Genomic DNA, 126,451 nt, shown 5'->3' with positions numbered 1-126,451 from the left:
TTCTTTAGCACCCCAGTAACCTGTGTAGACAACTTAGTACTTACCTGCTATGGCCTGGATGATATCTCTGCCAAACTCATATGCTGAAGTCCTAACTCTGTATGTAATGGATTAGGAGGTAGAACCATTGGGAGAAAATTAGGACTAGATGAGGGAATGGGGTGGAGCCTCCATGATGGAATTAGTATCCATATAAGAAGAGGAAGAGACATCAGAACTTCCCTTCTTGGCTGTGTGAGGATAGAAGGTGGCCATCTACAAGCCCAAAAGAGAGCCCTCACCCAGAACCAAATCTGCAGACACCTGGGTCTTGGACTTCAGCCTCCAGAACTGTGAGAAGTAAATGTCTGTTGGTTAAGGCACCCAGTCTGTGGTATTTGGTTACAGCACCTGGAGCAGACTATGACACTGTCCTTTCACTATTTTTCCTCCATGTCCCTATAATCACCTATAAACATCAATGTACATGTACATCCATACAGATACATCCATAAGATGCTTACCATTGTTTTGTTATTTTTATATTTTTCTGTATTGACTTTTTCCCTCCAATGCCTAATGGACTGAATCCCCCTTAATCTACCCAGTTGAGCTCCAATTTATTCTTTTCAAGGGCCACATATGACTTTATGGTGTAGTAGTACTATAACTTATTTAAATATTCTCATATAGAGGATATTCACTTTTTTTCCAGTTTTGTTTGCTTGTTTACCACTGTTTACAATTTAGTGTACTTCTGTGTAAATATGTCCTTAGGTTTTTATTCTTAAGGGATAGATTCCTGAGAGTGGGATTTCAGAGTCAAAAATGTATGTATTTTTATTCATAACAAATGTTGCCATACTGCTTTCCAGAAAGATTTCATTACTGCATAATTCTAACCAGAAATTTACTAAAGTCCTCACATCTCCTTTAGCAACAGGGCTTATCGCTCTCTCATTTTTCCATCTGGCCAGTGTAAATTTATGTCTCATTTTGTATCTCCCTGATTGTACATGAGTCTGAGCCTCTTTTCATACATGTGTTGGCCACCTGGAATTGCTTTTCTATGAACTGAATTATTATAAAAACAAATTCCACTTGATCATGAAGTTATTCTTTTGATTCATTGCTGGATTCTATTGGCTGATTTTTAAAAATATTTTGCATGCCAAATTGGTTGATTTTCTTTTTAGTACTGAATTATAGAACTTTTTACATTTTTTATGGCCTGGAATTAAGTAACATTTAATTATTCTTTTTTATAATTTTTTTTACTGAGATTTAATTAACATAAAACATTATGTAAGCTTAAGGTATACAATGTGTTGATTTGATACATTTATATATTGCAAGATGATTACCATCATAGCCTTGGTTTACACTAATTATCCATTTTTTAAAACTTAAAACTCAACTGTGACACCATCTAGTACTAGTATCTATTTCAATGGTGGCTTCAGAGTTACCTTTTCCATCTCTTCTATGATAATTAGTGTTTATTTGATTTTTCTAGTTATCTTGTGATTAATTTTTATATTTTGCATTTTGTTTAAAAAAATATACATTTCGTTTTCAATTGTGCATTCATTTTTGACTTTTAGTCTCTTCTGTATATGTAGTTGTGTCTCTTCTTTTATTTATAAACCTACATGTTTTGTTCTCTTTTCTTTATCTTTGATAAAGCTCATGCAATCTGTTTACTAGCCTTTTTAAGTAATTCAATTTTGGTTTTATTTACCCTTTTATTGTTTTGTTGATTTTGTCTTCATTAATTTGATCTTCCCAGTTTTATTTGGCTCATTTTTTTACTTTCTAAAAACTTAATTTCAAGTTTCAAAGAATTAACAAAAAAGCCCCCAAAATATGAATAGCTAAGCTCAAATAGGATTTTTTTTTAAAACGTAAATTGAAATTAGTAGTGTAAAAGGGACATCAGTATTTGTTGCTCCTGTAATATGCATCCCTCTTCTTTTTGGCAACAGAACATAACTCTCCTTCTGGAACAATCTCTTTTTCAACTTCAGTCAACAAGATCCAAGCTCCAAACTCAAGGTGGAGGCATATGACTCAGGCCTAGCTAATCATAGTTCTGCATCTTCCTGGCCACAGTCATTGGTCCAGGAATGGGCAGGTGACCCAAGATGGGCCAATCAAAGCTCTTCCCAAAGTTTGCTAGAATTATCGAGAAAAGACACTCTCTGAGATTTCAGGTGCTATGAAGCAAGGGAGTACGGAGGAGCTAGAGGCAGTCTGTTGGCACTTGAAAGAAACAGCCTGTCCAAGAATGAAGTCAGCACAGAGATAAAGAAATGGATTCTTAACGACATCAGTTGAACCCTTGGTCACCATGTTTGGAGCTGAGTCAGCCCCTCTGAACATTCTAGTTATGTGAGTAAATTCCCACTTTGGTTTAGTGTGTTGAACTGGGCTTCTGTCACACACCATAAGAGGAATCCTGATAGATGCAGACCACTTCATGGTCTTTGCCACATGAATGCAGGTTCCTGCATGTCCTTGGGCAGAGTAGGGTCAAGTTACCCCTGACAGAGTCACTGTGCACACTTCAGGCCACGCATCTCTGGCTTTCTCAGCTGCAGCCCTCACTGTTCCCAACCCCCTCCTTCTTAGAAACACTCACTCCCTTGGGCTCTTTAGCAGGCAACTTCCACATTATTTGGTTCCCAAGTCTTCTGGTTTCTCTGAATGGAACATGGATACATATCCTTTGTAGTATTTGCAGGGCAATAGGACAAAAATAACATTTGGGGGATGGGGTTAATTTTACTGAGAGATTTAGGGAGGGTAGATCACTTGTAAATGAAAAAGAGATACTCTTCAGAATAAAAAGAAAAATTGATATGAATTTCTATGATTTCAAAGAAATGTCATGCTTATGGCAGGTTGCTTTGTCCAGTGCACCCTCAATTTTCTGGTGACATACACTTATGAAGTAATTCTCCCATTTTAAGGAAAACCCCCTCCTGACTCTATATTCTCCACCTATGGCCCCTTTCATCAACTCCCCTAATAGCAAAACTCATTCATGGAGTCGTGTCTAAATTTACGGTCTCTCCTTTTCCCACCCCTGTCCGTCTCTTGCTCCCACTTTGCTCTGGTCAAGTCCCTAGCAGCTTCCATGTTGCTAGATCCAACGGTCAGCCATCTGCCCTCCGCTGATTTTACTGCTCCAGAATCGAATGCAGTGCGTCAGCCTCTCCTGGAAACTCCCTCCACTTGGCTCCGAAGACCTACATTCTGCAGGGCCCTGTCTCTCCCAGGGGCCACTCCTTTTCAGCCTCCTCTGCTGGTTCTTTTCATTTCCCAGACCACTCGGTATGGGGCAGGGAATGCCCAGGTCTCAGCCCTTTAGTGTCAGCCCTCTCCATGTGTCCGATGGGGTGATCCCATTCTGTTTCATGACTTTATATGCTATTCATATGCTGACAACTGCCAAATTCACATCTCTGGCCTGGACCTTTCCCCTGAATTCCAGCTGCATGCTTGTCATCCCCACTTGGATACCTAATATGCATCTCAGACTCAACACACCTAAAAAGGAAACTCCTCATTTTCCCACAACCATCCTGCTCCTCTCCCATCTCACTGAATGACAATTCTACCTTTTATGCTTTTAGGCTTCATACTACGGAGTCATCATTGATTCCTCTTTTACCCTTGTACCCTACATCCAGTCAATCAGAAAACGTCTTGGCTCTATGTCCAGATTTTCCACCGGTACCACCCTGGTCTAAGTTGCCATCATCCATCATCTCTTGCTCATACTACTATCTTAGGCTCCTTACTAGTCTCCTGGCTTCAGTCTTTGCCCACTCCAGGCGATTGTCTACCTAGCAGCTAGAGCAATCATTTCAATAAATCAGATCACGTCGTTCCTCTGTTTGGAATCTTCCCTGTTCGCTCAGGGTAAAAGCCAAGCTCCATCGGACGGTCCTCAAGCCCTCACTTGCTCTAGCCTTCCTCATTCCACCCAGCCGTGCTCCATTCTTGGCTGCCCCTCAAACACAACAGGCCTGCCCTTGGCCCAAATTCCTTCCTTCTGCAAGGCTCTTCCTCAGCTTTGCACATAATTCCCCCCCCTCACCTCCTTAGCTCTTGGCTTCAATGTCACTTTTCAGTGAGTCCTTAATTACCTTATTTAAAATGACATTCTTCTACTCCACTCCTGGTACCTACGATCCGTTCACCCCTGACTTTTTTCCTTAGGCTTATCACCATTTAATGCACCATGATTTAACTTTTTCCATTTATTAATTTATTAATTTATTCATTTAGTCTCTCTCTTACTAACTCTACAGTAAGCTCCATGAGGGCAGCCTTTTTTGTCTGCTTTTGCTCACTGTTGTTTCCCCTGGCTCACAGCAGGGAGTCAAGAATGTTTTTTGAGCGAAATGAATCAGTGATTAAAGAAGGAATGACACCAGTTTGTTCTCCTCTGTCAGGATGACTCTTCTGCAGAGAAGTCTGAGGTTCTCTGCAGGAAGCAGCCCAGAGCAATGCAGGGTTAGGGGCAAGGGAGAAACAGGTGACAAAAGAGGGTTTGGGACAATTGTCCTGGAGAGAGTGTGCTGGATGGACTTGGGGCTGGGCAGGGAGGCATGGGGAGGAAACTGGGGGCCGGTTGGCCAGTAGGAGGACATTTTAATAGTCAAGAAAAGAACTGCAATGACTTTGGGGTTTAAGCCTTTGTAACTGGGCAGAAAGAGAAATAACATCTGAAGAGGGAACTACCTCTGGGGCAGGGTCAATTATGACTTTTTTCCCCTCTCTCCCTCCCTCCTTCCCTTCCTCTCCCTTCCTTCCTTCTTTCTCCCTTTCTTCCTATTCCCCATATAAGCAAATGATTTTAATAATTATTTGAGTAGAAAAGTAAAAAGATTATTTTTGCATAAACACCATATTTGGTTGAAAAAAATGTTTGTCTCATCCAGACTTGTCTCTAAGGAAAAGGGTAGTCTTTTGTTTTTCAAGAATTGTAGGAATGTACTAATAAACGCCTCAGCACAATTTTCTGCAATGCCATCTTTTGCCCCCAAATGCAAACTCTACAGCTGTATAGTAAGAGTGTGTATTTAATATTATCTTGGCAATAATCTAAGGAACAAGACTCTGGCCTAAGTGAAATAATGCAGACAGAGAAAGACACATACTGTATGATCTCACTCATATGGAGAATCTAAAACAAAACAAAACACAAAACTCACAGAAAAAGAAATCAGATTTGTGGTTACCAGAGGTGGGGTTGAGGGGGAGGGACAATTCAATGAAGGTGGTCAAAAAACACAAACTTCCAGTTATAAAGTAAACAAGTACCAGGGATGTAACATACAGTGTGATGATTATGGTTAACATTGCTGTTTGACATATTTGAAAGTTAAGAGAGTAGATTCCGAGAGTGCTCATCATAAGAAAAAAAAAAGCACACAATTTTTTCTTTTTTTCTATCTATATGAGATGATGGCTGTTAACTAAATTTATTGTGGTAATTGTGTCACAATACACGTAAGCCAAATCATTATGCTATACACCTTAAACTTATACACTGCTGTATGTCAATTTTAGCTCAGTGAAGCTGGTGGGGGTGGGGGACCTTCTGTGGCCAATTACCTTTGTAATTGTTAAAGGTAATACAGTCTCTCTCCCCCTCTCAATACCTATTTATCTTTCCATCTATCCATCCATCATGATAATAGCAATCATGCATATAGCTCATTTATATGTACGTTCTAGGCCTTGTTTTAGGAGCTTTGCATATGTTAATTCATCTAATTCTTACAACAACCTTATGAAGTATGCTAATTGCTGGAAACCCATCCTGGCAATAGTTCCGTGCAGGTGTTTGGTAGGCGGCCTTCCCCATGGTGACTCAGGAGCCCAGGCTCCCCCCTTTTGTGTGGCTCCATCATTCCCCAGGACTTCAGGGTCCCTTCTGCACCCTCAGCCGGCTGTGGGATAAGTGAGAATGCAGAGGATCACCAGGGACCTTTTTTTGGCCAGGCCTGGAATGTCTGCATACCACTTCCCCTCTCATTCCACTTGCTAGAGAATTCAGTCCCCAGCAAGCCCGAGAGCGAGGGAGGCCGGGCTGGGGAGATAGCACAGGGTATGTGAACAGCTGGCACATATCTGTCTTTGCCCAATGTGGGTACGAGTATGCTATTTTACACACCGGAAAACCAAGGTCCAGAAGATGAAGAAACTTGCCAAAAAGTTGTATCAGTAATAAGAGATGGAGCAGGATTCAAACCCAAGCTCAGCCTCCAGAGTACGGGCTCCTTATCTCTACAACTGTGACGCTAAGCTAGGTCAAAGTGACAACTGATCATCCAAGTAAATGAAAAAAAAAAAAGCAGCAATGACTCCCAGGCCCCCAGAATGCTCCCAATTTCCTGCTTGCTCTAAATCTGTTGTTTCCCCTGAGTACAGCCAAGAGGGCCAGAAACTCAGCTGCAACCCCCCCCCCCCGTCCTTGGGTGTGTGAAAATTAGGGAGCCAGTCTCATAATCCTCCCATTGCCAAGGCCTGTCACCGAGAGCATGTCCTCTTAATAGGAAGCCAGCCTGACAGGTGGCTGGGGCTATGGGGAGGGGTTAACTGAAGGGAGGAGAGGGGCTAGTGGCAAAAAGACTTTCAAAGTAGTCCTTCTGGGCACATTTAAGTTCTGTCTAGGGGCCTGTGTCCTTACTTTAGGCGCTTTCATGGGGCCAGGGCAGCGGAAAGGGCCCTGGCGACTCTGCCTCTACTGTCTTCTCTGCCACCATTGGTGCAGTGGCTTCAGGCAGGTCACTCAGTCATGGTCTTTGGGCAAAATGAGGAGGTTTGTGTGATGGAGACACGTAGAGGGGCTTAGAACCAAAAGTATCTAATTAAAACTATGGGTCCTCTCCCCACAAAATGCACGTACCACCTAATTTTACAGGAGTTTACAGATTTCCTGGTATCCCTGAACTACTAGTGGAGATCAGCTGCACGATAGGTGCCTCTCAGCTCTAAAGCTCGTGCTCCCGAAGGGCAGTGAAGGAAGAACTGCTCCCCTTGACTCTGCTGCCTCCTCTGGAAGGACACCTGTAGCACCACCCAGGTTCCTGGGTCAGCCCCCCTGAGGTCTGCACGGCCAAAGGCCTCCCCACGGGCCAAAGGCCTCCGTTGCCTGGAACCCACCCCAGATCTGCTGGCAGATGGCCTTTTCCACGGGCCTTATGAAAGCATGAGTCACGGCAGATCCCTGTTCTGATTCAGAGGCAGCTTATATTTGACTAAGGAGGTTTAAGGGGCCTTGTTTCCCTTTCGTGCCAGCTAATCTGTAAAAATCACGTGCTTCCTAACTGTCGGGAGAGTTTGTGTGCACAGCCCGGCCCCTCGGCTGCTGCCCTGGAGACGGAGGGGCCGCTGGCTGGGAGAGGCCCGCAGCTGTCCTGGGCGCAGGAAGTCCAGAGGCTATTGTCAGAGGTAAGGAGAGCTATAAATACTGCAAAAAAGGAGAGCCTCCAAGTTCAAAGGAAATCCGGATGTTGTCAAGGTCGGGCTGAGGAAGGAAGGGGCCCCCAGGGAAACTCTCTGCTGCTTTCAGAACCTTTAGTATTCCCTGCTGACCTCCACGGAAAAGCCACAACTCCTTAGCATTTCAAATCCTCAAGTCAGGCTCCAGTTTGCCTTTCCAGCCCCACAGACCTCGGACCTCGGGCTCCAGCTAGCCCCCCTTAAGGACCCCGAGTGTGCCTCCAGCTTTTCTAGGTACATGCTCCCATCCCGCTCTTCTCTCAGGTTGCCCTCTTCCTCCCTTCCATCTGCCTCAGGCCCATCCCGTCTCCAGGTCTGCTTCCACCTGGAAACTTCTCTAGACCATCACTAATTTAAATAAGCATAATTGCTCTTTATTGTGAGCTTACCACATGCCAGGTGTTTCACAATGTTAACACATTTAATTCCTTCAACAAGCTTACAAGGCAAATATTACTGGTATTTTATAGCTGAGAAAATTGGGTTTGAAGGGGTTAATTAAATCTCCTGAGGTCATGCAGCTAGTAAAAGACAAAACAGCAATTCCTACCCAATTGGCTTCAAAACCACGAAGGCTTACCCTGTCTTTATGGGCAGGCTGGGAAGATAATAGATGCCGTGTCTTCAGGTGACCAGTGCCAGGGAAGGTCTTTCAAGAAAGGCCGACAGATGAAGGGCCTCTTTTCAGAGTCTTCAGACAGAGTCTCCTGGAACCCAAAAGAACCCGTTTTATAACTCTTTCAAAAGCTTTTGACAGGTACACACCGCTGTCAAGAAAATCTTGCAGTGAGCATGGAACTTTAGCCTTGAGATTGTAATCACAGGACATGCAGTGTTTCGTTTCCTAAGCAACCGTAATTCTTTTCTTTCCACCCTGCTTGTCCCTCTATATGACACTGGGATATCTGATGACTGGAATGTAAATCCTAAATACTCTTCAAGCATCCAAAGTGGTACTTTAAAAAGCCCCTGGACATCCTGGCCCTTTGTAGCACATAGAACAGGAAATGACCCAAGCAGCCGTCGTCTGGACCTGTTTCGGTTCCTACTGACACAGACGGATGAACAGGCCAGCTCACTCTACAGTAGCTCACTCTACAGTTGTCCATCCACATGCGCACTGCGCATCTCCATGGTGACTGGATGCTGTGGTCCCCGCCTGCCCCCCTGCCCCCCTTCTTGGTTGAGATCTCCTCTCTCCAGTCCTGGTCACACTTCGTGCATTATTCTTACCTTGCTGCATTCTGATCACCTGCTTACTTGAATGCTTCCTCCACGAACCTGTGAACTCCGTGAGTGACTAGCCTGTGAACTCCTTGAGAGCATAACCAAGTCGTCACGGTCATCATCACGGTGACAGTTCACACTCTTCAGGGCTAACTGTGTGACGGACACTGTGTTAAGGCTCCACATGCACTGTTGGAATCCAGCCAAAACAATTCAGTGGGGTAGGTGCTCTTGGAGTTCCCTGGGGCCATGTGAGTCTCCGCGGTCCCAGCATGCATGTTCAGCAAGGTCTATCGTACTGTAAGAGCTCTTTAAAAAAGCTATTTAGGAGAATTCTTTTCCCTCTTTAGCAAAAGGACTTGTCATCCTTGAGATAGAAACTTTTTGAAAGGAGTTTTTAAAGATCTCCAGTGCAGTGTCAAAATAATACCTAGGGAGTGTGGGTAGTAAAAGACAGGCAGGCGCAGTTGCGAACTTGCCTCTCACAGGCTGGGTGACCTTGGGCACGTTGCCTCGCCACTCTGAACCTCAGTTTTAACAAATGTGAAATGGGGGTGATGAAAACTGCCTTACGGTGCTGGGAAAACTGGGGAGAATATAGGCACAGTGTCCAGCCGGGTGCGTGACCCAGTAGGTGTTTCATAGATTGTAATTATGATAATTCTTTTTGGTTGATACCCTTCAATATTAGAGAGTAGCACAAGCTAGTGTTTAGCCAGAATTTATGTCAAGGCAGTTTTTAGTTCTCTGCAAACAATCAGCCAGTGTTCCTGAAGGCAGAGAACTGCTTCTCCCATCAAGTTCCCAAAATCGCTTAGTGTGAGAACAGGAATTCACCATACTAGAGATATGAGGATACGCAAAGATGTTGTTTTGGTCTAGGGTCAAGATCTTTTACATCTTCAAAAGGTTCATGGGGCCCACTTTAGATTAGGGTCACCATGAAAACCCCTGCTCTGGGTCAGGAGTTGCACAACCACAGCGAGTTCTTGCTCCACAGCGGCTGGAGGCCTCAGGAGGTGTGCGCAGCGGGAACAGAGGCAGACAGAGGGCCCTTGGGAATGTCTTCTGGGTATATCAAAAAACAAACTTTGGGAATGCTCATAAACAATCATTTCTGTTGTGTTTTAGGTGGTATCTGGGTAGCTTGCCTAGTTGTTCACTAGCCCAGGCATCTGCCCATGGCCTGTAGCGATAAAGTGATGATGAAGCCAGCCCCAGCCTAGGATTCCAGGCTGGGCTCCAGGGTTTCTGCCAAGTGCCTTGGGCAGTCACAAGATGGCTTTGGATCTGAGAGATAAGAGGCTTAAACAAAGGTCTTTAATCTCTCCCTGGCTTCCTTTTATCAGATTAAAGATGCTAGCAAAGACACAGCCCCCAAGATTCTTTACTGGGGGAACCACTAGGGGCTACAGGGCCCATGGGATTGTTAGAGATCTTTGCTCTGTGGCTGTCAGTCACCCACAGCCTTTGTCTCCTCCTGGGCAGAGGAGAGGGGAGAAGGTTAGTCTCCCGACCCCTAGCTTAGGGGGAACAAGCTTATTCAGGTTGCTTTCTGTACCTGGTAAGGATGATGAAGGAGTTCTTGTTGAGGGTGGGAAACAGGAGAGGCATTTGAAACCAAAGCTGTTGAACAGCTAAACAGCTCAGTGAGGTTAGCAGCCGGGACACACAGGGGAGGAGTGTGTGCTCCGCTCTGACCTGGTTCCCAGGCACAGAGGCTGGGGGGAGCTTCCCGGAGATGGCAGCCACCGGAGGGCATGCTCCAGGCACATTTCTGCCTTGGCAGGTGAGCCATACCTCTCAGAGCAGGTATGTGGAGTGCCGATGTGTCTAAATTAAAAACTGGGAAGAGCATTCCTTCTGTTTAGTCACCCTGCCCATCTAGCTATTATTTTGACATCATATTGCCAATCTTTACAGTTCAGTTCAAAAAGCATACCCACTTAATTTCTGAGGGATGACAAGTTCTTTTGCATTAAAGGGGAAAAATAGGATTGGCTGATGTTTCTACCAAATGACTTTTTTTTTAAGTGCCTTTTTGAAATGTCAGAATAAGATACTCCAATATGTTCTGATCTTCCTGGTCCCAATGTTTTTCAGGAGGCCTTCATTCTGCACCCGGATCTCCTCCCTCCCCGCCCCCTCATACATTTCAATAGAAGGTGTTTCTCTAGCACATGGCAAGTCATCTTCAGTGATCAGCATCCAAAATCAATCACTCCTCATGCCCTTAATTAAGTCTTCAAGTTGGAAACTGTAGTGAGATCCTTTATTCAAAATACCAAAACAAAACACAAGCAGGCTTCATTTCTTATTATAACAAGGCCAGTTTTCCACGGTCTGGCCTTCGCTTGACCTCAGTGGACCAGAACCTTTCTTCAAAGCACTGCATATATTTTTATAGCCTGGATGCACAAGATGACGACAGAGGATTATCTTCAGTCATTGAAGATGTTAGAACATTCTTTATTACAGATGGAAAAACTAGCCCCTTGGTGAGCTAAGATCCCTGGTTGAGTCTGACTTGAGTTGTCTTTTGTTATCACAAGATGTGGGCTCCAACTGTAGGATTACAAGTACCTCTGTTATTTACAATATTTAAGGGGAGATTAGATATGTGACTCACATTCTGCAGTCATGTTTTGCAGGCTATAAAGAGTCATGTGTGGTCATAAAAAATGCAAATATGCTCACAAACAGGAAAACTGTCTGTATTCTCGTCCCTGAGCCAGCTGTGTTCATCTCCAGGGAGAACCTACAGATGCGTTGCTTTTGGAATATATGCTACATTTTATCCATCCCTGACTTTTTTGTGCCATAAGGGGGAAAAAAAAAATTTCTTTTTAATCCACACATCCTTCTGGAATGTAAATAAATCAGTGATCAGTTACAGGGAAAGCTGGCATTGCCACAAGATGCCGATGTGAATAGAAATTTGACATTAAAGCCTGTGGTCACCCTTAAACATAGAATATTCTACGCAAAATTTAAGACAAAGATGTAAAACTGTGCAAGTAAGAAAGAGTCTCACTCCAGTTTTGATGTGTGGCTGCTCCCCTTTCCCTTTCCGCCCCACATCTGGACAAGCTGATGAGAAAGCTCAGGTGCCTCCTTCTTGGCACCTCTGGGAAGTTCACAGCAGGCGAGGCCTGGTCCGCGTGCAGGGGCCCTCACCCAGGCCCACTTTCTAACTACAGGCAAACCCCAAGCCAGTCTCCTTCCCTGGCTCTTTCTAGACATTTATGGACCTCCTTGGAAGCCTGCCTCGCACTCCCCAGGAAGCCTCATAATGCCAGTAATCACCCCTTTCCTGCCCTCTTGGTATGTGTGTGGCATCATCAGTTTTGACAGCAGCTCAACTAAATTGTGTGTGTGTGTGTGGGGGGGGTGTCCATCTCTTCTCTGAAGGGTGATCATAATACAGTATGATCCTGTTAAAAAGTTTTTATATATGTACACATAGTAATAATTATACCTGTGAGCAGAAAACAAAACCACAAAGAAATAGACTGAAGCATTGACAGTGATTATCTCTGAGCCATAGGCTATGGGTGTTTTCTTCCTCTTCATATTTCTCTGTATTTTTCTAAAATTCCTGCTATAAACATATACTATTTTATACGTAAGAAAAAAAACAATAGCATGCAATGAAGGGTAAAAAATATTCTGCCTTGCCCTGCCCGCATGGCTCGGTTGGTTGGAGCATCTTCCCATATACCAAAGGTGGCTGGTTCAATTCCTGGCTGGGGTCATGTACAGGAGGCAACCGATCTCTCTCTCTCTCCTTTTCTTTCTCTCTAAAACCAATAAAAACATATCCTTGGGTGAGGATTTAAAAAAAATTCTGCCTTAAGTAAAAGAAAAGAAGGAAATGCTCTAATCATTTTGATTCGTTTTGCTAACTTTACCATATCCCGAAATACATACGCAGAAAAACCAAATCAAGCCTCACATGATCAGTTCTTTCTAGAAAAGACTGAATTTAATCTCTGAAACTCTTTGGATGAAAATCAGCATGGGGAAACATACATGCAAAACATGACTAGGCGGTTGCAGAGCTAATGATCAGAGCTGGGCCCTTGGCCTTGAAAGCCCCACTCTGTGACCCGCCCCCTTACCTCTGGTTGCTCCCGATTCAGCCTGATTGAAAGGGGCTGAACCAACGATGCTGTTTTTCATGAGCTTGCACCAGAACCTCCTGGAAGACTTGTATAGACACAGAGTGTTGGACCCACCACCAGAGATCTGGACTCAGTGGGCCCGGGATGGTGCCTGAGAGCGTGTACTTCTAACACGTTCCCGGTGGAGGTCAAGGCTGCTTCCTGGCAGGACCTCAACTCTGGGGCTTTTCGAGGCAGATGGTTCAAGTCCTGGATCTTACAGCCGTAAGGTGTTCCTCTAATGTCTGGGGTGCTCGTGGCTGCCAGAGGGCCCGAGTGGCCACACTCTGCCAAGGTGGCCAAGTTCCACACGGTGCCTGCCTCTGCTGTGGGGACTTCCCGCCGCAGTGGCTCCCTCCTCTGCTCGGTTGGTTAAATAGTTACTCCCCCAGGTGAGGTTTTTCTAGGCCAATTACTCACTTAAGGGCCAGGAAATTTCTCCTGTTTCAGTCCTCAAATGCCTGCGTTTAAATAGTACCCCCAGCGGGGTGTTATCAGGCTTGGGGGAGTGAAGAGAGGAATTTAAAGTCTACTTAATCTAGTCCTGGGAGACCAGACGCTGATCCCAAGAGAACTTGTCCACTTACTACCTGGGACAAGAGTATCGGGGAGATTGTTGGACTACCCAGCTGGGGAAGGAAGCGTCCCCTTGGCTATCTATCCTTTGGGGAAGATGAATTATGCTCCCAGCAGAGAGGAGGACCCTGTGAAGATTTTAAGCTACATTAACTCTTTGAGGTCCCAGAGTGGCTTTCTCTGAATCCCTAGTAACTGGCAGGAAATTAAAGAGACTTAAGAATCTGGGGAGGGGAAGAAAAGGGGTGTTATTCCTTAGGGTGAACAGGTTGTGTTCTGATGACTAGCTTTACCTGGCACGTGGTAAAACGCCTTGTAAGTACTGCTTGGGAAAATGTCAGTGCACCAGTCCCGAATAAAAACCCGGGTGATCCCAAGGCAGAGCTAAGATTTAAAGAGGCCCCTCCAGGCTGTCTTTGCACGAGAAGTCCTAAGATCTGTTTCCCTTCCCTTCCCTTCCCTTCCCTTCCCTTCCCTTCCCTTCCCTTCCCTTCCCTTCCCTTCCCTTCCCTTCCCTTCCCTTCCCTTCCCTTCCCTTCCCTCCCCCCTCCCCCCTCCCCCCTCCCCCCTCCCCCTCCCCCTCCCCCTCCCCTCCCCTCCCCTCCCCTCCCCTCCCCTCCCCTCCCCTCCCCTCCCCTCCCCTCCCCTCCCCTCCCCTCCCCTTCCCTTCCCATGGTTCTCTCCTTTCTGTCCAACCTAGAGAAAGGTAAATTCGTTTGCTCTGTTGCAGAGGTTAACTTTGGCTCCCTGGAATTCTGGCTTAGTGTCACCGCGTCAGAAACGGCCGGGAAGGCGTCGGGGGGATTCCTCGGCCTCCACGCGTCCAGAGGGAAGCCCTCGCTCAGCCTCTGCCTCACAAACAACCGTCCCCGCTCAGCCGCAGGCCCAGAGATTGAGTCAGACCTCTGGGCACCAGCTGAGCCCAATACAAGCCGCCTCACACGGGCAAGGCCCACACAACCTGCTGATGACAGTGGCTTGGCTCTTGCCAAGGGAGAAAATTATGTAAATTAGAAGCTCGAGTGAGAACAGTGCGTGTTAAGTCCTGTCAAGCTACAGTTGTCAGACCAAATCTTGCATGTCACCAAGGCAGCCAGGACGGGAAACAAGTCAGGTCCCGTCAGGCCTGACACTCACCCCCGCGCCCTGACTCTCCTGGCGAAGTTCCTCAGTGCCAGGGCCTGAGCAAGGCCCCGGGGGACGGAGCAGTGCCCCAGGGACCCCGGGGACACGGGAGAGCAGGATGGACTAGGGAAAGGAAGGCAGACAGACAGCGCTGCAGGCACAGGCCGCCACAGAGAGAAGGGCGCGCCTGCCCAGCCCTCGCCCGGGCCTGGCCCCTCGGCCGGACCCAGAGGCCTGCTGGGTGAGGTGCCGCCCGGCCCGACGCCGTGAGGAGGACTGGAAGGCCGGGGACAGCCTGCGGCACCCCGTGCTTCCGAAGCTTCTCGATTCTCTACTGTTTGTTCTTATTGGTATAAAACTGTTCCAAGTAATTTCATTTTACTTCAGAATCTCCTCAGACCAGCAGCATCTGTCACCTGGGAACCTGGCAGACACACAGAACCTCAGGCCCCACCCCAGATGCACTGAATCAACATCTGCAATTTAAGATGCTCCCAGGAGATTCCTGGACACGTTAAGGACTGAGCCAGTGCCTCAGTCACCGGTTCCCAGCTTGGCTGTACTTTTAGGAAGCTTGAAAATATACTGATGCTGGGCTCCATTTCCAGAGATTCTGACTTCACTGATAGGGGTTGTGGCCTGGGTATCAGGACTGTGAAATGATTCCAGGGTGATTCGAACATGCTGTAAAATTTGAGAACCGATACCTAAAGTACCTTCAGATTTTTCTCCTAGACAAGTGCTTTCCAAATTTTCCTCGGCACAGGAATCACCAGGGGATCTTGTAAAAATTCATATTTTCATTCAATAGTCCTGAAGAAACAGAGCTTCTGCAGTTCTGATGTGCCCCAGGGGATGCCAATGCTGCTAGTCCAAGGACCTTACTTTGAGAAGCAAGATTTGAAGACACATCAGAGTGGCCACCTGGAGAGAAATGCAGTGAAATAAACAGAAGAAAAAAATCCAGTTGTGCATTGCCTGGACCCAAGCAGCAGAGTAGTATGGGAGAAAGAGCGCAGATTCAGAGCTAAGCGGACCGGAGTTCTAGTCGTCCCCTACAAATTATACAATTCTTTTCCTTCCTTCCTTCCTTCCTTCCTTCCTTCCTTCCTTCCTTCCTTCCTTCCTTCCTTCCTTCCTTCCTTCCTCCCTCCCTCCCTCCCTCCCTCCCTCCCTCCCTCCCTCCCTCCCTTCCTCTTTTTCTTTTTCTTTCTTTCTTTCCCCTCCCTCCCTCCCTCCCTCCCTCCCTCCCTCCCTCCCTCCCTCCCTCCCTCCCTCCCTCCCTCCCTCCCTCTTTAATATGTTTTTATGATTTGAGAGAGAGGAAAGGAGGGGGAGAGAGGAACATCGATGAGAGAAAACCATCGAATGGCTCTCTCCCTGCATGGCTCCTACTGGGGATGGAGCCCACAGCCCAGGCATGTGCCCTGACCGGGAAGATGAACAGGTGACCTCTTGGTGCCTGGGCCGATGCTCAACCAACTGAGCCACACCAGCCAGGGCAAATTACATAATCTTTCCGATCATCAGTTTCCTTAACTGAAAAATAGGGACAAGAAGGTCTATCTAGGAGAACCGTGTGACGATATAAGGTGACCCACCATTCCAGGGTTTCCTATAGAATAAAACCAAAACAAGGAAATAAAACAAACTAAAAACGATATTACAAACAATACTGAGAAAGAACAACAAAGCTGGAAGTATCATGCTACTCAATATCAAACTATACTACAAGCCTATAGTAATTGAAACAGCATGGTCCTGGCATAAAAACAGACACATAGATCAATGGAACTGAGTAGAGAGCCCACAAATAAACCCACGCCTGTCTGGTCAGTTCATATTTGACAAAGGTGGCAAGAACATACAATGGGTAAAGAAGCTCTATTCAATAAATTGTGCTGGGAAAATTGGACAGATACATGCAAAAAAACAAAACTAGAAGGTGTTCTTACACCATACACAGAATAAACTAAAAATGGACTAAAGACTTCAATGTATGACTCAAAACCATTAAACTCCTTAAAGAAAACATAGGCAGTAAAATCCCTGACATCTCTCTTGGCAGTATTTTTTCTGATATATCTCCTTGGGTAAGAGAAACAAAAGAAAAAATAAACAAATGAGACTACATCAAACTAAAAAGTTTTTGCATAGCAAAAAAAAAAACCACCAAAAAACCAAAAAGACAACCTACTGAATGGGAAAAGATATTCACCAATGATACATATGATAGGGGTTAATATCCAAAATTTATAAAGAACTCATACCACTCAACACCAAAAAAACAAACAACCCAATTTAAAAATGGCAAAGGACCTGAATGTTCTCCAAAGAGGACATACAGAAGGCCAATATGAGAAGATGCTCAGTGTCACTAATCATCAGAGAAATGCAAATTAAAACCATAATGAGATATCACCTCACACCTATCAAATGGCTATCATCAATAAATCAACAAACAAGTGCTGGCCAGGGTGTGGAGAAAAGGGAACCCTTGTGCGCTGCTGGTGGGAATGCAGATTGGTGCAGGCTCTATGGAAAACAGTATGGAGGTTTCCTCAAAAAATTAAAAGTGAAATTGCCTTATGACCCAGTGATTCCATTTCTGGGTTTTTATCCAGAAGAAACCCAGAACACTAATTTGAAAGAATATATGCACTCCTATGTTTATTGCAGCATTATTTACAATAGCTAAAATATGGAAGCAACCCAAGTGTCCATGAGTAGACAAGTGGATAAAAAATGGTGGTACATATATAAAATAGAATATTATTCAGCTATAAAATGGTAAGAATGAAATCTTACCATTTGTGACAGCATGAATGTACCTAGAGAGGTATTTTGCTAAGTGAAATCAGTCAGGGAAAGACAAATACCATATGATTTCATTTATATGTGGAATTAAAAGAACAAAATAAATGAATAAAAATTAAAACAGACTCATAGGCAGAAAGAACAGACTGGTGGTTGCCAGATGGGATGGGGGTTGGGGGCTGGGTTAAAGAGGTGGAGGGATTAGGAAATATAAATTGGTAGTTACAAAATAGTCATGGGTCCTAAAGTACAGCATAGGGAATATAGTCAATAATATTGCAAAAGCTATTGTATGGTGCCAGGTGGGCACTGGAAATATTGGGGGGATCACTTTGTAAATTATATGATTGTCTAACTACTATGCTGTACACCTGAAACCAATACAAAATAATACTGAAAGTAAACTATGATTGAAAAATTAAAATTAAAAACTATATTACAAGAAAATGTCCTTGAAATTTAAAAAAAGATTTGAAATTACATGTTGAAAGAGCACACCACAAACCTCAGAAGATCAGCATAAAACAACCAATACCAAGACATGTTTTAGTAAATTACTTGCCTTTAAAGAAAAAGAAAAGTCTTTAGCAAATATAGGCAAAAACAGCAAGTGACTTAAAAGGAAAAGACAATTAGATATCATTTTCATTTTTTTAGGCAGGAGAAAATAGAGTAACATATTTAAGATATTCAAGGAAAGAAAATATGAGCCAAGGATTTTATATCCAGCCAAATTTACTTTCAAGTAAGAAGGATGCATATAAGCTGTAATCAACATGCAGACTTTGGGAATTATTGCTCCTCCCATGAGCCCTTCTTCAGGAACCTACTAGGAAACAAGCATTGGGCATCCAAAATAATTAGCAGTGTCCTGGCCATGTAGCTCAGCTGGTGAGAGTGTCATCCTGATACCCCAAGGTTCTGGGGTTGACCCCTGGTCAGGGCACACACAAGAATCAAGCAGTGACTGCAGCTCCTTTAGAGGCCGCAGGGCCCTGGCTGGGCACGAAGTCGGGCGTGGGGAGGGCAGCTTTCCCCCCATGACGGTCAGGTCAGGGCTTTGTGATCTGGACGGTCGGCCTGCAAAAAAAATCACACGCAGGTTTTCAGCCCAGATTTAGACTCCAAAATGAAAAGATGCAGAGATACCAGAATAGCAAAAACAACTTTAAAAAAGAACCAAGTTGGAGATTTCTAGGCGTGAAATTGTTCGTAACATTTCCTGTAATTACTTATAGCATCTCTCTCATTTCTGATGTTAATAATCTTTATTTTTTTATTTTTTTCCTGATCAGCCTGGATAGAGGTTTATCAATTTTACTAATATTGTCAAAGAACCAACTCTTTTGTTTTATTGATTTTTCTCTATTCTTTTGTTTTCTATTTTATTGACTTCTGCTCTGATCTTTATTCGTTCCTGTCTTCTACTTACTTTTGGTTTAATTTTCTCATATTTTCTAGTCTTTTTAATAGAAGCTAAAATCATTGATCTGAGACCTTTCTCCTTTTCTAATATAGGCATTTATAGAATAAATTTCCCACTAACTACGTTAGCTGTATTCCAAAAACTTCAATATGCTGTGGTTTCATTCAGCTCAAATACTTTCTAATTTCCCTTTTCACTTATTCTTTACCCGTGGGTTATTTTGCAGTCCATTAAGTTTCCAAATAGTTCAAGATTTTTCCAGACATCTTTGTTATTGATTTTTAATATAATTCCATTGTAATCAGAGAACATACTTTTACATGGATCGAATCTTTCCAAATTGATCGAGACTTGGTTTATGGCCCAAAATATGTTCTATATTTATAAAAGTTCTGCATACACATGAAATGAGTGTGAGTTTTGCTGTTGTTGGGGTACTGTGTAAAGATAATTAGATAAAGTTGGTTAATGTTGCTTTATATTCTCACTGATATTTCTGCCTACTTGTTCTATAAATAATGGTAGAGGGGTGTTGAAATTGCTATGATTTTAGATTTGTCTGTTTTTCCTTGCACTTCTATCAGTTTTACTTCCTATATTTAGAAACTGTTAGGAGTATAAATGTTTAGGTGTCAGGTGGGTCCTCAGGAGCAGAGTCCTGAGGGCAATGCTGCGAGGGGGCCTCACACAGTGGCTGAGTGTTTACATTGGTAAGAGAAGTCTGGAAGGCCAGGGAGGGTGTTGCTCCTACCCTCTGGATTACGCCACTGACCCTGTCCTAGGGCTGAAGTCCTGGGTTGGCCATCTGTACAGGGGTGTTCCTGCCCCTCGGAAAGTGCCCCCTTACAACATTCTGCACTTAGCCACCAGCCGGACAATATCCAGCCTCAGACAGAGCTGGGACCTCTCTCAGGATGGAATCCTATCCACCTGTCCAGAGACCCAAATTTTTCTTTCTTTCCATACATGTATTCGGGCCTCTCCGTTTCGTTTGGGCTCTCACACATGAAATACTTAATCGTTCAGCCACTTTTGTCCTACAACAGGAGAGGAAGCCCATTAACACCAAAAACAGAATGCCCTGCTTTGAGGGTAAGGCAGACTCCGTCCTATGGAGGGTGACAGAAAGGATGGAGAAGACCTGTCTATTTCTTCCCACAGTGTCTTGCCACTAACATCCCAATGCTCTCATTCATTCACACACACACACCCCCGCCCCCATGGGTCAGTCCATCAAGGTGCATGCCATGGGTGCACACTGAATGGCGTATTGGACATAATTTTTGGCTTTCTGTTTCATGAAAACTTTGCAATGATTCCATTTATTAAGGGGGGATCCTTTTGGTCTGTAATTAAAATCCTCTCTGTCTGAGCAGTAAGCTGAAACAATAAAACAATGAATACGCAGAAGCCAAAAGGAGAGTGTAGAACCAAATTAACTAGATGTGAAAAAAAATAATAAATAGCTAAGTCACCAAACTAGTGCAGGGCTAGAGCAGAGACAAGCACAGCGCTGGCTGCCTGACGCTGCAGCTGACCTCCAAGGAGATCATACCGACCTGAGGCCGCCCAGGGGGCAGCCGCCCCACCTCGGGGAGAAACGGTCCAGACCCCACAAGCAGTAGGCCCGGGGCTCGGTGGCCTCTGAGAGCAGCCGCCCGCACCTCCGCTTGCCCCCCGTCAGAATGCCAGGCTCCCCGTTCAGGAATTACCTAAGCTCCTTCCCTAATCCGACCTAGCTCCACCCCCCCTCCCCTCCGCTCCCAGTAAGCCGTCCCCCTGCCTCTGGGCTTCCCGGTCCCCAGTGAGGTCAATCAGCACCTGCAGGTCCCCTCCTCTCACCCAGCAGGGGGGTGTGCTGGGCACTGTTTCTCAAATGGATGATGTCCCCGCCTTCCTCAATGCCCGCTTCAGAGTGTCACCCCCGCCCTCCTGCAAGCCCCTCTGCTCCTTTCAGGCTCACACCATCTGGTTGTGCCACTTTCCTCCCCGATTAGTCACCTGCTTGGTCATTCCTCACTCTCAGTGAAACTGACCTCTCTAAGCAGCTCAGTCTTCACCCCTAGCCTGCCACCCTCCTTGGTGACTGCAAGGCGCAGGCCGACGATTCACCCAACGCCACGCACTCTGGGTTTCTCGACTTCCTCCTATTTTCAGCGATGTTTCCTGCTACTTTGCCTCAGTTTCCCATCATGCCTTACACCTTGGCATCCACCAAAATGGCACCGAATTTCCAAATGCAAATGTCTCTTTCTGACTGCAAACACTAGCCTCCCAAATTCCTTGCAGAAGTAGCCTTCCTTCAAAAGTGCTTTTACTTCTCTGTTGTGACCTTCGATCCACCCATTCTTCATTCATATCCATCACCAACCCCTCATTTACCGTCCATTTCTCTTCTTTTCTATCTTATGTTCCATGACTGATTGCAATAGTTTGTTCCTTACAACCCTTAACATCTTCGCCGTGTTGAATGAGATTCAGATGTCCAATAAACAGGACTCTTCTTCCGGCCTGAGTCCTGAGTTCTTGAGAGAGAAAATTAAAGCCTCAGCAGATGAAGATGTCATCTTTCCTGCTGATAAAGTTAATCCTGGGGAATAAGACTTAGTTTCGCAGCAAGGGTGGGCTTTTCAAAACCAAATCTCAAACATATGCACTCAGCTACCGTCTGTCACCCCTTGTTCCCTCCCACACCATGGGGTCCAGACTTTCTCAAGCTCAGGGCATAGAGGAGCAGTAAAAACATGTTTGCTGTGAGCTGCTGGATCCCAAGAGAAAGATGAGAGAAAGGGGGTGGCTTTAGGCACCCCCACTCTGATGCCAACCTCATCAGTAATACAGCTCACCTCTCCACAGGAGGAGGGAGTGAGGGGCACGACATCAGGGCGCTCCCTCTACGTGGGAAGAAACATCAGGACTTGGCGGTACGTTTCCCCCACCATCTCTCTTCCTCCATCATACCTGCCTTATGAAAAGCCCAACTTTCTGGGGTCTTTCCCCTTTCAGCACCAGAGCAGTAGAAGTTCATCTTCAAAATACTTTTACACATTTTATCTTATTGGATCATTATAAAAACCCACAGGAGAGAAACTGGACAGGTAGAAGCACCTGTTTTATAGGTAAAAGAATTGATGTGAACTTGCCGTCATATGTTATAGTTGATATGCTAAACCCTATGTATCTGAGGAGGTTAATTACAGCAAGTACCTTTTGTCATGTAAGGTAACATATTCACAGGATTGAGGGACTGGGACATGAACATCGGTGGGGGACCATTATTTTTCTTACCATTGGACAGATATCATTACTTCAAAAAGGAAGTATCAGTATTCTGTTTCCATAAACAGTACTATCTCTTACCACGTTTGTTACTGAAAAAGCAAACACATAAATATATATAAATGCTGAATTCCCAGCACAGGACCTTGCTCAGAGCAAGCATTTGATGTTTGTTGAATAAATAAACATGCACCGCACATATCTAAAAAAAAAGTTTTACGAATGAAGAATACAAAAACAGTTACCCAATTAACATGACAAAGGCATTGGTAATACCTGCAGCCAAATGCTTACATTAAAAGAATAATTTGAAGAAGCCATTTGGATAATCAGCAACAAAAAAATTTACACAATTTATCTTGTGTATCAATCTCTCTCTACACCTCATTCTGCATTTGTCTGTTTCCTTTCCTCCCACTGTTTATCCCTAAATGGGGCAAACTGTTAAACTGCTATATATTTAAAATATTTTTTGTACTTATTCAAAAAAGAAGTACATTTAATTTAAAATTAGGTGAGCTGCAACACTTCTGTATATTCCATTGCAGGTTGTAGTCAGTGAATAAAGAGGGAAAAAGAAATGAAAGGCATATAGATTTGAAAAAAAGAAGTAAATTTGTCTTTATTTATAGATGACATTGCATATGTAGAAAATCCTAGGGAAGCTACAAAAAAAGAGTACTAGATGTAGTAAGTTCAGCAAGGTCTCAAGATGCAAGATCAATATTTAAAAATCAATTGTATTTCTACATATTAACAAACCATTAAAAATTGAAATTAAAAATACCATTTATAACATAAAAATGTAAAATAGTTAGAAATAATTTTAACAAAATATGTGCAAGTCTGGTACATGGAGAACTACAAAATATTGCTGAGTGAAATTTAAAAAGACCTAAAGAAATGGAGAGAGATACCATGTTCATGGATTGGAAGACTAAATATTGTTAAGGTATCAATTGTCCCCAAAGTGATCTTTAAATTCAATGCTATCTCAATAAACATCACGGCAGATTTTTGGGTTTGTTTGTTTTTTAAGTACAAATGGAAAATCTGATTGCAAAAGTTATTTAGAAATGCAAAGAACTTAGAATAGCCAAAATACTTTGACATAGGTAAAGAAAATGAGAGGACTTAGACTATTTCATTTTCAGATTTATTTTAAAGCTATAAAAATCAAGAGCGTGGTACAGGAATCAGGATAGACATAAACCCATGAAAAAGAAGAGAGACCAGAAATAAGCCCACCTGTAATATGATCGATTTGTTTTATTCAGAGGTGCTGGTGTAAAAGGGAAAGGATAGTTTTTTCAATAAATGGTGTTGGAACAGTCGTATATCTATATGCAAAAAACATGATCCTCAACTTGTATCATACACAAAAATTAACTAAAAATAAAAGAATCATAGGCCTAAAAGTAAGAACTAAATGACAAAGTTTCTAGAAGAAAACAGGAAAAAAATCTGTGACTTTAAGTTATGCAAAGATTTCTTAGGACACACAATATGAATCATAAAAGAAAAAAATGGCTAAATTGAACTCAACAAAATAAAAACTTTTGCTCTTTAAAAATAGTTAAGAAAATTAAGAGACTAGCCATAGGCTGGGGGCAAATTTTATAAACTATAAGAGTATCCAGAATAAGTAATTCTTATAACTTAAGAAGATATTGATTAAAGATGGGCAAAAGATTTGGATACTTTACAAAAGAATATGTATAAATGGAAAATAATATGAAAAGATGCTCAACATCATTAGTAACTAGGGAAATGAAAATTACAATCACCTATTAGAATGACTAACATGATAAGAACAAGTGTTGGTGAGGAGTTGGAGCAACTAGAGTTGTTATACACTGCTAGTGGGGATGTAAAATGGTAGAACTAACTTCTTCAGAAAAAGTTTGGAGGTCTCTCAGAAAGGTAAACGTATGCTTACATATGACCCAGCAATTTTACTCCTAGGTATTTACCCCAAGTAAATGAAGATATATGTCCACATGAAGGCTTATACACAAATGTTTATAGTAGCTGTATCCATAACACACCAAAACATGAGGACAACATGGATGTCTATTAAAAAGAATACATAAACAAATTGTGAAAGTCATACAATAAAATATTACTCAGTGATAAAAAGAAGTGGATTATTAATTATACAACATGGATGAATCTCAAAACATTATGCTGAGCAAATGAAGCCAGAAATACAAGAGTATATATATATATATATAGATCAGGGGTGGGGAACCTTTTTTCTGCCAAGTGCCATTTGAATATTTATAACATCATTCAAGGGTCATACAAAATTATCAACTTAAAAGTTAGCTATGAGAAAAGCTCTAGGTTTATTGAATTTTGAGTCCCACCTGTGGTTGCCTGGCGGACTGCGGGCCGGGTGTTCCCCATCCCTGATATAGATGATTCCATTTACATGAAACTCTAGAAAAGACCAGTCTAACCTTTAGGGACAGAAGCATATCAGTGGTTGCCTGGAGTGAATGTGTATATGGGAGATTGAATGGGAAGGGGTATGCAGGGGACTGATTTAGGTGATGGAAATGTTCTATACTTTATTGTGATAGTGGTGATGAGGGCATATATCTGTCAAAATTTGTCAAACCTTAGAGAACTGTATACTTAAAATGCATATGTTTCATTCTACATAAACTATAACTTAATAAAGTTGATATAAATGAAAAATGTTGAGTGAGCTGAAGCATTTACATTTTTTTTTATCTCAAAATAATTTTCCTTTTTGGACATCCCCGGGCAACTACAAAAATCAACTTAGTGGGGAAAATAGTTGTGTGACACTGGACAAGTTATTATTCTGAACTGAGCCAGTTTCCTCATCAGTAGGATGAGTGGATTATACTATTAGATGACTTCATTCATTCATTCAATAAGCATTTATTAAGGCCTACTATGGGGTAAGGACTACACCAGGTTCCAGAGATATAAAGCTGAGAAAGAAACCGTTTTTGCCTTTAAGGAGTCAGAGTCTAGTAGGAAATACAAGCTACTATGTGATTATGGTACAACTTATGTATATTTACGGTATGAGGAGAATTCATAAGAGAACCAGGCTTCCCTGATGATGCAACACCTGAGTTGGGTTTTGAGGTACAAGTAAGAGTTAGGTTAAGAGGGAAGAGAAGGCATTCCAAGCACACGGTGCTGTATAGGTGCAGGGCCAAAGAAGAGACACCACGTGTTCGAGGTATACTTCAGGTAGCTTAGTAGGTCTGAAACATAGAATTCATGCTTGTAAGACCAGGGTGTGTCTTGATTTTAAAAGTTAGAAAGGATTTCTCTTGTTTAAAGTATATAGACAGGGGTCCTACCGAAATAATGATATCCATGATACAGTGGATCACCTGAATGGCCAAATAACTATACCTTCAGTTAGGATGCTTTCTGTTGCAATGAGAATCTTTTGGCACATGTGATGAAACAGTCCAGGGTAGACTGGTGGAGTGTGACCTGGGGATCAATAGGTCAACAGAACAGCTTTCAGTCTTTCCATTCCTAGGCCACAGCAGCTCCAGACCCTATCTCCTCCCTTTTTCATATCCAGCAGCCCTGAAAGATTAAACGAAAGCCTTGTAATCAAGTTTCACTGGTCCTCATTGGCCTTAGGTTTTGCACTGATCCCGAAGCAACCCCTGAAGCAACCCCTGTGGCTAGAAGGTTGGCTTAAGGTGACTGGTGTGAGCAGGACCCACAGGTCCTGGGGGTAGGAGTCAGCCTCACCTGAAGTTCATGGGGGAGGGGTAGTTAACAAATAAAAAACAGAGCCTTTGTGGAAGAAGGGAGACTGGATTCTGAGGAGAAATGATGTTGTAAGAAAAATAGATCCTGACAATTTTCAGTACGAGTCAGGGGATACAAATGCATATGGACAAATTGCTTCTTTCATCTTCCATCAGAGGACTAGTCAATGAAAATGGATTTGAGAGTAAAGTGATGTGAGTCAGAACATGTATACAAAACGCTATCACTCAATATTCTAAGCACGTTAGTGGATGAACATTTGATGAGAACAAAGAGACGGGCATAATTAATTCTAATGTACAGCTCCGGGGCAGCACCACAACACAGACTTTTTAGTGGGGCCGTGAGAAGGGGAGGTCCTGGCAGAGACAGAGTGAAGGGACACAGCGGGTTGGGGATCTGCATGGAGCTGGGTGAGGCTGAGCACAGCACTGGGAGACCAAGCTGCAGAGAACTTTCCCTGCTTTGCTACAGAGCCTGGACTTCAGCGTCAAGAAGTGAGTGCTGTTTAACTTTTAAGCACGTAAGTGACCCCATTGAATCTGTAGAGAGAGAGCTGCAGGAACGGATTAGACGTTTCCTGAGATTAGAAGGAAGGGGCGGAGGGCTGAGCGGGAGTTCAAGGTTAATGGTCCCTGTTTGCCTGTGAAGGAGAGTCCCTGCTGAGCGGCAGGGGCTGCCACGCAGTTAGGACAAGCTGGACAGCTCAACCCGCCGGAACACTGCGTTACCAAAACATTCGGATCAAAAGGCTGCTCCATAAACTCCTCTAGTGGGTGAACTGAAATCCGGAGTCAAACACAACGGGTCCCTCGTCTGTCCCGCCATCCGCGCGACGCGTAGCCAGAGTGATTCGCTAAGCAGCCAGGCCGCTCGGTCCCGTGAGCACCCGCAGAGCAGAGGAGGTGTCAGGTGGCGGGAGACGCGGGACGCAGGAGGCAGGGACCAGAGAGGTAGTGTGAGGAGGCGCAGCTGGAGACGGAGTGGGCAAGACAGCCCCGCTGCCCTCGACGCCGCACTCCAGCCCGCGCAGAGCAGCACTGCCTGGGGGGGTCCGGGTTCGCCTTCGGGATTCAGACCCAGAGCGACCGGCTGGAGCCACCGGTGCCAAACGCAAGGATCTGCTATGCACGGTACATTCAGTTTTTATAGACACAGTCCCAGCATATCAAATAAAGTCACACAAAAGCTAATGAGGATGGACAGTCTTCATATATAATCGTCTACCACTTAACCGCAAAATGCCATATTTAAAATGAATTATACTTGCTTGGTGCTTTGCAGTTTAAAAAAATCCCTTTCAAATATATTTTCTCATTTGCTCTTACTCAGCCCTGTAAGGTAAACAGAGCAAATAAAATAATTCCCTGCTGCCTGTCCTCCCTGCCCCCAGTTGCAGATAAGAGAAAGCAACTGTCTAGGGACTTGTAGCTGGAACCCAACGATCCAGTCTAGTCTTTTTTCTGCTTGACCACTAGACTGCTGCTTTCAAAAAGGCCTACGAATATTCTCTTAAGAAAAGAGGCCAACAATGGGGGTGTCTGTACGAATTAACCATAGTCATTTAAAACTCTCTCTTCCTAACATGTTTCTCTCATTTTCTCAGACTGAGGGAAGGAGGACGACAGCAGTCACAGATGTGGCACAATGACCCTCATGGTGAGTGTGCATCTGCACACAGGGAATGGCGGAGCATCTGGCCTCACTGCACTGCCCGCAGAAACAATAAAATGGGGTTTATTAGGAGTCGATCACTGAATAAATTATTTAGTCCTTAATAAGTCAACAAGTACGTGATGAATAAAAGCACAATATTTTCCAATGAATGCCTGCTTATATCACACCCCACCTGCAGTATTATGCTAAACTTCATACACTCTACACAGAAATGACTCATGAGCACATTAGGATAAAACTCCATACAATTCTAAGCATTCAGTGAGAGTATCAATCTATTGATTTAGAGTTTTGTTTCAATGATCAGCATCTTGAATTTTAGCCTAAAATCGAAAGACAATGGTTTTTGGACTTCTTTTTTTCAGACACTATTATTCCAAATTACAGAAATGGTAGGCCTTTAGGAAATAATACACAGCAAGACCCTTCACTTATAATAAAGACCAAAAGAAGGCTGATGCCCTGCATGACGTCTTCAGTTCCGAGGTGACTGTCCAGTACGTACCGCTGGTCCCAGCTGCTATCCCCTGGAAGTACACCGCATTAAACCAAGCGCCAGCAAAAGCCAGTAAGGTTTTGCCTTTTCATTCCCTTCATTGAACCCTGAGGTGTCCTCCTGGCGTATTTCCAAAGTAACAGAACCTGGCAACGGGCCTCAGCAGTGTCGTCTTCTAACCGAGAGATTGGGAGGTTGAGAAGTTTGGACAGATCACGCCATAATTCTGACTTTTCCCCCCAGAAAATAAAGAATACAATACTGTCAGATGGACACAATTGTATTTGACCTCCCCCAGTACAAACATTAAGGGAGAAATAAAGTGGAGAGAGGGACATAGATCCCTGGTGAGAGAGACGCTGATAAAAACACCCAAGTACATTTGAATTTCTACTTAAAAGCATTATCTTTTTCAGTCTTCCCACATCCTACCCCACCCCTGGTTCTGACAGAAGGGAAATTTATAAGACAAGGCTATTAATACATTATCTAGAGGTAAACTTACAGACGGACCTAAGAGAATTGTCCCAGAAGCTGCATTGCCTCTTCAAGTTTATTACAGAATCTTCAGTTCTTATTGCGTATATTGTTACATGCTTGTTACAGGTCAGGAATATATATATAGTGCGCTCAAGTCAGCAGGAGTTGTCTATTGCTTCTCTTGGAAACCAGCAGCATGCAGTGCAATATTTGGTGCGCTGAGTTATTTTTTCAAAAAGTGAAAAACAACTTAGGTTTAACTGAGGCGGGAACATGATCTTTATTGGCTTATATACGAAGTTTAATTTTGGTTTTATGCAGAGTTTGCATAGTTCATGATTAGTTGCTAATGAAAAACTAGATGTGTTGTCAGTGACCTTGGAGAAGATCAGGTGACAGTAGCAAACAAAAAAATTTGAAGAAGAGGCATAACTTTTAGAGTAGAAAGGTCAGCAAGAACTGCCTGAAACAAAAACAAAAAGAATGATTAATATCAGTATTCTCATCAGCAAAGGGAAGCCTATGAAATGAGGTACAACAGAGACACTTCCACAATGAAATTCTGGGATCGACACACACTCTAAGTTCTTCAGATCTGTCCCAAACGTCTGAAGAAGACGACGACGTCCCTTCTCTTTTCTGAGTGTCTCAATGTTAGAACATGTGCAGAATGCTAACGTGGACCTGAGCCCTGAGCCTTCCTCAAATATACAAGGTAGCATGAGTTTATAAGAGGTCTAACATTTCAACTTGCTTCTATAAATAAGCGTGCATTAGGAACCCTAGTTCTGCTGCAGTGGTAGGAGTAGCCGACTTCAGGAAATCCCTTTGAGATGGAGCTGATGTTCACCCAGCTGCAAGATGCACAAACATTCTCTTCTTCTCTTTAAACAAAGGACTCAGGCGGCTATTTGAGGATAAAACTTACGTCTCTGTGAGAGTTAACAAGTAGAGCCATATGGTAAGCCACTATTTAATTTGACCATGTTTTAGGTATAAATTATACTATTGAAAAGAAACCAGCTTTAAATAATTAACTCACAACTGAACATAACCAATAAAGCCCATGTGTCTTTACTCTGTCATCCAAACACATGCCCTCTAACTCTCTCAGCTAGTTTTTCTTTGTTTTATGATCATAACACATGGTGGGAACACTAATAAGAAAACACAACATAAGACCCCAGAGTTTCTATTAAAATTACAAGGTATATTGTTTCCCATAATGATTACAATGGTTTTCTATAATAATCTTGTTTATGACTCCCTCACAAGAAGATTATTTTCAAGTCATTAAGGAATTTTGAATACTTAATACTACTTAGCTCAGAACTTACAGATTTTACCCAAGTTAAAAAATTAGGCTACAAGTAAAATGTGCCTTGTGCATCTGAGACTAAAGTGCCCGAGGCTGGCAGCCTCTCAGGAGCTATTTCCATCCCCTCGGAGTGAAACTTATCCTTACTTCAGCTGCAGCCAGTGATGTCACCTCCATCAGGTTGACTGCTCGGAAAGCAAACACGGCAGCTGCCAGGACTGGAAGAGAATGAACACTATTTCAACGGCTGCCTACACACCAGCCCGGCGAATTAGTGCTGTGCCCACAACCCACCACGCGAGCTCAGAACCAGAGCTTCCCACAGCTGCACGCCTGCACCGAGCTGAGCCTTGCGGTGCACGGAGCTGATCTCCTCTGAGAGCAGTGCCTGCTGGCTAGACAAGCTGTATCTCACAGTTTTGGGAAAAAGAGAAATTCAATGGCCTTAAAAAGCTATTTTATAAATTGTTTCTTTCATACTTACAACTTCAATTTTAATAGTTCTTAAATGGCATGAAGATCTAATGACTGTCTTATATATTATGGTTTATTTTGATGCAGGTGTTTGAAAGTTACACGGAGACTGAATTTTTAATAATATCATATCATGTTTCATATGTATTGAGGTGGCATCATGATAAAAATGTGGCAATGACGCCTTTTCTTAAAAGTATCTTTATAATCTTTTGTTGTATTTATATTTTTAGACTCAGCACTGAACTTTCTTAGAGTAGCACAAATGGATATGACTGTGAAGAGCAATGCTGTGAGACTGACCCCAAAATTTGCATTAATGTTGGCTACAGAAAAAAGGGGAAACAGAAAAAAAACACATTATACGACATCTTGAAAGTTAATGTTATACTTTGAGTAGAAAACAACATTTAGATTTTTGTTTCCATTAAACATGTGCTTATGAAAAGAGCAATGCTAACATGCAATACTTCTTGGGTAATCCACCATAAACCCCCTCTGAGAGATGAGTGGTCATGGACACTGGAAGGACCTATGGGAGAGGAAGGCAACCCTGTGAAGAAGGGGGAGAGGGCACTCCCTGGAGATAACTCCTGAGTTCTGCTTTGCCCTTTTTTACTTCATCACCAGTGCTGGTAATACATTCACTGCCCAACAAGTACTTAAGTTTAGGAAATAAAATCTACAAAATTATTTGGAAGGCTGGTTCCTAAGTATACTGCATAGCTAATGCAAATATACACGGACACGCACACTTTTACTATGGGTATAATGACAATGCCAGTTAGTTCTTACACCAACTCTGTAAGTTAAATACTACTATTAACCCCATTTTACTAATGTGGACACTGAGGCACAGTGAGTTTGGGTGACATGTTTAAAGTCACACAGGTAGAAAAGAACAGACTGAACACTCCCGAGCTCTGGCCCGAGCATCTAACCACCATGTGACGATGTCATTGAGATTGAAGGTTAGCAGTAATGGCTTATTCCTGATGTGGAAATCTGTGTGCTTCCTAAGAACTGTCTCCTCTGCTACCCTTCATGATGGTTGTCTAGAGATGGCATGAAGGGCGATGCCATGTGACCCTGGGCTCTCACAGGTAGTCTGCTGTGCCTGAGGAGGAGTCAGGATCTGGCCCCTTAACTTCCCCAGATAGAGGCAGAGTGCAGCAGTGACTGGGAGGCACAGGGGTTTTTCTAGGGGACAACAGATTTTGGACAGCTTGGCAAAAAAGCATTAAAATTAGAAAAATTCTGGGTGAAAAAGCGTAGTGGTAAAACAAAATTTAAGAAGTTCAATCAGCTGGCATTATTTCATATGTAGAAGGCATATGAAAGATCTGGGATGGAGAATTTACCCTTTAATTGAAAAAGAGAAAACTTAAGTACTTTAAAGTCACTGAGCTTCTTTGTTTATAAGAATATCAAAGAAAACCACTGATGTGGACCGGCAACTTCTTTAATGTCCCAATACCTGGGACCATATTTGACCATGGAGACAGGTTAGAAGCTCAGGAGTGTGGGCACTTCTTCCTTTGTGTGTGTAATTTAACAGGGCTGGTGAAAGCCTGACAGGACGGTCAGATCTGCTGTAGCAGGCAAGAGTTTCACACGGCGGGAAATTGTTTTTCCAAATGCAGTCAAGGAGGGAAGAGCGAGCAGGCCACTAATTGACCTCAGCATTCAAAACGTTCCCGTGCTCGTCGCCTTTATTTATCTTGGTGTCACATCACAGGAGTTCCTTTCCGTCTGCTCATGTTTGCTTTGCCCAGCCCTTCCACAGCGCGGCTTTGTTTGCCAGGAAGAGAAGGTCTATACTTCAGGGTGTTTTCAACGAAATTATGTTTCATATGATGTATAGAAATGCTAGTATTTACTTTGGTCTTTTAAACTATTCTCATTACTTTAAGCAACTCTATCATGAACATTAAGGCACCTTTGCTTTAAACTGTTACACAGAGGCTCTAATTAATTCACAAAAAAAGCCAGTAATAGTTACTAAAATATTTCTAAGGACAATATATAATAACTCACTTCAGCAAAAGAGGTGGACCCAAAATATTCAGACCAAAAAAGTAACAAAATATTTTAACTAATCAAAACTAATCTACATGGAATTATCTACCCTGTGGCTATTTGAATTCCGTGGTGGGGAGTTCCCATTAGTCTAGTTCCATTTCTAGATGTTCTATAATTCTTCCCTGTTTATTTTTTTAAGAACATGCAGGGAGAGTAGATGGATGTAACAGTGTGGATTGAATTTCTGCCTCTTCATCAGAAACTTTTTTATTAAGGTATTGAGCTCACAGCATTGTGCCTGCTTAGAGCAAATGCAGTATTCAACATTCATTTGTTTCTCTTTTACTTCAGTTTGCTGAGGGGCGATAAGTCATGAAAGGAGAGAATTTAAATTGGAAGAAGCCTTGAAGGTCTTCTAATTCAACATTTCTTTCATAGTAGAAATCTTAACCTTTCAGGTGACAGTTTAAAAGCCCATTCATGCTACTTTTGGAAAGTCCTAATTATTAGAAAGTACTTTCTTACACTGAATCCCTTTCTTTAATATACTCTAAACATTTTTTCAAATGATATGGAAAGCTCCAGACAATACTTTCAAAACCTAGGACATACCCTGAGGAGAGTTATTTGGTGGAAAGTCTAAAACCCTGTTGCCTGAGAAATGGTAGCAGAAAACAAGTCTATTTAGCCGAGAAAATAGAAGACTTTGGGGAAAGGAGGGGTGTATGAGAGTAGAGAAAACGTGATGACAACCCTGGTTTACAGGAGAACATTAGCAAGTCGTATTACTCGGAAATGGAGTGGGAGGACTGGTAAGACGGGGTTACCCTGCACCGCAGTGTTCAGAGGTGAGGACGCGGGTCAGGAACATAAAAGAAGTTATACCTGATGACTTCTAAGACTCCTCTATCTCTAGCTTACAAATATCACTGTTGTTCAGCCAAAGGAGACGAGGGCAGACCATTCTTTCCTAACTCATATTTGGATTGGCTTTAAAAACAATTGAGAAAAAATATCAGTAAGTGATACCTCTGACTACACCAGGGGTGGTATTTATCTTCACGGCATTTTATTGTTATTCTGATTTTCCTGTTCAAAATGCCACCCAATTACTCTAGACCTCTCAGCATTCAACAATATGTTAATATGGCACCTAGAGAACCTTCTACAAGAAAAACATCTTCTTCAATTAAGTATTATTTCCACAATACCCCAGAAAGGTGTCTTACAATACTATCGATATAAGGTAAGGAAACAAAGGCTTACACAGGTTAAATAATTTATTCAATACCATACAACCGGAAAAGGTCAGACTTAGTACTCTGCCAATTCTTCTGCTTTCCATCCATTGTTGTAAAAACCTTGTAATGTTTATTTGAATTAACTGACTCTACTTTGTATAAGAGAAGCAAAATAACATAATCAGTAAGAAATCTGTGCCCTATGTGTTATCATACAGTTGCCTTGTGTGATAACTGTTGTAAGAACTGCTAAGTTATTAAATAAGAGGTGAATTTGTGGCTTCCTGAAAAAAGAAAAGAAATATTTTTGGTTGAAGAGAATATCTAGAAGATAACATTCAGTCACCAGCACAGGAGTCAGAAACCATTAGCGAAAAGGAAAACGTTTTGAATTCTGCATAAATTGAAGTCCAAGCTGACGAGCTGAAGCTTCAATTATGTAGGGAGGCTCGATGCCGGTTTGATTCCAGGCAGTAGTTAAGAAGGGGCACAGGATGCGCTAAGACAGCCAGAGGAGGGCAGGGTGGAACCTGTGCCTACTGTGGGACAGACCTCCCAGGCGCTGAGAGACAGGAAGCCCCGGCTGCACTAAAAGTGGGAGACGAGGAGAAATGGCCTTTCCTGGGAGCCAAAAAGAAAGACTAGGAGTAGACCGGTGTTGGGCAGTTACACAGCGGTGTCTAGATCACAGGATGTCAGTACTTGTTTTCTAAGGCAGATACATGTTCATGGATTAGCAATGACAGCTAACTACACTTAAACTGCAATACAGATGGTGAATGTGAGAAAGAAAACGGGCTTTACGACAGAAACTGCACGTGTTTTACAAACAAGCACTTACTCTTACCAGCAAGAATTTCCAGAGAGTTGTAGCCTAGGATTCTATCCCACAAAAGCAAGAGCTGATCTGTAGCTAAGTATCCAGAGAAAGCTCGAACCATCCATTTAAATGATATGCGAAGTCTGTAAGCAAAGAAAAAAGAAAATAAATTTTACAAGTGGGTTTTTTTTCTTTCAAAAAGACAATATCTTACAAAAGGTTGGGAGAGCCCAACCAATTGTATTGTTAAGTGAATCTGAGAAATCATCTGGGCATTTGTCACACCATGAGTTCTCAAACCAACATCTCTGAGTACTGAGAGGAGGAGTTGTATCTGCGCAGCCCTCCTTTACGCTATAGCTCAGCCTTCAGAAGACTCACTTCTACCTTCTATTTGTCAGGCTGTGCACTAATTAGCTATCAACTAATTGATCTTATAGTCTTGACAGTTTCAGGCAAGCCATGATCATTTGAATTTTTTTTCCAAAATACTTGAAAGAGTGCTTGATAGCTGCATATTTTTCCTATTCGATAAATTATATTCCTACATTTCAGTCAAATGGCTACATAGGATGAATAAAAGGAAACTTTGAAGACAAAAGAAAAATAGTTTTCAAGTTATAAGGGAACTTAGAAATAGATTCCTAATTTCAAACCCTTCATTTTTAAAGAGACGGGGTTATCATAACTCTGAAAGATTGACCAGAAAATGCAATTAAATTTCATTTTGCCTCCCCGCCCCCCAAAAACCCTAAGAAGTAGGAGACCCCACTATTTATAAGTAGGTTATGCTAAAACAACTGTTTATCTCTGGACTCAGGAAATGAACTCTTTGGCTTTGATGCCTTAAGAGATAAACCAGTTCCTCCCATTTCTGCACTATCCGTCACCATCCAAACATCATTTTCTGCCCTTGAGAGGTGCTAGCCAAACTCTTCTCTGGCATTGTTATACTATTATGTAGGTAAATATCTGAGCTATTTTCTTAAAGCAAGAGAAAGGGGGCCCGGAGATTGCCTTTGTTGGTGCCATATTAATTCCCTTAAGATTGAAAAAGACGAGCAGTTTCAGAAAGTTCTCAGTATGAAAGACATAACTATTGTTCCAATAGAACAAAATACAAAGTACAAAATAATATTGACAAATTAAGTGTTTGGGTTGGTTTTAAAATATCTATGTAGAGATGCCAAAGAAACTTTTGGCCACTGGATATTTAAAATTTTTAAATTCATTTGATTTTTAAGTCTAACTCATTGATTTTAACTAGTTTAATTTAATATAGCTTTCACAAATTGTTCTATGATCAATTTAGCCTACATTGACTTAATTTTAGTATTATTACGTTTCTCAGGTAGCGTTTGTTTCCAAAAACTTTTACTTCAGTTTTGGCTAACACCTTTCATTGTGACTAGAAATTAGTTCATGTTGGTGATTCTTATAACAGGCACACAAATCCCAGCAAATAATCCTTCCAAGAATTTTTGGCACAACACAGAGTTCCAATTTACTACTTGATCACTGTTTTATTGGGAAAATTGTTAGTTTAATTTCTCTGGAAAATTACTGCATCTTTGCAAGTGATCTACAGTGATGAAGGACAGCCTTCTAATGTCAAACAATCTGTTCTTCAATTAGAGAGAAAGATACTCACGGCTGAGCCCCAATTTCTCGCAGGTGGTAGAAGAGTTGGGGGAGGTAAGTTTGAAGAAGAGTTTCAAAGAGCAAACAGAGTGACACAATACCCTGCATACAATAATACATCACAAGAGAAATGTGTATTTTAGTATTTAAAATTAATTCTGCTGATAAATTATTCAAATGGAACTGAGAGAACGATCAACATAAATGTTTTTGTCAACATATTTTTTATATTGTTTAAGAGTCAAAAACAGGACATGCACTAACGATCTCCAACCTGCGTTTAAAGATACATTTTTCCCTCTCTATGGAAACCTGCTCCTAACAGATCTGCAACAGAGCCTCCTTTCTAACACAATAGGCACATAACTTGGTATGTAATACTCAGAGAGTCCAAAGAAAACATCATTTTATAGAAAAGCTGCTACTTGGTAAGCCACGTATTATCACTTAGCCCAGGGAAATTCGTTTTTTCTGGATGCATTCCAGTTTCCAGGTATTTCTCTGGTGCCGCAGACACACCCTTTGCTTTCTCCCCCATAAATCCCTCCCGTGCCAGCAGCCTCGCCCATCAGGGAAAGAATTTCCTGCTTTTTTCCACTTTCTCTGAAATCCATCCACAGGGAAAGGCTGACTGCTGACTCCTTGAAATTTGCATCAGAAAGTTATCAAACAAGAATTTTGATTATTTTGTGTAAAGATTTATTTATTTATTTATGTTACTATCTACCTTCTTAAAAGGGCATTATTTGTAGAGTACAGAAAGTACCCGGTTTAAGCAGATGGTTTTCAAGTGCATTTTTTACTTGACGACTCTGAATAAAGTCTTTTCTGCGGCTCAGCATTCCTCAGGGTTGACTCTGGTGAGGAAGTTTTAATCTTCTTTTTGAATTTCTAAAGAAAAAGGGCTGTAACGGTTCCAAATCGTTCAGCCTGGTTGCAATCCAGAAAAGGAGATAGCCCTCTAGTTTCTATTCCACTGAACAATGCAGGGTCTGCCCAGTCAATTAGCTGAGAAGAGACACCTCGGGCCAGCATGGAGACAGGGGAGGAATGTCCAGTGGCTGGGTGTCTGCCTCGGGGCTCTGCAGGGAAAGCACCATGGTGTGTACTGAACAGCCAGATTAAAAAAATATATATATTTAACCCCGAAGCATAAAATGGAATAGAGTATAAGAAAGCTGATGCCAAGAATGAGGTATTAGAGAATTATTAATATATTTCTGATCATCCCAGATTAAACATGAATGTGAGAGAAGCACTAAATCAGGGTGTCTCAGAGAGGAAACCCATCTGTGACATCCTGACTTCTGTTACTCGCCAGCTTTCACTAGCAACGCATGAGAGCGAAGCTGGAGACGAGGCGGGTGGGAGGGGAACACAGCTCACCGGGAATCGAGGACAGCTCCCTAGTTTAGCGGCAGTGACAGTCTCCTCTTTGGGGAAATTTGGTAGCCCTGACACTTTCCAATTTAATGTTTCTTCTGGAGAGTTAACTGAGTTACTCACAAGCAGACTAAAGCAGGCCCGGAGGAGGAAAAGAATAAGTGAAATAAATAGACACTGCTTTTACTCAGGCTCACGGGGGGAAGCGGCCACAAAGGACCGGCCAAAACAAAACAGATACAAGCGTTCAGCTCCCAATATGCCTCCCCCTGACTTTCATATTGAGGCCCAAGGAGCTACCTAGCGCACGAACACAAAGAAAACATCTAGTATGACAACTGATAATCAGCTAAACACGAAACTGAAAAATGTGACGAATACATTGGATTTTCATTCACAAAGAAGGGCTGCTGATGATCATCACAACAGTGAGAACAGCAGCATTTCCCGGTCCGCCGGAGCCAGGCTGCAGGCACCTACTGCCCACCTCATTCCGTTCAAGGAAGGCGGGCATTTTTCCAAAGAGAATAATACAGAAATTTCTGGGGGTTTTTCTTTTAACATATAAAAGATAATCTAAATGCAATTGATACAGAACTCTCCCCCTCTAATTATATCAAAATATTTAAAGATCAGTTTCTTCTTCTCTTTCATTTATTCTATGGAAACATGCTGATGACATCACAAATTAAAATTTGTTGCTTTATAGTTTAATTGAGTGAGAGGCTTTTTCCTTGGGGAAAAAGCAGATTAGAGTCTGGTTTGATCCAGTTTTTTATGAACTTACAGAAGGATGAGAAGAGATGGAATGAAGTCGGAAGAAAAAACGCACATACATCTCACGGAACGTCTGATACAACTTGGAGGGCTCGTGGTAGAGAAAACAAAGTGGTGCAACTGAAAGAATAAAAAATCCATTGGTAATACTGCAGAACTACTAAAGTTTAAAAGTAAGTCCATGAAACGTGAAAGAGTAAGTCCATATTTTGTAGTACTGTTCACTCATAGACAAGTTTAAATTAGAGAAAAGTTTTTAATCCGTTTTGAAAAGGCATTAGTATAATTTGAAAGAAACACAGTAAATAAAACGGAAGTGGTGAAGGCCTAACTGGAGTTCCTGGGGGATGACTGATGATTATCCTAGTCCGCTGGCTCTAAATAAGTGGTTCCTGCTCAAGGATTTGTGGATGCTTACCATATTTTTCTAAAATAGAATATATAAACTCTGTAGCATCATCTATTTCCTTAGCAGACATTTCCTCCTCGGCTGTATAAACTGTAGACCACTTAAATGACCAGAAATGTGAACAGGCGGGAGTTGGTGCATTTTGTGCTCTGAGAACTGTTAGAAGATTTAAACTTTCTGACGTCATTAACTGTCCTCCAAATCATCCAAGTACACCTTTTAAAAACTATTTACTTGAAAAATTCTTGCAGGTGAAATTATGAAAATGGGATAAAAGGGCTAGCACTTTTATTACTAGAGGTAAAAATTTATGTCCCTAACCTTTTTAAGTTTTCTATTTTCAATTCCTCACATATTTATGAAAGAGATAAAGCAGAGTGCCCTGTAATTCACGATTTCCCTGGACTACCGGTGTGCGCAGCAACATATATCACAGCACTTAGTCATCCCAGCCACCACCACTAAGGACAGCAGAATGCAAAGGTCCTGGATCCCTTGACTCCCTGTCATTGTAAGCTGGCTCCAAATGTTTTATACTATGTCATTCACCATGATTATCTGACAATGGACGCTGAGGGCTTTTTACAAAGAAAAGTGTTAACAGTGATGTTGATTCTTTTTACAAAAGTAAAGCATAATGTATTTGTTTAGCCTACAGGTTGGGAGTAGCAATAGTGGGGACAATGATCTTCAACAAATTCATATGCGATGAATAAATATTTAAAAATCAAGTGGTATTAAGGTGTAGAGAATTCTTCCTCTGATAATCTTCACTGAGCTTCTTGTAGTCTTCATGCCACATGAGGCCAGAAAGGCACTCTTGGGGAGAAAGAATTTTCCTCTACCCTACAAAGGTTCTTTTGGCTGTCTAATACCAAACAAGCATGAGACAGATTAACAGGAGAAAATCAAATTAAATTTTGTACATACAGGAACCCCACATACATGAGCAACTCAGAGATACCACATGCACGAGAGGGTCAGAAGCAAAAAGGTAAAATAAAGTTTAAATAAGGTTCTGGGCTAAGGAATGGGATAATGCACCGGTAGTAAGAGAACATGGTCACTAAACGCAGGGGCGGGCACAGTACATGGAACACAGAGTTTATTCTTATATCATTACTTATTTATTAATTATTGTATTATTATTATTAACCTACTTTTGCCCATCCCTGTAGATGTTTGCCCTGACATACAGCTAGATCATAAAAATTTATTTCTGGTAATAACTCTTATTATGAGCAAGGCCTCCAATTTAAATTCTTTAGGGGAGAGGTAAGAGTTTTTCTTGAGTCCACAGGGTCTCAATTGCCTTTAGCTCAAAATAATCCTCATGCAAGGGGCGCGTTTTGGAGAGGCCTGTTCTGCATCCCTTGAGCGCTCGGGGCTCTCAGGCCTGCACCTGTGTGCTCCCCGCGCACCTCAGGATGACCGTGTGTTTCGGCGCGAAGGTTGCTGTGCACACCACCAGTCTGGAGACACCATGAACTCAGGCTCAGTTTGGTTTTTCACTTCACATTCTTTCTACCTACTAGTTTCTCAAAAGACTAATGAGAATTAGTTCAGGAATTTAAGCAACTTCATTTTACACCTGTTAGAACTAAATATTAACATGATCTCTAGTTTCCATTGGTTTAGAAAATGTTTAACCACAGAACCACTTTCACAGTATGTTTTTTTTTACTAATCTACTTTTGCGCACCCCTGTACATGTTTATTGGGGGGACACTGGTTAATAGGATCGTATATATTTCAAGTGTACATGTCTATGATACATCATCTGTACAATGCACGGTGTGCCCACCACCCAACGTCAGATCCTCTTCACTCACCACCTATTTGGCCCCCTTACCCTTCACTCTCCCCACCCCCTTCCCTCTGGTAAGCACCATACTGTAGTCTGTGTCTCTAAGTTTCAGTTTGTTTTAATTCTAATTTGTGAAGCAATCACTACGTGAGCAATTATGGTAACATTGCTTTTTCACTGGACATATAAACAGATATGAAACTCAATGTTCAAAAATGTTCGCAACAACTCAAGTGTGTGGGTGAAGTGTGATCCTCACGTTTAATTTTCTAAAGTGTAATAGAACAGTGAATATTTTCAAGCCCAACTTACCATACATTGAAAATCCATGAAAAGGGATTACACCTAAAAAAATAAAAAAGTTTCTTTTCAATTAGTATGCCCACTAAATTATTAGGTAAACTGTAGAGGATTAAAACTGAAAATAGAAAGTTTTTCTATTTTTGGTTCAAATTCGTTCATGAATGTCAGAAAGACTCAGTGATGGTAACTAACAAAAAGATATGTTTTTTAATACCTTTAAAAAAATCAAACTAGTGGGTTGTAATATATATCCAGTTAATTTTATATTAATAATGTTAAAAAATTAAAACTTTGAATACATATTACAAAAACAGGGCAAAAACACAACAAGGCAGTTCACAGAACTAAGTTAAAGAACTAATTTTAATGGTCTCAGGAAGTCAGTAGATCATGTCCTTCCTGAAACAAATTCATCCTGTACGTTTGAATACAATCTGTTGACAGATAGGTGAGCATTTCAAGGTACCTCTTGTTTAGATGTGTTCCTCGGTAAACTTACTAAAAATTGTATCATATAATGTGGTTTCGGAAAAGTACTGGCAGCAATATGGTACAAAGTCAGTATAACCTTTGGCAAGAATTATACACAAGTAAACTACACAGTCACTGTAGAAAAGTACTTAAAGCCTAACGGTGTGCTAAACATCTTGTTGCATGGTAAGTGGAAAACTAGAATTAGCACAGCATCAGTTCAGAACAGAAGTTCTGTGATACGCACACCACTGCTCATCTATCACTGTGCCAAGTCAGGTTGCAAACACCTCACAGGAGAAAGCTGGGAAGTTTACTGTTTTGAAAAAATAGTACAGAAATGCTTTACCATCTGACATGTTGAGAGGCAGGGACTTCAGAGGTCATCTAGAGTAAGTTATAATACATTGTTTTTCAGCCTGCATTTAAAACACACCCAGCAGCAGGAGATGCATTAATTCCCAATGCAACTGGTTACAATTTTGAACAGGTTAATTTGGGGGAAGTTATTTCTGAGTCAAGCTCTGGCTCTGTGTAGGCCTCGCTTATTATTCTGAGTTCTGACCACAAAGGTCACACACAGAGCACAAGTCTAACTTGTCTTCTTTGAAAACTTTCAGAAATGTCTGAGGACAGTGCTCCCCCCGCATTACCACCAGGGTTTTGCTTTTTTTTTTGTACCACAGTCCTTAAAGTGAGGGGACTGAGACCTCTAAGCATTTCCCCCCTACACACCAACAGCTAAGACACACTGCACTTGATGGTTCTTTCTGACTTAAGGGTTCTATTCTCATCCCTGTTGCATTTGTCCCTCGGTGAACCCTTCCAGTCTGAGGTAATCCTGAATTCTCATATGTCATCTAATGTACTCCCTACTCTTGCTGGTTCCACAGTACTGGAATATTCTAAGTCCACTATCTGTGTCTTCACCTAAAGCATTATAAAAATGCTGAACAAGACAGAGGGGATAGGACTTGTCACTGAAGACCTCCTCCACACCGATAGTAATTCATTAATCAGCACCTCATTGTGATAAGCTAAGCGCACAGACCGGGTGTCAGCCAGGCTCCATCGGGCTCACCCAGCTCTATCGCTTAAGAGCTTTGGGCCTTTGGGAGAGTTTCTTAACTTCTCTAAGCTTCAGGTTCTTCACCTGTCAACCAGAGATAGAGCCCGTATGATATGATTAAATGAGATGTGGCTGTAGCTTGGCCATTAATAAAGAGCTTAGGCCCTTAATAAAGTTAATTACTGATACTATCATTCACAAATTAGCTCACATTCCTTTGTTATTTCTAGAAGTGATTTTATCAAGAGTATGAGGCAAATCCAACGTTGTTCTGAATAGTGTGCCCGGCCAGCCACCTTTAGGTTTCTACAGCATGCAAGCTGTAACTCTCGGGATCTCCTCCCCACTTCCCCCTCGTCTTCTAGAACATGCGGCCTGTCTGTGGCTGAGCCGTGTTCTCCTCGATGTTCCTGTCCATCTCTATTTCATTAGCACCTGCTCGCCCAACGCCTGCCTGCTCCTTGCGTGTCTCACACCCGACAGGCCCCGCTTTCTCCTGGCGGGAGGCTGGTGCCATGAGCTCCTCACCGCCTGTCCTTCACCCCAGGGCTCCCCATGCTTCGTGCTCCCCTCCCTTCCCTTCGGGAGGCCTCCCGAGGAAGGCGCTCGCCTCCCTGTTCCGAGCTCACCCCTTCAGCTGCGCTCCATCCTGCTGCCCTGACTTTCCCATGGCCGGCGAGCTATCAGGCCTGTCGCTTGTTTTGTGCAGCCCGTGAGCTAAAAATGGCTTTTACATTTTTAAAGGATTATTTTTTAAAAGCAACAAAGAAGAATGTGTGACAGAGACTGTTCGCGGCCCAGAAAATGTAAGATATTTCCCACCTGGCCCTTTGCAGGGTTTGCCGACCTGGCTTTGGGGTCCCGCCCGTCAATTCTCCCCTCCTCCGTCCTGTGCATCACCAGGCAAATATGCACAGAGCCTCCGCATGCCCTAGGCACGGTCCTAACAGCAGGGCCCAGTTCTTACCAGGACAGAAAACCATGAAAAACAGGAGAGCAGATGTCATACAGTGTGTGCTATGAAAAATAATGGAGGGAAGGGGGACAGAGAGGACAAGGCTGGGGGGGAGGCCTCATGACAAAACAGCCACTGATGCTATGGCGGTGAGTCCTGGGCAGGGGGTGGCCCGAAGCCACGGGCTTCACCTGACTGACGGGAACTGGGGTGAGTCTTGCAGCAGAGGGGGGCGGCATCTGCTCTTCTCTCCCCCATGGAGGAGGGGGGCGAGGGGAGGGGGGGGTCCTATCAAAGGGCTTCTATCTTCAGTCTCTCCTCTTGCACTGCAGCCTCTCAGCCAAGGACATTATAAACCATTATAAACACCCTCGACCACGACATAAAGTTCATTTTCTTCCCTGGACCCCATTTCCCATCGAACAAATCTCCAGTCTCTCTCCTTTCCATGAAGCCAAACTTAATTTTTTGAAAATTATCTAAATCAACTTCTTTTACTTTCTCATTATATCCCCTCCGTTCCTTGTAAACTGGTTTCTACCCCTATGACCCCAACTTCTGATGGCTAAATCCGGGGATCTCTGTGTCCTGGATGCGGAGCAACTAAAAGTTCCTTCTCAAACTGGAAACTCCCAGGCAATGAGGGCCCCGTGCAGATCGGGCTCCCCGCCCCTCAACTGCTGCTGCTGCTCGTGTGTGAGTGTGCGTGTGTGCGTGCGTGTGCAGCTACTTCTCTCTTTGGCCCACACCTTAACTTAGCTACTTTCCCAGACACTGTAGTACTTGCTTTCTTTCCTTCCTCCAGCATCTCTACTAACCTTAGTTCAGAGTGGGAGAGCCCAGTGCCTTGTGCCTTGTTCTGGATTGTTTCTGTCAAGGATCCCTTACCTCCCTGGTCTTCAGGGAAGAAAGCTGTGAGCCATCTTTGCTTTCTACTTCCCCCTCAGCTCTTCTACCTAAATGTGACTGTGTTCCCTTCTGTCCCTTTAGGGTAAAGGACACTTACTGTTCAGGATTTGGCCCGAATCTACCATCAGCAGCTTCATTTCTCTTCCCTAACCCACAAGCACAACTCTGATCGCCACCCTCCCTCAGCCTCAGGCTGAGGACAAGGGCTGCAGGCCACACTGTCCTCCACCTCCAGTTCTGTCCTGGACCCACCCCTTCAAGATTAAAAACCACTCCTCCCAAACCCTGACAGCCCCCTACTCTTTGCCCCCAATCAATTCACTAATCAGTATTCTTGTAGCAACTGACTTGCCTGACTGACTGAGGTGCCCCTTCTCCATGCACCTGGACAGTCCTGCATGATTTTGGTCATCCCACTTTCTGCCATGTACACTGGGGTCAGCTCATCAATCTGGTTCCTCCTACAGTGCTGCTCTTAGACCAAGGTGGGAGCAAGGGGAGGGGGGCTTGGAGTAAGGGCCCTGCCCTGGCCCTCTTTTAACTGTGCCCCTCACCCAGAGTCCACGGCCCTCCATTCAGGCCACAACCCAGGTACCCAAGGCTCTGAAGTTCCCAGCCCAAAGGCCCCCAGCCAGCTCCCAGGCTCTGCATGGCCTCTTCAGTGGAGCCACCCTCCTGGTGGGGAGGTGGCCAAAGGTGGCTACTTGTGCAAGGTGTGAATGGAGCGTTCACCTGTAGGCTTGGAGCCACACATGAGAGAAAGTGGGGATGGCACAAGCTAGGGACTGCTGAGGAGTCTGAGAATCTGAGTTTGAACCTGGCCTTCCAGGTTGTTATAAAAGCATTCAGAGATGGGCAAAAGTCGGTTTACAGTTATAATACAAATAATAATATAATAATTAATAAATAATAATACAAGATAAACTGTTTCATGAACTCACAACTGTAAACCTGCTTTTGCCCAGTCCTTTATTTGTCAAGACAAGAAAACAGAGTAGACTTTATCGGTTTATTAGTCTGATTTACAACATTTAACTACCTATTTCTAGACTTATGGCAGGCGAGCCTCCATCTGTACTCCTTCCCTGAGCCCTACGGAGGTCTTCACCTGTAAAGTGGGGTTAATACGACGAGGTTGTGAGATTAAATGGGATGAGCTCGTAATGCGCCCAGCATGGCACTTGATGCACACACAGTCTGTACTTAACAACTAGTGTCTTCCTGCTCTTACCACAGTGTATTATAACCACTTTTGTTTTTCTCTCTCCCAACAGCATAAACTCCTTGAGTATAGAAACTATGCCTCATTTATCCTATCCCCAGAGATTAGCACAGTGCACAGAATTTAATAGGTACTTATTAAATGTTTGTGGAATAAATATATGAAGCCCTGGAGAATCTCTCTCGACCATTTTTCAACCATTCACTTTCTTCCGACTGCCAGGGCCTGAATTCAGGCTCTGATGAACTCTCACCTACAGTCCTGCTAATTAAGTCCCTTCCCCCCCCACCTCTCAGCCCTCCAACCAACTCCTGTAATGGTTCAGGTTATCTTCCCCAAATATTGAAAAGACCATTAAAAAGACCTCTCTTACCACATCCATGGAAGGTTTTCCACTGACCATTCATGTATCCACTAAGTATTTGCTGAGTTCCTAATCATCCAATGAACCAATGTTTAAAAACCTACTATGTAGCCTCTGGAGATATTAAGATAAATATATTTCTCCTATATTTACGGAATTCACATTCTAGCCTTGTAGCATAGGCTAAGTGTCTACAGAGTGAAATTCAAAACCTTTGATCTGGTTTTAACCATTCACAATGGCAGCCCGAGCTACATCTACCCCCCCCTTTATTAATATACAATATTATATTAGTTTCAGGTGTACAACATAATGATTTGATATTTTTATACACTGTGAAATGATCAAGTCTAGTTACCATCTGTCACCACAGAAAGTTAATACAATATTACTGATTATAGTCCCCATGTTATACATTACATCCCTATGACTTTTTATTTCCTAACTAGAAGTTAGTACCTCTTGAGTCCCGTCACCCACTTTGCCCACCCACCTGTCTCCCCTCTGTCACACCCGCCCACTGCGGTACAGCCAACCAGATTATTTACCATCCCCAAAACTCATCATGCACCTTCATATTTTGGCAGCTTTCAACTTGATAATTCTGTATCATAAAATGCTTTCGTGTTTTCTGCTCAGCCTATCAAAACCTTACTAAGGTCAGGTACAACCTCAGAGACATAGCCTCATCGCTTAATCATAATTAAATGCTTATTCTTCCACGTTCTCATGGCACTTGGCTCATATTTCCATCACTATAATGTCATTATATTTTGTATTATAATTAGCTGTTTAAAAGATGGCTCCAGAGAACAGGAAATATGATTTATCTGTCTTTGTATGCATTTCATGATGCCATGGATATAGCTGATGGCAAATACACGTTTGCTGAATAAATGAATGGGTGGATGGGATGGATGAATAAATGAACAGAGAAGCAGCAAGAAAAGCACTGGTCTCCAGTCAGGAGATGAGGATTCCATGGTGGGCTTACCACAGACCAGCTGGGTTTCCTTAGGACCCTCCTGAGGGTCAGTAAATGCTTGTCAGGCAAAGAGACTGAGGCTGTCTCTGAACTATCATCTAACGCTAAGATTCTGTGTTTAACAACTATGACTGGAGTAAATGCAGAAAAAATTGAGAGAGCTGAAGAAAACTGGACATATGAGGATCTTCCAATGGTAAGATTCTTTATCAACTTAGAGGTCTTTGCTTTCTAGACACTGAGAAAAGTCAAAACCAGATTAGGTCCACATTAAAAGGTCAATATTCCTAATAACACTACAGCTACCACCTCTAGTTCCACGGAGCATGTAGGAGGGCCCCCAAACCATAGTTTTCAGTTCTCTCTCTGTTTCTATCTTTGGCTTGTGTCTCTTTTCCTTCCTGTGAATGCCCATCTTGTTCTACCTTCCCTCTCTACTGCTTCATTTATTTCCTTTAATAATTATAGACTTTTAACAAATAATTTAAAAATCTGTCTTTCCCAACTTTCTGCAATAATCATGTTGACATGTGAAAGAAAAACTGAGTGAGAAGAATAATTTAATAAATAGAAGGCATACTGATGCCTTACAGAAATATAAGTACAATTAAAGCTTCCTAAGTACTAACTCTCAAAGCAGACTGCTATTATTCAAAACTCCTATAATCTTACTGCAAAAACATTTTTCCTTTGCTGTTAAGTTACTGCAGGAACATGTGCATAAGCAGATTAAGGTAGTGAGAAATGAAGATCTTACTATGAGTTTCATCTTCTATAAATATTTATTAAGAGTCTGCTAAGTGTAAGAACACCTTAGTCAGGACATGGCACTTTTACTTAGGAAGCTTACAGGGAGTGAAATAGTGAACTGCCAAGCAGCAGAAAGGGATGCATGCATTAAGATGACTCATGGTTAATCACACTTTCATTCCATTCCCCTAAATTCTGAAATCCATAGCTGTTTTCTAATGGTATAAGCTATACGCATCAAAGGCCACAATTCACAGTGTATTATCTTTACCATGCAACACAGTATCTTCTATAAGGGAGATGCTCAATATATGTTGTTAATGATGGAAATCTGAGCTATTATAAACATAATCAAGGCATATAAATAAAATATTCAAGTATAAGAATCATTTATGAATAAGTAATCACTATACAGGACAGGGCGCTGTCAGTAACTCTGTTTTGACTTATAAATGGCCAATGTTGCCACACAGACGTGGAATTTAAATTCTGTGTGTCTAAGCAGACTACCAACACTTCAAGTCTCCATTTTTATTTCTGAAAATTGCACTCAATAAGATCAACTTCACACTGGGGTGTACTAAACACTAATGAGTTAATGTATTTGAAGTGCACCAGTATAGTATTTAGTACACAAAAGCGTCAATAACTAGCTATTTTATGCTCTCAGAAGAGAGAGTACCACACTTCAGTATCAGCTTAAATGTAAGAAAATCCTTTTCTGTGCTAGATAAGGATGGGTTCACTTCAGCTTAATCAAGATTAACCAGGGCTTAAGACTCCAAGAAAAGGTACACAGTCCACTCTGTTGAAGGGACAAAGTCAAGACTCTGGCAAACAAACGTAGGAGGCATAAGAAGCACTGAAGAATCCATTAACACTCTGGGGCACATACCACCTAGAACATGCCTTTGATCTTAGAGGTTGTCATGTTCTTGGCCAGTGTTTTCAAATCTTTTCCTTTGGCGCTCATCACTCCAGTGTCTCAAGGGCTGAGTTTCACCCACCTGGCCACCATCCAGGAGTGTTCCTTTGAGCAGCCATCGGGATGCTTGAGACACCACCTCTTAACTGGCCTAAGAGTTCGACAAGTCTGCCATGAGTGATTATTTTAAGATCCTAGCCTTCCCTGGTCAATCTGAAGAAATCTAAAATAGTAACTGCCTACTCCATTCAACAAGAATAACTATAAGGTAATGATTTAATGGGCCTTTGACAAAGCTCAAATGGTAAACATTGTCAACAAAAATAAATCTTGATCTAGATGAGATATAAATAGTAAATATGACTCAGAAATACCCCAAATATTAGCATGCTTTGCACTGTCTAAATATTTTTCCTTTATTTCCTCACTGTCTCTATTAATACTTAACATTTATAGTTGTACCATAACTCTCACAGCTGATTCATTTTAACATCACTCCAGTTGAAAGCAAATGTTGACACTCTTTCATTTGGGATTACTCAGTACAGTTTATTTCATTTGTTTGTTGAAATAACCATTTTCTCTGTTTATTCTCATTCCACACAAGCCTACAGGTCATGAAGAATAGGGATTAGGATAGTGGATAAGTTGTTTTCTAAGTATTTCCAAGATCTTTCTGAGTTAGCACGTCCGAATATGACTGTTACTTTTAATAGCTACAATTTCTCAAAAATCAGAGCATAGCTATATTTAAATATCAATCTAAAAGTTATAACTTATATACAATTTTAATTAGGTTTTCAACTTAGATCTAAAGTTACACATGAAATGAATTTTAGATTATGAGATGTTTTGAGTGTATTTATATTTAGATTAATATAGATGACAAAGTACACTGATATTTATCAACCTGACACTTGTAAGCAGATTTAAAATGAACTATTTTCATTATTTCTCCCAAAAGCCCTCCCTAATTTTTACCGTAAGGAGCTGTCCTATGCACTGTGGGGCGTTTAGCAGCACCCGTGAGATACTGGTAATACTGCCCTCCCGCCCAATTGTGAGAACCGAAAGATCTTCAGGCATTGCCAGATGTTCTTTGAGGGTTGGGGGTAGAATTGCCCTTGGCTGAGAACCACTGCCCTAGAGCCCTAGAACTCCTCTGCTTCATGCTCACTGGCAGTTAATGATCTCATCTTACAGGGCACAAATGGATAGCAAATTGTGGTGTCTGTTTGAGTCTCAGAGCTGTGTGTAAGACTCGTCTTCTTGCTTCTGGTTTTGCTCCTTAGGTTCTTCTACATTCATTCCCTCATTCATGTGCTAATGTTTACTGATCAGTGACTTCAGGCGAGTGACCTGCTGGGCATCAGAACTAGTAAGATCCTTGTTCTCTTGGAGCTTATGTTAGAGCGAGTAGGTGGCACCTTTCCTGACCACCTTATCTAATACCCATGCTCTTCCCCACTTCCCTACCTATAATCAATTTCTTTTCCCTTTTCCTGTTCACTTCATTGCTCCCTGAAATTATGTTCATTAGCTATTTATTTGCTTGTCTATTATATGTCTCCCTCACTGGAACGCAAGCTCCTTAGCAGCAGGAATTTCTACTGTGGGCCACTCACCTAGAAGAGGGAGCCACAGCAGGGCTAAATAAATATTTATTAAATGAATAAATAAAGACAAGTTATACATCTGAACAAAGAATGAAAACAAGAGAAGCCTTTAAAATTCCTGTGAGGAATCTCCCTTAGCTCAGAAATTTTGCTCATCAGTTGTTTAATGAACCTACAGTTTAATGAAAATCTGTCCATTGATAAGGCCTCAAATGAGGTGAAGAGGTGACGTCTGATACCCCTGTGGCCGGTCTCATCCACCCTAGGAAAGGGGCTCACAGGTGGGTGGGTGAGTGAGCAAATCTCAGGCTCCTTTAAGCACCTACCTGGTAAGGGACTCAGTGTCAGTGAGCTGCAGGCAAACCTTTCTGTGTGGGCACTGTGACCAGAAAAGCAAGGCCTGTTGGGGTGGTGGTAGTAGCAGTGTCCTTGAGATTTCAAAGTAATCCTGTCTTTGGCATAGGTTGAAAACAAGGTGGGTAATATAAAAATTCTGCTGAGTATTGCCTTGACTAAAAAATAAAGGGATAGCAGCCTAACTCATCGTTGTCTCTTCCTGTTCTGCCACTTGAGACTCACTGTCCAGAGAAGAGAGTTCCTCATTCTGGTGAAGTCTAAACCAATCAGACAGAAGAAATGATCCTGAAGAATTAGGTTTTTGAACAGCTGTGGGGCTACCCCATTAAGCAGTAAACTATTTTTATTCTGCATGAAAACCTTTCTAGAACCTATTATATATATCTTTCACTTTTCAATATGTTACCCACTTTCTTTTCTTCTAAAAGACACTGTACTAAACTCAGTAATGTTTCCTGAGGCAGCAGGGCCTGGTAATTAAGAATATTGCTTCTGAAGTCAAAGAGCTTGGGTGTGAAGCCTGGCGTAGCCACTCACCAGCTGGGCGAGTTAGCGCTCTGAGCCTCGGCTTCCTGATCTATAAACAGGAATAACAGGCAGTATCAGCACCTGCCTCGGAAGGTTCTTGTAAGGGTTAAATGAACTAATACGTGTAATGTCCTTAGCACGCCGCTTGGTGTATAGTGTTGCTTGGGAAACGTTAGCTGCTGCTGTGGCAACTACTATTACTGTTATTCTTATAGCAATATTTTTTTCCGGGTGCCTTGTGTGTATTATAAATGCCTTAACTTATTATAATATGCTACAAGCCAGTGATGCCTTTCTAAGGGCACAGAGTTACTGGCCTTCACGTGGCAGTCCTGACTGACTCGCTGCTGTGCTCTAATATGCTGTCCTATAGTTTTTCTGTCTTCCTTTGTAAGGGCTCCGACTTCTCACTTCTGCTGCTGTTAGTCATTTTTCCTACCTCCATCAGCCTCTTTCCATGCTTCTGTTTTTACAGGGGGCACAAAAGCAGCAAACCAAGCTTGTGAGACATGTGCTAGTAGAAGCTAACATGCCCTAACTAGGCTGGAAAAGCTCTCTGGGGACTAGAGAGAAGGAAGCAGGCTCCACAGACAGCAATTCTGGCTCTTCAGAGGTATTTTATTTCCTGATTCACAAGCAAATATAAAAAGTTAGCTGAAAACCAAGTTTTTGGTGAGACAGATATCACTATGGCTATACATACATGTTAAAATTAAAAAGCCTCTAATTAGTTTCAAATTGATAATCATTAAGCTCTTACTAGAGCTAGGTACTGGGGGAACAAAAATGAATGATATAGTCTTAAACCCCAAGAAATCTGTGATCTAGAGAGGAGATCAAGCATAAACAATGTCAGGCTAATACAAAAAGAGGTACCTGGGATTTTTACGCTGGGAGCTAAGGGAGCCTAGAGAAGAGCCCTGGACGAACCTGGGAGGCAGGGAAAGCTTCCTGAGGAGGGTGGTGCCTGGACGGAGACTTGACAGCCAGGCCGAACAGGCTGTTCCAAGCATGGGAACAGAGGAGGTGACAAGGAAGGGAGCAGTCAGTGCTTTTGTGAGTAGGGGTGTGTGTGTGTGTGTGTGTGTGTGTGTGTGATTAAAGTTTGATACTGATGTGATAAAAAAAAGTCCTCATGTGCCATGTCAAGAGGACATTACCTATGAAGAGATGAGGGGCCAATGAGAAACCTTTAAGGAAAAAAATAGCAATTTTCATATTTCCCTTTTAGATGTATAACTCAGCATTGTGAAAACTAGTGCAAAGCGAGGAAAGACTGGAAGCAGAGAGACCAATTAGGTGTCTGTAGCCATTAATAAGCAACAGAGGCAGTAAGTCCTACTGAAGACAAAAGAGCAGTTATGGGGAGGAAGAGAGAGGCCCACATGGATTTTGGAGATAAACTGGACATACCTGGTGGATTATTAGATGAAGGGTCCAAGACTAAGAGGAGTCAAGGATGACTGCCAGGTTTTGGGGTTGATTATTGGTTAGATGAGGGAACAATTAGCTGAGAGAGAAAGAACAGGTATTTTCTTTTAAAATTTAATTTTGCTTTCTTCTCTTTTGAGTAGTGGGCATAGGAAGATGAATTAATGAGTTCAGGTTGAGACTTGTTAAGTTTGAGTTAATTATTGTAGAGGTCAGAATTGAAGATACAAATTTAGAGTAATTAACAGATGGAGTCAAGAGAGCAGATAAGAAGCCCTAGGACGGGGTGTGGAAAGGACAGCAGCAAGACAGGGGTGGATGGGACACTGGGGGATACCAGTGCTGAAGGAAGGGCACAAGAGGGTGGCTGTGAAAGGGCCTGGGACACCACAGAGAGGTACACAGAGAGAACAGTGAGTTGTAGACGGCATGCTCAATAAAGGAGCTAAACACACTGGTAACAACTGCATTTTCTGAGCACTCACTACACAGGCATCAGGCACTGTGCTGTTTTATACACTGGATCTCATTTAACCTATTATCCATACACTAGAGATGATGAATCTGAAGTCCAGTGAAGTCATGTAACTTACCCAAGGACACAGGGTGAGCTGGCAGAACTGGGATCTGAATCCAGGTCTGGTAGGTTACAAAGCCCATGTTCTTAACTCTGGAGTGAAAGAATTTCTTCAGGATGCAACTTAACATTATCATAATGAGGACTGCTGTACAGTGCTTTCCAAGAAGCATAACCCAAAACCTGTCTAATAATCTCAAAGGAATATTTAGTACTTAATGAGGTCATTACACATTGATCAGTTTGTATAATGAAAACATATTATTTCACTGATATGTTTCTTCATAATCTTCTTATTTCATAAACACTATTTATCAAATTGTGAGAATAAAGTGCAACACCAGGCCCCCTCCTTGGAGCCCTGCTCTGCTCCAGCGACGCCAAAAGGGAGGTCCTGGGTAGACTGGTCAGCATTCTTCAAGAAAAACTAAGTGCCCTGGACCTAGACATCTGTCTGCTTAGTTTCCCCACAAGTATCACCATTGGTCTCAAGGAAAACCAGAGAGGGTATGTATGCACAGTGTAGCACAAACCTGCCACAGACATGGAAAGTTCATTAAAACAGGCACTCTGTAGAAAGTTTATTTTAGGTAGTTATTATCTACTTAAAGACAGAGAATAAGAAAGTCATTCCTATTATAAAAGTTGTAATTTTCCCATTTCCCACTAGAGGAAGCAACAACATCACTCTTACCATTTGGTGGGTAAAATACAGCATATTCTTCTATTCCTAGTTTTCCTATAAGAGAAAGCCATAGAGGGGTTCAGTATGATTAAGTAAACAAAACTTGAAAAATTAACTCAGTTTTGAATATATAATGATTAATGGAATTTTTAAAACTACAATAGTAAAATCTCATTTCATTTCACTTTATGGTATGAAATTAATTTGAAAACATGCCAGCCAATCTTTTGATATTAGCAAATCCTTTCATCAATTAAAATCAATAATATAAACTTAAGTACAAGGCAAGTGATACAAAAATCATTAAAAGAAGAAACGCTTGCAAGCTTCTTGAGAAGCATCTATTTGTAAGCTTAGAATTATTTGCTAACCATAAACAATTCTAATCTAGTCATTAAAACAGGTCCTAAGCTTTGCAATGCCTCATTAGTTTCCATTTTTATAGAATGTGCTGAAAAGTTAAAAATTAAATGTCTTTAACTATACAGTGGTAATATTTTCTAAATCCCAAAACAGTTCATGTGTTCCAAAAATGAGGCTAAATATTTGAAATCAGAATTGTCTCAAAAAATGAAAGTATATTCATCATATTCAAGTTTTTAAATATAGCTTTTCCTCAAAACTTTTAAGGTTCTGAGTTTTTTCCCACCCACTTTCCACCGAGTATCTTTAAGAAGTTTTTATGTTTATACTGATAGTTTTTCTAACACCTTGAGTCTATGGAAAAGTCACATGTAATCTTGCCCCAAGCTTTAAGGTAATATTTTTAATTAAATTTAAAAAAATTATTTTGTTCTTGTTGAGGGTGGTGGCAGAGAGGAGATGAAGAATAATCACCACGACCAGTTTAGGTTAAAGTGGAGACGACAGGACTGATTGTGTGTGTAAGAATGGAATAATGAAAAATAGATGATAGACAGACAGACAGATAGAAAGAACAGAGTACCTGCGCTAGATGTCAAGAAGCAAACAGAATAAATAGAAGACTGGTCCTTCAACCATGTGGCTTACAATCCAGACTGAACCAGGAAACATTTAGGGTATGTTTGCTAAGTTTCCTGGCACAGGCTTCAGTGTTTTAGAGGTTTAGAGGAGAGGGAGATTGATGATGGGTTGATGGTCTTGGTGGGATATAGGCGAATTCTTCAAGGATGTAGGAAGGTCCAACTTCAATTTAGGAGCAAAGGAACCCAGAGAACCCCCAAGTTGTGGGAAGAGCCTGGTCCCAGCACAAGGCGATGTGGGCTTGTCCTAGGGCAGGGGTGGGCAGAATCAGGCAGTCAGACTTAGGAGATACAGGAGAAAACTGGTGCTGGGTGTTCACCACTTAACACAAAGGAGAAGTTGGGAAAGGGTTCCCCGTGAAATTAATTCAGCTGTCGGGTGATGGCAGGGTTTTGAAATAGCAATACTATCTTGTAGGCAGCTAGTGATAAAGAGGAGAAGAAAGCACTAAAATAGAAATTAAAGAACTATTAGCACATAAATTATAGCAACATTTTAAGTGTTGTAGAACATTTTGAAAGAAGAAATATAGAGGGTAAAAAAAAGTAGAAAAAGCAAGTTCATGTGATAAACTCATAAAAGGGAAAATAAAAGTCAACAGGTAAGACAAAAACAGCAATAGAGACAGCAAGCAGTGTTGGTATGATAATATTTAAGTGTTAAAAAATACTTCCTTGCCCTGCTGGCTGTGGCTCAGTAATGGAGCATCAACCTATGATCCAGGAGATCGCGGTTCGATTCCTGGTCAGGGCACATGCCTGGGTTGCGGGCTTGATCTCCAGTTGGGGGTCTGCAGGAGGCAGCCAATCAATGACTCTCTCTCATCATTTCTATTTTTCTCTCTCTCCATCTCCCTTCCTCTCTATGAAATCAATAAAATCTTAAAAAACAACAACAAAAACTTCCTTGCCCTAGCTGGTGTGGCTCAGTTGGTTGGAGGATTGTCCCACACACCAAAAGATGGCAGGTTTGATTCCTGGTCAGGGCACATACCCAGGTTGCAGGTTCAATCCCTGGTTGTGGTGCATGCTGGAGGCAACTGATCAGTATCTCCTGTCTCTCTGTCTCTATCTCTCTGTCTCTCCCTTCCTGTCTAAAAACAAAACAAAACAATTAAAATAATTACTTCCTTTATGTTACTAAAATTTTACCTCTTATGTATGATCTCGGTGGTGAAGCACTGTTGTATGCAAAGTGACCCAACACAGATGTATCCCGGGAAAAACAAAGTAAAACCTGGGTATAACATTGGAAAAAAACAAACAATTAAGCACTGTTTAATTCATTGCTATTTCCTGCTTGGGAGGCACTGAGTAGTCGTTCAAGTTCAGTACTGTGCTTTGCAATGGGAAGAGTGCCCCCTATTGGTAGACCATGGTAAGTGTAACTCAGAACGCCAAGAGCAATGGGCAACTTCATTGGAGGATTTCTTACTGTTAGCCGCTTACACCTTGAACGACAGCTGAAAATGCAAGTTGCTAACTACTAGGTGATTCTTTTATTGTGTTTTGTAGCTGAAAAGAGAAAAACCTGGGAAAAATTTAACAGATGAGAAATGTATGAGAGGAACCTAGGGAACTACAGCGGCACAGAGCAGTTTGGGAAGTGCAGAAAACTGGAACTAGACTCATTGCTGGGATGCAGCAGCAGGCAGTTGGGCATGTCAGGGTGAGAGGGAGGGCAGCTCAAGATATTTGGAAGGGATGGCAGCCGCAGCTGGTCATCCTACCAGCAGGTACAATGTGGCAGTCTCCCTGAATCAAGGATGTCCGTTAGGAGGGACTGGATTGCTGACAGCAGCCTGGAATTTTGGGGCAGGGGCCAACGCCCGGGAAGGCAGTTAGTGACAGGAAATCTGGGTCTTGGTATTAGAAGATCTGGGATTCAAAAGATGTTACAAAGAAAAGAAGCTGGGAACGACTGGAAAAGGCAGAAGCCCAGCTAACAGAACAGGGACACAAAGTCAGGGTGGAGTAGCAGCAAGAGTGAATGAACAGGGGAACGGTGGGTCCAAGACACAAGGAAGGGGAAAAAGATAACAGGAAGACTGCGCAGCAGTCAGGCCTAAGGGTGAAATGTGTATCAACCACTGCCACTGGTTTATTTTTATTGTATTTTAAACTACTACACAAGCAATACATGTTTATGATAAAAATTAGACAGCAGTGCGGTAGGCCTGGGGCGGGGGTGGGGGCAGGGCTGAGGTCAAAGGGGGACGGTCAAAGGGGGGGCATATGCAATACTTTGAGAAATGAAGATAAATTTTAAAAAATTAGAAATATAATCAAAATAGGAAAAATACTGATAACACCCCCAGTGTTAATATTTTGATGTATATCCTTTCAGACTCTTCTTGTACACAAATATGTACATTTTTCAAGCAAAATAGGATTACTGTTCTATAATCTATTTTTTCTCAATATTATAAAATAAACATTTCCTACCTACATTTTTTAATGTGCAGAATATTCCACTATATGGGTAAACAAGTTTATTTAACCTTTTTGTTGATCATTTAATTATCTCCACTTTTTCTGAACTATAAACAATGTTGCAGTGACTTCCTTGTATCTAAATATTTATGTACACCTTTACATAAATTTCTAAAACTGGGCTAGACGTCTTGTCAAGTGATGGGCATTTTAAAACTAAAACTTCTGATACACATTGCCAAAGTGCCCTCCAGAAAGGGTTTCTTTTTACTTAAACATACCCAGCAGTAAGATAGGGCACATTTTCTCTTATTCTCATCAAAACATGTTACCATCACCTTACAGGTAAAAAATGGCATCGTACTTTAATTCCAGTCTTCCACGGGCACTGACGCCTGGAAGCCACATGAAGACCCAAGGAGAGGGCAGGGTTAACTGAATGGCCACAGGGATAAAGGGAGAGCGGAAGCAGGAACACACCACTGGATTCAGCAATACGGAGTCTCTCATGACCTTTGGTAGAGCAGCTGAGCCAAAAAAAGTCTGCTCACGGAGGGCTCGGAAGGGAGTGGGAGGGCGGGAACTGGAGACAACATCTACAGATTTTTTTAAAGCAGTTTTGCTGAATAAGGAAACAGGTGGGGCAATAGCTGGAAAGGATTTAGAATTAAGAAAATTTTTTGCTTCACTTTATTTTGCTTTTATCTTCAGATGAGAGGATTAACACATATTTGTTTACTGAGGGGCAATCCAAAGATAGGGAAACTGAGAATGGAAAAACTACAATCGCACTGTGCTTGAGTACCAAGGGGAGATGAGTTTTATGTCCAAATGCAGGGGTTGGCTTTATCATAAATAAAAGCAAGGACAGTTTGTCCATAACAGCAGGGGAAGCTGAGTACATGGGTGCAGACACAGGCAGCTGGAGTACACGTGGTGGGGGGAGCACGTGTGGGTTCTCCACTGAGAGCTTTTATTTTTTTCAGAACCAGGCGTTTTTTATAACACTTCAATTCTGAAGCCACCACTAAACTACACTATTCCCAGAGTTTATTTCCCCTTTAACTGTGTTTATATGGAACACTACAAATTACAGAGCTGCCAGAACAATTATCATATTATGACGATGTATTTGCCTTTCCCCTCATTTCCCACTAAAACGTGAGCTTAATGAACACCTTCTTACGCAGCACCTACTACAGGGCCTGCGTCAAAACAGACACTCACTAATTTGACTAAATGGACACGTGAATAAAGAAATCTGACGGCACCTGGGTCTTCCTTAACTCAATTCTACAGCATTAGAATATCTGTCACTATGGCAAACTCTGATGCCTCAGGACTGCGATTAAGCACATGCCACGTAAGCCAGGCGCATGATAGAAGATTTGTAACACAACGGGAGGAGTAGATCCCTCTGCCTTCCCTTCACTGTATGGGAATTCTTCCCATGGACATTTCATACACTTTGAACAAAAAGTTAACTTATAGGTTGTTATGATGCCATTAAGTACTGGAACCTGAAAATGATACACAACCCAATTTACTTCCATGGAATAAGGATGCCTTCTGATTGAACACATTTTAAAACTCTCACATAATTTAAGACTTTCAGCACCAGTAAGTATTTCAAGCAAAATAAAAAGTAACAACTTTGGAATGATAAAAAGTTGACTTATTACTCAAAACATTATTTCTATAATGTTCAGTGTTGTTGCCTATAAAATTCAGGTAACTACCATGAGTCATTCAGGAGCAATACCTGTGTACCTTTCACATGGGCCCAGACTTTCCTTAAAGAGGGATTGCTGAGTGTTTCTCATCTGTATATGGACACAGCAATGACACATGCCATCTAATTTTGTAGTCTAGTCACAAACCCAATAAATGGGTTAGACCCAGAACATGGCCAGAAACATTAAATTCAGTCCATTATCACCACAGAGCAGTTACGTTGCTAGGCAGCTCTGCCAAAGGAAAGCCTGTAATTAATGATGTTTAAAAAGGCTTTCTTTTGTCTTATCTCACGAGGGCGCGCGTGCACACTCACACGCATGCATATATGAATAATTTTTCCCCAGAGACAACTCGAAACTCAATTTCTGATAATCAAATGTTGTTTTTAATGCGTACAATTACATTTTTTATTACTTAAAATCAACTTTTCTCTAATAATTCAGATAAATCATTTAAAAGTATGATCATGAAAAGTGTTTTCTTAGTAACTATCTCCTTGAGGAAAATTTAATTCTGCATAATTCCCAAAGACAGAGCTTAAAAATTCTAACTATCTCTTTATTTATGTTATAGGATAAAGGTCCACATTGCAGCTTATTTAGTGTCACTTCCAAATACTAAAAGCAGCAGAGGCCGTGAGATCTATAACTGAAAAAGTTATATAAAATTAATACAATTTGGGTAAAATATTGGTAACAAGGGAAAATAAGGTAAAATCACACTCCTATAGTACTTACTGTCTGTGACATTAAATAAATATCAAATGCCTTACATACTTTTAAAACTTTCAAAACATTTTTACTGCTCATGTCTTGTCTCCTTAGCTAGAATGTAAGCCCATAAATGTGGTATCAATGGAGAAAGAATAGTATATTCAGTAAATGGTGTTGGGAAAACTAGATAACCACATGCAGAAGAATAAAACTGGATCCCTATCTTACACCACTAGCAAAACTAAACTTGAAATGGATAAAAGACTTAAATTTAAGACCTGAAACTATAAAACTCCTAGAAGACAACATAAGTGAAAAGCTTCTTGACCTTGATCTTGGTAGAGATTTCCCAGCTATGACACCAAAAGCAAAAGTGGAACTACATCAAACTAAAAGGCTTCCACACAGAAAAATAAAATATGAACAAGGTGAAAAGGCAACCTACAGAACAGTAGAAAATATTTGCAAATCATTTACCTAAAAAGGGGATTAATATCCAAAATATATAAAGAACACATACAATTCAACAACAAGGAACAAATTGCCTGATTTAAAAATGAGCATAGGAATTGGATAGACAGTTTTCCAAATCAGATATACAAATGGCCAATAGGTACATGACAAGATACTCAGCATCACTGATCATCAGGGAAATGCAAATCAAAACCACAATATGATACCACCTCACACCTGTTAGAATGGCTATCATCAAAAAGACGAGATAAGTATTAGCAAAGGTGCAGAGAAAAGGGATCCCTAGTGCGCTGTTGGTAGAAATGCAAACTGATACAACCACCGTGGAAAGCAGTAGGAAGGATACTCAAAACAACCGAAACCTGAACCACCCTGTGCCCCAGCAATCCCTCTTCTGGGTACATATCCAAAGGAACTGAAGTGGGAAACCTGCAGAAATTCCTGACCTGTGTTCACCGCAGCACTATCAGGAGCCAGGGTAAGGAAACAACCTAAGTGTATATCAGAAGATGAATGAACAAAGCCGTGGTATATAATACAATGGAATATCACTCAGCTGCGAGTAAAGAGGAAATTGTGCCGTTTGTGACAACCGGAGTGAACCTTGAGGGCATTGCGCTCAGTTAACAAGTCAGGGAGCTGAGGGGCTCTGCGGAGCCTCCAAGTTTGTGTCTGGCGAGTAGCACAAAGTGGGCCTATTGGGAAGGGATTTTCTTGGGAGGAGAGCTGTTCTCCTGCAGTGGTCTGGGATGCATGCCCTGTTTCAGCCCCTTCAGCCTTCGGCGATCCCCGACAGCCTGCCCCCCACCCCACCCTCACCCCCACCCTCACCCCCAGGTTTCAGATCTCCGAGGACACCGGACGGAACCCGGCAGCTCCCTCTGGGGGAGCGAACGTGCCCTTCGTGCTAACAAGCCGCACACCCCGAGCGGGCGGATCCCGCCCCGAGGGGCTCAGCGCCTGGGCCGAGGGGCTGGCGAGCGGGGCGCAGAGCGTCCTGTCCCACGTCCTGTCCCACGTCCTGTCCCACGTCCTGTCCCGCGGCGGGGAGGGCAGGGCGGGCTGTAGCCGTCGGGAGCAGCTGGGGGAACCGGGGTGGAGGCATCTGGGAGGAGGCACGCCCAGAACGAAGGGATCTGGGGAGGGCCGGGGTCTTCTATGGGAACAGATGAGGGTGGCAGCTGGCCCTTCCGCACTTTCAGTAACAGGGATGGCACCGTGTCGGTTAGCAATTTATACTCCGGCCGGCCGGGCTCCGCCGCCTCTGTGATGTGGCTTCCTGCTGCCCTCAGGGCAGTAAAGCAGGAGGAGGGCAGGGTGTTTCGAGGATAATATGCCTCTGTTTCAGTTAGATTTTTGTGGGAAGGTTTTTAAAATCTAGACAAAATAAAGTAGCATTTTCTTTCACAATAAATAAATAAACAAATAAATAAATCAGACAGAGAAAGACAAATACTGTATGATATCACTTACATATGGAATCTAAAAAAAGCCAAAATCAGAGAAACAGAAAGTAGAATGATGGTTACCACAGATTGCAGGGTGGGGGAAATGAGATGTTAGTCCAAGGGTACAAAGTTACAAGATTATAAATTATAAGATTAACAAACTCTGGAGATATAATGTATAGCATGATTGTTATAGCTAATAACACTATATTATATATACTTGAGTGTTGCTTACAGAGATCTTAAGTGTCCTCACTACAAAAAAGAAATGGTAATTATATGACAGATTGGAGGTTTAGCTATGGTGGTAATCACTTTGCAACACATAAATCTATCTAATCAACATATTGTTCACCTTAAACTTATACAATGTTATATGTCAATTATATCTCAAAGTGGGGGGGGGGGGAGAATTTTCCTTCAGCAACTATTTGCCTATCCTAGAAAACAATTTGTACAGAAAAAGCAAGATATATAGGATATCTGCTTGATGCTCTCCTTTATTCATCAATTTTTAGAACAATAAGTTGATGCTCTAGCAAATTCCAAAAGTGACAAATGAGATTTTAAAAAAGATACCATTAATGAACTGTAAATTTTAATGTAGCTGATGAGTATGGAGCCAGTCATAATACTTTTTGATGCCCAAGTTGTTGCATCTCTGGCCAGCGGAACCTGCTGCAGTTTCTATTACTATATAACAGAACACCCTAAAATGTAACGGGTTAAAATAACACACAAACAAAAAAAGACCACTCTGAATTCAGTGTGCAAAATATTGGCTCCCACCTAGTCCCATGTAAGAACAAGAGTTAACCCTGTCCCAAACCTGGGACATTTAATTTGAGATAAAATAAACATGGCTTGGATTTCCGGAGGATTCCATTAGCAACAGAGATATCTCCCATAGCATCCGAGTTCAAGAACATAAAACAAGAACATTATATATTTGAAATTTTCAACTTACCTGATATAAATAATCTTCAAATACAAAATAATAATCATCATTGCTTGCCGTCAACTTCACATCCTAGAATGAAAAGTAGAGACTGTTGAAAAGAACCTAAATAAATATGTCTATAATATGAAGGCATTAATACAATATCTAGAAATACTAAAGTGATTTTACTACTGTATGACTATAAACTTCTCCATTAAATTTTATCACTGCTCTAAATTTACTTGACTAATATAGTATGTGACACATTATTTTACATCAAATTGCTGACACTTTTTTAGGTTTCATTAGTAATTCCTTAGTATTTATTTCAGTTCTATCTCCTTTTAACTTAAAATTTAGGTATCTTAAAGGTTGGAAAAAGAGATGTAATCATGACACCCAGAAGTAACCATAACCATCTGGCCCCAAATTGCTCTTCCCATCTCACCCTCCACTGTTCAGCCCACATTCTTGCCGTATCCTCAAAATACCAAAAATCTGCCACACCTTTGTAATTATTCACTTGCAAGGCATCACTTATTACCAAACAAACAAACAAATAAGACAACATTTATCTTTAAGAAGCCTACAATCTCATCAGCAAGAAAACAGAGAGAGTAGAAATAAGGGAACAATTACAAAGAAGTATTGAAGAAATCCCTAATAATACTGGTCAGTCTACAAAATTCAACTGAGCTGCTGAGCAAAGCAGCAAAAAGGAGGGGATGAAATGATGCTGCAGGAGTCTGACTGTGTGCTAAGTCTGCAAAAACTTAAAGACACAGGCTAGGAGAAAGGGAAGGGGCCAGCCTTCTAGCCAGAAGACAAGAGGGCAGAGGTGGAGGTCATGCACTCTCAGCAGGGACGACACTGCCTCTCAGCAGGTGCGAACTGGTTCCTGGGGGCCAAACATTTTACATACTACCATGGCTTGCGGACCTCCAAAGCTCAGCCCTATCCAACAAAATCTTTTCTTTGGTATTTAATTTTTATATTAGAGAAAAATTAGTTATCTTTAGGGCTACTAAAAAGGGAAAGGTTGGAAACACTGGTATAAACTGTCAGGTCATAGTAAGTGATGGAGAGCTGTAGACGATGCGGATGACACGCAAGTTTGTGAAACAAACACAGCCCAGGGAGAACCACTTAGTAATTTAGCTCAGGGAGGGCTTGACGATGTTCTATATTTAGTATTGCCTTGTTCCATTCATTCCTTTAACTACTAAAATAATTGACTTTATTTTCAGTTAAATTAAAAATGAGTCTTTGCCAAAGGGAGCTGTAATGAAACTTCAAATAATTTTTTAAAATGCTCATTCCCTCAAGGACTGATTTTAATAATGTTTGGAGTTGTTCCAACAGGATCAGCAGAGCTCAACTAACACAAATTGGGAATAATTGGAGACAGATTTCTTCCTAGAAACACTCATGTTGTGGACAGTCAGGACTGAGTCTACCAAAATTCACCTTCGATTCTTCACACAAATGGTTTACCTTTCTCACAGCAGATTTTCTTACTGATCCAACTGAAATTCACATTGGCAGGAAAGAGAACTCTCGTGCTAGCACTCCCTGATTTCCTGGACTTCTCTTGTGAGTCTTCTCTCATTTGAACAGGAAAGGGGTTGAAGGTCTTAAAGCCATAAGACCTCCCAGGCCGTTGCTAAAATAATCGTCTGAGCACAACCATAACCTCAAAGTTAAGAGTAGCATCTATGATGCAAATCTGTGTAAAAACTTTGAGAGTCAAGGCTCTTCATCAAAAGACTGTATCCCCTTAGCTCTGCTTGTCTTTGCTTCCTGTAGAGCACAGTGCTTGAAAGTATGGTTGGGAAGTCACATTGCCATTATTCAAATCTTGGCTTTGCTGCTTAATGAGTAAATTTAAACAAGTTTCTTTAATCTTTCTTTACTTCAGTTCCCTCATCTGTAAAATGCTAAAAATATTAGTACTTTCTGTCTTGTTATAACACGTACCAATACGTGGCTGGTGAGTAAGGGAATGATGTCAGTATAATTGGGAAATGGTGTTGGTTCATATGCAATTTTTCTTTGAAGAGGGGGAGCCAAAGCAGCAGGAGGAGCATTATATCAGGAAAGGAAAAAGCCTTGTCTCGGGTGCTGCCCAGCATGATCCCTCTAACTGTGGTTAAGAAAGTGAAAGCTGATGGCTGCCCTGGGCGCCCCTCTCCAGAAAGGCACACCCAGCCTTGCACTTCTTTGTTGCTTTACTTCCTCTCATGCCCACCTTAGCAGCAGCCCCAGCAGCTCAGCCTACCACTGCCATCTGCATTATCTTAGCATTTCTACTATATTATTTTTGTACATTTTTAATAGCTCCTGCACGAGCAGCCTGTCTGAGCTATCCAATTCATCTCCTAAGCTACCAATTATTGTCTTTGTTAGTACTCTGGTTATAAACTGCAAAAGCTACCCACCCCTATTTTCCCATAAGCTCTGTTATTTTTAATGCATGATTTTGTAGAAGGCAATTGGTCCCTCAGAAAAAAAATACATTTATAGCCTACATGCTGGTATCTGTTACTCTTAAGATAGTTGTCAGGATCAAATGACAATCTATAAAGAGTTTGGAATACTGGATGGCACACAGCACGTAGTCATTAAATGCTGGTAGTTGTCATGTTGTCCCAGACAAATCTTCAGGTCCTCAACGTGCAATCTCTCCCCCATTTCTGAGACCTGAAATAATATACCCTTCTCCTCTATCTTACAAGTTCTAAATTTAAAATCCAAGTGTTTTAAATAGCCTAATTATTAACTCAGAATCAGTCATACCCTATCTCATGCTTACAGCACCTACATCTCAACTTCATATCATATACCTGGAGACAAGAACTCAATGTATCCCTCTCATAACACTTGAGATGTGCTTAACCATCTGTCTAGAAACTAAAATAAATAAAAAATCAAAAATCACTTCAATACAAGAGAATAAACAAGTAGATCCTAAAGAATAGATAAATAAGATAAAAATATTATAGTCTGATATTTCTTTCAGTTGCTTTTTTAGTTTGTGTGGTAAACTTGAATTTATAAGGATAAGAAGTGCTTATCATTCTCTTAATCAAAAAAATGGAAGGACCAGGAAAGGATCATGAGGGCAGCTTCAAAGGGAAAGGAGATAACATTGGATGGAGATGGCAAAATTTGAAGGTCAACCTTAACTTTATAATGATCACTTAAAATTATTTTTCAAGGTTAATATGTATCATTATACATAGTGCAGGCCCTGCATGTTAAAGACTCAAAAAAATTTTTAATGATAATAATAAAACGAAAAAAACTATGAAATCTTCTACTTACTTTATAAATTAGACTGTCCACCAAAAGGTCATGTTGTATCACATTGGTCTTAAGCTGCTCATAATATAAGATATCCTAGAGTTAAAAATAAAACAAAAAGTTAAAGATCAGTCACGTTTATAAAGTCAGCTTCATACTTTAATAAATAATAATCATTAATAGTATTATTAACACTAAGAGGCGAGGGACTTTATTTTCTTCACAACTACATTTTCCATGCCTGGCCAACACTGGATACTCAATAAATATACGTAATCCTGTCACCTAGGATAAGATCTGGAACCTGATGGGTTATTCACTCAATGTTTGTTAAATTGGTTAACTATAATTTAACTTTAATAGCAAATACAGTATTTACTAAGTAATTACTAGGTACCAGGAACTATTATTTTACCTGCTATACATGAGTTAACTCATTTAATTCCATGCCAACAAAATAAAATACTTCCCATTTACATTTGAGAAACTGAGGCCCAGAGGAAAAAAGTAACTTGCTATTGTTGTTGGCCACAAAGGTAGTAATATTTGATACCAGGAAACCTGTTCCTAGAACCTATACAAAAACCAGAAAAAATACTCTACACTGCCTTTCTAATACCTAAGTTATTATAAAATAAAAAGCTTAAACATACTAAATCATGCCTGGTAGTAAAAACAATCATAAAGCATATGAAAGTCAGTTTTTTATATTAGAATATGGTCCCATATTTTTTTTACAGACTTGTCATTTTGCATTTAGAAAATTAAGATGAGTATTAGCTCCCAAGATACAAGTGTAAAAAATGTTTTCTTCATTATATAAACAATCATTACTTAGGATTATTACTTTTATTCTAGGGTGACATTTCTGGAAAAATTCTTAATTTGTTTTTGATATGGCAGTAGATAGTTCCTCTGCAAAGAGATAGGATTTGTTAATCTAGCTCCTGACCAATGAAGGTGGTAGGTCATCTACACTACACAGATCAGGACAAGAGTTACAACCACTTCTACAAGAGTTGATATACTCACAAAAAATGCCCAACACACACTCAGATCTATTTTGTAAACTGTTACTTCTAAAGTATCACCATGCAAAATTGGTAATATCATTTGGTCTAAAACTGCTCTGAAATGAATCAAAAGCTTTATTCTTTCAAAAAGGAAGCAAGTTATTTTGTGCAGTGTTGTTCACAGAGATAGATTTAAAACACATACACAAATAAATAAATAACACATACACATGCATGTATGCATGCATACATAAATTACAAAGGTTAGAAGTGTAGTTTTTATAATGATAATATTTGACTTCTTAAAAACGGAATTATTATCATAATTAATTTATGTAATTATATGCAATATGTAATTATTATTATTACTACCATTAATGGTGACCATTGATGTCAGGCACTGTCTTCAAAGACTCACATTATTTAATTCTCCCAATCACTCTGTGATATATTATTACTTATATTTAAGTATGGGTAAATTGAGATTTGAAGAAATTTAAGTAACTCACTCAATGACATTTTTCAAGTAAGTTGGGAGAGCTAGGAGTTGAAAGCAGGTCTATATGATTCTAAAACCCATGTTTTTAACCACTACACTAGGGAACAATTAGTTTGCTATTTATTAAAATATTTAAATGGGTGACTTATATGATTCATGAGCTTAAGAAAAAAAATCCCCTCTAAAAATATTTCAAAAACAATCAATGTCTTACATAATTTTTCTTTATTGAATCTATTACTTGTCTGTTGGTGATTTCCCTTCATATTCATTACATTTTCTAAAATAAAATGTTCTTACACTTAGAAAAATAATATTCCCACATAATCTGTCAATTTTTAGAACCATAAAAATAATACATGTTTCAAAAGTAACAGACGATAGACAGGTAAAGGCCTGAGGTGGGGTGGGAGATGGGTGGAAGGGGGCAAAGGAGGGAAAATTGGGGACATCTATAATAGTCCCAACAATAACATTTTTAAAAAATTAACTGTAGGGACAAAGTACTCATTTACTTTGCCTGCCTTTATTTCTTCCTATTCTAGCATCCCGTCTCTAACACACATCATGATCTAAACTGGCAGACTCCACTTCTTAAATTCCACTTATTTTTCTGTTGTATGTATAAAGTACACTAATTATTAATAAAAACTTCTCTGTTAAGCACAGTGATTAAATTATGTTAATCTTGTCATAAAACTCAAAACTACAGTGATTTTTAAAAACAAAAAGGTGGGTAAATATTAGACTGAAAAACAAAAGTATTTTCATTTTGCATAACTGGTCTTTAAAAATGAAACACCAATGATTCACGTTTGGCTTCTCCTTTCTCTTCTTACCTCAGGTTGATTGGAAATATTCAAAATGAGAGCCCACAGTTCAGCTCTCAGTGCTGTGGGGCTTCCTTGTCTGATATACTGCTGAGCAGCGGCACTATCTTGTTCTGCTAGAACTGGTGAGAGTATATTAAAACCTCATTAGAAATTTCATAATTTAAGAAATAACACTGGAATCTTTCATTAAAAACCTTCTGGGAAGCCAACATTTCATCTTTAGTTCTAACATATTTGCATCATATCATGAGCACCTCCCTTTACTCTCTGCATTTTGGTGTGGCCCTACTTATAGCCCTACACGTTTTAAAAGTCTTCAGCTGCCCCACCTCCTACCTCGCCTGGTGAAAGTCTTTAATGTAGTTACCTTGAGGTAATTTTTCTTTAACTATAGCTCCATGGATCTGAAACTAGTGCTGTATACATATAATAATTTTTGGATTCCATGATCAAGTAAAGTCATATAGACAGAAACCCTAAATTTCTTATGCCTTTCTACTAAGTCATGAATGTTCTAGTATTTGGAGTTAGTATGGTATTTGAAATATTTAGTAAGAATGATAAAGGATGTATGATAACTATTCTATTAGGTGACTTTTTAGCTATCTGCCAACAACAACAAAAAAGAGGGATTTTTAAAAGAAAACAAAAAATATCTGCTAACCTTTTAAGAAGGCCAAAATTTATTTGGAAGCAGCCAAGTTCACAAAATCGATATATTATACTTTCGCTTTCATTTTCATTTTTGTTTTATTTAATGAAAGTAGCAGCTATTAAGTCTAGAAATAAAGCCTCCCCATAAAATAATACAAAACAAACAAACAAAGAAACAGATAACTGTTGACATTTGTCTAATAGTACTGTTTTCTTAGATTTTCATCTTAAAAGGGTAAAAATCTTATACTAAATGAAAATGGCAAAACCAAACAAAACAGAGTAATGAAAAAACTTTTTTTAAAATTTGCAATTGTGTTTAATAAAAACATCAAGTCATACAAATGAAGTTTTAAAAATAAATATGATTTTGAAAAATTATACTAGGGAGTTTAGAATATGACAATATAATTGCCATAGAAGGTTTATTCTGACACAAAGACTTATTTGTACTTCATATTTCAAAGATAAAACAGGATTTACAAAAACAAAGAAAAAAAATCTTCAGAAGATGAGAAACATTACTTCCCAGAACACTAGGCGCCGCTTCAGTTATTAAGTCTCAGAATTACGAACAGTCCTCGGGAAGTATGATGGTTACATTTTCTCCTGATGCCGGAGCATATTCCCATTAACACTAATGGGAAGTGTGTGGGCGCATCAAAGAAAGAACCTGCCTCTTTGATTTTGAAATTAAATTCTCCTGCTGAATGGGTTAAGCTAACATCCTTGAAGAATGTGTGTCCGCATTTATTTCCTTTTTAGTGAACCATCTGTGCATGACTTTATCTGACATTTTATTGATGAAACCAAAATGATGCAGTTCCCCTCCTTAGAATGATTCTCATTATAATTTCTATGCAGTTAAATATTATTCCTTTTTAGGTTTTTAACTTTCCAGAGAGTACATTTCAGTTGGGTGTATTTGATACAGATATTTACTTAATTAGGACTGTCTCATTTTCAGAAATTATGATAAATATAATCAAAAGCTTACCTTTTTGCCCAATACGTACATGCTCATTTTCAAAAAGTTCTAAAAATAAAAGAAAATTAAATTATTAAACATAAATATGATCAACCATATTTAGAACAATAACAGGTATATTTTTTCTGGTATTGACATTTAAAATTATTTTTAAAGCTGATGTCTCTATAGAAAAGTATAAGAGTATTTATATTTATATTTATATGCATAAAATCCTCTTTTTTAAGTTGTTTAAAAGTTTGTAGAAATTTAAAAAGTACATTTAGTCAGAAGAAAAAATTGACAAACTGATTTTCCTTTGTTAAAATAAAACAGACTATCTTCTCAAAACACAAAAATGTTTCTGCCCATTCATCTTTGACTTTACCCTAAAAAAGCAAAATTCTGGGTGATTGCCAGAGGTTGAGGTGGGGGCAAAATGGGCAAATGGAGTCAAAAGGTAAAAATGTCCAGATATAGAAAAAGTCAGTTGTGGGATATAATGTACAGCATGGTGACTGTAGTTAATATTGTACTGCATACTTGAAAATTGCTAAGAGATTAAATCTTAAAAGTTATAACAAGAAAAAAATTCTGTAACTACATATGGTAAAGGATGTTAACTACACTTACTGTGGTGATCATTATGCAATATATACTAATATCGAACCATTGTGTTATACGCTTGAAACTAATGTAATGTTGTATATCAATTATAAAACCATGTTGACAGCTTCATTTGCAAGTCCTACTTCTACTCTAATCTACCATTAAAGCCAACCTAATTTTAAAAGCCTTAATATTATATAGGTAAAATTCCACTACACAATGCCATTTTAAAAGATTATATGAAAGAAGCAAAGATTTGTTGTTGTTGCAGTACCAATCCATAAAAAAAGACTCATAAACTAGACCAAATTAAAATTTAAAAACTTCTGTTCATTAAAAGACACCACTGAAAGTAAAAAGGTAAGTCACAGAATGGGAAAATGTATTTGCAATACATATATCCTGTAAAGAACTTGGACCCAGAAGACATAAAGAACTGGTAGGTCAACATAAAAAGACAGCTGACACAAATAGGCAAAAGATCTGAACAGGTTCTTTACAAAAGGCTATGCAAAAGACCAATAAACATGAAAAGCTGCCCAACCATATTAGTCACCAGAGAAATGCAACTAAACCCATATGAAATACACGTCCATTACAACGGCTAAAATGAAAAAGACTGACAGCTCTCAGTGCAAAGGAAGTTGGAGCAAATGAACTTCTCGTACGAAAGTAACGGGAGTGAAAATTAGTGCCACCACCTTGAGAGACGATTTGGCAACACTTACTGGCACTGCCGATATGCATACCCAACGGCAATGAGCAATGCAGTCTCGGTATACATCCTAAAGTGCATGTATGTGCGCCCAGAGCCACACACAAGAGCATTCACAGCAGCACTACTGATGATAACCGAAGAGTGGGAGCAACTCAAAGGACCAAGAGTAGGATGGATCCCTAGTGGCATCGTCACACAATTCACACAGCAAGGAGAATGAATGGTACACAACTGCACACAACAGAAATGAGTACATACTGTGTGAGTCCATATCTGTAAAGTACAGAACAGGCAAGACTAACCTGTAACGTTGGAAGCCAGGATGGCTGTCACCCACGGCAGGAAGGGGTGGGGGTGGGAGAGTCTGAGAGGGTGCCTAAGGGGCTTGGGGATGCTGGTAATCTTTTTTCTTGATCTGGTTGGAGGTTCCACTGATCTGTATATTTATGATTTGTGTCCTTTTCAGTATGTATGTCATACTTCTATGAAAGGTATTTAAAAATTAGAGCAAAACAAAAAAGGGCCATAAAACCATGACGGGGAGAACTTTTAGGTCTTCTCCCATCCCCAAGAAGAGTCAGTTCCTCAGCTTCCTTTCTCCCTCTTTCTCCCCACCATTTGAGAAAGGAGGAGCTGCTGATTGGATTTGTTAGATTCTATAACAGCAATTAGTAATCCTTTTTAAAAATAGTTTTGACATTATTTAATATAATTACCAAAAACAGCATTTCAGATTTACTATAGTTAAAGAACAGAAGTAGACCTAAGTTCACCTAAGTCAAATGATGATATAAATAGTGAGGAAAACACCAAGTAAAATTAATGGTTGTAAAAGTATAGTAATAACATCAACCAAAATAGTAATGTAAAAATTCTTCTTACAGGCTAACAATATTTGATTCAAATGAAGAGTTCCAAAAAATTCCCTTGTATTAAAATAAAGAGATACATGAAGCATATTTAACCTATGCTTTAAAATTAATTGGCCAAATTAAAAACTATTTAAATAAAAGGCAATACATTAAATTAAATTTATTATTTTTGGTACATCAGAATTTATTATTTGTAGAATATCGATATAAATAACAAATAATAAACTTCTGAATATGCACCAAGGACAGAATTCAAGTCATCTGGATGTAAATCATAAGAAATTTGTGAATGATTGAAATGATATGGGTGGGCCAACATGCAACATTTTAAAGAGTAAAACTAGAGCTATCTAATAAATAATTAGACAAAGTATTAGTTTTTATGTGCCAAACATAATCATTTAACACATCAGCTATTCTCTAATTTTTATTCATTATTTCTTTTATATTCATTGTGTGTGTTTTTTCAAATTTAGAACTTTATACTATATATCTTATTGCACTCTAAATGCAGTAATAAAATTATATTAAGTTCACTGATATTTTCTTTTGTGTTACTTTAGAGAAAGACTTCTCTGACTATATCATGCCTTTGTATTAATTGCATTTTCAATTTATTATTCTTTAGGATTGTTATATTAAGAAAGTTTGATTTTAAAAGCTAAATAATCACAAATGAGAATAAGTTAAACAAGCAGGAAAAAAACAAAAATGGAGGCCTGATCTAATACATGTTTTTACTTGTCTTAAAGTTTTACTTCCTGTTTCTGGTTTTTATTGCTTAAAGCTTCTTCGGTTATTCTTCTTCTTAACCTTTTCTAATAAATGGGATCACTGTGTGCTAAAGGTCTTGAACACACATGTGACTCTCTGGATACGTAGAGCCTGGACTCCCTGGCCACGTGGACACTGGATTCTCTCTTGAGCAGAATGCTCATGTCCAGGCACTCAGGAGTGGCCTGCTGGTGTGAGATCTGGGCATAGAGGGACAGGGAGACCTGTCCTGGGCTGAGATTTTCTAGAAAGCCTCTTCTGTGATGTCCAGGTTTAGCCCAACTAAATGTAAAATGGTGCTGTACTTCTAGATTCCATTTGTTAATATTCAATGTTAGGTACTTTTTAGAAAGCTGGTTTTACCAAGTAGAATATCTGAACCAGAGTACCCTATCCTTTTAGTTTATTTTGGCTCTAACGTAATTATTTGAGCAGATTATACAATGACCAAGTAACATGTTTGGGGTCCCTCACAATGTATCATTTTCTATCGCTAAACTATTTGAACATATTTATTTCAAAGACTGCATGTAAATAATAATACCAGTTTCACTTTAATTAGCTATGATTGCTGAGACTTAGTAACTACAGGATCAAAAGTTGTCAGCCAATTCTTGTCTCTTATAAAAGTGGATGATCTACCAGGTGATAAAAGTGTTTTATCACTGAAAGTAGTATGAAATAAAAATAAAAAGACTTCCTTACAGAATTTAACTATTTGGTTATGTGAAATACAATAATTTTGCTTTCCAAGGACCATTCTCTGGTCCAAGGATAAGAAACCCAAGGAAGTCAGGACCAGAATTTCCCATCTGTAATCTGTGTTTCTCAAAGAATGCTCCTCGGACCATTACGTTAACAGATGCATCTGTTAGACATTGACTGGAAAAAAGGTTCTCTGGTAAAATGTGATTAGGGGATGCTAAGATAAAAGTTTACTAAGGACTTCTCACAGTCTTTAAGATAGTAACACACACTGAAACTGTATATCTTAAAAAGGTATGTTTCCCAAACCTTATTTGACAAGATCTTTTTCACAGGGCCTATGGTGAATGCCTCATGGCACACACTCAGGAAATACTGTGCCAAATGAAGATGCTTCATCCTTTCAGAAATAACAGCTTGAGAAAATGTCTATTTAGCAGAACCCCTATCTGATAAGATTCATTATTATGTATATTCAGACAATAATATCAGAAATATGAGCCCCCTTTTTCATGAAAGAATGATGATTCTGCTCACCCTTTTGCCTCTTAGCATGGGTCTTATGAAGGTTTCCACAGTGAGTGTGAATAAATGCCTATTCATGAAGCTTGTAGGAATAATAAATGTCTGATTTTTTAATTATTGTTAAATAAGGATTCTATATTACAATGGTAAAGACTCTTTTCCTGACTCTTACATAAAAGCTGGTAAGTCAGTAAGTGAGAAATGTACTTCAAATATAACAACTGAATAACTGTAGGGGTAAAACATAGATAATACAGGTTTTTAAAGATGAGTAGGAAGTGGGAATAACACTATGTAAAATATGATTGTCTAACCACTAAGCTGTATACCTGAAATCAATATATAATGAAAAATAAATTAAATTAATCATATTTTTAAAAATATGAGTAGGAAGGATATAGTTCCTTTAAGTCACACTTAAACTTAATCCTAAATATGAAACTTGCCTCTAGCCAAATACAAGTATTAGCAATATTTTCAAAACAGGTAGCGCTGTGTTTCCAATTTAACCAAAGCCGCAGAGAGACTAACAAAAAGTATGTTTCACTCAGGCAAAAGCAGTTCTATACGACATCATTCTTCTTCCAGGTGATACTGCAGCCTCACTATTCTCAAGACAGGCGAAAACCTCAGGACTATACCAGCAAAAGCAATCTCATTGGATGAACACTAATTCAACTCAATTTTCGGCAGTCCTGCTTTGAAGAGTCAAAAGAGCAACAATAACCGCATCAACTAAAGGGATTTTCTACTTCTTCCAGGCCGACTTACGCGCTCTCCCCTCTGCTCCAACGTCCCCCTGTATATAATAATAGCCAATGCCACGTGATTCTTATCTGAATCTTACTTTATACTATATCTTCCCTAAAAACAAACATTATGTCATATCTATGTATTTACTGGTCACTGGCCCCTATCAGGATCTCACACACATTTGTTGTATGAGTGACTCAAAGAAGAACTATACTCTGAATTAAGGGGAAAAATTAGGTTTTCTGAAGCATAACTATGATAAGGTTTAGAATAGTTTTAAACAATTCTTTAGGATTTTTTTCAAAAGTAAAAAACATAAATATCATTCAAGGTTATATTACTATTTCTTTTGCTTTTTGTTAGTTATATATGGTTATCACTAGCCATGAACAGAAGTATAAGGTATCTGTCTCAGTCTGTTCAAGCTACTATAACAAAACCACCACAAACTAGTCAGCTTATAAATAACAGAAAACTATTCCTCACAGTTCTGGAGGCTAGAAGTCCAAGATCAGGGTGCCAGTAAAGTCGGGTTCTGGCGAGGACCCTCTTCCACGTTGTAGACTACCGACTTGTCGCTGTGGAAGAGGCTGGGGAGCTCTGCTGCACATTTTTTATAGACACCAATTCCCATTCAGGAGGTGAGACTGCTTAGTTTTGTGACTTTAGGCAAGTTATTTAACACCCGTACTTCTTCAACTCTAAAATGGTGGTATTACTTCTATCTCACATCATAGAAAGATTAAAAACCACAATGCAATACTACTGTTTACCACCAGAATGGCTAAGACAAAGAAGATGGAATACACCCAGCATTACCAGCACAGAGAGCAACCACTGTTCTCACGTATTGTTGGAGGACGTGTAAACTGGTGCTGCCACTTTAAAAAACTCTTTGGCAGTTATCTACTGAAGCTGAATTTATGCCAACCCTAGGACCAAGAAATTGCATCCCTAGGTGTACACTCAACATGGATTCACCAAAAGACACACATTAGAATGTTCACAGCAGTTTTACTGTAATAGCCCCACACCTGAAAGTTCCCAAATACCCACCAACAGTAGAAGGGATAAATAAAAGTGTGTGGTAGGTTGATACAATAGACACTATAATGCAAAAAGCCCAAAATATTTATAAATACACAGAGCGATATGGCTGAATCTCACAAACACAATAGTGAACAAAAGAAGCCAAACATCAAAGAGTGCATACTGTATTTTTTAATTCATATAAAGTTCAAGACCTGGCAAAGCTAATCTACGCTGGGAGGATCAGAATAGTGGCTATCTCTGACGTGGGGGACAGAGACTGAAAGAGGCCAAGAGGAGGCCTCAATTTACTAATCTGTATTTATCCAATTAACAAAAATGCATCAAGCCACTGTCTTACAATATACACTTTCCCAAAAGTATTAAAAACTAGTCAGGTTTTAAAAGGGTTAATAAACACACCTTGTAGATTGCTGAGAGATTAAAATGAGATAATACACATATAGTACCTCATACACATATAGTCTATGCTCAATAACTGCTCATTATTATGTTTATTATTATTAAGAATAATAAATAGCCAACTTCCTTATTTTATAGAGGAAGAAACAAGTACAGAGATGTAAAGTGACTTGTCCAAGATACAAAGCTAGCCACTGGTAGATGGGGGTCTAGAACAATTCCCTGACACCCATCTAGTATTATTTCCACTACAATAATAGGTCTCCTGTATTTTAAGTCAATTTTTATTTCCTTTTTATTATAGATAAATATCAATCTGGTCTTTTATAAGAAACACATTGTTTTTATGCACAAAAAGAGAAAAGTTAGGGAAATTTTCTGAATGATTAAGGTTTTTAAAGATATTAATTTTAAAACCTAAGTTTATTCAAGGTAGAATGTCCATGTTTGTTTAATTTGGTGATGTGAAAAATAATAAAAATAGTGATGGCCAGTAAAGGGAAATATGAGTGCTGCCAATGAAGGTTTTGCCAACAAAATGATTTATGTATGTCCAATGACTTTTCAAAATTATTATAAAGATCTTCAAATAAAAAGCAAGATCTAGTTGCACTCTAATAATCACAATATACTAAATTCTATTCAATACTTAAGAGCAACCAAGGGGAGGCAAAAGGCATGCTTTGTTTTCACATATAAAAAGGTTACTAGATTAATTTGGAAACGACGAGATAAACCTTTACGTCGCTCTCATTTATCACTAATTATATATGTCATATGGGAGAAATACTAACCAGGAGGCACTTGTGTAGAGTCATCTATACCTAGTTGTCCTGTAGTTAAGCCGAGTTCTACAAATAATTCTTTCTGAAAAATAACACACATAGAATTAACATAACATCTTAGACTTTGCTACATGTGAAAAAAAATCATCTTCACCTAAATATCATAGTAAATAAAAATCACAATATAAAACAAATCTTTGCTTCCTTCAAATGCCCAAAGGAGAAAACAGTAATGCACTATTTCAACATTAGGGGAAGAACAGCCCTAATTTCTACTATGAGTATTGCGATGTAACGTTTACATTTCTTATTTTCATGTGAAAGAAACATGAAAAGATAAAAGCTTTTAGGGAAAATTAATATATAATGGGAAAAGAAACTTAAAGACACAATATTTCTCTAAATGAGAGACTTTAGTAGTATTTTTCTTTCTTCTAATTTCTTCTACCTAAGAAAAAATTTTACTTTGATGCCTTATGACCAATATGGGTGATGCCATTGTTTTAAAAACTATTTTTTAAAATAGTTCTTATTTTTTTGCCTTTTTAGGTAATAGGCTAACCAATAAAGTAAGAAATGAATTAACCTTTGAGGAAAGAACTATTAACATTCAAATATTTTCTGAAATATACACACTATATGTAACAATTGTCAATTTTATCTTCTAAAATCATTGTCCAAAACTACCAATACAATTCTGTATCTGTGCTTTCTATGATACTGTACTTCACTCAGCTCTTAATCAACTAAACACTGAAAATATCCAAAACAACTTAAATTAATTTTTAAGTAAAATTAGACTATCAAGTGCTCTGCTAAAATAAGAATAAATTAGATTTATTCTCCAGACTTCCTCTACTTATCTAGTAATGTCTAGGGAGAGCAATCATGTTTGTCCGTTATTTTTAAAATAAATAACTATCCCATGCTATTTGTATTATTTTTCTTCCCTAAGTAATTAAATATTTCTATTAATATTTAATTGCTCGTGTTTTGTTACTATTTAATTGCTAAGACCAAACTTCCTTCTCCTTTAAAAACTAAAATTAATTTTAATCCTTCCCAATTATCTATTATTATTTAAGTTTGTAATTTATTAATGTCCCTCACAAGACAGTTATTGAGCCTAATATACACACACATTTCATTTTTGTATTGATTTTAAATAACTACCATTATACTTCCATTTTTAACTAAACTTGATTTTCATCTGTACTTTAAAATAGCACTGCATCATATGTTACCAATATTTTAGATTAAAGAGGTAAAAATTTAATGTTATTCTTCCATTTTCAACCGTCTTTCATTTATTTTAAACTCTTCCTTTGTTGAAATAATTAGAATTAATGATAATGTATTTGTTTTTTTAATTAAAATTTTTTTAAAAAAATACATATTTTATTGATTTCAGAGAGAGGAAGGGAGAGGGAGAGAGAGATAGAAACATCAATGACGAGAGTCATTGATCGGCTGCCTCCTGCATGCCTCCTACAGGGAATCGAGCCCGCAACCGGGCATGTGCCCTGACCCGGAATCCACCCATGACCTCATGGTTCATAGGCTGATGCTCAACCACTGAGCCACACCATCCAGGCTGTATTTGATTTTTAAAATAAATTTGACCTTCATACTACAGAGGAACTTAAGTCCAGTAAACATTTCAGTATTAGGTTCTATAGTCACAATGGTGAATTACACTTATGCTAAGACATGTTAGGAGCATGAAAAAAATCTCTGAACATCATTTTCTATTTCACTGCTCTCATCTAATTTTTACTCAACATCAGTAGACTTGGCCCCTTATCTCAGATTTCCTTCAAAACTCCCCCACGATATCATGCCTTCTGGGACATCTTCTTTGATATTCCAGGCTGATTTAGGTAACTATGCACATGGGTTACCTTTTTCAACCTTTTTCAAACCATATAATCACATCACATAGGTAAAATCCCACTCTATACAATGCCATACCCATTTGCACCCCCAGAACTTAGGATGATGCTAAGTGACACATAGTGGGGGCTTAATAATATTAAACCACACTACTGATCTCTAGTTCCACCCTGCTGCCTCCACATGACTAAACCAGTAAACAGAAATTAGTTGGCAACTTCACTTTAGAGTTAATAAATTTCAGTTTCAAGGAATTTCCTTGTACCATGGATGAGTCTACATAACACCGTGAACAAGATTTAAGGGCCATCCAGTATAGTATCACAAGACTCTGAGCCTCACCAAGTTCAATACTCATACAGCCCAGGGTCAGAGATAAACCATGCACCCTGCAGTCAAAGTCACTGCACAGCCAGGCCCTGTGATCAGGGATGGCAGGAGCACTGTCCCTAATGACCACGGGGAAAGGACTAACTATACTCTTAGTGGGCAGAGACACAATTTCTGGAAAATTAGTCACAGGCTTTTATTCTTCAACAGCTAAGAATGAATCCACAACAGTTCCAGGTCCCTTCAGACAAACGACATAATTAGTCCCACTCGCACACATGCTGACCCTTTATGTACATGACCAACTCTCCCTGCTTCCTTCTAGCAAACTCCTTTGAACTTGTTCAAATAACTATACCTCTGAGAAGACTTCCCACCACTTCCAGGAGAAGACTCTGCCACTTTGTCTTCTGTACAGCCATCACATTTTGTACAAACCACTACTAATATAGGACTTTTTAACACTTTTTAAAAATTACCTCTTAAAAATTAACTTTTATCAAAGTTGTAGCTGTGGTTAAGTTATATACTGCTTTCCATGTTCCACTAACTGGGTGGCTTTCAACAACAGAAATTTATTTTCACAGTTCTGAAAGCTAGAAGTCCAAAATCAGAGTGTTAACAGGGCCATGCTCTCCCTGAAGGCTCTAGGGGGGAATCTGTTGCATGCCTTTCTCATGGCTTCTAATGCTGCCAGCAATCTCTGGTGCTCCTTGGCTTACAGATGCACCACTCCAATATCTGCCTTCACTGTCATATGACATTCCCTTTGTGTTTCTCCTTTCTGTGTCTCTTCTCTTCTTATGAGGACACTAGTCACATTGGATTTAGGGCCCACCCAACTCCAATAATCATCATCTTAACTTGATTCTATCTGTAAAAATCCTATTTCCAAATCAGGTCACACTCACAGGTACTGGTGGTTAGGATTTCAACATACCTTTTCAGGAGAGAGGGCACAATTCAACCCATAACTTCTATCTTAACTTACTGATCTGCACAACACTCTATGAGATATTATCATCCCTATTTTACAAATAAGAAAACTAAAGCTCAAGGTCAAAAAAATTTGCTCAAGGTCACACAGTCAGTAAATGGCAGAGCAAGAATTTAAACCCTAGTTAGTTGGCTTCAGAATCTAATCACCAACACTGTCTCTACACGCAGCAAATAGTTTAAGAGGTCAAATCAGCTATAAGACTTATAACAACAAAATAGCAGCTATTTTATACACTCCTCCCCAAAACACACACACACACACACAAACACACACATACACACACTAATAACTGGCCCACTACCCAGTGACAACCACTTTCAGTTTTTTTTCTGGTACATATCTCCATATTTCGAGTAACAAGTGTATGCTGCCTATTTTTAATTTACCAGTTTCAGATATCTACTGGGGGTTTTTTAATGGTACATGAGGATTTTTAGCTCATGTACTTCTCTCCATTATTTCAATATAATTATATATAAATTCTTGATTAAATCTATATTAAGAGTTTGCATTATTATGACTTTAAATGTTATTCACTGCTGAGCCACATAATATGCTATAAATGTGTTTCCTTTCTTATACTTTTCTTACTCAGTTCATAATTAATTTATTTTTTTACTTACAGAATTTTCTCTAATCATTTACCTCTTACTATACCCTTTAACAACTCTGAAAAGATCCTCCTCAATATAATTTTGCATGTGGTCAAAACTGCAAGATCATCTATACTTTTCGTGTTTTTCTTGTAGGCCTCTACTTACCAATTCGGGGATGTCTTTTACTTTCAGAGGAACTTGGATTAAACCCAAATGAGTCCTGAAACTAAGAGAATCACCATTTTCATAATTTGGGTTGCGAAGATTAATTAATACCTTTAAAAACAAATCCAACAAAATTGATTAGTTTTTTGGGGGGAATGTTTTATAGAATGTTTACACTTATAAAAATGGAAATGATATTCTTGGTGTATCACCACAAAATTTAAACTATTTGGGGTTATGCATATACTTCAATAACATTCTAAAATACTGTAAAATTGTACTAAAATGTTACAGAACCATAAAAGATGTTTTTCATTCGGATGGCTTAATATTCTAACCGATGATCCACCATTTAAACTAAAAATTTAAGATTTAATGATAAAGGAAACTTTTTGATGGTAAGAAAAAATAAAAATTGTTTGATTATAATAATTTACCAGGGAAGGTGATAGAAGAATAAAAATTGCTTGATTGTAATATTTACCAGGGAAAATTTTAGAACCAACTCTAAGCCTTTTAAAAGCAAATATTGACAATGTTTTTAGCATGACACTGAGGTAATATTGGAGGGTATCGCCTCTAAACCAAACCCACACGGAAAAACAACAGAAATTTCAGAAGCCAAGCTAACAAGAAAGACAATTTATATACTTTTCAAAATTAACCAAAGTTCATAGAAATTTGCATATCATTTAATCTAGGAATCTAACTTCTAGGAGTATAGTTGTGGAAATAATTTAAAATGTTTGCAAAAATAGTGCAGAAAGAATATTAATGAAGTGTTTATAATGGAAAAACATATAACAACTTAAGACACCCATGAGAGGGAATCACTTAAATAAATAATGATCGATTCACAAAAAAATTACAGTGTAATAAGTAATGTAGGTAACATGAAAAAAATGTTCACAATATATGTTTTTAAAAATTATAATTATAGTGTTTATTGCTGTATGATGGTATTTATGAGTCATTTTTGTTTAAAATTTTCTTCTTATGTATGTTTTCTTATTTTTCTATCAATTAACATTCATTTGGGGGAAAGGATAATAATAATTCTTTTTTTTTTTTTTTAAATATATCTTTATTGATTTCAGAGAGAGGGAAGGAGAGGAAGAGAGAGAGACAGAAACATCAATGATGAGAGAGTCACCAATCAAGCCCGCAACCCGGGTATGTGCCCTGGCCGGGAATCGAACCCCGAATGCCTGGATCCTAGGTCAACGCTCAACCGCTGAGCCACGCCCGGCCGGGCAAGAATAATAATAATTCTAAAAAATATTTTAAAGTTGAAACTCTTGAGGGAATGAAACCATCAGGAATACAGTGAAGGAGATTATGATGACAGAAACACTATCATATCAGAGGAAGGCATTAATGAACTGATAACTAATGGCTGATAAAATGGAATGTGCTATAATACTAAAAGTTTCATAAAATTGAAACACTAAATTGAAACTGAAACTATCAAAGGTATTTGTTTAAAAAAAAAAGATTTAGCAAAGAATCAACAGTGTTAAATATAGACTAATAGAGAACAGCATGATTTTATCCTAATTATACAAATACTGCATGGGAAACTCACAAATACAGACTAGGAAAAAAGGATCTATAAATACTACATTGGAAACTCACAAACAAAGACTAGAAAAAGAATCTTTGAATACAGGGGTAACAGGAAAGAGAAAATATTAGAAATGCACAAACTATAACTAAGGAAATAATTATAGAAAATGTTCATTAAAGAAGAATCTCAGCACGGATAATAAAAGCATCAAATCAGCAACAGTTCCTAAGGAAACGGAATGTCTGACTATTAGGAGCAAACATAGTTAAAGATAACTATATATAAATTACATGAAATTTTAGCCCTCAGTGCCAGAAAAAGAAAGCTCGAAAGCTTTAATAAGCTAAGAGGAATATGCCATCACTATAAAGGCAGTTTCTGACCAACCTAACTTCTCTTTAAAGCTAAAAGGAAACTATTTAGAACTCCAAAAGGCCTGAAAAAAATTCTAACAATGTTTAATGCTGGCAAACTGGTATCAGAGACAACAGGTTCAGAAAAGAGATAAAATTAAAATGTGAAAGATTCATTCATTCACTCATTCATTCAACAACTATTTATTGAGCAAGTATATGCTAAGCATTGTTCTACCTGTTGGAGACACAGAGCAGTTAAAGATAGGATTAACTTGCAGCTGATTATCTATACATGCCCACCACCAGGGATACCTGAGAGTCTGGTCAAGATGGGGCAGAATGTACCAACCTGTCATCTGTAATGTGCCATTTAATGGCCCCTGTGTTCACACTGTTTATTGCCTGGACTACTTTCTAGAGAACAAGGAGGTATTGAATAAAAACGGAAAAGATTCCCTGAGCACCTATATGTGCCAGCAGCAGGCCACATGATTTATAGTTACTATTTTTAAACAAAAATCTTCCTAATTGACTTACTTGCCTCTAATTTTTCTACATTCCAATGTATTTTTCAAGAGCAATTTCCAAACACAGATTTGATCATGTCACTCCACTGCTCCACTGGCTCAGGAGCTGTTTACATGGTGATTCCTATGACTGGAGATATTCTTATATCATTTCTTTCACATTTCCCCTCATTAACATACATACATGCAACCAACAGAACTTACCTCAAGAAAATCTTTAGGTGCATAAACAGGTCGGAAAAGGCTTAAATCTAGAATTAAGATGGTAGATTAAAAAAAAATTTCAGTTAACATATTACACAAATGTTTATTAATAATAAATGTTAACGACTCTTGTATATGTTGCTGTGCAGCTATATTACTTCAAACATTAGTGGAGTATTGTTTGCCGTACATTGTATTAAGTATTGGGAACACAAAAATAAAAAGATAGTCCCTCCCCCTTGATAGCCTAGATGACAATTTCTGAAAGAAATTGAGAGTCTCTCCTTTATAAATTTGTAATAGATTATTTATAACTGAAAAAACAATGTCAATATAAAAGTCCTGAACTTCTGTAAAGCACTGCTTCCTATGTTACAGCATTTAGCACTTATTTCTTGCCCAGTCCCCCACAATTATTTTTAAGGAGTAGTGAGCGATTATGTACATGTCTACTTATGCAATTATATATATCTGTTTATCTCAGTAAATTATATATAGTTGTCACTCATTATATGTTTATAAAATTGACTCCATTTTAAAAATTATTTATTTATTTATTTGTTTCTTTATCTTTATTGTTGAAAATATTACAGATGTCCCCTTTTGATCCCCATTGATCCCCTCCGCCCCGCATCCACCCCACCCCCAGGCCTTCCCCAGACCAGTGTCTGTGTCCATGGGTTATGCTTATAAACATGTAAGTTCTTTGATTAATCTCTCCCCGCCCATTCCTTCCCCCTAAATATTAAAATGATTCGAAAATAAGTTCTTAGAAACATTTTAGAAGTCTTAAAACTTTTCACCATTTAACCTATCTTTAACATCTCAACAGAATTGAAGCTTGAAAAATATTTACCTTAACTATGAGTCTAAGAAATCTATGAATGATTTAATTTACTCTTTTATCAAAATATTTTCAAATGGCTGCTTTAAAAAGAGGATAAGTGATTAAAATGGCCTCAAAATAATAGAGAACACTGACCAAAGTTAGAAATTTTCAAACTGCCAAGCATACAAAACAGATGACAGTAAATTAGTGGGAAGGGAGTACTGTTATCTGTCCAAAAGTACTATTAATATTATTCTGGACCCACAATTAAGATGGCAATTTTTCCCACTACCACATTTTGAAAAAAGTTCTTCATATACCTGGTTCATCAGTTCCCATTTCATTCCATTTATTGAGAAGTTCTTTCTGTTCTCCAACTGGCCTCTAAAAAAGGCAATTTAAAAATTGGTTTCATTTTGTGAAGTTTAGCAATGCAGCTGAAAAATAAGAATCAATAACTTACATGAAAGTTTAAATAAGCTACTATAACATAAGAAAAAGTAATTTCATTACACATAAACTTTTCTGGAATGACAAATTATTATTATTTAACTATTGTATCTAGTTTCAATGGCTCAGCTAATGAGTCCAAGAAAAGAAAGTAAATAATCTGTACTGGCCAGTCAATTTCACACAACAAAACTGCTCCTCAGCCACATACTACACCTCTTACCCCACCCAGCAATCTCATAAATACATCGCAAAGGGGGCTGGCCAAGAGACTGTAGCATCACCTTCCCATATGAAACACAACATATTACACAATACTACATATTTCAACAGTTTTTAATATAAATTCATCTGTTTTAACATCGTCCTTCTGGTGTCTTCAGTGACTTGTCCTTGGATATTATCCAAAGTGCATCCACTGCATTCTGTTCAGCAGCAGGGACTCAACAGCAGGTAGGGAGAGAAAGTGAACAGAAACTCGTCCTTTCCTATTGTGAGCAGTGTTAAAGAATCCAGAACATTCCTCAAGGAGAGAACATTCCTCTTCTCTCCTTTTTCATCTCTCCCCCTTCAAAGCCCGGACTGACAGATAAATGTTGAGTATTAGATCGAAGTAAAGCTAATACCATTCAATCTAAATAGTTTTGCAGAGATAACAAATTGTTCTTTTCATTGGTGATATTAATACTGAAAGATGGCACCATATTGGCTATCACAAGATGATAGTATGTCTGAACTCCATCTCTAATTCGAAAATATGGCTATTGTGCTAATTTTAGCCAAAAAGTAATGAGTCCACATGTAAATGAAATCTTTAAAGTACACCCATAACCTTTATAGCCAAATTTCTAAGTAATCTATAGTGTAGATTCTATACTTTATTTCTGTTTATTCTCAAGTTATAGGTTTATTACAAAAAGCATTACAGTATACATAATAGAAATCTATACAGAACACATCTACATAATTAGTCTTCTTTAGGCTTTTTTCAAAACAAACTGATATACATTAAAAAAAGATAAATCTGCCTAAGTTATAACTTCATGATACTTCCTAGGGCTTACCTTTCGTGCCAATGGGATACTCAGTTCAGTGCACATACTATTTAAACTCTTCAAAATTCTTTTTTCCCAACTTCCCTGAAACATAAAGAACAATCTATTATTGATTCCGGTTAACAATACTGAAACTGATTTTAAAAAACTGGTAAAAAAAATTAAAGATATTATGCACTATATAGAAATGGCGAGGTTGGTTAGTCATACATTAGTTCAGTCAACAAATATTGATTATTGCCTACTACCCTTAGTGCTGTGAATTAAGCCATAAATTACAGAAAGTTTCAGTTCTCATAGAACTGACATTCTAGTGGAGGATGGGAATGCGGAGAGATAAAAAATCAATGTCATATAGTGATACGCATTATAAGAAAAAATAGCAGATAATAAAAAGGTAAATTAAATTTTAGCATTTTATAAATGATTAATACTCAGGAATAGTGTGAATGACCTGGTAAAAAGTAAAATTTTACAGAAATCATTATATTGTCATTTTTCCAAACATGACTTTTCGCCCCTAAATACTTTAGTTTAAATGTTCTAAGAATAAGAACCTTCTCCTACATAACCACAAAACCACTATCACACCTAAAAAATTAATGATAATATTTCATATCATCTAATATTTAGTCCATGTTCAAAATTTTCCAGTTGCCCCCAAAATGTCTTTTGTAGTTTTTAAAAAATCCATGTATTACATTTAAAAATTCATGCATTACATTACATGTGATTGTTATGTTTCTTTCAATGTAGCTTAGTCTAGAGACTCTGTCATTTTTTTCCATGATATTGATTATTTTGAGGAGGCCAAGAGAGTTATATTTGAGAATGTGTCACAATCTGGATTTGCCTTACTGCTTTTCACAGTATTGATTACCCAATTCTCTATCCCCTACATTTCTTATAAACTTGAAATAAGGTAATTTAATAGTCATAGATTGATTATTGATATATATCATATTTTAGTAAACTATTCTTTTTAATGCCAAGATAAAATATCATACTTTTTTTACTTTATACTAAAATATGCCTAAAGGCTACTTCTGATTTACTGAAACCAAAATAAAATAATACCAAAGTTCCAAAATTTAGACCAAGTGAGAAAAGGAGAGAACTATATATTACATTATTCATAAAGGACAGTTATAACCAGTTAGTAAAAGTAGAATAATAATATCTCCTTTATGTAGTTTAAGACGTAAAGTCCTTTGAACAGTGACATAATGATAATCGTCATTCAAGCACTGATAGCTGTTACTATAGCTATCATTACACACAGCTTCTTCTCTAACACACATTTAAATCCCTTGCTCTCTTCACCTGGAATATACTCTCCATGCTCTACTTCGGTCCCCAGCATACTTATTCCCACTTTATCTGGATAAATCTTACTCACCTTTCAGGTCCTCACCTCTACTAGGCCTTCTCTTACCGGGTCCCCCCGCCAGTGGGCATTAGGTGCCTATTGCTCCACTCCCTCACTCTCACGGCACGTTATCACACGTTATCCAGCACATAACAGATGCTCAATAACTGAACAGATTTCTACTCTAAGTAATGTAAGCATAAAGCCCACTAAAATCTCAAACATAAGGCCATTCAAAATAGAATAACACTTCTGGAATGACACCTTAACAAGATATTCTAAAACATATTTGTAAATTCATCCTTTAAAAATTTATTTTGGCAAAAACATCTTTATTTAGGTGTTTTCTATAAAGTACAATTTTCAATTATTAATCATAGTTCTAAATAAATATCCCACTATACCAAATATTTCAATTTATATTTATCACTAGATGTCAGATATACAGAGAAAATAGTTTTAAGTTACACAGAAAAGAAATCAAACATCAGGAGAAAGTATTTTGAATGAAAAAAGTTTAGGAAAGAGATGTATGTAATTTACATGGTTTACATATATTGTTTTATTAATCCTGTGACATATGTCTCATTACCTTCATTTTGTTAATAAGGAAACTTTTAGAAAGAATGCAGGAGAATAGAATGAAAAAAAATATTAGGAATGAAGCAATGATATAAAGAACATAATAAACTGATGAACAAAATAGATCCAGTGACATAGAAGCATGGAACAGGCTGACGAATTCCAGAGGGAAGGTGTGGGGGGCGGGTGGGAGAGATTAACCAAAGAATTTATATGCATAAATGCATAACCCATGGACACAGACAACAGTGGGGTGAAGGCCTGGAGGAGGAGATGGGGTGGGGTGAAGGGGGTCAATGGGGTAAAAAAAGGGACTTCTGTAATACTTTCAACAATAAAGAAAAATTTCTTAAAAAGAATGAAGCAATGTTGAACAAATCTTTATCCACTTATTTTTTTCTGGACTCCACAACTAAAGCAGAATCTTAGAAATAACCCAGAAGAGAAGAAAAAACATGACTGAAAAGTGAAGGGAGGCCCGGCTGGTGTTGCTCAGTGGTTGAGCGCTGACCCATGAAACAAGAGGTCATGGGTAGATTCCCCATAAAGGCACATGCCCGGGTTGTGGGCTCAACCCCCAACAGGTGGCGTGTAGGAGGCAGCAGATTGATGTTTCTCTCTCATCAATGTTTCTATCCCTCTATCCCTCTCCCTTCTCTCTTTAAAATAAATAAAAACATACAAAAACTTTTTTAAAATTGAAGAGAAGAAAGAGGAAAAGTATGTTCAATTTTTTAAAAATGGGATTTTTGTGGCTAGAACAGGAAAAAATGAGGTATAGTAGCTGGGTTCTCAAATAATAAAAAGACAATGATCCAACAACTATTTACCAGGTATCTATTAAACACATGCTAGTAAAGATGAATAAAATGGAATCCCTGTCCCCAGAAACATATCACTTCTGTGCTGGGGGGTGGGGCGGGTAAGACACATTCACAAATAATATGGGACAGGTTCAAAAAGTGTCAAAGGGCTGTATCAGTCCCTATGTCATAACCACAGAAAGAACACAAAAGAACGAGCAGACAGAGGAAGCCAGATATACCAAAACTTCTAGTTGTACTAGAACACACACCACTTCCTTTAAAATCCTAAAAATAATGAAAGAAAAGTCCTCCTAGTGGTTCGTCGTCTTCTCCAGCCCCCGTTCCATATTTACGACACAATGACAAGGTTGGCAAGGCTTTTTCAAGCTACCCCTTGCAAGAACTTCAGTCAGATGGTTAGAGAAGTCATTTCCATAGACATCAGAAACAGAAAGAGAATTTCCTGACAGCAAGGGGAGTCCAAGATGAAGAAAGTGGCTGCTTGTCAGGTGGGTCATCCTTCAGGTTCCCTCAAGGACTCTAATCTCAATTTGGTGGTATTTACTCATTCCTTTGTTCACTCACTGACTAACATATATTGAATGCTTTCTATATGCCATGCATAATACTAGGACCAGTGGATAAATGTTAGAAGGAGCCTATGACTGTTTACTGTAAGAAAGAAACTCGGCAAGTGGAATGACTTAACCAAAATGGCTTAAGTCAGTGACATTGTGATTTCCCTGTTTCCAGAAGTACTTGAGCAAAAGGAGATAAACTCCAGGCGTTAGACTGGATAAACCTGAAGGTCCACTTTAGCTCCAGTTTTATAGATAATTTTTCTCAGGTTCTATTTGTAGAAGTGACCAAATAAGCCCTAAGTCTCAAAAGGAAATGCTCAAAAGAGAAATCATAGTTATGTGTATGCTATTATTTAAACAAAAATTTCAATACACACTTAGCACCCAAAAAGAGTGGAAGTAGCAAATAAGTTCTTGAAAAATGACAGTGTACTAATACCCTACCCCAAAAGTAAGTGATGTTTTCTACCCAAAGGCTTGTAAAATAAATAAAACTTTAAAATGTTACTTAGAAGGAAAATGAACAGCCTTTTACATTTGAAATGTTTAAATAGGAAGACATTACCTTTTGCCCAAACTCATATCCTCGCCAAATGAAATTACTGTTGCCTTCAAATCAGTTTCCCTAATAATTGGGATGTATGATATTAACAAAGGATTTCAATAGTTTTATAAATAAGGTAATTTCTAAGCCATGAGAGGCAAAGATTTATAAAAGAATCACAATTGTATAGAAATCTTTAAATGGGTATTTGCTATCACCTTGCTACATTTTTATAACAATGGAAATAAATAAGAAGTCTTTAAAAACTGTATAACAAATATATGGTATGTAAAAAAAACCTTTAAGATATAAAATTAAAAAGCTATTTTCTTCACTCTGACAAAAAATAAAGTAAAACAAAATAAACATAACTCAGCTACCTAATGGGAAAAGATTTTAGTAATTCTTCTTTGATTACAAATGTAATACATTTATTTAAGATAATTTGGAAAACAGAATATGTGAACAATAAAATAATAACTAAACATCCACAAATTTCCATCAGCCAAAAGTAACCACTATTAACATTTCATTCTCTTCTTTCATTTTTTTCTATGTACATAAGTATATATATGTATGAGATGTATATGTGTATGCATATACACACTCATGTACATAGTTAAAGTGGAAATATATTGTTACATATTTTGATTCTTCCATTTAAGATTACATTGAATGCACTTTCTTATTTCGTAATATTTCTTTGAAAATGATATTTTTGATGCCTGTGTAACACTGTCTTTTAGAAATGCCATGTTATATTTCAGCAAGCCCTATTGCTATTCTTTAGATTCTTCTAATTTTTTTACTCTTATCATGAACACAAATTTCTGTGTTTCTCTGATTCTTTCCTTCAGATAAGGTTCTAGATGTATAATTATACTAGGAAAAGGGGTATAAGTATTTTTCAGGAGGGAACATTTTCTTTTTTGTTGCTGTTGTTCATTCAATTCATTCATCATTTTAAGTAACATCTGCTGAGCATCTACTATGGGCCAGTCACTGTGCCAGATGCTGGAGATACAGCTGTAAAAAGAGAGACACTGATCCTGTTTCACAGAGACTACAGAATCTAGGTAGCAATACAAACAACCCAAGTATTGTGGTAGGAAGTACAGGGTGCTTCCCATGTGGAAGACTGGAGAAAACAACCTGAGAATCTGAGATCTGGGGATCAGAGAGCCTTCCAAAAGAAACTACCATCTAACCTGATACCTGAAGAATGTGCGTAAGTTGGCCAAAAATACGTGGGATTTGTGGGGAGACAGTTTCAGGTACAAGCAACCTCATGAGCAATGGTTCTGCTGGAACAACTGAGAGAGATAAAGGGGGGTTAGACAGAGAGAATGTATATGTGTGTGGAAGTGGGGAGGGGAGTGGCAGGATGCGGAGGGACAGTGTGAGAAGGTAAGCGATGAGACTTGAACTGTAATCTCTAGATACCTCAGTATTTCTTATCTGCAAGATAGTTTTCAAAACTATATTATTTCATGGTGCTCAATATAGCATTTGTAAAGAAACATGGTTTAAAATTAAATATCACTCTAAAATCCTGGCAGGAAGGTGGACCTGGCTGACCAGAGGCAAAGGATAGTTTAGAGTTAGGGACACATGACAGGAATTATTTTATTAACAGATTTTTACAGTTTTTCTGTTTAAATTATTTTATTTTTATTATTTTTAAGTTATTTTTAGTTGTTTTCAGACCATTTTAGATTTCAGGTTCACTTGAGTTCCACAACAGAACACAATTAGTATGTAACAGCCTGCTGTGAGAACAAATATATTTCACATACACTATCAGCAACACTGGCTTCAAAAGCCAAAATTTTAAGGGGAGAGTGTGTCAGTTCATTCCCATTTCATTCCTTTAATATCACAGAGCAGGAGGAATTTCTATCATATTTTAAATTTCAGATGGCATGGGATATAATATTTTTTTCTACTCAACATTTTCAGGATTGCTTTAAATAGGTGTGATCCTTGGTTACTGAAAGTAAAAAGGAAGAGTATGTAAATACTATTCACATCACTTCATTGGTGCTTACCTAGTTTTTCATACAGTGAGTAATGTATAATTCCTGACACCAAGAAGGATCTTGCACTCTGAGTTATATAACCTGGCATGGAAAAATAAAAAGTAAACAGTAGCCAACCTGTGCTTTCCTCATGTACACCAAAGGTTCCTTAAGATGTTCAGGAGGTGCTGCAGGATGACTAGGTAAAGGAAACCTAGGGACAAAAAGAGGCAGCTAAATATTGTACAATACTCTTGATAATTAACTAATTCTCTCAGTTAAAAATTACTTACCTCTATAGCCCATGTTATGAATGAAACAGAATGCTTATTAGCAGTATATGTGTTGACACAAGATGCAACAGCCTAACAAAACTTTAATTCTTACCCTACCAGTACTGTAGCTTAGATTAGCAATTTAATTACTTGTCAAATTGCATAATAATCTGAATTCATAAATTGAGGTAATTTAAAAATTATTTGGCTCTGTAAATGCTTATGAAAACTGTCATAACTGTTCAATTTAACACAAAAATATAACATTTAGAGGAATTTTTTAAGTTGAAAAAAATCCATTGACTTACTACCATATAAACTCTTTCTTTTCCCCCAGTTTCGTTTTCCATACGATTACACATGTTTATGCAGTTGAAATGATAATGTAAATATCTATTGGAATAGCCTTGTTTTAATATATAATACATAAATTCACAAATTTAATAAAATTTTTAAGTTTTAATGCCTTATGAATTCTTTCTGCTTTCTAAGTAACTTTCCATTTATATTCAGAATGTACTGATTTTATTAAGAAAACACTTATTTATTCAGCAAGTGTTTGAGCCGTTCTAGGTACTAAGCAAATGGTGGTAATGAAGACAACATCCCTGTTCTCATATACCTGACGTTCTAGTAAAGACAGTCAAAAATTACAAAAGCAAATAAGTACATAGGATAATACCAGATAGTAATAAGTGTCATGAGAAAATGAGAGCAGGGAAATGAGATGGAAATGATTTGGAAGGATAAGAAAGGCTTGAGGGGAGCTAATATTTGAATTGAGACATGAGTGAGAAGCAGCCGCCTACCATAAAAGATCTGGGTGAAGACTACTGCTGGCAAAGGGAAAGCAAGCATGAGACCCTGGGGTGGAAACATCTGGAATGCTTAAAATCAGAAAAAGCCAGAGTGGTTGGAATATAATGATCGAGGCACAAAGTGACATGAGATCACACAGAAGGCAATGGGGAAACATGATAGTTCAGCATTTACTCCAACCTCTTTCACAAAAAACATATAACTCCTATTGAAGTTAGTTATACGACCTGTACCTACAGCAAAGGAACCATGTTCCAATAATCAAGAACCATACACTGAATTCTCAAAAAATTCCTCATCCAAAGTGGGGCATAGGCACGTGAAGGGTTAATGACATACCAAGCTACTTGTACCTATGCCAGAACCTAAGTGTAAGAGGCTCAAATGCTCATAACAAACATTTCTAGAATAGAAAAAAAGGAGCCTATCCGATGGAATTTAAAGGCAGTTTCACTTACTGATTACTTCTAGCTAACTGTTTTTCCCACTAAAATTACATTCCATGTACCTAAAGAAATCACCTTTCACAAAGGAAAAAATGATAATCTCTAGATACCTCAGTTTTCTTATATGCAAGATAGTTTTAAAAACTATACTATTTCCTGGTGCTCAATATATCATTTGTAAAGGGACATGTGGTTTAGAATTAAATATCACTCTAACATCCTTCCATTTTAATAGTAATTACAGTATTTCTAAATTTAATAAAACTTAGAAATTTAGGATTGAAATTGAGCACACTTACTGAGGAGAGAGCTCTGTCAGACAGGAACAACATACAGAAAGCTGTGCACTGTTCTTGACCCCTTCCTCTTCCTGTCCCCTAAGTCCCCCCAAACACTTCTCAGCTTCTTCTGCCCCACTGACACTATCTTCGGGAACCAGCATCTCTGGTCTGCATTCATCCATCAGATTCCCAGCCAGTGTCCCCTTCTCCTACGCTATTTTCAACCTCTTTGCCAGTCTGCCTGGTGGTTAGCTGGGAGCAATGTCTTCCTTCCTCACCAGTGACTGCAATCCCAGAGTCCAGCAGAATGCCTGGCGCATACTAGACAACCAGTACATTGCTGAATGAACAGAATGCAAACATGATCATGTCACTACTCTGCTTAAAATTCTAAACTGACACCCAAATGCTATTAGGATCCAGTCTACAAAGCCTTGAGCACGAAGCACATTCCTGCCTATGTAGCCAACTAGAATCATCCTTGACCACGCCCCTTTCCCCTGTACCATCGGGTCATGAAATATTCAGTAAACTATAAAAGCTAATGTTCTAGATCTACATTTTTTGTAATGACAAATAGCTCTATATACCTCAACGGATGCTGAGGGCAAGTCCACATAAACAAAAAGTTAATTTTTTTGTTTGATGTTCTTAAAAATACCAATTTTGCAAAAAAAAAGTTAATTATGTTTACAAGGGTCGCATATAAACAGAAAAAGGGTAATATCCAAAATGGCAACAATAAAAAGAATGTTGGTAAGCTTCAGTTTTCTGAACTACTAACTTAGGAGAAATGCCTTATTCCTTAACTACACTGAATAAAGAAATTTTTAATGTAAAACTTTTGGTGATATAAAAACTCCACCTAGTCATTATTATTTCTCAGGAAAAAATCATAATTTTTAAAAGCATTACCTAATTTTAAATGCTCTATGAATACTAATGGGAAATAACACAATGAGTATATATAGCAATACTGTATTCAGTACTTACAAAGTAAATATAGCTAAACATAGTATTTCAACAGAGGTAGGAAAAACTCACACACTCAGTTCACTATACACAGCATTCTGAAGTTTCTTCTCCCAACCTGTTTTTTAAAAATAAAATATATACATATATTAGTTTCAAAAGCAACTATACATTACAATTAAGTTTGTGTCACTGGAACTGTAGCATCACACTCACTTGTGAAAGAACTTATCAACTGCCAATTGCTGCGTAAAGTATTATAAAGGATTTAGTTCCTTTGCATTCACTCTATCCCTTGGCAAACACTCAGTAGCCAAGTTGTCAATGTTATATTATTTAAGTAAAACTACTGTACCATTTTTTCAAGATGGGAGGAAAAGTTCCTTCTTCTATCATTAAGTTGCTCAACAAATGCTGAAATCTTTAGCTAGTGTACTACGAGCGCTATGAGGACTGTCCCAAGAGAAGGGCAAGAAAGAGCCGGGCACTTGGCAAACATAGACCACAAGTAATCAGTTACAGTGAACTAGTCAGCAAACCTCTGAACAACAGGAGTGGATTATTATAAGGGACCACCAGTCAGACCAGTTATGTTGGCTGCTAACTACTTGAACTTTTCTGGGTAAGTAAACTAACATCTCAGTTTCCAAGTGCAAAGGTTAGAAGAGGGAACTTCTCTTCTTGTTCTAAAAAGAAGTGGGATTTTCTTTTGTTCACTGAAAGGGTAGAAAAGAGGAGGGAAAAGAACTGTAGAAGGAAAAAAGCCACATACACAAAAAGAAAAGACAAGTTGCTTAACTAGGGAGATGTATTTTGATGAGGAAGGTAAACAGTATTTAAAACCAATTCATGTAAAGCACTCATTCCCCCGGTGCCCCTAAATTTTTACAGCATTTTATTGGAATGTCTAAAAGTTCTAATTCTTCCAAAATAGAAACCTACCCAGCCACTGCTTCACAAGTTTCAATGAGTAATTAGATGGCTGGGGACAAAATATTCCCTTGAAATAAAGTATTTCCTTATTTTGCCTTAAAGAATTAGGGAAAAAAAGCAACTTACAAACCTGATGTTTTAAGGAATCTCTTAATATCTTCTTTTAGTGATTCAAGTTTAATCTCAGGTCTCTGAAGACTGGCCTAATTTTAGAAAAAAGAAAAAGTCAGAGGTCAAAAGTAAATCATTTGGGTTGATGTTTAATGCTAATGAAAATTTTAAAAAGGAGTGTCCCAATGTACAAACTATTTAAAAACTCCCCTTTGAGGTCAGAGCACCTGAGAATTCACAGACAAACTCAAAAGAGAGAGGACTTGTTCACCTACTTAAAAGAGGGGATCTGTGATAGTACGCTGTAGTCTACCCAAAATGTAAAAACTTGTAGCTTATAAATATTTAACATCATCTAGGGTTTTTATCTTTTTTTAATCCTCACCTGAGGATATGTTTTTATTGCTTTGGGGGGTGAGGAGGGAGGGAGGGAGGGAGGGAGGGAGGGAGGGAGGGAGGAGAGAGAGAGAGAAACATTAATGTGAAAGAGAAACGTCAATCGGCTGCCTCCCATACATGCCCCAACTGGGAACTGAATCCATAACCCAGGAATGCACCCTGCCTGGGAATCAAACCCGCAACATTTCTGGTGTATAGGACTATGCTCCAACCTACTGAGCTACCTGGCCAGGTCTAGGGTTTCTATCTTTATCAATATTTAACACATCTATTTTTCTAGTAGAAGAAATACTCAGATTTCAAAAGTTCATTCTCTTAATATTATACCCAACATATAGAGCATCCACACCCAATGACCAAGATCCCGGTTGCATCCATAAAGTGGATTTTTGAATAGTATCTTCCTCTTTGGATTGCTGCTCATGTGAACCTGCATTTGTTGTACATATTTATGGAAAATACATAAAACTACTAGTTCACAAATGCTTGTTAGGGTCTCTTTCATCTTCAAGTGCAAGCTTTTTATTCTACTGCTATTTCATACCGTAATCTTTACTGGAAATAGTAATTTCTCCAACTTATAAGGGCTTCATTATTTACAATGTGTTGATCTCTCGTCGCTTAGCTCTCTCTATCAAATTCTAGAAGCCCATCTCTTAAGAAGGCATTTCTCTGAGAGTATCTCACAAGCATTTGAAACCTCAGAGTGAAAACACTGATGTGATCTCCCGCTTACTCCCCTGCCTCTTCTCTTCTGTTTTTAACTCTCATACACGCAGTAACTATCCACCGGCTGTTCCAAGTCAAAACTTCAGTTATTCTCAACTCCACTAACTCATCTAGGAATCAATCCAATTCTGAAAAGATGGCATTGGTAGCAGTAAGTTGGTTGTTGTTTTTTTAAATTGCCCTGATTTCCATATAAAAACAGACCAAGCAACCAGGTAGCAAAACCAAAGTCCCATGGAAACCAATTTGGTGATAAGAAATCCCCCCAAAGCTAAAATACAAACAGCTGGGCAAACCAACAGACACAAGATTTACAGTGTAAGGTACTAGCATCTGTGCAGGGGAAGCAGGGGAAGCAGCGGGGTGTCTGGTGTATGTAAGAACAGGAGAACTCCAAAACAGCCTGCAAGTGATCACTAGAATACATGATAAGCCAGTTTCAGAACAGGGGCTGGGACTGCGAGGGTTGCTCTAATCCAATAGAGCAGATGAGGTCTGAGGAGACCAGAGCTGCCTAGCACCTATGAATTCTTGAAACTGACCAACCAGGGCACCCTTCCCAGACAAGGCCACATTGAGGAGGAGATACTGATAATGTAATAAAAATTGAGGATGACAGGGAACCAACTTATTACCTTGAAAACTGGCAAATAAAGGAAAAGTCCTTTATCCTGCCTTTCCTATGGGAATTGTACCACTGGGTAACCAAATAGTAGATAAGAGGAAACATCTCTTTATAAAAGAATTCCAGCTGATAACTAGAACAGATATAATATCATTAGAATATCACCATTTTGCAACCCCCAATGAATTACTAATTCTAGACACTGAGCAGAAACAGCTATTAACACTGCAAACAACACATCAAGCAGACATGATGTGCTTCTCAACTGAAAAAACACTTGCGGCTATCAGTGGCCACCTGCGTCTGCTCAAGCCTCTGGGCCCAGCTGTCAACTTACAAGTCATGCAAAGGACAGAGGAACACGTGACGCTTCACCATGGGAGTGCAATCAGAGCAACCCAGGGTGTGGGAAATTGTAGAGGCCAAACGGCCCAGTTCCTTGGCTGATAAATTATAAAGAAATAGACGGGAAGGAGAGGAAACCTGTAGATTTAAAGACTTTAAAAGGCACATCAAAAAAACTCTCGAACTGGCAAGACCAAGTTAGAGTGTCTCTATACATTTGGTTAATAAAACTAACAAGAAATGCAGGACAGTGATTACCAAAATCAGGTTGTGGGGGGAGAGGGTGGGATTGGGATGGGGCTAACGAAAGGGTTTCTGGTGTGGATGGCAACGCTTCACTTTCTTACCAAGGTGGCTTTTACAAGGTCGTTCATCCTATAATATTTCATTATATTATAGACTTGTGCAGTTTCCATTGTGTTTTATTTTATGGGTCAAAAAAGAAAAATATTTCCTCCAATCTATTCCTTCTCTCCACTTTGAAGCACCACCCTTAAGTCCTCATCATTTCTCCCCTGGATCATTGCAACAGCTCTGAACTGGACATACTGCCACCTCCTTTAAATTGCAACTACCAACTATCCCCACCCTCACACCCCCTTATTCTACCTTTTCTTCTTTCTTAGCATTTATTACCTCCTGATACACTGTGTGATTACTTTACTTACTATGTTTATTGGCATATTGTCTACCTCACTACACTAGAAGTGGTAAGCTCCACTGGGCAGCTATCCTGGTCTACTTGTTCACTGCTGTATCCTAAGTGCCTAGAATAGTTACTTTCACAAGTAGGTGCTCAATAAAAGCTTATCAAATAAATGAACCAGTTACTCCCTTTTCAGTCCATCCTGCAGTGTTTTCTTCCTAAAACACAATTCTTTCCTGGCTATGCATCTCCACAGCATACACAAGAACCCTAAACTTCAGCAGGGCAGGCACACTTGGCCCTTCACTATGTGTACCAACTTATCTCTCCAAGTTCATCAGCTGCCCCTCCAACGAGCTAACAGCATCCTCTCTTTTCTCACACCTCCTCCCTATGCACACCTGCTCTTTAGTCACAGTGAACTATATTCCACGATTCTCCAACTGGCAAACATGTCAAGGGTTCCAGGCTTTGGTTTATGTTGTTCCTCAGAGGCAAGTGCTCCCTCACACCTTAGCAAAGACCTCCTAGCTCGCACGACGTCCCTCAAACATTACCTGCTTTCCCCACTCCTCCCACCCTCGCCTGCAAAAATATCCACTCTGTTCCTGGCTATAGCACTTATCAGATTATACTGTGATTCTCAGCTCACCTATCTATCTTTCTGACTGTTAAATTCAAGGGCAAAGACCATGCCTTCTTCATTTCTGCATCCCAAGTATCAACTTGGCTTTAACTGTTACCTGACAAAATTATATTGACCAAACCATGTTATATCCTTCTTATAAATTTCCCCACAAATAAACAAGGAATGCTGTTTCCTTTCAGTACATTTATACTTTAGCATAGGCCCATCATTTGCATTCCTCTTTCAATAATTAACTGAACACTTCCTATGTTCCAGGTGTTGGATATAAAAGCACACAAACAAGACATGGTCCTCCCTCACTTTTGAGAAACTCACAATGTACTAAAGGACATAAAAAAAAAACTAAGAGAGAAGTGTGATAAAAAAGGGTTTAAGGCCCTTTCCCACATCAATCCCCAAACATTCTTTCATTAGCATAACTGTTTTGGACTTCGTCTATTTTCTGTCAAAGCCCATCACCACTACAGAAGAGGGGCTCATTAAAACGTCCTGAATGGGGTATTCTCATTTCTTCCCAATACTTTTGGTTCTTTCTAAAACTGTAGGCCAGATTTGTTTCTGTAATCCTAGTAGTCCCAGTAGACATGCACTGTAGCCAAGAGTGAGCTTTAGTTTCAAATTGGAAATTTTGGCTCTGTGCAAGCTGACCATGCCTTACACTCAATCTGCGTTGTATAACTGAAGCCCTGCTCTGGTGTCTCTCACCTGCAGACGGATCCCTCACTGGCTTTCTTTTGCTGACGTCCCCAAGTTGACCCACTTCTCTGCCAGCACCAGCTGTCTTATTCTCCCGTATTCTGCAGCTTTACTCCCTAGGCTTTTTCCCCAACATACTTTACGCCAGAGACAATCTGCATGCAGTTCACATTCACTAACAATCTCTTCCCTCTCGTTTCAACTTGGCCTTACCTCATTCAAGAACCTTACATGACCTTCTAAGTGACTCAGTGCTGAAATAAAGCGTGAAGAAATATCTTACACAAAGCAAACCTACATTTTAATAGGTATCTTATCCCTCGAGTACATAAATTCTATGAAGACAAGAGGTTACTTATTTTGAAATCCTGTACACCATAGTCCATTTCTTCACTGTCTTACTTTCCAAGATTAAAGGGCATGACAGTAGCCACAGTAGATATGGGTGAGGATAATACCACTCCCTGGGTCACACCAAACTCAATCAGAGCCCCTGAATTAGTCATTTATATATCAACTGCAGTAGTCCAGTCAGGAGCTCCCCCTAGTATAATGCCAGTTCCCACCCAAGAGATTAAAAAAAAAAAAAGACAGATGGTAGTAAACTCTGATCATGGTACAGGCTTTTAAATACCAATATATGTTCTACCTACCCATGCATTACACAAAATATATTTAATTAAAATCTATTTAATTAAATCTATTTAACTTTCATTTTCCTAAAATAAATAGTAAGTGAAGGCCAGTTTCTTCTCTCCTTTTCATGACCTCTAAATTCTCTATACATGATACATATTTCCAGAAATGAAGTACACAAAAGCAATATTTGAGATACAACCTTGTAAGTTTTTTAGTAGAGACATTAGCGTTGAGATGTTCTGGGATTCTAGAATTATGACAACATCCTATCATCTATATTGTTTCTTCTCTCTCCAAAGCCTATCTCCTTTCAGTTTCCTTCCTTTCACAATTCTATTATTTATAATAACAATCTGAGCAACAAGACTTATTAAATATTTAATGGAATGGAAATAACATTTGAGGTTTTACACAACATCCATTTTAAATACAAATAATGCATGATACAAATTAATAATGCTGATCTGGTGCTAGACATCAAATTTGGATTTAGGCTATTATCCTAGTGTCTAGAGGATGAGTGATCAAATGCAATTTTAAGATGCAGGTTGACTTCATAACGAAGTAACTGAGGAAACTCAGAAACATAACCCCTTTCTAGAACCACAAAATTCCATGTCATCACACTAATATCTTAAATAATTAAATTTCAATATATAAAAGGGTACATTAAAATAGAGTCAGTGTTTAATCATAGTACTAAAAGAGCAGCACTAGTCACGGAAAAGTCTAAAAATCATTTATATTGGTTGATAAATGTTCTGTGTGGTTTTATTTTCTAATTAAGCTGGCCCACACTGCTCTAGCACCCTCTGGGTTGACACGAACAGGCAGAACAGAGGCAGGCAGTCCAGAAAATGTGAGGCAGGAAAATGCCTGCTATATTCAAAAGTTTTTTTTTAAAGAAAACCCTTTTTTTGAATCTTTACTGTTCAAAGTATTACATATGTCCCTTTATATGTAACAAATAAACAGCCAGTTGTTTAAAAGTATATTTTCAAAGCTGATTGTAAAGTTGCCTTTTAAGGCTTAGCTGATTTCTATTGAATGACTGAGCTAATGGATATAAACGAAGGCAAAGTTGTTATCACATATTTTTCCAAGTCCAAGATTGCATTACTTTTAAAAGATCTATATTTATATTTCCATTAATCTATAATATTATAGGCTTGTTATTTTATTTATTTTGAGAACCAGCCAAACACGTTTTTGAGTGTCCCATGAAATCCTCTCCTTACCCTGCTTTATCTTTCTTCCTATTTCCTTGCCCTACTTTTTATTAACTGTCAGATGTTATAGGTACAGATATATAATCCTTTACTTGAAATTCCAAGACCTAAAGAGCTTTGAAAACCAAAGTTTTTGTGGAACTGAATTAGTGGCAAAATCTGTCCTGAGTTGAACTCATTTGATGGCAAAATCTGATCTGACCTGAACTGACATGAGATTATTTATAGTCCTTATTTACCATAATGAGTGTGAAAATTCATATATTTTGCTGCATAAATATTACTATTAGTGTGTACAATTACTGGGTGCTGCAAGACCATGGTAGGGATATTAAAGAACATACAAAAGATGCACAAATTACCTTTCTAAAATTTGCAAAACATCTGAAGTCCAAAACATATCTGGCCCCAGGTTCTAAGAAAGGGATTGTGGACCTGCACCTATTTGTAATTCTATCATCTCTTCATGAAGGTGCTTCATCTTATTCCCTGTTGTATGCCCTGAGCCTAGAACTATGCCTGGCACAGAATAAATAATCTTAACACACAACAATAAAAAAACACTCAATTTAAAAAGGGGCAAAAGATCTGGACAGACGTCTCACCAAAGAAGACATACAGATGGCAAAAGAACATGTGAAAAGATGCTTCGTGTCAACTTAAAACAATGAGATATTACAAAATACCTATTAGAATGGCTAAAACCTAAAACACCAAGTGCTGGTGAGGCTGTGGAGCAACAGAAACTCTCATTCATTGCTGGTGGGACTGCAAAATGGTGCAGTCACATTGGAGGTGAAGTTGTCAGCTTCTAACAAAGTTAATCAGCGTCTTAAGCATACAATCCGGCAACTGCAGTCCTTGATATTTACCCAAATAAGCTGAAAATTTATGTTGACAAAAAATCTACACAGGAATGTTCATAGCAGTTGCCTTCATAAACTGCCAGAACTTGGAAGTAACTGACATCCCTCCAGAGGTGAATTTATAAACAAATTGATACACCCACACAAAAAATATTATTCAGCAAACAACAACAAAAAACACACATAATGTATATTACTTAATGTATATTACTAAGAACTTAATGTACATTACTAAGTGAAAGAAGCTGGGGTGAAAAAGCTACATACTGTATGATTCCAACTATATGATATTCTTAAAGGCAAAACTACAGATACAAAAAATAAAAAATAAATCACTGGCTGCCAGGGGCTTAGGCCACGAGAGAGGAATGAGCGGGGGGGGGGGGGGCACAGAAGATTTTCAGGACCGTGAAACTATTCTGTGAGACACTGGAATTGTGGACATATGACATTATAGATTTGTCAAAACCCATAGAACTGTACAACATAAAAAGTGAACCCTAATGTAAACTAAGGACTTTAATAATAATATATCAATATTGGTTCACTAATTGTAACACATGTACCACACTATGCAAGATGTTAAGAGGGGAAACTGTGCAAGGAGAGAGGGGATATATCGGAACTCCGTGCCTTCTGCTCAATTCTGCCGTAAACCTAAAACTGTGCTAAAAAATAAAGTCCACTAATTAAAAAAAAACAAAAACACTTCCCAAACAATCTCATGACAATCTTGCAGCAAATAGAAAATGAAAAAAGAGGGAACACTTTCCTACTCATTTTATCAGGCCAGAGTAACCTTGATATAACAAGTGTCAAAGACTACAAAAAAAGGGAAATCACAGACCAGTCTTCTTGTGGACACACATGCAGTCCTTAAACACTTATTATCAGAGTTCTGCTAATACAGAGAATGCAAAAAGCCAGTACAGGAAATGTCCCTCCCATCCTAACAAATGATAAAAAGTGGTATAAGCTGCAAAATCGTAACTTTGGAAGCTATCAGAAAACTGAAGATGTAAGACAATCCAGTGAACTAAATTCCAGAAAGTAACAAGCTCCTCCAAGGACAGAGGGGGCTCCAAACGATTTCTCCTTTTACAGAGCACAGGAGGGAAAGGAAGCTGCCATACAAGAGTGAGAGAGAAGAATTTAGTAAAATTTTAACTACTACAGATTAAATGTGGGCTAGCATGTCACTTTACAGTAACTGGGAGCTCAAAACTCAAGGGAGAATCACACTCCCTTACAAGTTCTTTCCTTTTTTTGTTTTGTTTTGTTTTTTTGTTAATCCTCACCTGAGGATATTTTTTTCCATTGATTTTTAGAGAGAGTGGAAGGGGAAAGGGAGAGAGAGAGAAAGATCCTTGAGAGAGAGGCACATCAATCGGTTGCCCCCGCACGCGCCCCGACCGACTGGGGCAGGGGATCGAACCTGCAGCCCAGGTACATCGCCCTGACTGGGAATGGAACCCACGACCCTTCAGTGCACAGGCCAACGCTCTACCACTAAGCAACACCAGCCAACGCAGCACGTTCTTTTCCATGGGTCTCCACCAGATGCCCCCACAGAAGAGTGGGGACAGCGCTGGGAGCTAGAGAGTGCCCTGTTTTGTGGCACAGGTGTGCAAGAAGAGACAGGCTGCCAGAACAAGCATAAAGCCACGCACCACCTTATCCCATACTCTCCTCTCATGTGAGGAGAAGGCCTTCAGCCTCTAGGGAAGAATTCAGGAACCAAACACTCTGAAGACAAGGCAATAATCCATTGCTTCTGGGGGTAAGACAGATGCAAAAACCAGCTTCCTCATGGAAGGGTAAGAAAACTCTTGAGCCGAGGATCCTACAACAGGACAGAGCAGAGAGTAAGCCAGCACCATGGAGGGGGCAGGAATCTCTCTTTCACCCATCATCTGCCACAGATACAAGGCAGAGTTTGGCTGCAAAGGGAGAAGAGGAAGGAACACTGAGAAAGACCTATCCCCAGTGCACATGGACTGAGACAGGGCCAGGAGGCTAAAAATCCTTGTACCTACCATGAGCTTAGGACTGAGTTACAAACAACAGGCTACTGCTGAGGAAGGGACAAGAGCATGGAGAGAGACTTCCCTCTGGGGCACAGGCAAGCAGGGACAGATGGAGTAGAAACACTGTGAAAACCCCTCCAATACCCCCAGGATGCTTTCTAAGCACAAAGTTACAGCAGCCCACCAAATCTGAAGCCTGTGATACACTGAAGCTAATGACAGTAATAATAAAACTCCGGACTGCACTGACTGAAGCCTCTACACTCAGTAAGACAGAGAACACTTGAACAAAATTCTCTATCTATTTGACCTAATTGACATTTATAGAAAAGTAACAGCAGGACGCTAATGCTTTTCAAGTACACAATCAACAAGATAAATAGCCTAAATAGCCCTGCATATATTTTAAAAATAAATGTTCCCACAAAGAAAATTCCAGATCCCAATGACCTTACCCAGAATTCTACTAGACATATAAGGAGGAAATAATATTAATTCTACACAATTTTTTCCAGAAAATAGGAGAGAAGGGAATACTGCCCAGCTCAATTTATGAGATCAGCATTACCTGATGTCAAAACTGGACAAAGATGTTAAAAATAAAACTACAAACCAGTATTTTTTATTAAAATAGTCACAAAAATCTTCAACAAAATATTAGCAAATCAAATCAAGATATATATAAAAAGATAATGTATTGTAATCAAATGGAATTTATCTCAGGAATGCAAAACCAATCAGTATTGTTCACCAAATCAACACAGTAAAAAGAAAAATCACATGGAGAATCTCTATAGATACAAGGAAGGTACTTTAAAAATTCAACATCATTCATAATAACTCTCAGAAAAACAGAAATAAAAAAGTTTCTTAAACCTAATAAAAAGTATCTATACAGCCTCATACTGGAAGCACTAGCCAGTGTAATAAGGCAAGAAAGAAAAAAAAAAAAGATACATATTGGAAAGGAAGTAAAACTGTCTTTATTTACATATGAAACATGTACTTGAAAAATCCTAGCAATATACAAAAAAGGTACCATAGCTAATAAGTAAGTTTAGTAAGGCTGAGAATACACGGTAAACTGACAAATATGTATTGTATTATTTCATACTAACAAGAAACTATTGGAAATTGAAATGAGAAAAAACATCAGCATTTATAATGGCATCAAAAAACATGAACTAGTCCAGCTGGCATGGCTCAGCGGTTAAGCATCAACCTATGTTCCAGGAGATCGCAGTTTGATTCCCAGTCAGGCACATGCCCGGGTTGCGGGCTCAGTCCCCAGTGGAGAGTGTGCAGGAGGCAGCTGATCAATGACTCTCTCATTATTGATGTTTCTATCTCTCTCCTCCCTCTCCCTTCCTCTCTCTGAAATCAATAAAGACATATTTTAAAAAAACAAAACATGAAATACTTAGGGGAAAATCTTAAAATATGTACAAGATTTGTATACTAAACTGTAAAACTCTGACAATAGAAAATAAAGATACAAATAAATGGAGAGATAAAGTGTATTCATGGGCCAGAAAATTCAATATTGTTAAGAGGTTAATTCTCCCCAAATTGATCTATAGAGTGGGCAGAATCCAAATCCAAATCCCAGCAAGCTTTTTTGTAGTAATTTACAAGATAATTATAAAATGTATATGGCAAAGCAAAGGACCTAGAATAACCAAAACAATTTTGAAAAAGAGGAACAAAGTTGAAGGACTAATTACTTGATTTCAAGACTTACTATAAAGTTATGAGAATTTAAAAAATGCGGCCGTGGCCAGTTTGGCTCAGTAGATAGAGCATCAGCCTGCAGACCGAAGGTGTCTCGAGTTCGATTCCCAGTCAAGGGCATGTGCTTCAGTTGCAGGCCTCATCCCCTGGCCCAGTGGGGACAAGTTCGGGAGGCAATCAATCCATGTGTCTCTCTCACATCAGTGTTTCTCTCCCTCTCTCTCCTCTACTCCTCCCTCCCCTCCACTCTGTCTAAAAAAACTCAATGGAAAAAATATCCTCCAGTGAGGATTTTTTAAAAATGTGGTATTAGCATAGTGATAAACAAATAAATCAATGGAACAGAATAGAGCCAGAAAGAATTGTGTGTGTGCGTGTGTGTACACTAAATCTTCAACAAAGATACCAAGAAAATAGGCACTAGAAATAGGTGTAGTTCTGGTCATCCACATGCAAAAAAACCACCAAAAAAACAAAAAAACAAACTTTTGCATTGCAACATATACAAAAATGATCTGAAAATGGATCACAGATCAAAATGTAGAAGCTAAAACTATAAAACTTGTAGGCCAAAACGGCCCGGCCGGGCGTAGCTATGAATTGAGCGTTGACCTAGGATCCAGGTGATTGGGGTTTGATTCCCGGTCCGGGTACATACCCGGTTTGCAGGCTCGATCCCCAGTTGGGGGCGTGCAGGAGGCAGCCGATCAATGGCTTTCTCATCATTGATGTTTCTCTCTCTCTCTCTCTCCCTTTCCCTCTCCTTTCCTCTCTCTGAAATCAATAAAGCTATATTTTAAAAAAACACAAAAACAAAACAGGGAAAGATGCTTAGGTATGGCACAAAAGCACAAATCATAAAATAAGAAATTGACAAAAACATGTCATAAAAATTAAAATTTTTGTTATTTTAAAGACCCAGGTAAGAAAATGAAAAGATAAGCCACAGATTGGGAGAAAATATTTGGAAGATGAATATCTGAAAAAGGACTTGTGTCTTTATATAAAGAATCCTTACAATTCAAGAATAAGAGAACATTTTTTATTAATGGGCAAAGGATTTGAACACATTACTTCACCAAAGAAGATATAAACATGATAACATGCTTGATATCATTAGTCATCAGGGAAATGAAAGTAAAGTCACAATGGGATATCATTACTCTCCTACCAGAATACTGTAATTAATAAATAAAAATTAATTAATAAAAAAACTGACAAAGTGCTAGCAAGGATGCAGAGTAACTGAAACTCTCATAACTGCTGGTGGAAACGCAAAATGCTACAGCTACTTTGGAAAAGTTTAGCAGATTCTTATAGAACTAGACATACACTTAGTGTACAACTTAGTAATTCTACTCCTAGGTATTTATCCCAGAGGGAAAATCCCCACAAATATTCAAACAAAAACCTACACCATAACGTATATATCAGCTTGACTCATAATCTCTACAACTGTAAATAACCCATAACTTTATAACCGAAAATGCCCAGCAACCAACGAGTAGATAAACAAATCGTACTCTATCCAAACAATGAAATATTACTCAGCAATAAAAAAGAACAGAACTCATATGGGAACTAGACTTATCGGGGTATATAAATATCTAATCACTATGTTGTACGCCTGAAACTAATAAAACATTTATGTCATGGAAAATTTTTAAAAAATTAAAACGAAACAGAACTACTGAAATACCAACAACATGAATGACTCTCAAAAGCGTTATTCTAAATGACAGAAACCAGGACCAAAAATTCACATACTGTGTAATTCCATTTACATGACATTCTCACATACACACAACACGATCTCTTGATCAAGCTCTGCATCAAAGAACCTAGAACATTAGAAAATGCTCCCTAAGTGTGGGGTGGACAGACAGAGGGCGAATTATTGCAGGGAGGGTAGAGTGATGCTAAAGCAAAAAAGCACCCGGGGGGGGGGGCAAGGCCCCGTACAGCACAGAACAGGTGAGGGAAGGCGTGGCCCAAACGATCTCCGCTGATTCCAGCAGGTGAACAAAATCAGACCCTGTGAAGGACCATAATAGGACTAAACGGCGTTAGCGCTTCTGTGTCCTCAAGGAAGGAATGAGGCGCCCCGCCCTTCCTGAAAACTCTCCCACCCCACGCGCGAGGCTGAGCTAGTGGACCGGGGCGAGGGGGCTTTCCGCGCACGGGAGCGGGGCCGCCGAGCCGGAGGCGGGCTCGGGCGCAGGCCGGCGGGGGGCCGGCGAGAGGCCCGCGGAGGCCGGCGGGAGGCCCGCGCAGGCCGGGGGGAGGCCCGCGGAGGCCGGCGGGAGGCCCGCGCAGGCCGGGGGGAGGCCCGCGGAGGCCGGAGGCCGGAGGCGTCGCCGCAGGGCCCCCGCCCGCCCGCCCCTCCCTCCGCGGCCGCCTCACTCACCCAGGCCTGCCGTTCCAGCTGAGCGTACAGACTGGAGCCCTTGAGTTTCTGGACGATCTGGGCAATGGTGAGAGACAGGTCCGACTCCTCCTGCAACATCTCCCCCGCCCTAGCCCGCCGAGCGGCGGGGACAGGCCGCCGGCGCGGAGACGACGGGCGCTGGGGTCCCACTTCAGGCTCCTGACACTTCTCCCGGACCCTTTAACGCTGGGACGCCTCCAGCGGGCGTTTCCAGGCAACTGCCGGGCCGCGTGTCCGTTCCTCTCTGGTCCCCCCCGCGCCTCACGGCCCCAGCATCTGCGTTCCGAGCGAGGAAAGCGGCCTGAGAGAGGGTGGGTTTTCATTGCATTGTTCCTGCTTAGCCTGCGCTTGAAAGGCAAGGACAGGAGCTCTTTCCTCCAGAGCCACAGCGCCTCCGATGCACGAGGGCAACTCGGGGAGTTGTTCATTTTTTGCGTTTTGTTTTAAAGGGTCCTTCCTCTCCCACCTTTCAATCTCTGCAGAAACGGGGCTGTGCACACAGTGACACAGCAAATTATTTGCAAGAATTGACGGGCTCTGACACTAGCTGTGTGAACTTGGGCGAGGTCCTTACATTTCAGAACTCAGTTTCTGCTTCTGTGAGATAATACCCAGTTCACAGATGATGTGATGATGAGCTGAGGCAACAATTGTAGCAGTGCCTAGCACTGTACTTAGCATTCTATTTTATTTGCATTTCTCCTGTTCCTATTCTCTGTGGGTTTATGCCAAGAATAAACAAACAAGGGCTTCTCATCTAACAACTTAACCAGGGAGCATTTATTGATAAGTTTTCTGGGAAGCATTGGCAATTCAGGGATGACTAAGACTTTGTCCCAGTCTTCAAGGAATGTACCATCCAGAGTCCTCATACATGTATTCATTCATTCATTCAATCACTTATTCAGAATTCATTCAGCTGTAACTTACTGAGCGTTCACATACAAGCCACTGCGTGCCCACATAGATAAATAAAGCATAGTTCTTGCCTTCAAAGAAACATAAAAAAGATTTTTAGGAAAACTAGAAGTAACTGATTTAACTAATTGAATGACATTCCCAAAAGCAACTAGAAAAAAGCCTATGGAATAATACACAAATTAGAATAATCTTGCCAAAATAATCAAGAATTTATTTCAATTCTGTTTATGCATATCTTTTAAGCAAAGCAAAGGTAGGGTTCCAAGAGAACAGACCAAGATTGCTGCAAAAACTCTAGCCTAACTATCTTAAACTTTAATGTGTTTAGGAATCACAAGAGATTTTCAAATTCAGTAAGCCTCAAGTAGGATATGCTAATCTGCATTTCTAGAAACTCCCAGGAGATTGTGACCCTGCTGGTCCAAGAACTACATTCTGAATAGCAAATGACCAGAGCAAGTAAACAATAGAAATTCAAAGGAACTGGATTTCTGGCATCTATGCACAATACCCTGACATTCATATCATCACTGTTTAGAACAGTGTTATGGGAAATACAGATTCCAAATAACCGATTTGGTCAGGTTTGTTTATTAAAACAACTTTGGAAAGAAGCAGGCAGGAAAAAAAGTACTTAAAGGCAATTAATAACAGACTCTACAAAACACGTAGTTTCTCTACACAACATGTAGTTTCCCAAAATATTCTCCCACAACTCAGAATTTCTCAAACTTGCAGATGAGTAAATCTCCTCACCTCTTTACCATTTCTTCATCCCAACATCCCACCCATTCGTGAATCTCCCAGCACATACTTCACTTTAAACAAAAAAAAGACGACTATGGAGACAGTTCTTTTGAGATTGAAAGGAGTGAGGTGATTAATAAATAAAAAGAGAAGGATGCTTACGTTGAGAAGGTTAAAAAATCACAGAGAGGAAAGAAGATGAAACTGTGGATCAGAAGAAAAGGGATGGTGCTTGGAGTAAGGAAACAGCCCAGTTCCCTTCCAGTCCCAGTATCCTTGGGACTTCCCCAAGAGAGTTTCAGCTTTCTCATCTGTCACAAGGGGATAAAATACCCACCTGCTGGATATTATGAGGAACAAATGTACCTAGCATGAAAACATCAGTAAGTATGAATGAATGAAATGTTAAAATTGAGATAAGTAAATAAAACGAATGCTCTGTACTATTGACAAGGGGATGAATGGAAAGTAACTAAATAAATGTAGCAACATACATGAAAGTCCCCAGCACAATTATTTGCAGGGGTAGAGCTTTAAAAAGTTGTTTTAAGGAGAGAACAATTAGCAGTCTTAAAGTAATAACTAAGAAGTTCAGATTTGATTCTGAAGGTATGCCCAAGGGAAAAAAAAAATCTTAATTCCAACATTAAAAAATTGTTTCTTACATAGATAGAAGCAGGTGTGTTGGAGTATAATACAATTCTAGAATGCCTTTTGTTCTCTGTTTCCAATTCAACTAGCAAAACTTTTCAGAACAACTGTTTTGTGCTAGAAATGGCAAAAGCACAAAAAAGGAGTAAGAAATGGTCCCTTCTCAAGGAATTCTCAATCTCAAATGGATGATGAAGACAGTGCGCAAAGAGCTGGAATGGCAGAGGGGCCCCTTTTGTCTCCCACCCGTGTATCTAGAAATTATATTTCTTTGAAGTCATTGTCGTGTAAGAAATGGAGGTGTAGATTACAATTTCCACCCCACAAGGGGGAATCTTTGACTTGGAAATCGTTACTCTACCCAGAGTAGGTGGGGATTGGGAAAACATTCTATTTCTAACATTTTGGGGGAGACCATGACTCAGCTTAACAGATGAATAGAAAAAGGGATCCAAGCTCATTTGAGTAGTTAAAACTATATAAACAGAGACAAAAGTCAAATAGAGGCAGAGAGAAGTCTCCTCAAAAGTTTTTCAGATTCAGAGCAGAAGCACTTCTGGGCCAACTTGTGTAAGGCTCTGGGCCCAGTCCTGCCTTTCTCAGACCCGCTCTGCTTTGGTCTATTTACATATAATGTGTTAGATTTTGCTGTGGGCGAGGGGTTGGGGGATGCATGTGAAAACCACTGACCAAGTGTCCTCACCTGAGCAATGACACAACATCGAAAACAGCCTGCCACCCAAACACAAAAATGAGGCACATTTTAAGGTACACTGGAACATGATCTTGCTTCACTCACACGAGTGGGCCTGGCAGAAACTCTGCAATCTACAGTGAAAAGTATTTTCAGCCATTGGTTTAGAAGGAGACACTGCTTTTGGCAGGCTGTGTCTGCAGAATGGATTGAACCGTGTGCTCTCAGGAATTTACTTAAAAGAAATAAAAAGTATTATGTGTGTTGTATCATGAATGTCACAGTCCTCACCGTCTTTGTGAACAAATGAGCTCACAGTGATGCCAGTTACCTGTCACTAGATAGTTAGCTCCCTCCCACACACCCCTCCCCCTGCTGGAACAGGACCTCCGGCTCCTTTTCAAAGTCTCTTTCTCTTACTTTGGGAGTCCTCAGGAAATGGCACATGTGTGGTTAAGAAAAAGTCTGCTTGTGATCTGCTTCTGCTTCCATGATGGCCCAAAGTCAGTGTCCTGGGTGCTGTTTCTTGGTGCTCCCCAAACTGCAAAACCCCAGAGGTACTGCAATCCCAAGGCTCACAAAAGCCCTCTTGACAAAAGCCCCTCCGATCTGCTCGCCACTCAGTGGTACCTTGTTTCTGAGCCCAGGCCGAGCATGAGCATGTCCCCTCCTCCATTCCCCACCTTCGTGCCTCTGGCCCAGGCGATGCTGTGTGAACAGGCAGAGCTGGGCTACTGGGTCCACGAGCAAGCTCAGGGACTGTGTGGACTCCATGAAAACTATAACAGTCACAGTAGAAAACCCAAGCAACCGTGATTTAAGTCATAGAATGCTTATTATTACCATCACGTCTGGGGCAGTGTCCCGAGGCTGGCTCAGCAACTCAGCAACGTTTTCTTTCTTTTCCATTCTGCCGTCTTTGGCGCGCTGGCGCTCACCTCCAGGCCACTGCCTCAGTCTCCAGGCGGCTGCAGCTGCAGCGTCGCCTCCTCCCGCCGCCTGCAAGGCCTGGAGGGGCAAGACAGCAGCTCCCACTGGCTGGGTCTGTCTCCTTTTTGAGGAAAGACTGTTTCCCCAAGAAGACTTACCCATACATCTTATTGCCCGAAGCTGTCACATGACCACTTCTAGCTGAAAGAGAGGCGAGCAAGAAATGATCTGGTATTTTAGCCTAAATCCCGGGAGAAAGATGAAGGGGAATAGCTTGTGGGTTCTCCACGGGCACAGAACCAATAGACGAGATAGATAGATGATAGATGATAGATAGATAGATAGATAGATAGATAGATAGATAGATAGATAGATGATAGATAGATAGATAGATAGATAGATGATAGATAGATAGATGATAGATGATAGATAGATGATAGATAGATAGATAGATAGATAGATAGATAGATAGATGATAGATATAGATGATATAGATATAGGTAGATATAGATATATACAGATACAGATAGATATAGATGATATAGATAGATGATATATAGATATAGATAAATATAGATATATACAGATACAGATAGATATAGATAGATGATATATAGATAGAGATAGAGATGATAGAGATAGAGATAGAGATACAGATACAGATAGAGATAGATACATATAGACAGATATAGACATATAGATACAGATTTATTTTAAGAAATTGACTCACATGATTGTGGGGACTGGAAAATCTGAAATCTCTAGGGGAGGTCAGCAGGCTGGAAATTCAGGTAAGAGCTGACTTTGCACCCTTGAGTCCAAAACCCACAGGGCAGCAGGCTGAAAACTCAGGCAGGATTAGGTTACAGCTTGGAAGCAGAATTCTTTCTTCCTCAGGAAACCTCAATTTTTGCCCTTGTGGTCTGCGACTGATTGGATGAGGCCCACCCACATTATGGAGGGCAATTTGCTATACTTAAAGTCAGCTGATTGCCCATGCTCACCATCTCCATCAGCAACACTTAGATTAGTGTTTGACCAAGCAACTGAACGCTTTAGTCTAACCAGGTTAACGTACAAAATTAACCACCACAAGAGGTATCTGTCTTCTTAGCATAGTTCTTTAACAGCCTTTTCCTAGTCACACCTCCTTCCACAAAGTCCCATTCTACTTTGACCCCTCTTTGCCTTCTTAACATTCTGACTTCCTCTACAACACTTCAGTTCTGATTTTCTGTTTTATGAGCTCTTTGGCCTCTTACCCTACTGCATTGTTCTTCTGTTACTAGTTTGTCCCTGCTAAATTGGCTTCCACTCTTGGGGCTGAACTCTTGAGCTGTGTCCAGAACCCCTTCCAGGGTCCCACCTGTCAGGCATCTAGGTCCCCTAGTCTGTTGTACTGGGTTTCAAACAAGGTGCTCTCTTCTCTCCAGATTCCCAAAACAAAACAAAGTTAAATTCATGGAACTAAACGTGAAATACACGTCAAATAACATTTTTGTTAAGGGAAAGGGAGGGTAGCAGTCAAACCACAGCTTCTGGAGGAAAGTGGGGGAGGGTGGCTGTGATTCACCTCTATGATTTTAGTCAGACTGTGTGTGGGGGGTATTATTTAATATCTAAACATACTGGAAATACTTTAAAGAGTGTCATCGGCATCCCAATGAGAGAAATAAGTGTCTCCATCTCACCTGACTTGTTTGCTGTAACAACTTCACTTGACAAGAAAGGGGACAGCAAACATAGATGGCTGAAAAGCTATTTTAAGGTTTTCAAGATATGAGCAAAAGTGGAAAATTTTTCTATAAATTTCAGGAATTACTTTTTAAAAAATATATCTTTATTGATTTCAGAGAGAGGAAGGGAGAGGGAGAGAGAGAGACAGAAACATCAATGATGGGAGAGTCATTGATCGGCTGCCTCCTGCATGCCCCCGACTGGGGATCGAGCCCACAACCGGAGCGTGTGCCCTGACAAGGAATCGAACCGCGATCTCCTGGATCCTAGGTCCATGCTCAACCGCTGAGCCCCGCCCCACCAGACAGAAGTTACTTTTTATGTCCCTGCAACATGGACCATCAGAATTAGAACAAACGTGGGAAGTAAAAAAAAAATCATTTCCTTTTGACAAGATTGAAACTTGCTCTTTCCAAGAGTAAATTTAAGAGAACTGTTTCAAGTCACACCATAAGATGGAGGCAGATCTCCAAGTTCACAGCCAACCTTTCTTATGCTTTGTCCCGTGTGTTCCCATGATTCCAGAATGCTTATTTTTTTGGTGTGCATGGTTGGTTGTTGTCATTGCCTATTTTCTTTCTCTCTCTCTCTCTTTTTTTTTTTTTTAGAGAGAGGTACAGAGATTCAACACAAAGGGGGACGATATTATCTCATTTAACCCTTGTAACACCTTCTAAAGTAGGGGTTGTTTTCTCTAAATTTTACAGACTAGCAAACATTATATAACTTGTCAAAGTCATAGTAAGTTTATAACAACAGAGCTGGGATTTTAACCTGGCTTATTTAGCACCACATTTCCTCTCTGGGACAAATGAGGGTAATTTTTGCCTCAAAAATGTTCAGGTCCCATTTTTGCCTTACAAACCCAACTACAGATAAAAGTGACAATTCCAGACGTTTTCAGAAACCCCCTCTCTTCATACTGATAAATTTAAATTTGAGAAATTCTATTAACTAAACAGGTTACAAAGTATAAACGGGGAGGATGTTTCCTTTCATTCATTGTGTATTTCTGCACGTCTCCCTATATAAGAAGCTCCTGTGGACATCTAATATCTTCCTCTACATTATTAATTTCTAGGCATTAGAAGAATAATAAGATTTTATTAAATCTTAGAGATGCAATCTTGAAAATGTAAGAAACATGATTAGTAATAAAAAAGGAGCGTGGGACTCTGCAGCTAAATAATACTATTTTGGTGTATTCTTCTTGAAAATGTACAATGTTTTCTCTAATAAATGGATGGACCTAAGGGTCATTTTTGCTATTCTTCACTTCAGAGATAATAACAAAATTCAGGGAATTATTAGTTTTGCATCTGAGAGCAATTATTCCTCTAGCTACTCCTTGATTTAAGTAGGCTTTATTAGACTTTGAAGTATGTTGGCATTTACCCAAGAGGCTATTGTTTTGCCTGAAAGATTTTTGTTAGCCTAATATTTTTCTTTAGTAACTAGATCACATGATCAGAGATACTGGGATACTGTTAAGCTTAAAAAGAGTTATTTGGAGGAATTTGATTTAAATTTAAATGAAATTCATCTTTAGATTCTACAAAGAGAAAAGATCTTCTGAACAGAAGAGCATAGTGATCATGAGCGTGGGGCTCATGGTCTAGGCCCAGTGGTGCTTGGGTTAGACACTAGGATCTACCATTTGCTAGCTATGGGATCTTGGGTACTTTTCTAAGGCTCTCAATGCCTCAGTTTTCTCATCTATAAAATGGGGATAATACCGCTTCCTATTTCATAAGACTATTATGAGGATTAAAAGAGTCACTGAGTGTCGAGTACTTAGAAGCATGCCTGGTCCCTGCAGGCCTTAGAGAATGTTTAAAGCAGAGCTTCTCAAACTTTGGTGGGTATTAGAATCTCCAAAGGAACTTGATAGAAATACAAAGACTAGGGCTCTATTCTACCTCAGTGAGCCTGGGCCTTCATCTTTTTTATTAGCTTTCCAGGCGATTCTGGTATACATCAAAGATTAGAACCACTGGTTTATAACAATAACAATAACAATAAACACTGGTTTATCTTTTACATATTCCAAGCGTTGTCTTCAATACTAAAGACACAGAGAAGAATGCATCTGTCAGGGTTAGAGAAGAATGCATCTGTCAGGGTTAGAGAAGAATGCATCTGTCAGGGTTAGAGAAGAATGCATCTGTCAGGGTTAGAGAAGAATGCATCTGTCAGGGTTAGAGAAGAATGCATCTGTCAGGGTTCAGTTAGAAAAAAAAAGAAAACCCTCTAGTGTTCTTAAGCAGAAACAGATAGATACAGACCCTTAAATATTTACAAAACAGTAGGAAAGCCTTGAGGAGCAAGTTTTAGACCAGGGCTCCAGAAATGACTCTCAGAACAACGCTGCCAAGGTGGCCCACCAAGGTGACAGCTACCTCCGCCACAATCAGAGGTGGGAGACTCAGCGCCTTCAGCAACTGCTGGGTTTGAGGATACAATGCCTTAGCTGCCATCTAGCGACCAACAGGCTACCTCAACCATCACCACTGTCTCCCAACACCCTGAAAGCCAGGGACTTGATACTAGAATGCTGCTACTGAAAACCACAGAATCTTCACGTCTGTGTCTGTCTCAACAGCACCCACAGCAGCCCAAAGATGGCCCCTGCCTCACTTCTGCTTTCCAAGTCTCTCATGAGAGCATCTAATTGGGGAAACTAATTTACTTTTGTAACTAAGAGAACGTTTTGCGCTCTCTGGCCTCCACAGTACAGGAAGACACGCAGGAGGGAGGTTGAGTGCCCACCTACCACTAGGTGAATGTATTAGTTGGCTAGGGCTACCGTAATCAAATAGCACGCCACCCAGCTAGGGCTGGGTGATGTAAACAACAGAAACCTATTTCTCACAGTTCTGGAGGTTGGAAGTCCAAGGTCACGTTGTTGATAGGCTTGGTTTCTCCTGAAGCCTCTCTCCTTGGCTTCAAAGGAGATGGCTGTGTCTTGCTGTGTCTTCACTTGGTTTTCCATCGGTGTATGTGCCCATCCCTGGCGTCCCTTCCTAAAGACACAGCCTTGTTAGATTAGAGCCTGACTGTTGTGACTTTGTTTAATCATAATTTCCTCTTTAGAGGCCCTGTCTCCAAGCACAGTTACAGGGAGAGTTAAGGTGTCAACGTATGGATGGGGGGGCGCAGTTTAATCCATAACAATGAGGAAGACAGGCCTCTGCCCTAGGAAAATTTGCTCTAGGGGGGAAAGTTATAAACACAGTAGCCGGTGCTAAGAGCTGCGACAGAAGCAGGTAGGGTATTGTGGTGACAGTATAGCACAGGCCAGGACGTGGTGCCTTTGACGACGAGTCACGTGTGTCTGCACACAGCTTGGGAGGGAGCCCTTGTCCTTACCCTTCTTTTCCGCTTCGTGTAGGGCTGTAGCAGACTCAAGTGCCCAACAGTGAGGAAAGGAGATGGCACAAAACGTGGCCTGAAGGAAACTTCAGGAGCAACCTGGTGGCTGCAGGAAGGGAGAGACAGAAGCTTTGCTCGTTAGCACCCTGTTTATGGATTAAAAATACATCATAAAGGTGACAATTTTGAACACTTCCTAAGAAGCAGCTACAGTGCTGAGACCTTTGGTTGTTTCCTTTAAGCCCCATCTCAGGCTGGTCTGCATTTCCCGGGATTTGAGTCTGAGCTACTCCCAATGACTAGCCTCTTTTTTTGTTAATCCTGACCCAAGGGTATTTTTTCCACTGATTTTTTTAGAGAGTGGAAGGAAGGAAGAGGGGAGAGAGAGAGAAAGAGAGAGAGAAGCATTGATGTGAGAGGGACAGATCGACTGGTTGCACCCTGACAAGGGCTGAGGATCGAACCTGCAACCCCGGTGCGTGCCCTTGACCAGGCATTGAACCCGCGACCCTTCAGCGTGCGGGTGGTTAGGCTGACGCTCTAATCATCGGCCAGGGCCAGAGACTAGCCTCTTACTCTTGGTGCCAGGAAGATCCAGATCCTCTGCCCCTCTGACCCATCAGGGTTCCATTCCCGAGGATTTCTGCAGAAAGCATCCCAACCCTGCAGTTCAAACCTTCCACCCAACATCTTCCCTTTGTTGCCTAATTTATTTCTGCTTTTTAATCTTTTTGCTTTCTTTAGAATTTTTACCTGTGAAATCATTTAAATTAAATCACTTCATAAGAACCAATTAATAATAATTGATTTAATTTTATTTTTTTAAATTATCTGGCTCTGTGTGCTCTTCTGCCTTGTGTTTTAGTTATTCCTAACTTTTTCCAAAATCTCTGCTTGTTCTAGGACTTTCTCTTTTGCATGGTAACTTGGAACTTAGTTTTAACCCCAAAGGAAACAAAGAGATCTAATTAAGGCCATAGGCCTTAGGATTTCAGATATTCATTTTTAAAAATATATTTGTATTGACTTCAGAGAGAGGAAGGGAGAGGGAGAGAGAAAGAAACATCAATAATGAGTCATTGATCGGCTGCCTCCTGCACGCCCCCTACTGGGGATCGAGCCCCCAACCCCGGGCATGTGCCCTGATAGGGGATCCAACGTGACCTCCTGGCTCATGGGTCAAGGCTCAACCACTGAACCACACTGGCTGGGTCAGATATTCATTTAACAAATATTTATTCCATGTCTTCCATGTGCCAGACTCCCTCCCAGACACTGGAGATCCAGCAGTGGACCAGATCATCGAGGAACCTGATCTTACAGCGCTTACACCCCACGGAGGAAATGCACGGTAAAGGCATAACCAACTTCTTTTTCAAAGAAGGACAGTTTTAAATAATCATGGTTGGTTTAAAGAAAACGAAACATTGTGATGGGTGGAGGTGTCTGATATGCATGTTGGGGGGTCAGGAAAGGTATTGTTAACATGTGACCAGGCTGACCCAGTTTACTTAGTCACTGACATCAAATTATGCTCCTGGTCCAACTTACAGGTAACTATTGCTGTGTGAGCAAATGAAAGTCAAAGAAAACAAAGCCCAGGCTGCTAGTGGTTGGAAATTTGGTAGCTCTGAGCAGTAAGGATCTGAAGACTGATCAATAGATGTGGGCGAGAGCAGGCCTTTCTCATTCAGTACAATCTCCTGCTTTGGTGTGGTTCCCCCTCCCCCCACTCCCCTGTTTTCTGGGCACCAGGAATTTCTTTGCTGAACTCTCAGACAGATGAGTATGAATCCCTGAAGCTGTAAATTATGTGTAGCTCGTCTCTCTTGTTAGTAATCAGTAGAACTCAGGGGTTAGCCTTGCAGAGACCCTGCCATTATATTGAAACTTTCCAATTATTGTCTTAATGAGCGCTCACATTTAAAATCCCTCATCATGCCTACGGTATGCTGGCTTCTGATTACAAGTTGCAGCTGGATTGCTTCACTTCTTTCTATCACATGATTATTTTCCTTTCAACTAATTTTTGATTATATGAGTTGTGCCTTTTTGTATCCAACTACATTAGATTCGTTCATTAAGCTAGCAGTCATCAAAATCTGTGCCTTAAGTTTTCAGTTATATCCCAGGCAGAAACAAATTGTTCCCTGACAATAATGCAGGTTTGAATGTGTCCATGACTATAAATCTGGAGGATAAAAAATTTAGGCCATCGTAGATACTTGGGAACAGCTATATGTTTGTCCTTATGTAGCCAAAATGCCTAGACAATTGACTACTTGGTTTTGTTTGGGGGTCCCCCCCCAATGTCCCCCCCCTTCAGATGATTCAGTGTACATGCAGCCAAGGAATCGTAAATGCTCCATTTTCATGGCAGATTACAAACATACCAGCACGAGGCATCAGGCTTGCCTCAGAAAGAACAGCCTCTACAAAGGACCAGTCTGTTTTCTCAGAGTTCTTTGACGTTACTCTTGAATGTAGCCTTTGCTCTGTAAGATGAGCGTCTGATTTTTAAACACAAAATGGGGACACTTAATGACATATTTATAACAAACAGCCAATTCAGATTTATTGGCTTTATCACTCTGTTAAGTGATTTCCTTCCTTGTATGGCCAAGCAAAACAAAAGGATGTTGAATGGAAAAATCTTGGAGACAAACAGATCATCTCAGAACATTTTTAGTGATCTCATGAAGCCTGGGAAAAGAATAATCTCTTTTATTCCAGAACTGGATTTTCTCCAGAGGCATGCCAGATAGCATTCTCTAGGTTGGAAGTTTATGGAATATGTGTCTTTCTGGAGCCACCAGAGGCTTCTGGGCTTGTAAAATGGTGCCATGTGGCATGGTGGACAAAAGCCAGGCTCTCATTCTGGTTCTGCTACAAATTAGGTGTTGCTCTTGGATCTTAGTATCTCATCTGAAAACATGATCTCTAACGATCTTTCATTAAAATCTATGATGGTGTAAAGCTGACAGGGAGTCCAGCAGCTCAGCAATCCTGCATTTTAAGGAAGGACATCTTTGGTAAGGTGATGAAAGAACCCAGAATTAAAGAAAATCTGTTGACTTTCTAGTATCCTGCTAAATATTAAATTTCATGACTATACACAGAGTTATAAGAGATTAATACAAGTAATGATTAATCTAGGGACAAAAGTTAATGATTATCGTAGATCAAAACAACACATTGATGGGCACAGGAACAGTGACATCTCTTAGTGCTCAGATGTAGTTCAGTTGGACTTAAGAATAACAATAATAACAGCAGCAGCAGCAACAACAAGAAAAAAGAAAAAGCCAACACACTGAACCTGGCCTGTGTCTAACAATACATCTTAAGGGGCTTTCTTCATAAACTCGATGTTCAGTCCTCACTTTATCAGCTTCCTTAGTTATTAAAGCATTTTGGACATCACAATTACAACTAAGCTACAGAACAACCATCATTCAGAACTGCCTGAAATCTAGCTGAACAGGAGTCCTACAACTAAGGCTGTGAAGAAGCAGCCACATGGAGACTGGTAGGAGGCGTGGAGATGTGGAACGGGCTGGTCTCACATTCAAGTGTGGCAGTTAAAAATCAGGAGGGATCTCTCGGCTGCAGAGGTCCCTCTTGAGAAGTGAGGTGTCCCAGCCCCACACCAGCCCCCCCCCCCCCCCCCCAGTTTAGGGGTCCAGTGCCAGGGAGAGAAGTTCCCATAACTTCTGGCTGTAAAAACCAGTGGGGGTTGTGGCTGAGTGAGACGGAGGGCTTCTGGGGTCCCGGGCAGTTCCCCTTACAGGGCTCACACACACACTTACTTGGACTCACTCCTTCTGTGCTCCAGGCCTGGGGATGGTTGAAAAAGATGAAAGGATTAAATACAAATCTGTAGTTACAGAATAATCATGAGGATGTAAATAAAGTATGGCATAGGAAATATAGTCAATGATATTCTAATAGCTATGTATGGTGTCAGATGGGTCCAAGATTTATTGAAATAATCACTTAGTAAGTTATAGAATGTCTAATCATTAGCTTATACACCTGAAACTAATATCATATTGTATGTCAACTATAATTGAAAAATAAAAACTGATTTCAAAGAAAAAAAATTTTAGGGAAAGAAAAAAAAGTAAAGCATTTTGATTTGTGGCTCTAATTAATCAGAATAATTAAACTCTCTTGTCCTTAATTTTTTTATCTATAAAATAAGGGTTTTGGCCAAGACAACGCTAAGATTCTCCCAATCTCTGAAACTCTTAGTCTATATTTTTGGATGTTTTTAAAATCTGGACTTTGATTCATTAAATTCAACCAATCTCAGGAATGTATGCTCAGCCATGCAAGATCCAGAGAGGGGAATGCCTTCCCAGAAAGCAAGTGGCTTCCTAAATAGTTTCCTTTCAGGAATATCAAAAAGGACACTTCTAGTCTTATGCCCTCCTTTCCCCCAGAAAACCTCCCTGCCACCTGACCTGAATTACAGATTCATGTGTTTAACTTCAGACCTTATCTTCTGGTAAAATACAAATGCCTCTGGAAAGGTCACACATTAAACATTATCAGTCATTTTACCTTTGTTTGAATGAATTTTTTTTTCAGTCTGACCCTGTCTGGTTCCATAAAAGATCTGAAGCTGCTTACTGGGAATGACTTGAGATCAGATTTGGTGAAAGCCCAAGGGGGCCCGGGGAGAACACAAGAGGGAGGGTGCCGCCAATAAGAAAAGCTCTATGTAAATTGCAAAGTGCTGTAAAGATATTAGAAGTTGTTATTAATAACAGGGAGAGGCTGGCTGGCTAAAGACAAGCCTTGCGCATTTCCCAGTGATTCAGAATCTGCTATTTCAACATGTCACAATGTTCCTTATTCTTCTGAGTGTTAATGTTCCTTTTCTAATTCTTTGGACACTTTGTTTGAAAAAGAAATCCATTCATAATTTGCTCTTTACTTCGCTCATGTTGCTTTCCTATTTCCCGAGTGGCATGAAATTCTCTTAGCCACTATTTGCAGTCTCATGATCTTCCCTATTTCCTGAATAGAAATGCAAAGATCCTTTATCTGTCTTTGAGAAATAGATATCTATTAAGCTCAGGAAGAGAAAAACAGCTTTAATTTGGAATGACTCTCTCAACATTGCCAGAGCTGACGGGGGCAAAATTAATAGATCTGTAATAAACAACAAAGAAAAGCCATAGCTCATTTTCAAAGACACAAATTTTAGCCAAACATAAAGATCAGGAAATTTCTAAATTGTCCTGTGCAGATTAGATCACAAAGATAACATAACCTTGGGAAAGAAAGAAAAAGAAACGTTTAAACCCTGAGAATTAGATTGAAACTATGTCAGCTTAGTGGAAGATGCCAGTGCAAGATCTACTGTTCTGTCAGAGCCAAGAAAGAGAAGCAGGCCTCTTGGGGGAGCCTTTCTGACCCTGCCGGTAGAACCTAATCTTGAATAAGCAATTAAAATACTCTATTAAGAAACTGTTTTAGCATCATGTAACTATTGGCCTGAATTTGTATTCTCTAAAACAGAATTATAAGATCAATATTAGAAGTTCTATTTATATGCATTTATCTTCTAAAAATAAGATTAAACTTTGGTGTTATGTAGCATAAGGACTGCCCACATTTAGTCCATGTGTTCACTGGCCATGTTGCACACTCAGCGATGGGCAGTGTCCTGGGTGAAGGGTTTCAAGAAGGGCTGACCATGGTTGTCTCACGCGTTTCACTTTCAGCAGTGCGGGACACACGGCCTTGAGCAGGGGGAAGTGTATTTAGATTTTGTGCTCATGTTGCAATTGAATCAACCCTATTAAATGGGTCAATAACAGCAACAGCAACAACAAAAAGGTACTTGCAAAGAAAGCATCGGCCAACCTACATTGTATTAATAATCAAAGGGCACACTCAAAATGGCAAAGTTGTATTTTGCAACTCCTGGTACAAGCCCTTTGTCAACCACGTGACAACGTAAGACATTATAAAAAAGCAATGACATGACTAGAAGTTGGCCATATTCCTCGAAAATATTAATAAATCTATCTGAAATATAGGTTTATATCCACTTTTGTGATTGCCCTCACTTTAAATGTACCTTGGGGTTTAGATGTTAGTTACTGATAGTCCGAAGGCATCACAAAATTTCAAGACCCTTAAAATCAAGCAGGAAAGGATTCCAGGAAGATGGCAGACTAGAAAGTACCAGGAATCCAGCTACCCACTCAGACAACAGTCACACTGGTAGCATCTGTCTGATATAACTCTCTTTGAACTCCGGAGTCTGCTATTGAAGGCTTGCCCGTCGCCCACTCTGGCGGCAGGAGCTGCGCACACGCTGCCGGAGCCACTTGCATGTAGTGTGGGAGCCAGCACAGGCAATAAAACCCATGCGATACTAGGGATCTGGGTTCTGATTCGGGTGGGTGCTTCTGGTCACAGAAGTCCAGACACAGAGGTGGCCACTGTTGTTGCACTCCCGTGTCCTTTTTTAAGCTCCTATTTCTCCAGTTTACTGTGACGAATTCTCACACAGTATTAAGAAGTTAAATAGGATAGTCATAAATCAGATATCACAAATCCTAGAGTTCACTGGCTGTGCCCTTTCCCGGGGGCAGAAATGAGACTGAAGGGACACCCAATATTGGCAGCTACCTACCTCCTTAGCCCTAGGCCAGCCACCACGTTGCAGAGGGTCCACTCCTGGCTCAGATCAAAGACCCCCTCTTTTATTCTGTCTCTCCCGACGCCCCATCTCTAGGACTATGTAGAGAAAGCTAAATTTCCAAAAGTCTCAGACATTTTTGCCCCAAAGAAGACCACGCTTTCACCTTATCATATAAAATAGTTTAGTTTGGTGGTTCTCAATCCTGACTACACATCAGAGTCACTTGGGGAGCTTTTAAATTTTTCCAGTGATTGGACTGTACCTACAGAGATTCTGATTCGTGTGTTCTGAATTGGGGCCAGGGTATGGCAATGTTTGAAAAGCTCCCCATGTGGTTGAATGTGCAGCCAGAGTTAAGAAGTCTCAGCTACCCTGCTTACTGGTTCAGCTTCTCAATGCCAGTGTAAGAGCTTGCATCCATTTTTGCATAGCTAAAGATTTAATCACTCTTTTCTCCCATCACAAGTGAATCCTGACAGTGTGACCTTTAACAAAATAAATAACAAGCAGAAGCTTTGAACTTCATTTCCCCTAAAGGCTGCAAAGACCCCCAGATCAAATTCATAAACTGGGCTCAAGGCCAAGTGCTCAGGCTTTTTCTAAGGCCAAGAGCTTTCCCTAACCCTTGGGGAGACCAGTTCCAACTTGGGTCAGGAGTGATTGTGGCGGTGAGTTGAGTCTCGTCTCTCTCTTCTAGAAAAAAACCTCGGGGGCTCTGACTTTTTAAAAATGTTTATCTTTCTCTGATTCACCGCAGGAAACACTGCTGTTTCTCCATTTGCATGGAAACTTGATCCTATCTTGGCTAAAGTGAAGCTTGATAAGCGAAATCTCACTCCTCTGGCTCATCTCTGGTTGGTTTAGCATCCTCTTGGTCTTCCTCTAACTCCATTCCCCAAGGCTCAGTTCCTGGCTCTCAGCTTTGCTTTCCCTTCACACTTCCTCAGATAGGGTATTTATGATGATATCTTCAGCAACGACATCCATTCTTAATTCAAAGTGTCATGCTCAGTGCTGGAGCGCTTAAATCCGCAAGGCCCTGCCTCTCAGGGCTTACACAGTCCTGGGAGGGCACCAACTGAACAAGGCGCACCAGCAGATGTATAAATGCAAGTTGCTTTGAGGAAAGGGGACAGAGCTCTATAAAAAAGGATGTGCCTGCCCTGGCCGGTGTGGCTCAGTTGGTTGGGAGTCATCCGGCACAGCAAAGGGTTGCCAGTTCGGTCCCTAGTGGGGAGGTGGCCGATAGATGTTCTGCTCTCACAGTGATGTTTCTCTCTCTCTCCCTTTCTTCCTCTCTCTCTAAAAAAATCAGCAAAAAGAAAATAAATAAAAGGGATGCACCTAGTTCTAGAGATTAGGGAAACTGACTTTTGAGTTGGGACTGGAGGGATGGGAAGGTGAAGTCAGCATGTTCAGTGGCCTTAGGTCCCCCCATTAGGGGACTCCTTAAGGAGACATTGGGTCTCGGACTTTTGCTGTACCCAACCTTCAGCGTCAAGCTTCAGAAGCTCAGTAAATATCTACTGATGTGAGATTTATTCCAAATAGCAAAACGCGTCTGGAGAGACCATCTGTTGCTTTTGCCCATTCCGCACACCTCCTCCAGGGAGAGGACTGGATTTCTCCCCCGCTGAGTGATTCCTCTTCCTGTCCAGGCCCCGGTCCTTCAGCCATTCGTCTGCGGAAGGCCACCGTGTCCCATTTCCCTGGCCTTGGAAAAGGGCTCGAGGGTGAGAAAGTGACCAGGCTGGGGCAAACATGGCCTTTTCCAGGGTTTCTCCATTTGCCGTTGAAGGGACACGGAGACAAGGAAAATGCTCCTGGTGGCCCTGTCCCTGCTGTGTGAGAAAGCTCATCTTTAACAGGTGAGGATAAGCGGAGCCCAGGAAACACGGCAGGTAGGTGATGGAGCGTCTGGAGCGCTGGGGCCAGTTCCAATGCCAGGTGCCCCGAGGGCTTCCATGATTTCTGCAAGATCGGCTTTACGTTTGTGAACTACCCATTATGGGGCTCGCATGAACTCCAGTCGGACTCACAATGAACTTCAGTCGTTTTGAGTTAAAATTCTGCCCCTTACATCTGACAGGGTCCTGACTAATGCGTGCCGGCTTTACTCCAATCCACAAACAGGTTTTAGGGGGTTTAGTTTGTCTTTAATTATTTTAAAAATTCATGGCCATTACTTATTATAAGTAAAGTCAACAAACCATGTGGCACTGGA

The 126,451-nt window shown here is 39.9% G+C and overlaps 1 protein-coding gene across 9 annotated transcripts; it reads right to left on the bottom strand.

Annotated features, from left to right (window-relative positions):
- Nucleotides 1-28,327: 28,327 nt before the first annotated feature.
- On the bottom strand, nucleotides 28,328-108,914 carry TBC1D19 (TBC1 domain family member 19). 9 transcript variants are annotated; one of them, XM_081135829.1, is made up of 21 exons: nucleotides 108,491-108,914; nucleotides 95,518-95,594; nucleotides 94,531-94,576; nucleotides 91,804-91,879; nucleotides 85,775-85,849; nucleotides 84,581-84,644; nucleotides 83,432-83,478; nucleotides 80,778-80,888; nucleotides 76,803-76,875; nucleotides 69,631-69,669; nucleotides 67,986-68,098; nucleotides 65,656-65,730; nucleotides 62,359-62,421; nucleotides 55,739-55,823; nucleotides 53,592-53,636; nucleotides 40,748-40,780; nucleotides 38,230-38,339; nucleotides 36,070-36,161; nucleotides 34,446-34,561; nucleotides 30,009-30,079; nucleotides 28,328-29,006 (listed from the first exon to the last, which is right to left on the bottom strand). In XM_081135829.1, the coding sequence occupies exons 4-21, from the start codon at nucleotides 91,816-91,818 to the stop codon at nucleotides 28,932-28,934; spliced, it is 1,302 nt and encodes a 433-aa protein (XP_080991955.1). In that variant the 5' UTR covers nucleotides 91,819-91,879; nucleotides 94,531-94,576; nucleotides 95,518-95,594; nucleotides 108,491-108,914; the 3' UTR covers nucleotides 28,328-28,931. The 9 variants fall into 9 exon arrangements, with proteins under 9 accessions (XP_080991955.1, XP_080991954.1, XP_080991949.1 ...); XM_081135828.1 differs by having other exon boundaries at nucleotides 94,480-94,576; nucleotides 95,522-95,594; nucleotides 108,491-108,757; XM_081135823.1 differs by having other exon boundaries at nucleotides 95,522-95,594; nucleotides 108,491-108,757.
- Between the last annotated feature and the right edge of the window lie 17,537 nt (nucleotides 108,915-126,451).

Source organism: Miniopterus schreibersii (assembly GCF_964146895.1).
Source record: "Miniopterus schreibersii genome assembly, chromosome: 1".
In the NCBI taxonomy this organism is placed as follows: Eukaryota; Metazoa; Chordata; class Mammalia; order Chiroptera; family Miniopteridae; genus Miniopterus; species Miniopterus schreibersii.
This window is presented reverse-complemented; position numbering and strand designations above follow the sequence as displayed.

Excerpts from the sequence above, each read along its gene's own strand:
- TBC1D19 (XM_081135823.1), bottom strand. The coding sequence starts at position 108,589 with ATGTTGCAGGAGGAGTCGGACCTGTCTCTCACCATTGCCCAGATCGTC. Across the intron at positions 95,595-108,490 it reads AGCTGGAACGGCAGGCCTGG|GCCAGTCTTCAGAGACCTGA; the intron begins GTGAGTGAGGCG and ends TTCTAAAATTAG. Across the intron at positions 55,824-62,358 it reads TTGAAGATTATTTATATCAG|GTTTTACTTTGTTTTTCCCG; the intron begins GTAAGTTGAAAA and ends TGTTATACCCAG.